At 41.0% G+C, this 121896-nt stretch overlaps 3 protein-coding genes across 6 annotated transcripts; 1 reads left to right on the forward strand and 2 right to left on the reverse strand.

Moving 5' to 3' along the window:
* Window positions 1-7533: 7533 nt before the first annotated feature.
* Window positions 7534-77948, reverse strand: CLSPN (claspin). 4 transcript variants are annotated; one of them, XM_019836646.3, is made up of 25 exons: window positions 77764-77948; window positions 36440-36548; window positions 35480-35925; window positions 34533-34694; window positions 32700-32777; window positions 31441-31513; window positions 30549-30657; window positions 29787-30364; window positions 24015-24206; window positions 20704-20924; window positions 19579-19757; window positions 19417-19481; window positions 18647-18846; window positions 18162-18316; window positions 17352-17578; window positions 16444-16555; window positions 14747-14834; window positions 14440-14540; window positions 11514-11678; window positions 11288-11409; window positions 10917-11044; window positions 10498-10600; window positions 9692-9774; window positions 9267-9428; window positions 7534-8958 (listed from the first exon to the last, which is right to left on the reverse strand). In XM_019836646.3, exons 1-25 carry the CDS (start codon window positions 77812-77814, stop codon window positions 8848-8850), a joined length of 4020 nt encoding a protein of 1339 aa, XP_019692205.2. In that variant the 5' UTR covers window positions 77815-77948; the 3' UTR covers window positions 7534-8847. The 4 variants fall into 4 exon arrangements, with proteins under 4 accessions (XP_019692205.2, XP_044891472.1, XP_044891471.1 ...); XM_045035537.1 differs by having other exon boundaries at window positions 14747-14824; window positions 16443-16555; XM_045035536.1 differs by having other exon boundaries at window positions 14747-14830; window positions 16443-16555.
* Window positions 15703-16418, reverse strand: LOC109502991 (ATP synthase F(0) complex subunit C1, mitochondrial-like). The gene has a single exon (XM_045035539.1). It carries the CDS (start codon window positions 16160-16162, stop codon window positions 15809-15811), a length of 354 nt encoding a protein of 117 aa, XP_044891474.1. The 5' UTR covers window positions 16163-16418; the 3' UTR covers window positions 15703-15808.
* On the forward strand, window positions 77297-118911 carry AGO4 (argonaute RISC component 4). The gene is made up of 18 exons (XM_023258472.2): window positions 77297-77658; window positions 86869-87034; window positions 91057-91177; window positions 93288-93469; window positions 93658-93794; window positions 93963-94097; window positions 94783-94870; window positions 97909-98056; window positions 98318-98437; window positions 98561-98689; window positions 98930-99063; window positions 100166-100350; window positions 101879-102038; window positions 105235-105550; window positions 105692-105826; window positions 112322-112423; window positions 112689-112888; window positions 115018-118911. Exons 1-18 carry the CDS (start codon window positions 77640-77642, stop codon window positions 115124-115126), a joined length of 2586 nt encoding a protein of 861 aa, XP_023114240.1. The 5' UTR covers window positions 77297-77639; the 3' UTR covers window positions 115127-118911.
* The last annotated feature ends 2985 nt before the right edge of the window (window positions 118912-121896 follow it).

The following is a 121896-nucleotide window of genomic DNA, read 5'->3' on the forward strand; positions in this document are numbered from 1 at the left end:
TATGTTGGGGAGGGGGCGCCTGACTGAGGGTAGAGCATGAGACTCTTGATCTTGGGGGCATGAGTTCAAGCCCCACGTTGGAGGGGGTGTACACTGAACTTAAATTAAAAAAAAAAAAAATCTTGAAAAAAATGTCAGGTGGGTAGGTGGTTTCAAGAAGCTGAATTGTGACATTTGTTTTTGACTTCTAGCCTCCACACTTCATGTGTCACCAGGGCCAGATAAAAAAAAAAAAATCATCATAATAAATAAAACTAAAAATCAATAATGTTAGCAGAACAGGGAGCACCAGATTGAAGTGACCATCCTCAGACTGGCCCCTGGGCCTCCTGGCCCCAAGTTCATAATTACCCTGTCACACAGAAAACAAATCTATTGCAGGTGGAAGTGTGGGGAGGTGGGAGATCCTGGGCAAGGGGTTTGCCCAGCTGAAGAGGGGGAAGGGGTGCAACAGGAAGACAGATTGGCCTTTGGTGCTGGGCAAGAGGGGGGTGGTTTGACACTGACAAAATCTAAAGCCTTGAGAATTTCAGAAAGTTTTCTTCCCTTAGACAGGAGGGTAGATGCACTAAGGGAGGTAGGTGATCCTCCTAATACTGAACAGTAGTGGTGGGAAGTCAGAGGGAAGTCAGGGAGCCCACTTCGAGGAGTGGGGAGGGCGGCTGCTATGCTGCTGCTGCCCTCTGGTGGGCATAAAAAGACAGTATCAACACCTCCAATGCTGGAAACCTGCTGGAAACTGGAGTCTGTCCTTCCCTGTTCTAAAGTCTTGGCCACTGGGACTAGCACACCCCAGGAAGCAGATGCAGAGACATTTTAGCATGCAGGACACTTATTACTAAGTGCCTTTGGGATCAGTATCTGTGGAAGGTTGGAGAAAGAAGCTAGACTACCATTCAGGCCCCTGATAGCCTCAGTCAACCCCTCAGGGAACTCTGAAAGGTTGGATGGCCCTTCAGAATTATCCCCAAATGAGCTGAGATGGGCAGCCCTTTATACTCCTGTCATTGGATGAGGGCCATGCTGGAAAGTGGCATGATCTCAGGCAAGGGGTTCTCTGCTACGGAGGCAATTCCCAAAGGGGCTGACCATGGAAGGCTGTCTGCAGAGAATGCTCCCAGCAACTGGGCCAAAAAGGCCTTCCTCGAAGGGGAACAGGGCAGCCCATCATGCTCTACCCCACACATCACAGATACTCATTAAACTTGTGTTAAGTGAGTGGCACGGTTAGATCATGCCTCAGGTTCCAGACCCAGTAGGGACAGCCCACAGGTCTGTTATTCAAGCAACTGATCTTTGGAAATGGTCAAGGGAGCCTTAATGCTTGAATTCATGGGTTCATTCATTCAACAAACATTCACTGAAGTTTACCAGTGCCAGGCCTGGAGGGAGACACTTTACAAATGGTTTTCTTTCTTAATCCTCACAACTGTGAAGCTAGTATTAACTTAGATTATTCAGATTATGAGATCAAGTTATTAAGTGGCTTTCACAGTCCAGCAACACTTTAAAAACTGACACAATGGGACAAGTGCTATTGCTGCTGTCAAGGGTTCTTCGGGCCACAAAGGGTCTTGGCTCTGTTCTGTGTGTGTGCATGTGTATATGTAGAGAAATGGCTCTCTCTCTCTGCTTTTAGCCAGAGTATTTTCTCTATCACATGGAATCCTGCTTTCATGGCCTCTTGTTTGAATTCCTTTCTAACAGCGTTTCTCCCCAGAGGTAACAGAAGTATGGGCTTTAAAAATTCCTGGTTGTAGCTACAGAACTACCTCCTTCCCTGGATATTTAAAGGATAGACCACTCTTAATCCCCAGTGTTCTTAGGCCATCTGATAATTAGAAAGTCATGAAAGGCTGACTTCTACCCCTAATGTCTAACTTCCCGATCTGCGTGATCATGTGGGGATAACCTTAAAGGGACAAGAGTTGGAGGTTTCTGCTCCTAAAACCTCTCGGTACCCTGTACCTCTCACTAACCCAATTTTGTAGGAGGTAAGGGTTGGAGAGATAGAGAAAGTTGTCAGCTGCTGTTCTATTACAGCCCTGACAGGTTCTCATTGTTGAGAGTTCTCTGAGCACTCCCAGCCAGCAACATAAAGATTTTAGTTTTCTCATTTAGATTCCAGTCATAAAGAACTTGAAGGAAAATGAGGTGGGGAGGGAGAAGTTTGGTATCATGGAGCAATTTCTGGGTCTGACTACAGAGAAACAAAGTACCCTCAATACTCCTCACCCCCTCCCAGCCACACACACACACACACACACACACACGCCTTTCCTCCTGGGCCCCCAGAACCTAATTTTTCACATTTGGAAAATACAGATGATTTTTGCCTGGGTCCATCTGGTTTTCCAAATAACCTGTCTTTTTGATAAATAACATAAGTTAAATTAGACAAGACAAACAAAGAGGGGGTGGGCAGTCAGCTTTTTTCCTTTCCTCAGCTTCTGAGAGAAAGACAGGGTTTGAAAAACATGTACCATGACTCACTCCCAGCCCTGCCCTAGCACTTTCCACCCCTTAGACTGGGCCCAGCGATTCCCCAGCCTGCAGCTGGGAGCTGCCTCTTCACCCCCACCCAGAGCCCACCAGCCTTCAAGAACAACAGACTGTGGTTCTTTTTGAAATGAAGGGAAAGAACCCAGGTGTTCAGCCCCATAGCTTCCTCTGATCACCCTTAGGCTGTAGCTACTTCAAATCCCCTCTTCCCATTATGTATCCCACCACAGGGAAGAACTAGATCAATAAACTGAAAATGAAAACCTTTAAGGTGAGAGAAGAGAGGACAGGAAGAGGGGACGGGAAGGACGTGGATAGTACAGACAGACAATACAACTACTAGGGACAGAGATCAGCACCTACATCTCAAAAGGTAAAGTCTGAGGTGACACCAGCTGTCCATAAAGCCATGCCTATTTCCCCAGCTTGCTGCGAGTGTCCAGGTACACAGCTGGCTTCCATCCCAACCACTCCCACCGGTCCCAGCATAGAGCCAACCCAGGCAGCATGGGCTGGTGGCTCTGGCAAGGCTTGACTTCTCCCCACTCAGCAGATCATAATGAGGCATGAGCCTCACCCCATCCTCAGCAGTGGGCTAGTGGGCATTAGTGCAGTCTCTTACATGTACTCAACCATTTCACATTAATTTGTACCTCTGATCCTAACCACAATCCTGTGAGCTAGATCAAGCCATTTCACTCTGGCCTCATTTTCCAGTTGAGGAAAAAAGTTCAGAGAATGAATTATCTAAGGTCATGCCACTTGTAAGCTGCAGAACAAGGATTTATGGTTTCACACAGCTATCATCTCTATTCTATCCCACACTGAAAAGCTTCTTTGTATGCAGTTCAGCTCCAAGCTTTTCACGATTAGCTCTTCCAGGCTTCAAATCACTCCTTGCTCAGTAAGTAGTTGTTGAGTAATTCTATATGCCAGGTATGGCACCACCTATGCTTTTTTTTTTTTTTAAGATTTTATTATTTATTATTATTTTTTAAGTGTTTATTTTTGAGAGAGAGCTCAAGCAGGGGAAGGGAGGATCCAAAGTGGGCTCTACGCTGACAGCAGAAAGCCCAATGCAGGGCTTAAACTCACAAGCCATGAGACTCAACCGACTGAGCCACCAGGTGCCCCTAAAGATTTTAACTAATATCTACACCTAACATGGGGCTTGAACTCACAATGCTAAGATCAAAAGTTGCATGCTTTATGGAGTGAGCCAGCCAGGTACCTCTTTCCATTTTTTGACAAAACAGATATGGTCTCTGTTTTTACAGAATTTAGTCTAATGGGGGAGGCAGACCTAAACAAACATTAAGGTGACAAACTGTGATAAAAGATCCAAAAGAAAAGGAAAACTAGCAGAGGTAAACTGATTAAAAAAGGGGTGGTAATGGAAGGCTTCTCAGGGGAAGTTAGATCTAAGCTAACACCTGGAGATTTATACATTAGCCAGACAAAGATGAAGTGTGGAGAGAAGGGCATGCCAGGAAAAAGGAAGAACACTCTGGAAGGCCCTGATGTGGAAGAAGAGTGGAAAGGAGATTGAGAAACAAAGCTATATCACAGAGGGCCTTGTAGGCTTGAACTTCATTCCGAATGCAATGGAAGACATCGAAAGATTTTAAATGAGGACATGGCATCCTCCAATTTATGTTTATACCAAGGTTACCCTCTGGCTGCTGTGCATAGATTGAGTGGAAGGGGAGCAAAACTAGGAGAGAGATCAGGAGGCTACCACAGTACCCTGGCAAGAATTATGGAAACTTGGAATAGGGCATTGGCTACAAAGCCGGAAGAGAGGTGATTCAAGGTGCAATTTGGAAGTAGAAATAACAGGAGTTGGTTTTGGAAGGAAGGAGATATCAAGAATGCCCTTATAGGGGTGCCCGTCTGGCTCAGTTGGTGGAACACGTGACTCCTGATCTTGGGGTTATGAGTTCAAATTCCACGTTGGATGTAGAGATTATTTAAAAATAAAATCTAAAAAATTTTTTTTACGTTTATTTATTTTTGAGACACAGAGACAGAGTGTGAAAGGGGGAGGGGCAGAGAGAGAGGGAGACACAGAATCTGAAGCAGGCTCCAGGCTCTGAGCTGTCAGCACAGAGCCCAATGCAAGGCTCCAATTCATGAATCGCGAGATCATGACCTGAGCCGAAGTCAGATGCTTAACCGAATAGGCCACCCAGGCGCCCCTAAAAATAAAATCTTAAGAAAGGGTGTGTGTGTTGGGGGGGCCACCTGGGTGGCTCAGTCAGTTAAGTGTCCAACTTTTGATTTTGGCACAGGTCATGATCCCAGGGCGGAACCTGCTTGAGATTCTCTCTCTGCCCCTCCCTAGCTCTCACACATGCCCTCTCTCTCTCAAAATAAACAAACATTAAAAAAAAAAAAAAAAAAAAAGAACAGCCTTATAAATTAAATAAGTCACGGACATGTAATATTCAGCATGGTGATTATAGTCAATGATATGGTATTGCATACTTCAAAGTTTCCAAGAGAGTAGATCATAGAAGTTCTTATCACAAAAAAAAAAATTTGTAACTATGTGTGGTCATAGATGTTAACTAGACTTACTATGGTGATCATTTCACAATATATACAAATATCAAATCATTATCATGTATATCTAAAACTAATATGTTATATGTCAATTACAACAACTAAAAAGAAAATCTTTTCAACTCAGATTTGAAGGAATGATAAAATGAAATAGAATTTTTAGAACTTAATAAAAAAAAAAGAATGCCTTTTAGGTTTCTAGCCTGAGTGACTGGGTTTATGAAGTACCTTTTACTGAATGAGGAATGCTGGAGTAAGAGCAGATTTTTAGAAGGAAGGAAGATCACATTTTTCCCCCTTAAAGTAAGCTCTGGGCCCAACGTGGAGCTCAAACTCACAATCCCAAGATCAAAAGTTGCATACTCCATTGACTGAGCCAGCCAGGCACCCCAAGGAAGATCACATTTTTAAGATGCTTTTTAAGATCACACATTTGAGATGCTTATGAGACAATGGGCCTTTTAACGAGTTGTCTACATTATGATTGTGACAACGGGAATTTCATATTTATGCTTGCAGAGTAGCACTTGGCATAATACGTTCACATATTTTCCAACTTAAGCCTCACAGCAACTCTGAGACAGGCATGAATTACTATTCTCATTTTATACACATAAATGGAGGCTCTGAAAGGTGTGGTATTAGTATTCATTCAACCTTTACCAGGCAACACTACATTCCAGGCCATGTGTCAAGGAATGAGTAGAGGGGCATCTGGCTGGCTCAGTCGGTAGAGCATGTGCCTCTTGATCTCGGGGTTGTAAGTTCGAACTCTACGTTGGGTGTAAAAATTATTTAAAAATAAAATCTACACTAAAAAGAACAAAAAACAAAAAAAGAATGCAAGGCAGAAGACAGAATACCATCTCAAATATGATATAATCAGATAGCATGACACTCTTCCCAGAAATACTCTCCCCTATCCTTAGGTAAACAAGTCTGAAGACGGGAAGCCCCATGAGTTATTAAACAAGTACAGGAGACAAAGACCAAAAATGTCCAGTTTGAACCATTAGAAATTCTCAAAGGGTACAGTTTATGGAGCAGTTGAGATGAAGGGATTGCACAGGGAGCTGAGCAGCTTGTCCCTATGGTGCTTTGGTGAACAGAACCTGATGCTTTATGGAAGAGGCCCTAGAATGGTTTGTGCAACTGTAGACTGAATTAGTGAGATCAAAGACCTGTTTACGTGAAGTAAATGCCATGTGTCCCTACCCCATGGTGTGGAACTAGGAGGCAAAAGGGCTGACATTGAGCATATCTATCTCACAGATGCATGGGCTCTCACCCCTCCAGGTATGCCATTTCCAAGCTAGTTGAGCTGAGTGCTAGCAGGAGCTATAACAGCAGGCCCTGGGGTTTCATTAGAACATAGCTGAAGCTGATGGCTCAATGTTTTGGGCAAAAGCATACGGGTCAGTTTGCAACTCTCTGCTCCAATCTTGTTAGCAAGGTCAAGACTTAGTTTGCCTTAAACAACTATACTGGCATGGGAAAAAGTCACCTAGTGATTAAGACTCAACTTTTCTTTCTCCAAAGAGTGCTTTCTTTCCAGAGCCTAGAACAGAAACCATACGCTAGATTTCTTGTGCACTGCTTTTCTTATCCTCAGTGGTCAATCAATTCCAACCCTCTTCATCTCTCCTCCCCAAAAAAGGATATGAGAAAGCAAGAGGGGAGAAATACCTAGCCCTCCTTCCCAGTTCTTTTGCAAGGCAAAGGCTACCTGTCTTGGGCACTGTTTAAAGAGCTCAAAGGGGTGCGCCTGCGTGCCTCAGTCAGTTCAGTGGTTGAGCATCTTAACTCTTGATTTTGGCTCAGGTCATGATCCCAGAGTCGTGGGATCAAGCCCTATGTCAGGCTCTGCACTGAGCATGGAGCCTCCTTGAGATTCTCTCTCCCTTCTTCCGCCCCTCTCCCCGACTCATGTGTTCGCTCTCTCTTAAAAAAAAAAAAAAAAAAAAAAAAAAAAATGGGGCGCCTAGGTGGCACAGTCGGTTAAGCGTCCGACTTCAGCCAGGTCATGATCTCACGGTCCGTGAGTTCGAGCCCCGCGTCAGGCTCCGGGCTGATGGCTCAGAGCCTGGAGCCTGTTTCCAATTCTGTGTCTCCCTCTCTCTGCCCCTCCCCCGTTCATGCTCTGTCTCTCTCTGTCCCAAAAATAAATAAATGTTGAAAAAAAAAAAAAAAAAAAGCTCAAAGGGAGGGGCATTAACTCTCATTTTGGACCCACAGCTGCCAATCAGAGGGCTATAACAACAGGTACCATGTATGTAAAGTCTCTTTACCTGTACTGAACCCAAACCACTTTGGGAGTGAATATGATCAATTAAGCTGAGAGGTCAGGGAGGGACAACTGCCCAGCCTCTCTCTCTAGACCCAGAGGGCTTCCCTGCGAGGGAGGCAGCCTGAAAACAATGCTCCTCGATATTACACAGGGACTGACCTAAGAATGAGCACCCAATCTGGATGGCAAACCCTGCCTTCAGGCATTGAGATTTATTGAAACACTACATACATATTAAAACATCTTTATATACATTTTCCCCATTAAAAGATTACAAATATACAAATTCTCTCAAAGTCAGCATCTTGTATATTAAAGACAATTGTAGAAAACCTATACCCTAATTCCAGCAATTAAATTGGTGTTTCCCATTTGCCAATAAAAAACTGGCACAATTCATCCAATTTCTCAAGTCCAGCTCCTGTCACTGAAACCACAGTATTCACATGGGACGTTTTTCCAAAGCAGCAGTGACACTCAGTTCTAAGGGGGGAAAAGATCTGCCTAAAGTTCTAAGAGCCTCATGATTTTGCAGGGAAAATTGGGAGTGGGGGGAGTTACGTTCAACAATATTTTGATTATAAACTCCATAGTGGTCTTCTTTCTAAATAAGTAATGACAGATTAAAGTGTCCTCTGGTCAGGGCAATGTAATAAACCCAGCTGAATGTGATAAATAATAGTTATATTTTTGTGTGTGTCACGATGAGAAGGGAGGTCCTTGAGCAACATTGTTGCACGTTGAGAATTTAGTCCCAGGAGAGAGCTCTGCACTCCCCATCAGATATGTAATGTGGACAGACACTGGGTGTAACCCTTTATCTTTATCCTTGTAGTCCAGAAAATTAGGGCCAAGATCTTTCTGACTGGGGACCAACTGAGTCCTTATTATAAGGGAAGCAAATGTTAATTGACAAGTTGAAGCTGCCTAGGGAAGATGCATGCAGGAAAATAGAAGGGGCAAGACAAATATAAAGCCCATCTATTAGTTCCCAGGTCCTCTAAAAAGGCTCTCTTTCATAGAGTCCAGGTCACCGTGGTACACGTCTTAGTGTGTGAAGGATTCATTCTGGTGTCAACATTCACTGTTTTCTGTTTTTTTCTGTAATGACACATTTTTTCTTCTCCTTCTCCTCCTCTAACCACACCTTTCACACCTAACCTCCTCTAACCACCCCTATCAACCCAGGAGGCTGCTAGAACAAAATGTCAAATATATAATGGAGGAAGTGAGCCTTCACCCAAGTACCCATGAGTTATTGTTGTAAACACTGCAGAATTAAGATTAGTGGCTAACCCAGGAAATAATACTAAGAAAGGAAAAAGATGTCCAGAGCCATGCAGTGGAAAGAACTGGAATCTCTGTCCATAATCTTAATGCACTGATTATGAAGGAAGGGGGGCAGGGATCATCCACATGAACATCGATTCCAACCTTCAATGCCAGAAACTTCTCAAGCAGTCTCAACATAGGTGCCATCAACCCTGATGGTGTTAGCTTTCCAAGTATCTGAAGATGCTTTGCTTCAATCCTGAAGTACTATCATCTGTTTTGAGGCGCTTAGGTGAAGGGGATGTCATTAAAGATGGACCCTTTCTCCTTACCTAGAGAGCAGAGAAAGAATCAGGATCAGCTCAAGACCCTCATACAAGTACTTACCTTCAATTAGCTCTTTAGGAACTCATAGTTAAATCATGGATGTTTAGAAAAAAAGAAAGAAATATAAACTTTCCAGGAAAGTTTCAAAGCTGATTACCTACTGGGGGTAGCAGTCCTCTTGTACCTTATGGGGAGTGCAAGATTAACCCTGCAGCATAAGCCTTTAAGTCAGAAATATCTATATTTTCTATTTAAAAATAAATAAATAAATCTTGCTGTGGAGAGCCACCAAACAAGTCCTCAAATTCCCTACCTGAGGCTTAGATGATTCCTTCGCTGCCTCAGCCTTAACAGGAGAAAGTGTGTGGAAGACAAAGTTTCTTAAATTTCGGGGCGCACTGGGGTTGAGGTCAGAGAGGGCAGCCAGTTTCTGAAGCACGGCTTTGGGCTGGTTTAGCAGTGAGCCTGTCTTCAGCTGAAGAGAGAAGAGTCGTTTGGCATCAAATCCCAAGTGTCAAGGAAAGAATGAGAAGTCAGTCCTTCCCTGCCTCCCCCACGTCTTGAGGGGACATATTCCTACCCCACCAAGGAGAAAAGGAACAGCAAACTCCTTTGACATCTACTTTCATTTCCTGTAGCCACCTCCCTCCCCTTGACGATAGAGTATTCCCTTAGCCTGACCGGGACCTATATAAACTTGCAGATTATGACATCAGGTTAACAAAGTCCCCAACCAACCTGGTGAGCACTTTCTGGCCTGATGGCTTCAAAAGGATTTCTGAGTAAAGACTTTGGTTCTTGAATAACCACAGTGCGATTGGCTGAAAAGAAAAGACAGAGAGGCTTGTTCTGGGCAAAGCTAGGTAAATTAAACAAGCTAAGAAACCTGTAACTAAACTAAAGCTTCGGAACTCTGATTATTTTATAATGGTGACTTTAAACTATATTAAGTGGCTCCAAGAAGACAGACAACCAAGTTGGATATCGACAAATCATTAACAGTAATAAGAAAAAACAAGAGTGACAAAAGTACGGAATAGTCTTTAAAAGCCTCAGCTCTGAGGGCGCCTGGGTGGCTCAGTCAGTTAAGTGTCTGACTTTGGTTCAGGTCATGATCTCACCATTCAGGAGTTCAAGCCCCGCATCAGGCTCTGTGCTGACAGCTCAGAGCCTGGAGACTGCTTTGGATTCTGTGTCTCCCTCTCTGCCCCTCTCTTGATCGCACTCTGTCTCTCTCTCTCAAAAATAAATAAACATTAAAAAAAAAAAAATTAATAAAAAAAAAAAAAGCCAGAATTCCTACTCTGAGCTGCCTTAGAAGATAAAGTAAAACCAGATACATGTACTCAGAAGTACAATGTCCACTGTCAAATAGTCTAAGATCCAAGAACACTGTCTTTCCCATCCCTGAGGTGCCTCTTTAAGACAGTATTGGACAAAGGCCCATGCCTGAGCTGCAACAGCCCCTAAAGGTTGGAGTCACTTCCAAGGCTCCAACACCAACAATCCAGGGGGCTGGACACAGAGGAGGACCAAGAGCTCACCATTTTTCTGTAGTGCTTTGGCTGTAACTTTCTTGGCTAGCATCATAAACTGACTGTCTTCCCCAATTTCTTCTTCTTCAGCTGCAATTTTCCCCTGCTGTGCCTGAAAATAAAAATCAGACAACAATAAAAGAAGTCTACCACTTCCAGAAATATTTAGCATAGCCTGGACCTGGGATATCATTCGTTTTCCTTTTTGTAACCTTTGTTGATTTAGACAAAAAACAGATATTGGACAAACAAACATGAATTGAACTACCCATGGTAATCTTCTCAAAGCATAAAAGAAAATTCAAGTATTAAAAGGGACAGCAATAAGTTAGTTGCCCAAGATTTCAAAACTATCCTGACAAGCGAGGTGAGTGGGTCTTTTCCTCCTTATAGAGTCAGAATAGGCGACTTTCCTGCAGACTTCCTACCTGGTCTCGAAGCCACTGCTCTCTTTCAATTCTTTCCTTCCTCCAATGGGCTTCTGTCTCATCAAGCTGCTCTTCAATCTGATCATCATCAGAGTCTCTGTGGAACAAGTCCATCTGGGAAGCATCATCTAAAGCAAACAGTTAAGGCTATCAGCATTCTGCAATCCCCATAGGATAAGGTGCCAGACAGACACAAATGCACTCATCATTTACCATATACCAATACAAGCTCGTCCCATTCACTAATAGAAAGTAAGTTCTAGCCAGGTCCTCCACAATAGACTGCTACAGTTTTGATTTCCACTCACAGTCTTAAACTGGACAAACATGTACATTGTACCATTTATTTCTAACAGCAACATCCAAGATACCTATGTTTTTCCATCGGAATTTCCTCATTCGTCCAGGACCATCACTGTGCAGATCCCCATCAGCAAGGTACCTCTCCTGGTATAAACGTAGCTGTCGCTTATCATCATCCAACATCGTTTTCCTGCGGGAAAAATATAGTGTACAAAACCAGGACCACTCTGGCTGATCGTAGGGCCTGACTTAAGAAACATCCCATTACTCAGAAGGACCTGTTGGGATACTGACATGTGTATTTTCTTGATTTGATTCTGCAGCTCCTCATCAGAAGGAAGTACTTCATCAATTTCTTCCTGTTCATATTCATCAATATCTTCCCCATCATACTCATCTTCACTTCCCACATCACTCCCTGACACTTCTGCCTCGTCCTCCAGGTATTTCTTCAATCTCCTAGAAAATAATTTCAAAGATTAGAAAATGCAATAATGAGGGGCGCCTGGGTGGTTCAGTCAGTTTAGTGTCCAACTTCTGCTCAGGTCATGATCTCACGGTTCGTGAGTTCGAGCCCCACATCAGGCTCTGTGCTGACAGCTCAGAGCCTGGAACCTGCTTCATATTCTGTGTTTCCCTCTCTCTCTGCCCCTCCCCTGCTCATACTCTGTCTCTCCCTCTCAAAAAAATAAACATTAAAAAAAATTTAAGAAAATGCAACAATGAATACATACACAGATTATGGATGTAATGAGAAAAGCAGAACACAGAGCCACTTCTAATAATAAGCTTAAATTTATAATAATACATTTTGATAATACTTAAAGTCTATCATTTAATATATACTGTGTGCCAATAACTGTGCTTTACAAGCGTCATAGCATTATCTCAGGAGGGAGCACTTTTATTTCCTTTAATTTGCAGTTGAATGAATTGAGATTCAGAGAGTAAATAAATTACCCAAAGTCACATAGCTAGGAGGCAGCAGAGCCTGGATTCAATCAGGTTCTTTAAAGCCAGAACTCCCAATCTCCTCTATACATTTGAAACATAACTGCTGGAAAGTTTGGATCATTCTGTTCTGTATTTAAACTCACCAGTGTTAGGAGACAGTCTAGAGATGGTATGGAATAGAAAGGTAATAGATTGGGATCTCTTACAGCTACCACATCTTGACCCCCGAGTTAGAGACATGACTGAGGCTCAGAGTTACTGGTAAGCAAAGCCACTACTAGTAAGTTTTTGTGACTTCAGTTCCCATTGAGAACAAATCTGCTTTCACTTTGGGTTCAAAGTACTGCCATCTACAGTCATGAGTGTCAGAAGTTTGATGGCTTTCTGAAGGTTAATTTTTTTTAAGTTTATTTTTATTTATTTTAAGAGCGATAGAGAGCAAGCAGGAGAGGGGCAGAGAGAGAGAGAGAGAGAGAGAGAGAGAGAGAGAGAGAGAGAGAGAGGAAGACACAGAATCCAAAGCAGGCTCTAGGCTCCAAGCTGTCAGCACAGAGCCTGATGCAGGGCTCAAACTCTCGAACTATGAGATCATGACCCAGGTCAAAGTCAAGAGTCGGACACTTAACTGACTGAACCACCCAAGCGCCCTGAAGGCTGATTTTTATTAAAGACTTATGTTATTTTTTTTTTAAGCTGAATTTCTCTAAATCCTAGGCTTCCTAGGGAATTCCTTCAAGGGCTACCAGACACTAAGTTCCCCAATCTTCCCATCTACCCACTTTGGGCTGTTCAACTTTGAGCTGTCTTTCTAAGATTTCATTTGAACAAAGGACTCTACAGTTAAATAAGGTTTAAGAACAACCACCTTAGGGGCACCTGGGTGGCTCAGTCAGTTAAGTGTCCAACCTCAGCTCAGGTCATGATCCTCCGGTTCGTGAGTTCAAGCCCCACATTGGGCTCGAGCCTGCTTCCTATTCTGTGTCTCCTTCTTTCTCTGCCCCTCCCCCGCTTACATTCTGTCTCTCTCTTTCTCTCTCTCTCTCTCAAAAATAATAAACATAAAAAAATTTAGGGGTGCCTGGGTGGCTCAGTCAGTTAAGCATCTGACTAACCTTTGGCTCAGGTCATGATCTCGTGGTTCATGAGTTCAAGCCCCGCGTCAGACTCTGTGAACAGCTCAGAGCCTGGAGCCTGCTTCGAATTCTGTGTCTCCCTCTCTTTTTGCTCCTCCCCCACTCACACTCTGCCTCTCTCTCTCTCTCAAAAATAAACATTAAAAAAAAAAAAAAAAAGAACCACTGCTGTAGAAAAATCTATAGATGACCCAAAGCTGTATGAGATAGTTAACTTGACAGGTGAGAAATTAGAACCCCAAACTGACCTTAATAGAATGGAATGATGGGCTAGAAACAATAATTAAATCTAGTAGGGATCAATATGATATCCTGTATGTGAATTCCAAAAGTCATCCACATACAATATAATACTGATTACCTATTAAAATGGTCTTTATAAAATTTTTAACATCATGGGAAAATGCTTATGTTTATCCTAAGTGGGGAAAAAAGATGAAAAATTATACATAAAAAAATTGCAGATATCAACTATATGAAAATATACGCATAAAAATGGCTACAAAGCAATAACTACCATCAACTTTCATTAAATATTCTGGATGGTGAACACAGATGACTTTTTATTTATATCTTTTTGTATTCTTTTAAATAAAATAAATGGTTTACTTTCATGATCAGAACAGCAAAACATTAAAAAAAATAAACAGGGAACCCATTTACCCAAGACTAGAATGAGGAAAACCTGAAATGACAGTAATTCAGAGGAAAAAAAAGACCCAGGAATTTTAGCTGTCTACTAGATCCTCAGGATCTACCGTGACTCAGCTCTTACAATCCCTGGTTTCTTTACAAGCAGTATGCATCCAGAACAAGGGATGTGGTTGTAGCACTACATACAGCAGTAGTCAGAACACACCTGAGGATAAAGAGAATACCCAGTACATGAGGAGTCTAGAAGCAATGTCATGTGAGAAATAGCAGTAGGAACTAGAGATATTTAGTATAGAAATCACTAAGGAGTACATAACCATCTCTGAATACTCAAGTGGTATCACATGAATGGGTTTTATTTAATCTGTGTTAATGCCTAAAAGCAATACAACCAAGCAAACATAGGTAAAACAGTGGCAAGCTACAATTTAACTGTTAGAACTTTCTCTAGCAATGGAAGGAATGGACAGAACACCTACATTTGCCTTTTCAACTTCTCAGACTGTTTTAGGAGCTCTTCATCATCATCTTCATGGTCTTCCAGTGCCAGATGTTCATTATCAGAGTTACTGCGTTCATCCTGAAAAATCATAGAGTATCACACACAAAGTTAAACAGAATAACCTCAACTAAAACAGGATTTATAAATTTCTGCCCAAATGTCTCATTCTAGGAAACTGCTTCTGCTAACATGACCAACAGAATTCTCAAGAACTCAGACTAGAAAAAAAAACAGCAGCAATACATGGAGTTCAGTTATGATTACTTTGTACCCTTCAAACTCACCTCATCGCTATCAAACTCATTATCATTTGGGACAAGCCGAAAGTCTCCAAATTCTTCCTCTTCCCCTTCTTCTTCTTCTTCTTCTTCCCTAAAATGCAAATCAAGAAATTAATAAATAAGATGTTGGAACCAAACAATAAGAAGTCAGCCAACTTAGGAACTGAAAATATTTTATTAGCACCAACAATCTCTAAGAAATAGGAAATAAGATACTTTGCCAAATTTAATTGTAATAAAACATACAACATAATCCCATTGTTGTCCAACCAACATCCAAAACTCCTTTCATCTTTCAAAACTGAAACTCTATGCCCTTTAATCAACAATTCTCCACTCTTCCCTCCCCTCACCAACTGGCATCCAACCCTTCTACTTCCTGCCTCTATGAATTTGACAACTCTAAGTACCTCATGTAAGTGGAATCCTACAATATTTGTATTTTGGGGACTGGCTTATTTCAATTACCATAATATCCTCAGGATTCATCCATGTTGCCCCATGTGTCAGAATTTCCTTCCTTTTTAAGGTTGAATAATATTCCTGTGTGTGTCCACCACATTTTGTTTGTCCATTTGGGATATCTCCATTTTTTTACTATTATGAATAATGCTACTGTGAACATGGGTGTACAAATACTTGAGACCCGATTTTCACTTCTTTTGTGAATATACTTGGAATTGCTGGATCATATTCTATTTTTAGTTTTTTGAGGAAATGCCATTCTGATTTCCATAACAGCTTCAACATTTTATATTCCTACCAGCAGTGGGTAAGGGCTCCAATATCTCCATATCCTCACAAATACTTCTTATTTTGTGGTTGGTGTTTTTTTTTAACAGTAGCCATCTAATGCATGTGAGGTAGTATCTTATTGTGGTTTTGATTTGCATTTCCCTAAATATCAGTGTTGAACACTTTCATGTGCTTATTCTTGTCTTTTTTTTTTTTTTTTTTTTTTTAAAGAGAAATGTTTTGTTTAATGGTAAAGCTTAGCACACTTTTAGCACCAGGCAGGGCCTGAAGTCAAAGCAGCAGGGACAGGTAGGTGACCCCCATGGACCCTCACATGGCGAAGAGGATGAGGAAAGCGACTATCAGACAGAAGAACCCCATGCCCTCAGACACACCAAAGCTCAGAATGGCATAGAAGGGCTGCTGCTTCAGAGATGGGTTCCTGGCATAGCCAATGATCAAACTGCCAAATGCCGTTCTGGTGCCAGCCCCTGAGCCAGCCACACTAACTGTGGCAGCCCCAGCACCAATAAACTTGGCTACTGTGTCAATGTCCCAGGAAACAACACTGGTCTGGAACTCCCACTGGGCAACCTGGAGTGGGGAGCTGCTGTAGGATGACTGTGTAGATGGGATCACTGGCCTGCTCAAGGAGAAGGCAGACAGAGGCCTGATTAGACCCATTACAACAGCAGATCAGAGCTGGAAGAATAGGCAGCACCCGGTGGTCTACACTGTCTGCCTCCCAGCTTTACCTTTAGGTTTCTGTGCTTGCCTTTTTTAACCCTGTTCTCCACCAACTAAATGAAAGCACTGTAATTTCCTTACTTTGCAAACAAGACTCAAACACACTGCAAGACTCTCGGACAGGATATGAAGCTCCTAAGATGACTCATTACTGTGGACCCCAGGATTTTACCAGACGACTGGGCCTTCTGAAGTTCCCTCCAATCACTGAGACTCACCTGTCTGTGGGGAAAGAGCCTGAGCAAAGAGCAAGGGCTTCTTCCATGGGATCACCCAAACTGTTCTCCTTTTCCTGCTTATTTAACTCTGATGGAGCCAGAGTAGAGGCATCTATATCACAACAATGAAAAAGATTTGTCACCAAGAAATAACAGCTTTATCCTCTTTCCCCAGCCATCTAAAGACATGCCAGCTCAATACAGTTATAAGGTAAGCTTGCCAAAAAGAGCTCACCATCCATTCATTCAACAAATCCTTATTTAGTACTTACTATATGCCAGGCACCAGGGATACAGTAGTGAACAAAACAAAACTCCCAGCTCCCACATAGCTAACATTCTAGCATTGGGGAAAAAGGAGCATACAGGTGGAAACAAGTAAGCATTTATATGAAATCTACTACACACCAACACTGTTCAAAGCTTTGCATACATATTAGCCATAAATGAGAAATCACATGGCAAAAGCTAGAGCAGTCTTTTTTTTATTTAATGTTTATTTATTTATTTTGAGAGAGAGAGAGAGAGAGAGTGCACACATGCAAGCAGGGGAAGGGCAGAGAAAGAGGGAGAGACAGCAAATCCCAAACAGGCTGCAACCTGTCAACACAAAGCCAGACCTCACGAACCGTGAGATCATGACTTGAGCCAAAATCAAGAGTTGGACACTCAACCAAATGAACCACCCAGGTGTACCAAAAGCTAAAGCAGTCTTAAGTTGACATTTTACCACCTTAAGAAAGTAAGGGCTCTAAATATCAGGAAGCTAAGAATTCAACCCGCACGTAAGAATCCATCACAGCCCTGTTTTCTGTGAACTTTTCACCCAAGAGTAACAGGCTTCTTTTCAAGGACACTGACTTAAGATATTTGGCTAGGGAGAGCCTGATACTCTGTTGGATATTTACCCTGAGAAGTGAATTTTCCTGAACAAAGATTTAGAAGTTCCTCCAGGTTCTCTTTCTTATCGCTCTTCCTGGACAGAGTTTTTTCAGCTTGAGATGTGAACTTTCCAGTGCACAGATCCAATAGTTCGTCCATGTTAGCATCCATGGCATTCTCATCCATACTGGCCAATGGCAATCGAGGCTTCAGAGACTGGTACTGATTCCTGTGGTTTCTAACATTTAAGAACCTACAAGCACAATGAAGAATATAAGAAATTCCCTAGGGAAAAAACAAAGTAGTGTGTGAAAAATTTTGATGTTTCTAAAACTGAACTTAGAAGCTGAATCCCAAACCAGAAGACAGAGGATTCAAACTGAAGCCTTAGGATAATCTAAAATGGGAGGAAATTTAATTAAAGAATAAATGATATTCGAAAGGTAAGGGTAAAGGATAATTTTTGGCTTCAGACAGCACCAGAATAGAACTTGGTGTTATGTCCATGTAACGTGCCATGGGTGTCTCCATTCTCAATTCCACACAACAAGCCTACACGCAGCAGAATGGATACAGGAAGATTTGATGCCCTTACAGGAGCTGTGCATTTCAAGTAAAGCAGAGATCGAAGGATCAGAATGGTAGCTAGGACTATTTACATTTTATTTTCTGGAGAGATTTTCTTCAGACTTGCAGAATGTAATACTAATGGTCTGTACACCTTCTCTTTCTCAGAAGAGAAAGCACAGATGGAGTGACAGAAGCTTACTTTATTTTTAAACAAAATTAAGCAGTACCCAGCACCATCCCACCCACAGAAACATAAAACTACCTACCCATCTGCATCCAACAGTTGGCTCTGAGTGTCATCTTCTAAACAGAACTGGAAGTCTCCTGCTCCCAGGAAAAGTGTCTTAGGCTCTGGGGAGGCGTTATACAGATCCTGGGAATCCTCTATGGGAAGTGAAGGCTCAGACAGCTTTCCTGAACTCTGGCACCAAAACAAAACCAAACAAAAACAAAACATTTTATAATTGTCATTCACTGTCATGACAACAACAGAAGTTGCTATTTGCAGTATTTCATCTACTCTAAGGCAATTGCAGTTAAGGAGGACAATGCATAGCCAAGGGAAGCATAAAGAAAAATACCTTCAAGAATGTAAGAACATTGGATGAGGATTGTTTTTAATACACAAAGGGGGTGGATTCTTTAAATTGAACATACATAATGTAGTGGGAGTTGGTTGGCTTGGACACACTTTATTTAGCAGTGTGGGAAGCAAAAGGGGGAGGAGATTAGAAAACCATCACCATCTTACCTTAGAAGCTGAGCTGACCAAACTGGCTCGAAATAGCCCAGGGGAAGGAGATCTGAATCCTCCTGCTGTGGGGAGAAAACTGGTCCCACGGCCTGTTTGTCTGTTGCAAGGCTGATAGGACGGAATTGTGGAGCCAATCAGCTCAAAGCTGCTATTGTGGCTGCTCTCCTTTGTTAGCAATGAGCATGAATCATCTTCATCTAAAGAAAGAGAAATCATTTTTAAGTACATGATTCCAGAAATAAGGTGGATTTGTTTAGGAAGAAGAATTGAGAATGTAAAGCTATCAGGTAACATCCATAGGCAAATCTCTCAAGTTCTATGTTCTAAAACATGAAGTTGAAGGTAAATTATAGTACTGAGATAGCATTATACAATCAAGATTTATCACTCTGAGCTAAGTGACCCCTGAAAGTTCCCATCTTTGTCTCACCCTGCCTAAGGCCTATAATCACTCTCTCCATTATCCAATCACGTATACATCTTCTGTTCATCTACATATGATTGAAATGTTTCATGGTTCACTCATTCAACACACACTACTAAGGACCTAGTATGTGTCCATGGTCAGTAACAAAGAAACTGAATGTAAGTTTTCCAAAACAGAATCAAGAAAAATGTTCTAATTCATAAGTTCCTTTCATTGCCACAAGTAAGACAGAGTGAAGTCCACTAGAGCTCAAAAAAATGGAATCTTATGGAATTGTCCTTAAGTATCAAAGCTAGAGGAGCTAAGAAAAGTCAAGTTCGGCACAAGAGTCACTACTTACCCAGTTTGCTAGGCCTTTTGCCTGAGATTTCATCTGTTTCTGATTTTTCTTCACTAGGAAAGTAACTACAAAATAAGAAGGTAAATTGTTTATCTGCTTCTGCTTCTAACAAGAGGGGCAAACCTAAGGGAATCTTATCTTTCCCTAAAGAGAATTACTTACCCCATCTTGGAAGAGTTGTCCTTAAATAGAAGTAAGGTAGAATCAGATGACAGAGGTTTGGGGACAGAGAGAAGGCCAACTGACTTGCCAATTTCACTACTGTCATCACTGTTTTCTTTATCCATTTCTTTCTCATCTTTGGTTTCTATTTCTTCATTACTGAGAAGGAATTCTGCAACCTTCATCAATCATGCCACCCAAAACCAAAGTAAAAAAATTTAAAAGCAAATATGTTGTTAGCATCATGCATGGCTGCTTGGTTATAGGTCACATCGTAAATCTGAAAAGGTAAACCCAAAGGAGACTTGGTCTGACCATCATCATTAACATAACTTTCCCTGATACTTCTAGAGCTCTTTTGTACTTTTTTACATTTTACCCTCCCCAAAGTGCTACAAGACTGAAAAAAGACCGAATTATCATTTTACTGAGGCAATGAGAGGTTAAATAACTAGCCTGAGAATGCAGGACAACTAGTGGCCTTAAACCAAACATAGGCTATGATATGCTACCTGGTTCAGCCATTGCTTTCCTCTTTTCTTTACCCAGGGGTAAATATGAACCAAGTCTTTCAAATGACTGCAGAGTTCAAACAAGGGGGGGGGGTCTTCTTTTTTTCTACTACCAAAACTTCGTCATCATCTACCCTAGGCAGAAGACAATAGTATAGAACAACGGCAAGAGGCCCTTTTATAAATTTCCTCCTCAACCAAGAAAGAAATTAACTCAGGAAGGTCTCAGCCTGCCTGAGAATTTATTCCAGACCTCAACCTGACCAAGGTTGAGACTGCTTTTCATTCTGAATAGAGAAAACTTAAATAAACGTCAAAGATAAAGGCATCTATTAATACAAAGCCATTTCCATTTTAGCCTTCTATTTCAGTGAGTAGACTAACAGGTAGAAGCTAAGGCTAGGCCTCTGTGAACTGCAGGTATCTAGAGGTGCTAACAGAACTGAATGCGAAGACTTCGGTACCTGTGAGCTACTTACACCATCTCTGGCCCTAAAATCTCTTATACAATTGAATGTGCTTACCTTACTTTACCTTACTCTTATTCAAATCTGATTTACTCTTTCCCTTATCCATCCTAAACAAATAACAAAATGAAATAATTGTCAGAAACCTCCTGACTGCCTTCTTCTTCCTCCTCTTCTTCCTCTAGATCTCCTTCCTCCTCTTCTCCATCTTCCTCAGACTCATCTGTCATTTCTTCCTCCTCTTCCTCTTCTTCAAATCCATCTTCATTATCTAACTTAAATAACGCTTGGCGCTTTCGGCGCTCCTCAAGCCTACGGAGTTTCATTGCTTCCTGCAGCTTAGCTTTCAGCACCTGAAGCTTTTCACCTGAACAGAAACAGGAGAAAATGCTTTAGACATAACGACCAACTACCTATTGCAGTAACGGAAGTGTGCACTTCAGACAACCCCAGGAGTGTTCCAGTTACATCCCAAAAGGAAAATCCAAGACCTTATTACTCGAGGGTGTTATCTTAACGAATAAGGATTATTATGAACTAAAGAGAACTTTTCATAGTTATGTTCTACACTCTGAGATAATATGCTACACAGAGATTATAAAAGTTATTAAAGAGGACAAAAATGGGGTGCAAGAGTAGGACTCTGAAAGTCTCTGGCCCAGAAGCCATGAAGGACAGCCTTGATAAATATACCTATATTAAAGAAAAAAAGAAGGGGCACCTGGGTGGCTCAGTCGGTTAAGCATCTGGCTTTGACTTTGTCTCAGGTCATGATCTCACGGTTCATGAGTTCAAGCCCTGCATCAGGCTGTCTGCTGTAAGCACAGAGCCTGCTTCTGATCTGTCTCCCTCTTTCTCTGCCCCTCCCTGCTTTCATGCTCTCTCTCTCAAAAGTAAATAAACATTAAAAAAAATTTTTTAAAGAAAAAAAGAAACAACTCAAGAATAAAATGGGCAAAGAATATGACCTGGTAGTTCACAGAAAAATTGAACATACATGGTTAGTGAACAAATTAAAAGTAACACTTAACCTCATTTCTTTTTTCCTTTCTTAAAGGTTTTATTTTTAAGTACTCTCTACACCCAACGTGCAGCTTAAACTCACAACCTCGAGATCAAGAGTCACGTGCTCCACTGACTGAGCCAGCCAGATGCTCCTAGTCTCATTTCTAATTAAAGAGATATAAATCAGGGCGCCTGGGTGGCTCAGTCGGTAAAGCATTCGACTCCAGCTCAGGTTATGATCTCACGGTCTGTGGGTTTGAGCCCCGCGTCGGGCTCTACTGACAGCTCGGAGCCTGGAGCCTGCTTCAGATTCTGTGTCTCCCTCTCTCTGACCCTCCCCTGTTCATGCTCTGTCTCTCTCTGTCTCAAAAATAAATAAACATAAAAAAAAAGAGAGAGATATAAATCAAAGAGATAACATTTTTGACATATTAACAGGAAGAAACAGGAACTCATATGTTGTGATTCAGAGTAAAAATTGGTGCAACTATTTTGAAGAACAGGATGATATATATCAAAATTTGACTCAATGATTCCACTATAAGGAATTCTGCATCCAAATAAACCAACATATATCTGATACTACGGTGCAACATTGTATGAAATAACAACAACTGGAATAAACAAGATGTCCATTAACAGGAGTATGGTTAAACGAATCATGTTACAGTCTCACAATGGAATATTATGCAGCTGTTAAAAAACTCAAAAGCAATATAATGTGTATCTGAACTCTGAAGTTAGGAGGTCTGGATTAGGCTACTGGTTCTACTACTTATGAGCTGTGCAAACCTGAGTAAGTTGTCTAAATTCTTTGTATATCAGTTTTCTCCTATATAAAATAAGAATACTAACGTTATTCACGGTAAAGCACCTAGAGCAATGCCTAGCAGAAAGTAAGTATCCAATGTCTGTCTGTCTGTCTGTGTCTCTCTCTCTCTCTCTCATGCCCACACCCATAATGGTGTACGCATATGAATTTTCTTCCAAGGACACACAAGAAATTAACAGTTGCCTTTATGAAGACTAATTTTTCATTTCATACTTTTTCCTCAGTGTCTCCATTTTCTATGTGATATATTATTTATACTTTTTTTTTTTAATGTTTAGTTTTGAGAGAGAGAGGGACAGCATGAGGGGGAGAGGGGCAGAGAGAGAGGGAGACAGAAGATCTGAAGTGCACTCTGCCCTGACAGCAGAGGGCCCGATGTGGGGCTCACACTCAAGAACCATGAGATGATGATCTGAGTCAAACTCAGATGCTTAACCGACTGAGCCACCCAGGTGCCCCTGTCACTTGTACTTTCAAAGTACAACAGACATCTGGGAACAACAGACATTGTTAAAACAAAAGAGCAGATTACAAAGCAGAATGTACAATATGATTGCATTATTGTTTGTTTAAAAAAAATGTTTTTGGGGCGCCTGGGTGGCTCAGTCGGTTAAGCGTCCGACTTCGGCTCAGGTCGTGATGTCGCAGTCCGTGAGTTCGAGCCCCGCGTCGGGCTCTGTGCTGACAGCTCAGAGCCTGGAGCCTGTTTCAGATTCTGTGTCTCCCTCTCTCTGACCCTCCCCCATTCATGCTCTGTCTCCCTCTGTCTCAAAAGGTTAAAAAAAAATTTTTTTTTAATGTTTTTAAGTTTTTTTTTTTTTTTTAATTTTTTTAACGTTTATTTATTTTTGAGACAGGGAGAGACAGAGCATGAACAGGGAAGGGTCAGAGAGAGGGAGACACAGAATATGAAGCAGGCTCCAGGCTCTGAGCTGTCAGCACAGAGCCCGACGCGGGGCTAGAACTCACGGACCGCAAGGTCATGACCTGAGCTGAAGTCAGCCGCCCAACCGACTGAGCCACCCAGGCGCCCCTAAGGTTTATTTTTGGGAGAGAGAGAGAGAGAGAGACAGAGCACAAGTCAGGGAGAGCAGAGAGAGAGAGAGAGAGAGAGAGAGAGAGAGAGAGAGAGAAAGAATCTGAAGCGGGCTCCAGGCTCTGAGCTGTTAGCACAGAGCCCAATGTGGGGTTTAAACTCACAAAGCACAAGATCATGACCTGAGCCAAAGTCAGAAGCTTAACCGACTGAGCCACCCAGGTGCCTGTTTGTTTTTAAAAACATATCACCCATGCAAAGAGATTAAAAGGATACACGATATAATTATAGAAGGTGTCTCTGATAGAGGATCATAGAAGTTTTTTTTTTTTATTCTATATATTTTCTACAACAGATATTTACTGTTTTTTAATAAGACAAAAACTATTGGAAATAGTCATCTTATCACCTCCCACATCTAAGCAATGCTACATGTGAGTCATGCCAGAGGTACTGCTATCCAATCTTCAAACTGTCCAAGGAAAGAGATTCTAGAACTTTTCACTATAGGGTCTTCGGTAGCCATAAAGACCTGCCAGTGTACAAAGCATAAAGCACGCAAACGAAAACATGAACTCAAATACCTGGTTTTGTGTGGCTTGCTTCATCCAGCTTCTCAGCTGCCAAAGTCACAGGTACCACATCTGCCTTTAGCTCTTCCTTTCCATCAGTGCCCACGCCTTTCACTATGATGTTCACATTCATCTTCTGACCAGCCCTGGGTTTCACTGCTGGATTAGCATGCTTCCAGAAACGCTGTTTCAAGGCTTCCAGTTCTAGATCCAAACACCAACCAGTATGTCAGTGTGCCATGCTTGAACTCTTTAAGATTCCAGTTAAGAATAGAACTACTCTACGACCCAGCAATTGCACTACTAGTTATTTATCCAAAGGATACAAAACTGTTGATTCAAAGGGGCACACGCACCCCAATGTTCATAGCAGTGTTATCAACAATAGCCAAATTATGGAAAATGCCCAAATGTCCATCGACTGATGAATGGATAAAGATATGGTGTGTATATGGGTGTATTTTCATGTATACGCAATGTACACACACACACACAATGTATACATACATATACACACAGAGTGGAATATTACTTGGCAATCAAAAAGAATGAAATCTTGCCATTTGCAACAACATGGATGGAACTAGAATGTATTATGCTAAGCAATACAAGTCAGGCAGAAAAAGACAAATATCATGATTTCACTCATATGTGGAATTTAAGAAACACAACAGATGAACATAGGGGAAGGGAAGGAAAAATAAGATAAAAACAGGGAGGCAAACCATAAGAGACTCTTAAATACAGAGAACAAACTGAAGGTTGCTAGAGAGGAGGTAAGGGGGGGGGGGATGGGCTAAATAGGTGATGGGCATTAAGGAGGGCACTTATTGGGATGAGCACTGGGTGTCATATGTAAGTGATGAATCACTGGGTTCCACTCCTGAAACCACTACTACACCGTATGTTAACTAACTTGAATTTAAATAAATAAATTTAAAATTAAAAAAAAAAAAGATTCCAGTTAAGAATCAGTTTTTAAGCTAAGTTTTTAAGCTCAACAAAGTTGGAGGGGGAAGAAAAATGCCCCAAAACACCAAAAACTCCTTTGCTACTAACACCTATATCAAATTCACGTAGCTTAACCCAAACTAATGAAATGTTGCAATTATTCTGCCTCAATATACTTCAAAAATCATTTTAGGGTAGACATTTACAACTGAAATTTCTAAATGTGTGCAATTCTTAAAAAAAAAAAAAAAAAGTATTATGCTGGTGGAACAAACACCATAATTACCAATCATTCAATGGCTTAATTTTTCATAGGTTTCAGCCTCTTTTTAAAAATTTTCCTATTTTGAACATTTCACTATTTAATAGTAATCTTACTAAATATGAGCAAGGTCAATTTAAAAAGGGGAAAAAAATGGCAATCAATCCAGTCAGTGACGTAACTCATGTTGGTGAAACTGTTATACTAGTATAAACAGAAAGGAAATTCCACTTACAGGTGGCCTCTGAACCACACACCCAACTTGCATACACAGGGGAATATACATATACCAGGAGCGGTAAGTTCAGTGGTCAAACGGCAACAGGGGCTCTATCCCCTCTTCTCCAATGCTACATAGTTCAAAATTTCCTTCTCCTTTCTCCCTCAGCTAGCTGCTACTGGGCACCATCACGCCTCTGTTTGCATCACACCACAGTGAGCTCTGTTTTAAGAGAGAGACAGTAATAAAGAGAAAAGATTCCTTCGGGGTTGAGGGATGCCTTCTCTTCCATAAAATGTCCAGGACACTCCAAGTTTGGTTCTTTTTCTTAAAAAATGCCCTCAAATCATATTGTAGTAGTTTTGTGGTTAGCAAAACTAGTTGTGGTTTTTCTTGCCCTAGAAGGGGATAGGACTGGAAGGAAGCCTTTCCATTCTGAGTCCCTAACGTTTTTTTTTTTTTAATTTTTTTTAATGTGTATTTTATTTTTGAGATAGAGAGACAGAGCATGAGCAGGGGAGGGGCAGAGAGAGAGGGAGACACAGAATCTGAAGCAGGCTCCAGGCTCTGAGCTGTCAGCACAGAGCCAGACGTGGGGCTCAAACTCAAGAACCACGAGATCATGACCTGAGCCGAAGTTGGATGCTTAACTGACTGAGCCACCCAGGCACCCCTCTCTAACTTTATTAGTAGCAAAAAAATCCAACACCAAAGGATAGTATGTTTATATCACAAACAAAAGTGCAAGGAGAGAAGATGTAGGTCTGTATCCTCTTTTATAGCAGTTCAGTAAGGCTGGAAGCAATGGGTAGTGGCAGTGGAAAGGGAACAGAAATAGGCAAATCATTATTGGCACCAAAAGAATAAAAGAAATGGATGTGGAAGAAGATTTACTTGGGACCTAAAATGATAGTGAGGCAGAGGGGTTGCCTTCATTCTTATGGAGAAAGCCAGGCCCCTAAAAGCTCTTCATCCCCAGTGCACCACAGCACCTACTTTTGCCTTTTACTATATTGCTCAACCATCTCCCTCCTCATCCTAGGATCTCTGTTCAGGCTCCTCTCCGTCCAACAGTCTTTGCCTAGCTCCTTTCATGTCCTCTCTAAGTGAAAAGTCTCTGCTCCAGCTCAGTGTCCATCGGCAGCCTGAATCTAAAACTGTTCTCATTCCCATTGTTCTTTGTCCAGAAAGTAGAGGAATTGAGGACAGAGACTTTCCCTACACTATTGCAGGAAACAGAAGTAATATATTTCTGGTACCCCAGAGTTTGGATCTATATGCATTTTTCTCATGGAAACCTTACTCCATGTGATATTAAGGAAATTAAGGTCTTTCTACTGCTTTTACTCTTAACCCCTTCCAATGTGTCCACCATACTAGCCACTAGATTGTCCCAAAAATGAATATCTGATTGGGTCATTTCTTTTGCTAAAAATTTTTCAGTGGTCCTCTACTAACAAAAGGCTCCAAGCTCTTAGCATGGCCTAAAAGCCTTGCATGATCTGGCCTCACTAGTTACCCATTCCTAAAGTCCTTGCAATCTTCACCCTACCTCATCAGGATACCTTGTGTTTTCTCTTGCCTCTGTTGGGTCTTTTGTGGGTCTGTTCCCTCCACCAAGAAAGCCTTCTCTCATTTCTCTACCTTGGTATATCCTATTCAGCTTTCAAGAGTCACCTCAGGTATCAGGTCCTTTCAGAAGCCTCCTTGACTCCCCACGAGGTACTCCAAGTGAGGTACCCTTTCTCTAGGCTCAGGGTATACACAGTCGTGTAATGGCCTGTTTGCCTGTCTTTCACTCCTATTAGACTCTAATTTCCTTGACAGCAGGGACTATGTCTTGTATACACAGCATCTAACACCATGCTAAATGAAAGTTTATTACACAAATAAATAAAAGTTGATCCTAACTTCATACATATTATGGAACTGACTGGTCTGGAAACCCAACTTTCATGTCAAATACTATTTCTGAAGGAAAACATATTCTGAGTTAAAAACAAATGCCTACTGGGGCGCCTGGGTGGCTCAGTCGGTTAAGCGTCCGACTTCAGCTCAGGTCACGATCTCGCGGTCCGTGAGTTCCAGCCCCGCGTCAGGCTCTGGTCTGATGGCTCAGAGCCTGGAGCCTGCTTCCGATTCTGTGTCTCCCTCTCTCTCTGCCCCTCCCCCGTTCATGCTCTGTCTCTCTCTGCCTCAAAAATAAATAAATGTTAAAAAAAAAAAAAAAAAAAAACCAAATGCCTACTATGTGCCAGGCACTGTGCTAGTTCCCTATATAAGCCAAGTGTAATATTGGAACAATTACCCGGCCTCTCCAAGCCTCCATCTCTTCATTGCAAAGTAATACCTGCAGCCATGAGAATTAAGAACAATAATAAAGAATCTATCAGTGTCTAATACAGTAGGTACTCAAAAAAAGGTTTCTTCTCTTTCCTGTCTCAGTTCAGGACTATTTAAAGAACATTGAGTTTCAGACAAAAAAAAATCTTGGGGGGCACCTGGGTGGTTCAGTCGGTTGAGCATCTGACTTCAGCTCAGGTCATGATCTTACGGTTCATGAGTTTGAGCCCCGCCGTCAGGCTCACTGCTGTCAGCCTGTCAGCACAAGCGCACTTCAGATCCTCTGTCCCCCTCTCTGTGCTCCTCCTCTGCTTGCAGTCTCCCAAAAAATAAATATTAAAAAAAAAAAAAAATCTCAGGGCACCTGGGTGGGTCAGTCAGTTAAGTGACCACCTCTTGATTTCAGCTCAGGTCATGATTTTATGGTTTATGAGATCGAGCTCTGTACTGGGCTCTGCGCTGACAGCATGGAGCCTCTTGGGATTCTCTCTCTGAGCCCATTTCAGATCCTCTGTCCCCCTCTCTTTGCCCCCGCTGTGTGCTTTCTCTCTCTTTCTCTCTCAAAATAAATAAATAAATAAACTTAAAAATCTCCTATTTCTTTGCTAATGGATCTATGCTAGTTCTGTTAACAACCCTTCCAACCCATCTCCTATTCTGGTCAAATGGATTTATAACATCCTTCCAATAATACCATGCAGAACTCTTTCTGTCCCTTCCAAGAATGTCCTTCTCTCCACTTCCACAAAGTCCACCCATTCAATCAACAAAGACTCACTGAGCATATTTTACACACCAGATACTGTGGATAACAGAGCACCCACCAACCATAAGCTCTTATAGTTTTAATACAAATAATTTCACTAATAACAGAAGTAGGAGCAAGCATTTGAATGCTTCTTTATGTTATCCATTTCTATGCATGATTTCAACAAATATTCACTATAGCCCTATGAACCAGATATCCTTTAAAGAAAAAATTTTTAAAAAGGTGGCTCAGAGAGGTCAAATAGCATATTCAAAGTTAAACAGTAAATAGCAAACCCAGATTCAAACCTTGCTCTTGCTACAGAGCCTAAGCTCTTAATTATCATGCCAAACTGCCTCAATGCAGACGAGAGAATATCCAATTCTACTAGTCAGGAAGTCTACCTAATATGGTAATACTTGAGCTCTGTCTTGAAGGATCATTCATTCATTCATCACTCATCCAGTATAAATGCCTACAATGTGTCATCCTCTGCGGAAGCGCCGGTGATAGAGTAGGGAACAAGCCAGAAGATCCCTATTCAAAGTATAAAGGGAAAGGCAGTGAACAAGTAATTACATCCACCTACACTTTAAGCCTTCTTTTAACCACCTATTGGGAGAAACTTATCCTTCCTCTAAACTGCCATAGCACTTTATTCTAAATGTTTCTTTCAGCAGAGACTATTTTTCCCTTTTCTTCATTTAATTTTTCCAATTATCAGTGATACATGCTCATTATAGAAGTCACTTTCCACTTTCTCTCTTGTATTACTGTTATTTGCATACTTATTATCTCCCCTACAAGAGTGTAAGTACCTTAACTGTATGATAAATATCACATTTCTCTTGGTATGCCCTACAGCAACTTGCGTGTCGTGGATAGTTTAGTATTTCTTAAATGACTTCGGGAAAAAAAGAAATTCAGTTTTGCAGACAATTTACTGAACCAAAATGTTTTCCTTTAACAGTAAAAACATGAACAATGCTTTTTTGAATGTCATACAATAACACGACAGCAATGTACTTCTTTTGTATGTTAACCTATCAATAGGCTCCTATTTTAAACAAGGTTGAGGACATCCTGATGCCCTGCCAAATTTATCTAAATAGAATTGTACCCACATCTGGGTATCTATAGAGTAAGCTCATGTGTGCAGTTATTGGTTTCTCCTATGTTCCGTATCCCCAAATAGTAGCAAATAACAAAAAGCTGCCAGAACAAATCACTCTGGAGGCTCCCCACAACTCAAAGGATTACCTCTGTTGGTTTCAGGTTCTTCAAGTATCACAAAGGAGTCTTCATCAGCACCCAGCCGAGGTTTAATGGAAACATCTACTCCCAGTTGCTTAAGTCTATCCAGAGTGAACCTCCTTGCTTTTTCAAGTGGCACAACTACTGATTTAGTTTGCTGCTTGGGCTCTTCCACCTTCTCATCTGCTTCTTCTGTTCTTTTCAGGCCTTCTTCTCCCTCCAGGGCACGAGGTTCAGGTGCCATAAGCCCTCCAGCCTGACACACCTCATTGTCCTCATTCCCGAGGAAGTTGGATTCCTGATGTGCCACTGAGCTGTCCTCAGGTGGAGGTCTGCCATCACCCTGCTTCTGTTTCTCCTGAATTTCTAGCTCTTCACTTCCCATCATATCCTTACTACAAGATTCCCCTGATCCAGTAGTGATCTGGGGTTCCTTTGAAACTGCAGGGAGTGCGTTAATTTCCAGTTCATGTCCCACACACACTGTCTGCTCAGAATCTTTGTTATGGTGGCCATTATTCATCTCACTTGTATTTACAGTGTCTATGGTTTCTTTGTGATGGTTTGACTGATACTTAGATGACCTAGAGAGGGGAAAATAAGCTCAAGTTGAAAATTATCCTAAGTGTGAAACTCTCATCTCAGCACATAATGAATCCATTATAACAGTTTTAAGAGACTGAGGAATCTGAACTTTTTTACACCAGATGTTTGCTACAAAACTGAATATTTACAAAAATTATAATCTCAAGGAAAGAGAATTCTTACTTCAGTAGCGCCATGGCATTTCCCTGGCAAGTGGGTCGAGGTTTACGTTTGAAGAAATCATGAATGGTTTTATTCTCTGGCATATGATATGGAAGATTAAGTGCAGATTCTACAAAATGGAACAAAACAAGCAAATACACATACTGTATATTCTGAAATGTTACTTCATGTTCAGTCAACTAAACAGCACAGTGAAAGCCATCACCAGAAATAGAAAACAATCCTGGCTTTAATAAAGACAGGATCTAACTACAAAAGAACTCCCTGGAGACCAGTGGCTTTTAAACCTAGTTGTGAAATTAAACTGATCCAGGAAGTTTTTAAAAAATACAGATCCTTGGGGCACCTGGGTAGCTCTGTTGGTTGGGTGAACGACTTGGACTCAGGTCATGACCTCGTGGTTTGTGGGTTTAAGCCCCCTGTCAGGCTCTCTGCTATCAGTGCTGAGCCCGCTTCTGATCATCTGTCTCTCCCTCTCTTTGCCCCTCCCCTGATCATGCTGTCTCTCTCTCTCAAAAATAAACAAACATTTAAAAAATAATTAAAAAATACAGATTCTTGGACCCCACTTCAAGCCTACTGAATCAGAATTTCTGTGGGACCTAACACCTTACACATTTGAAAAGCTCCCAAATCCTGATACAGCTGGTCCACAGAAAAACATTAAAAAAACCCTCCCTCCTTAGCACTAATACAGTTCTGGAAATTTTCTCAGTTTATACTTATGTTCCAGAGGCTTTAGAACAGTGGCCATTCACCAAGATCAATTTTAAACTTGGTATTATAATTTATATTAAGAATATTAAAAAAACCAAAATTCCCCAATATCCAAGTGGAGCTTACAAAGAAATATTGTGATTTGCCACAAAGTTACTGTACTGGTTTATATTACCTCGAATAAGGCGCTGAGTTTCACTGTGCAGTTTTTTTAACGCTTCCTTACTTAATTTGGCTGCCTTCCGTTCCTTAAAGAAAACAAAGAGACTATGTTAATGCTATTATCCAGAAAGACATTCATCCTTCAAGAGTTTGCCCTCTCCAAGAAAAGAGGATAGAGAGGGAAAAGTAAGCACTAACGAATTCAGTACAATATAAACTACTAAATATTTATCCAAAGGATATAACAAAAATACTGATTCAAAGGGGCACACATACCCCAATGTTTATAGCAGTGCTATCAACAATAGCCAAATTATGAAAAGAGCCCAAATGTCCACTGACTGATGAATGGATAAAGATGTGGTGTGTATATGTGTGTGTGTATTTACATGTATACACAATGTACACACGCAATGGAATATTACTTGGCAATCAAAAAGAATGAAATCTTGCCATTTGCAACAACATGGATGGAACTAGACTGTATTATGCTAAGCAAAATAAGTCAGGCAGAGAAAGACAAATATATGATTTCACTCATATGTGGAATTTAAGAAACACAACAGATGAACATAGGGGAAGGGAAGGAAAAATAAGATAAAAACAGAGAGGGAGCAAACCATAAGAGACTCTTAAATACAGAGAACAAACTGAAGGTTGCTAGAGAAGAGGTGGGTGGGGGATGGGCTAAATAGGTGATGAGTATTAAGGAGGGTACTTGTTGGGATGAGAACTGGGTGTTATAATATGAATGATGAATCACAGGGTTCTACTCCTAAAACCTATACTACACTGTATGTCAACTAACTTGAATTTATTTTTTTTTTATTTATTTTTTTTAATGTTTATTTATTTTTGAGACAGAGAGAGACAGAGCATGAGCAGGGGAGGGGCAGAGAGAGAGGGAGACACAGAATCTGAAACAAGCTCCAGGCTCTGAGCGGTCAGCACAGAGCCCAACGCGGGGCTCGAACTCAAGGACCATGAGATCGTGACCTGAGCTGAAGTCGGACGCTTAACCAACCGAGCCACCCAGGCGCCCCTAACTAACTTGAATTTAAATAAGTAAATTAAAAAATAAACACAGGGAGACCATTTATTTGCATATCACATTGAATTCAATACAATCCATATCTGTGTCCCTACTGTACACAAAGCAATACCATGGGTACCAGGAAAATATGATAGACTTGATAAAACATTTATCCCTCAGAAATCCACAATCTCCTGGGGAAAGAAACCAACATGACAACGTACAGAGCTCTATCCCACCTTCCGTATGGTGCCTTTCGATAACTCAGTTTCTTCTTCAAATGAATAGACCCCACTCTCCAAAGACAGCTCTTTTTTCTAAAAGAGAAGATTACAAGTTGAAAAATATGGACAAAAAATAAACCGAAATAAGAGACATTGCTTACTCAAAAGACTGCTTTTGTACCCCAACATCACATCATGCTATGTTAATAAAAAGTCAGTAATTATCAAATAGAGAGTTTTAAACATACAGCATCCTATAATGCCTAGAAAAAAATTTGCTATCTCAAGTGAAGGTTGGGCCGTAATTTCTCATACTTCTTTATTTCATCTTTCCCTAAGGAGGGACAATGACTCCCAGGGAGCTAAAGGTAATCTTAGCAAGAACAACTGTGCTTCCAAACACTCAGGACAATGAGGTTTTGACTGCTGCTTTTCTTTGATACCCCTCCAGAAACACTTTAGGTTCATTTCTTAGAGGCCACAGGATTATAAAATGTATACCTCTGTCCCATTACTTACCTGCTTCTTACACAATATAAAGTATCTTACTTTTTCCCCCTAACATTCCGATGAGGGCAATTAAAATACTAGTTTCCATACAAGTTAGCATGTCTATCACTTGCATTGCCTGATTCTAAAATTGACAGCCAAAAAACTGAAATCAATTGCCACATGTTTTTCTGGAGTTAAAAATGACAACTTCGGGGGCGCCTGGGTGGCGCAGTCGGTTAAGCGTCCGACTTCAGCCAGGTCACGATCTCGCGGTCCATGAGTTCGAGCCCCGCGTCGGGCTCTGGGCTGATGGCTCAGAGCCTGGAGCCTGTTTCCGATTCTGTGTCTCCCTCTCTCTCTGCCCCTCCCCTGTTCACGCTCTGTCTCTCTCTGTCCCAAAAATAAATAAATGTTGAAAAAAAAAAAAAACTTTAAAAAAAAAATGACAACTTCGGCTCAGGGCATGATCTCATGGTTCATGAGTTCGAGCCTCACCATCAGGCTCTGTGCTGACAGCTCAAAGTCAGGAGCCTGCTTCAGATTCTGTGTCTCCTCTCTCTGCCCCTCCCCCACTTGTGCTCTGTCTCTCTCTCTCTCTCTCTCTCTCTCAAAAATAAACATTAAAAAAAAAAAAAAGTTTAAGGGTGCCTGGGTGGCTCAGTCGGTTGAGTGTCTAGCTCTTCATTTTGGCACAGATTCCAGGGTTGTTGGATCGAGGCTTGTGTTGGGCTCAGCACCTGGTTACGATTCTCTCTCCCTCTCTCTCTCTCCTTCTGCCCCTCTCTCCTCTCCCTTGCTCACGTGCTCTCTCTTAAAAAAAAAAAAAAAATGGTTCCAGGGGTGCCTGGGTGGCTCAGTCGGGTAAGCATCTGACTTCGGCTCAGGTCATGATCTCACAGTCCGTGAGTTCAAGCCCCGCATGGGGCTCTGTGCTGACAGCTCGGAGCCTGGAGCCTGCTTCAGATTCTGTGTCTCCCTCTCTCTGACCCTCCCCCATTCATGCTCTGTCTCTGTCTCAAAAATAAATAAACATTAAAAAAAAAAATGGTTTCAATAGTAAATCAGAAAATAAAGAAGGGGCTTCTGGGTGACTCAGTCAGCTGGGTGTCCAACTTCAACTCAGGTCAATAAACTCGCGGTCCATGAATTCAAGCCCTGAGTCGGGCCCTTGTGTGGACAGCTAGAGCCTGGAGCCTGCTTCAGATTCTGTCTCCCTCTTTCTCTGCCCCTCCCCTACTTGTGCTCTGTCTGTATCTCAAAAATAAACATTAAAAAACATTTAAAAAAAGAAAGAAAGAAAAGAAAGCAAAGGTTAGGAGCAGTGGGTTAGCTCTTTTGCAATCATCTTTTACTTGCCTTGTGCTTTTTTACTTTGTTTTTCACAGCTGCCCTTATCGATTCTAATGACTCTTCATCTTCTAATGCAGAGTTATTTTCTTCCTCCAATCCAGTTTCAAAAAGGTCTTTATCCACAAGAAGACAGCCACTATCATTAAATGGCTGCTTCACATCATCTTCCTGGACAATGCATAAAGACAAAGCAAAATCCAATCACCCAAACTCCAATATTTCACATCATAAGGTAATTTGGACCAGGCCATAAAAAGCCCATAATGTATCGGTAGACAAATATTTGGCATTTTAGAACATTCTCCCTGGTTCCTACCCACAGCCATCTTTTGAAGTCCATGCTGTGATTTTATGCCACTGTCCAAAACCAACTTAGTAAAAACTAAATATTTTTTTTAAAAACTCAAATACTTATCAAACAGCTAGTTTATAAAAAGATGTTTTTTTCTAGTTAGCAAACAAGACTTCTGACTTATGGATGTCTAAAAAAATACTCCTCTGAAAGTTCATTTTCATCAGATAACAAGCAGCAATACTCCATGTGCTTGCAGAGAAAATCAGAAATCCATTTACGGAGAATGAGACCAACAAGTTTTAAATTACATACCTCATTACTTGCAATACAAACCAATCAACTTGAAGCTATATTCTAAGTGCAGAAACCTCAAGAACTAAAAGCATTTTTTTCTAAGATGTTAATCTGCCTTAGAAAGAACAAATTTAGGGGCACCTGGATGGCTCAGTCAGTTAAGCATCCGACTTTGGCTCAGGTCACGATCTCATTGTCTGTGAGTTTGAGCCACGCGTCAGGCTCTGTGTGGACAGCTCAGAGCCTGGAGCCTCCTTCAGATTCTGTATCTCCCTGTCTGCCTCTTCCTGATTCGCTCTCTCTCTCTCTCTCTTAAAATAAAATAAAAAACAGAAAAAGAACAAATTCATTCATTTAAATATACCTCATTTTTTGTTTCCTTCTTTTTTAGCCGCCTGATTTTTTCCATCTTTTTTTCCTCTTTCTCAAGTCTTCTCTTTGATTTTACTTTTGCTTTTCCTTCCATTCTTTCTTTATCATGTTTGGGTTTTTTGGAAATCTTTCTGTCTACTGTAAAGTCCACAGAGTTTTCAGATTGGAGACTCAGCTCTAAGCAAGGCGTCACCTGGGTTTCAAGATTTTCCTGATACAAAGACTCCTCAGTGTCGCTTCCAGCACTGTCTGCCAGAGTTTTGTAAATCCTTCTGACTTTTCCATTTTTTCTGGCATATAAGTTCTCTTTATTTTCCTCCTCAACGCTGTCGTAAGTTTTCTCTGGAAAAGCATTTGTGTCCTCTCTTTCAGAATCACTGTCTTGTAGCAGCTTCCTGCTTTTCAATTTCTTACTCACAAATATCTCTTCATCTGAATCTGGAGAAAACATAATTTTTTTCAGAGATCTACTATTATTTTGTCCTCCTCCTGGTCCCACTACTCCTAAAAAACATCCAATTACCCAACTGCTGTGTCACCTTGTGAAATTATGTAACTACCACTAAGAACTGATTGTAGCAAAGCAAATCTAAAAATAGGTTTTAAGAACCATTTTCCCTGGAAATGTCTCTTACTGAGAAATGTAATTATATATATTTACAAAGTGTAAAGTTGTTCTAATTCTTTTGGTAGGTGTTAAAAATCATTTATTAAAGGATGAATGCCTTCAACCATGCAATGTGGTAGCTTCTAGACATTTTACACATTTAATAATAGAAATGGTTAATTTCAAAAAAGTATATGCACTATAATTTTGCTTTTATAATAAATAAGACAAACAATAAGGTTAGGCATTAATAATTTAAAGAATCAAGAGAATGAAATTAATCCAATCCACTTATAACCCAGGCCCCCACATTCTATTTCTAAAAATAAAATTACTATTACAAACCTCCATCACTCAAGGGCACAATTGTTCCACAGCTGCCTTGTCCACTGTCTGAAGGACTATCGGGTTCTTCCTGTGAGATAAGTTTTGGATCATTGATTTCTAGATGAACCTAGAAGATGAGAACACACTTTGCATTAACCAGGTGGTGACAGAAAGCTCTGAGTACATAATGATACACAAATCATCATAGGATCAGCAGGCCGAAATGAAGGGATGACATTAAGAATTACCGGACAAAGAAAAACACAAAAATTCACTGTTCACCTTTGAAGGATACTATAGAAGCAATGATTCATTTTGAGTAATGGTACATAAAAAGAATCAAGCATTTATTACACATTTTCTGTTTGAACTGCTTCTTAGTGTATCCAAATGACATGTTAAATAACATCACAGAATTGCAATCCTGATGTGAAAAAAAAATCTATAGGACAAACCGTGTGTTACTTTTGGAATGAACTTCAAGAAAAAAGGAGAAAGAGAGGAAGGGGGACCTATATAGTTAAGATACATACACACATATCAACAACTGCAGTATGCACATTTTGTTTTTGTTTTTAATTTTGTTTAAGTAATCTCTACATCCAACGTGGGGCTAGAACTCACAACCCAGAGATCAAGAGTCCCATACTCTACTAAGCCAGCCAGGCACCCCATGCAATATGCAGACTTTGGATCTTGATTCAAATAAACAGAGCACCTGGGTGGCTCAGTTGGTTAAGCATCCGATTCTTGATTTCAACTCAGGCAGTGATCCCAGGGTTATGGGATTGAGCCCTGTGTTGGGCTCCACGCTGTGTGGAGCCTACTTGAGATTCTATCTCTTTCTCTCTTTCTCTCTGCCCCTTTCCCCAGCTCATGACTTCTTTCTCTCTCTTTCTAAAACAAAATAAATAAACAGAAAGTATACATCTGAGTCAATGAAATCTGAACACTATTTAGTATTAAGCAATAATTCTAAGATTTTTAGGTGTGGTAATATTTGTGTTACCTGTTTCGGAAAGCCCTTATCTTTTAGAGATGTATAAAGAAATATATATTTTTTTAATTTTTTTAATTTTTTTTTCAACGTTTATTTATTTTTGGGACAGAGGGAGACAGAGCATGAACGGGGGAGGGGCAGAGAGAGGGGGAGACACAGAATCGGAAGCAGGCTCCAGGCCCCGAGCCATCACCCCAGAGCCCGACGCGGGGCTCGAACTCACGGACCGCGAGATCGTGACCTGGCTGAAGTCGGACGCTCAACTGACTGCGCCACCGAGGCGCCCCTAAAGAAATATTTTTGGATGCAATGATATCTGAAATTTGCTTCCAAATAATCCAGTGAGGGTGAAAGTGGATGAGCTATAAATGAAACATGATTGGCATGATTTGATAACTATTTAAGTTAGGTGATAGGTTCATTATACAGCCTTTCTACATTTGTATATGTTTGAAAATTTCCAAATAAAACCATTAAAATGTTTTTTAATGTTTATTTTATTTATTTATTTTTTTTAATTTACATCCAAGTTAGTTAGCATATAGTGCAGTAATGATTTCAGGAGTAGAATCCAGTGATTCATCCCCTACATATAACACCCAGTGCTCATCCCAACAAGTGTCTTCCTTAATGCTCCTTGCCCAGTCCATCCCCCAACCCATAACTCCTCCAACAAGCCTCAGTTTGATCTCTACGTTTGTCTCTTATGTTTTGTCCCCGTCCCTGTTTTTATATTATTTTTGCTTCCCTTCCCTTATGTTCATCTGGTTTGTATCTTAAATTCCACATATTACCAAAATCATATATGTCTTTCTCTAATGTTTTTATTTATTTTTAAGAGAGAGAGGCAGAGTGCTAGTGGGGGAGGGGCAGAGAGAGAGGGAGACACAGAATCCAAAGCAGGCTCCAGGCCGTGAGCTATCAGCACAGAGCCTGACGTGGGGCTCAGACCCACAAACAGTGAGATCACGTCAGATGCTCAACTAAGCCACCCAGGTGCCCCTCAAATAAAACCATTTTAAAGGTCACAAGTAGAGGTGCCTAGGTGGCTCAGTGGGTTAAGCTTCTGACTTTGGCTCAGGTCATGATTTCACAGTTCCTGGGTTCCAGACCTGCACAGAGCTCTGTGCTAATAGTGTGGAGCCTGCTTTGGAGTCTGTATCTCTGTCTCTCTCTGCCCCTGCCCCCCACCCCGGCTCTCAAAAATAAATACAACATTAAAAAAAAAAAAAATCACAAGTAAAAAGTATAAGTAGGATGGGTGTGTTAGGTGACATGACCAGTCAAGTAACCAGGCTGACCCTAGAGGCCAGGTCTCCTACATCCCTGGTGTTCTTAGGGCTCTGACTTGACTTAATAGGGGGGCAGATGTTAACATCTGTAATGTAGTCGAGCATTACTCACCCTAATGGCTTCTGTAACAACTATTAAATTGTTTTAAATGTTTGGTATAATTATTAAAATAATAACCAAAGATAACAGGTATTAAGGAATCACTGAGGATCATCACATATGTGCTGATGATTCTCCCAACACCTGAAGCAGTAAGATTCTTTGTGGATGTGGAAACTGAGTTTAGATAACCACATAACTCAGTACATGCTTTAATCACTTTCTTCTATGCAATTTATAGCAGTATCTGCCACAGTCAGGGCCAGAACAGAGTCAAGTCTGAAAAACCCCTGTAACTGAGATAATAGTACAACATTAAAAACAAACAAACAAACAAAAAATCAAACTGGCAAATCATGGCTCATGAGGTCACCCTACTACTTTTGTAAATAAAGTTTTATTGGAACCAGGGCCAGGATTATAGGCACCTGAAGTGGAGTAGTGCAAGCGCAGGGTCAGATCTTGTCTTTATTTAAAAGTTTTATATTTTGTTCCAAACCATATAATGGAATTTTTGCTTTAACTTTTATTTTTAAAAATTGCACTAAAACATTATCTTAATTACTGAGTTCGGGGAGCCCTCTTAAATTTTGCTCCCAAGGCTAGTGTCCCACACTAGTCCCGGCCCCAGAAAAGAACAGGGTTCTGGAAACAGATGCTTCTATGCCCAATCCTGCCAGCAATCAAGCCACAAGCCGAGAGGGCCCGACACTCCTACTTCTTTCGGGGTCGCGTTGGATGACCTCACAGGCCCTTTGTAGATCCAATTCCGAACTCCCAAAGACTGCCGCCGTCCATTTCCGGAGAACCCCGCCCCGCATCCCAGCGGCCCGGGTCTGCCCAGGCCTTCCTCATTTGGGGGCCTGGACAAGGAAGAACTCCGGCGGCAGGAAACGCGCCAAAGGGGAGGTGGGCGGGCGTGGCCGGCTGAGGAACTGCTGGGCGGCCAGCTGCGCGCGCGGAAAGGACCAGAAGCGACGCCGCCTAGCTCACCGAGGCGCGGGAAGCCCACCGCGGGACCGGACCGCAAGAGTCGCGAGCCCCAGGGGCCATCCCGCCAGGCCCGGCCGCGCGCCGCGCCGCCACGGTGTCTCCGCGACCCGCTCCGCCCGACTCGACCCCTACCCCAACCCGCCCCTCGGAGCCAGGCCTCCGCAGCCGCGGAGGGCGGCAAGTGCACGAACCCACCTCAGAAAGTACTTCGCCCGTCATGACTCCGGCTTCCTAGCGCTTCGCTTGTGACGGAGCGGGTCTCCTGGTCCCTTAGCCGGAGCGCAGCCGCTCCCGCGGTCTCCAGCCCGGCAACACCGTTCGAGGTTTCGCGCCCAGCCAGAGTGGAGGCCCCGCCCTAACGATTTGCACCAATCCGGAGGAGGGTTTCTACATGAGGCCACGCCCCTATGCCGTCCTACCAATCACGAAGCACCTTTGACGAGCCCGGAGACTGTAATCTGGGTAGGGTTGGCGGGTCTCGGTTCCTCTCGTCTGTTGAACCTAAGTGAGGTTGGGAATCCCTCTGGCTTCGCAAGGCGGTACCAGGAGAGTGGTGGCCTTTGAGCTTTGACCCTTGCCACAGCGCAGTGTGAGGAATAAGCCTTCTTGGCTGGATGGAAGTGAGCTGGGAGAAGATCCCAGGGCAACCGAAGGCACCTGTGGGGATTTTCTCCAGGACCTCCATCCCTGGAGCAGCTAGATCCTACTTCCTCCTTCTTGTACATAGCATTCATGCCACTGAACAAACAGACAAGTTTTGTGGGCTGCTCGGATACCAAAGAATATCCTTGGATAACCTTTATAATTTTACTTAAATTTAATTTGAGGATGCAGAAGACATGCACCCATACCATTTCTAGACTTTTTGGACAAGACAGGAAAAAGAATAAAAGGTCTGGAGTCAGACTAATCCCAAACAATTCTAATCCCTTGTCATTTTGCTAGTTACTATCTTTTTGCCCCTCCAGGTCCATTCTCTGTCTTTCCTTATCCTGCTCTGTCCAGCAAAGGATGACTTCTCCCCACTGCATTACCCAAGCTCCCTTGCCCTCTGGCTCCTGGTTGAATCAAGCCCCTGGAAAGTACTTTACAAGATTACTATAGGGAGAAGATCAGAGGGCACCAAGAAAGAAAGGCATGGTAGTTACCATCCCCACTTCATTCTCGTGATCCTATCCACTTGTAGGGTAACCAACTCATCCCGATTTTCCCAGGACTTTCCCAGTTTTAGCATTGAAATCCCATCTCCCAAGAATCTCAGTTCCAGGCAAACCAGGATAATTACCTTATCCACTGGCCTCCTCTTCCAAGTTTCCAGCTTTAGTTGGGTTCAGATAAAAGTTCTCTTTCTTCATCTTTCTTTACCTCCTCACCACTTCCCAACCCACTTTTGCCACACCAACAAGATCCCATTATCCACCCTCTTCTCTCGCATCTGTCTAGCCACGTTTTCATCCACTTTACTATTAATTGCTACATTGATGATTTACAAATATCCGTCATAGCACTCCTCCTTCATATTTGGAGGGCTAATATTTATTAGGGGCTTACTTACCCTGTGACAAAAACAGTTGCAAGAATTTTGCAAACATCTTATTTAATCTTCAGAGTAAATTAAAAAAAAAATTTTAATGTTTATTTATTTTTGACAGAGAGAGACAGAGCATGTACGGGGGAGGGGCAGAGAGAGAGGGAGACACAGAATCCAAAGCAGGCTCCAGGCTCTGAGCTGTCAGCACAGAGCCCCACGTGGGGCTCGAACTCACAGACCATGAGATCATGACCTGAGCCGAAGTCGGATGCTCAACCAACTGAGCCACCCAGGCGCCCCCAGAGTAAATTTATAAGGTAAGTAATACTACTATCTCCATTTTAGCAGGAAACTAACTTTTAAAAAGGCTAGTAACTGGTGGAGCCAATATTCATATCCTGCTCAGTCTGACTCCAGAGCTCAAACTCTTCAGAGAGACCTTGATTGAGTCCCCTCTACATTCTCCCTCTATCCCATGTTCTGGTTTCCCCAATAACACCTCTGCCGCAATTTTATTTTATTTAAATGTTTATTTATTTATTTTGAGAGGGGTGGATAGGAGGGGCAGAGAGAGAGAATCCCAAGCAGGATGTGGGCTGTCAGCACAGAATGCCACACGGGGCTTGAATCCAAGAACCTTGAGATCATTTTCTGAACTGAAATCAAGAGTCCAATGCTTAACTCACTGAGCCATCCAGGCATCCCTGCAATTTTATTTTTAGCTATTTGTATATTGTTGCTCCAAGAGGACAAGCACTTTGTTTCCTTTAACACCATATCCTCACTATCTAGAATAGTCGTTCTCAAACTTGAGCATGCATCAGAATGATCTGAAGGGCTAGTAAAAAAGATTGTTAAACCCTACTCTCAGAGTTACTGATTCATTATGTCTGATGTGAGGCCAAAGAATTTGCATTTCCAACAAGTTCGCAGATGATGCTAGTGCTGCTGGTATGGTGACCATGCTTTTTTGAGAAGCAAGGGCTTAGAACATATCTGGCTGGGGCTCCTGGGTGGCTCAGTCAGTTGAGCGCCTGACTTCAGCTCAGGTCATGGTCTCGCAGTTCGTGAGTTCGAGCCCCATGTTGGGCTCTGTGCTACCAAACAGCTCAGAGCCTGGAGCCTCCTTCAGATTCTGCATCTTTCTCTCTCTCTCTCTCTCTCTCTCTCTCTCTCTCTCTCTCTCTCTCTCCTCACCTGCTCATGATCTGCCTCTCTCTGTCTCTCAAAGATGAATAAATGTTAAAAAAATTTTTTTAAAAAGAACATATCTGGCTCATTGTAAGGAAATCAGTCAATATTTGTTGAACTAACTTGATCACTTGACAATTATAATATTATTCTTTTTTAAATGTGTATTTATTTTGAGAGAGAGAGAGAGTGGGGGAGGGACAGAGTGAGAGGGAGAGAGAGAATCTCAAGCAGGCTCCACTCTGTCAGTACAGAGCCTGATGCTGGGCTTGATCTCTATAACTGTGAAATCATGACCTGAGCCAAAATCAGCCAGATGCTTAATCGACTGAGCCACCCAGGCGCCCCAACAAGTATATTATTCTTGAACTCTCTTTGGAAGTGAGTAATTGAGATAATAGTCCTGATATTAGCATTTTTAGAACTAATTAGCATTTTGTTCTCTTTGAAAAACACCTATTCAGCCACCAGAAAAACATAAAAAGAGAGTTCTGATTTGGACAATGAGTGGAATGCGTGAGCTAGGAAAGGGAAACCTTTTATTCTATTTATTAACTGTGCTAATCTAAAGTGAGTCTGTATTTGGAATTAACAATCTACAGTTTCAATTTTGGTGGTTGGCACCATAATCCATCTTTCACCAATTTAGAAACCTGGGAGTCACTTTGACTCTTCTCTCTCCTTTGACTCTCAAGGTTAATCATCCAACAAGCTCTGTTTATGAAGTTGATAGATGGCAGCAAGAGAAAGCTCTGGGGTGTTCACTTTGCAGAGATTAGCCTAAACCTGTCCAATAAATGGCTTTGTAAACCTAGGTAAGTCATTTAGCTTCTCAGAGCCTTGCTTTCATTATATTTAAGTAGAAAACGCTGAATCCAATCCAATCAGATCAGACTGAATTTCAAATGGATTTAAGTGGCAGATCACCAGGAAGTATTTCTACAGGAAATACTTTGCAGTACTGACCACACCTAATCTGGTCATAGAAAGTAGACACTATCTATCCTTATGTCACATAAAATCAATAAAAAGAAGGAATTCTGGGGGCACCTGGGTGGCTCAGTTGGTTAAATGTTGGGCTCTGCACTGACAACTCAGAGCCTGGAGCCTGCTTCAGATTCTGTGTCTCCTTCTGCCTCTTTGCCCCTCCCCCACTTGTGCTCTCTTTCTCAAAAATAAATAAATAAACATTATAAAAATAAAAGGAATTCTGGGGTGCCTGGGTGGCTCAGTCAGTTGAGTGTCTGACTCTTGATCTCAGCTCGGGTCATTATCTCCTACTTCATGGGACTGAGCCCCGCATCAGGCTCTGTGCTGATGCTGTGAAGCCTGCTTGAGATTCTCTCTCTGCCCCTCCCCTGCTCGTGCATGTGCACTCTCTTCTCTCTCTCCCAAAATAGATGGATAGACTTAAAAAAACAATAAAATGAAAAAATAAAAAAGGAATCCTGACATTACATATCCATGAAAAAATAAGTCACAGGATTTAACGTGGTCAGCCTATTTGAAGGTTGTATTTATAATTGCTCACTGGCAGACAAACGAAAGCAGTTTCCAAAGGCTTATGAAAGTTTAGAGGGAACAGTTGATTAAATTATGTTTTCTTTCACTCTTTCTGAATACTGAGAAAGCCTCCCATGTTAAACTTTAGTACTACTGTTCCTCTGGAGTTAAGTGTAAGAAATGGCTTGCTTTTTCTAAAGTCCTAGGCAGCTAAATCTTTATCCCTGGAGAAACACTGCCACCATGTGGCAGGCCTCAGTCATGTCATTCTATCTATTGCTTGTAGCCACTCTATTCTAAAAAAAAATTTTTTTTTTTCATTTTAAAATTATTCAAAGAGTTGTTTAAATTTTTCCTTGTGTGGTGAGATAATTTCATCATTCTTTTTAAAGAATCTTCTTTCAAAAATAATTTCATACCGTAACTCCAGTTTAAATCTTCCCCTGGAGGGTGCCCTGCTAAAAGGCCAAGGGCTATTTTTCTGGCTTAATGTAAGTACCCCTGACCTTTAAAACTGGCACAGGACTTGGGGCACAGGACTTGGAGACTGGGTGGCTCAGTTGGTTGAGCATCCGACTTCAGCTCAGATCATGGTCTCGCAGCTTGTGAGTTTGAGCCCCACGTTGGGCTCTGTGCTAACAAACAGCTCAGAGCTCCTGAGTCTGCTTCAGATTCTGTATCTCCCTCTCTCTCTCTCCCCCGCCCCTGCTCATGCTCTGCATCTCTCTGTCTCTCAAAAATAAATAAATGTTGGGGCACCTGGGTGGCTCAGTTGGTTAAGTGTCCGACTTTGGCTCAGGTCATGATCTCACAGTTTGTGGGTTCTAGCCCCGCGTCGGGCTCTGTGCTGACAGCTCAGAACCTGGAGCCTGCTTCAGATTCTGTGTCTCCCTCTCTCTCTGACCCTCCCCCATTCATGCTCTGTCTCTCTCTGTCTCAAAAATAAATAAACATTAAAAAAATAATAATAATAAATGTTAAATAAATAAATAAATAAATAAGACACAGGACCTGACACATAATGGGTGCTTACTAAGTAATTGTTGAATGAATGATTAAAATACTGTGGCCTAAAAAATATCAGGGCCTTTTCCCAAGTCATGACAGCATTCACACCATCAACTATTTTTGTATATAGAAGGTCCTTTACTGCAACTTTTGGCAAGCTCAAGTACCTATCAAATATTCATCCACTCTTTCAACAGACCTTAAGCATCTATTTTGAGCCTATGCTAAACATGGAGAATACAAAGATAAATAAAATTCAGTCTTGTTCTCAGAGAACTCCCATTCCTGGTTGGAGAGAGGCAAATAAATACGCGTGTGTAATAGTAGAAGTGTGTGTAAGTAGCTGTGGGGCCCTGAGAAAGGCAACTGACTTTGCCTGGGGTAAGCCAGGGGGAAAGGACTCCTGAACTGAGTTTCAAAGATGCACTGGAGTTCTCTAGGCTAGTACAGAGAGGAGAAGGCATTTCAGGTATGTGTAGGGGCTTGATAAAGCATGTTGTGTTTGGGGAATTGAAAGTAGGTCAGTATGACTGGAGCTCAGGGTATGTGTTGGGGGGAGGGGGGGAATGGCCCGAATGAAGGCTGAAAGTTAAACAGGGAACAAAAAGTCTGGAGTGCTATGCTTAGACTTTAGTTTTTAGACAATATGAACTAGGCAGCTGGGGGTGGGGGTGGGGGTGGGGAGTGTTAAGAAGGAGAGAAACATGGCTAGATATATGTTTGAGAAAGATTATTCTGGCAGGGTATGAAGGCTGGATTGGAAGGGGATTAGACTGGAGGCAGGAAGACCAGTTGTCTAGGTGGAAGATTATAGGGATCTGAACTAGGTCAATGGTAGTAACAACGGAGAGGAGGAGACGGATGGGGGAAGAAAGGAGGCAAAACAGAGGAGAGCTTGTTGAATAATTTATCTTGAGGGGCGAGAGACAGTAGAGTCATGGAACTCTGGTGACTCTCAGGTTTCTGGATTGGTGAGTGACCAATTATGGTGCAACTCATCAAAATTGAGAATATAGGCAATTAATTCCAAATACAGGCTCAGTTTAGCTTGGCACAAAAGCTTGGTTAAAATGTAAAATAAAAGGTTTCCCCTTCCTAGGTGATCCCTGTTGACACATTATCCAAACTGGAGCTCTCTCTCTTAGCTTTCTTGGTGACTGAAGAGGTGCTCCCCAGGCACAGGCCCATCTCTCTATTCCATTTCCAAACTGCTATCCGTGCAGTATCCAGAAGCTCAACTCAGCAGCTTTTTGTGTTCCATTCATATATCTTTTCCTTAATTTTCTTTTCCTTTCTGGCTACCTACCCAGGGGGAAAAATGTGTAAGAAAAATTCCTCTGCCCTGCTTTATTTAGTCTGTTTTCCTCAGGCTTTGGCTTCATTTTTCGCAGAAACCCAAGTATTTTCATGACCCAACCCTCCCCTAAAGCCCTATAGACTTAATGGCTCGGTGATGCCAAGAGTGTTTATTTGGACATCAGCATCCTCAGCACTTGGTCAATTATACCTCAATCACATATTCCTCAACCAGTTTAGGAAGACTAGACCCCTATGTGTATGTCTAGGGACGGGGATTCCATCACAGAAGGATAAAAGGGATCTGCCCACTCCTATTTTCTATTAAATTTCAGTACTTACCTATGGGCAGGCTAATGCCTACTTCAGACATGTCAGGTAGTTCGACTGCACCTAGAAGGGCAGAATCTTATAGGAATATAGCAAATCCTCCAAGCACAATATAGTTGGAGAAGGAACACTTTCTAAGACAGGAGGTGGTACTGGAGAGACAAAATAACATTGTTCCTACTATAAGCCCAAAGGATGGTTTTATTAGTGATATTCAACCAGGGGATTTATCACAGTTGTCATAGTGACCCCACGTTTACTGGAATCTAGAGGGTAGGGCCAACATTGCTAAATGTCAGTGAGAAACACTGAAATAAGCGTAGAGGAAGATGGAGAGTTTGCGGTTTTTTAAGATTTTATTTAAAAACTTTTTTGATGTTTATTTATTTTTGAGAGAGAGAGAGAGAGACAGAGAATGTGCGTGGGAGGGGCAGAGAGAGAAGGAGACACAGAATCTGAAGCAGGCTCCAGGCTCTGAGCTCTCAGCACAGAGCCCAATGCGGGGCTTGAACCCACAGACCTCAAGATCATGACCTGAGCCAAAGTCGGACACTTAACCGACTGAGCCACCCAGGCACCCCATGATTTTTTTTTTTAAATAATCTCTGCAGACGTGGGGCTGGAGCTTAATAACCCTGAGATCAAGAGTCCCATGCTCCACTGACTAAGCCAGCCAGGTACCCCAAAGGAGAATATTTTAGGTAGGGAAGATGGAACGGGTAACAGCACTGAGACAGGAATGATGGTAAGATTTTCAGAGAATTGTTTAACCTGTGACTTCATAATAATGGAATGGAAGGTAGGAAATAGAATGTCGAGATTGCTGAATTAAATTCAACTCGAGAAGGATCTACAGTGTCTTTTTGGAGCCTGAATGCCTGCTAGATACACGGAATATGTATGCAAGGATAAACCACACAAATAAATTACAGAGCAGATTGTGATAAGTGCTATGGGAAAGATATGAAATCTGTGCTCTGGGAAGCAGGATCACAGCAGACCTTGAATATGCAGCATGGAACTTTAGACAGTTGTTCATTTACTCCACAAAGCTTTATTGAGCATTGTGATGGATTGCTAGAATAATCACAGCTCTTTGTATCCTCTGCCATCTAATTCTCAGGTCTCTTAAATTTGTCCTTGTAACAAGGCTGTCCTTGTTACCTGCAGTGATGAACAAAAATATAGTGAAAGTAACATTGTATATATAGCTTCTGAGACTAATCTTTAAGGAGCTTTGCAGCTTTTACTATCATTATGTTAGAATACTGTGGCTACCATTTAAGAAACCCAAGGTATCTTGTTGTATGGGCCAAAGAGAGGAGAATCAAGGCACTTTGGCCAATAGTTAACTGCTAGACTTGACCATCTTGGATCATCCAGCTGTATTGAGCCTCTAGATGAACGCAACCATGTGAGCAACCAAAGATGACACCAAGAAAAGAACTGATTAACTAAGCCTTGCCAAATTACAGAATCGTGGGCAAATAAACGTGGGACTACATTTTAGTAGAGTTTGGAATAATTGAAACAAGCTCTTACCTCCTGACCTCCATGGGCCAGGCATAGAAAATACAATTTTAAACAAAATTTCTGCTGTTACAGGGATGAGATTCTTATAGTAGAAGATAGATAATAAACAAATAAGTAAGTATATAACGTCAGTGATAAATGTTTTGGAAGAGAAATAATGGATGATAAAGGGTTAGAGAGTAGACCCTGAATAGCTAAAGCAATCTTGAGAAAGAACAAAGCTGGAAGCATCACTCTCCCTGGCTTCAAACTATATTATAAAGCTATCATAATCAAAACAGTATAGTATTGGCATAAAAACAGACACATAGATGAATGTAACAGGATAGAGAGCTCAGAAATAAACCTACAAATGGGGCACCTGGCTGGCTCAGTCAGTAGAGCATGTGACTCTTGATCTTGGGATGGTAAGTTCAACACCCATGTTGGGCATAGAGCTTACATTAAAAAAAAAAACAAAAACAAAAACAAAACACGTTAAAATAGAAAAAAGAAAGAAACCTGTGAATAGATAGCAAATTAACTTACAAGAAAGGAGCCAAGAATATAACAACAGGAAAGGACAATCTCTTTAATAAATAGTATTAGGATTAAAAAACATTTTTTTAATAAATAAATAGTGTTAGGAAAACTGGACAGCCACATGAGAAGAATGAAACTGAACCACTATCTTATACCACACACAAAAATTAACTCAAAATGGATCAAAGATTGGAATATAAGAAACCATAAAACTCCTAGAAGAAATTATAGTCAGTAAGCTCTTTGACATTGTTTTTTGGTGATGATTTTTGGGATTTGACACCAAAACCAAAGGCAACAAAAGAAAAAAACAAAGAAGTGGGATGATATCAAACTAAAAAGCTTCTGCACAGCCAAGGAAACCATCAACAAAACGAAAAGGCAAATTACTAAATGGTATAAAATATTGGCATATCATATATCTACAAGGGGTTAATATCCAAAATATATAATAAATAACTGATACAATTCAATATAAAAACAAAACAAAACAAACTGATTTAAAATTGAGCAGAGAGGTGGAAATGTAAACTGGTGCAGCCACTCTGGGAAACAGTCTGGAGGTTCCTCAAAAAATTAAAAATAGAACTACCCTATGACCGAGCAATCACACTACTAGGTATTTATCCAAAGGATACTGGTGTGCTATTTTGAAGGGACACATGCACCCCAATGTTTATAGCAGTGCTATCGACAATAGCCAAAGCATGGAAAGAGCCCAAATGTCCACCAACGGATGAATGGATAAAGAAGATGTGGTATATTTATACAATGGAGTATTACTGGGCAATCAAAAAGAATGAAATCTTGCCATTTGCAACAACATGGATGGAACCAGAGTGTATTATGCTGAATGAAATAAGTCAGTCAGAGAAAAATAAATATTACATTACTTCACTCATATGTGGAATTTAAGATACAAAACAGATGAACGTAGGGGAAGGGAAGCAAAAATAATGTAAAAACAGGGAGGGGGACAAAACATAAGAGACTTAAATATGGAGAACAAACAGAGCATTGTTGGAGGGGTTGTGGGTGGAGAGATGGGCTAAATGGGTAAGGGGCATTAAGGAAGACATTTGTTGGGATGAGCACTGGGTGTTATATGTAGGGGATGAATCACTGGATTCTACTCCTGAAATCATTATTGCATTATATGCTAACTAACTTGGATGTAAAGTTAAAAAAATAATATAATAATAAAAAAAGTCACCCCCTCCCCCCCCCAAAAAAAAGACATTAAAAAAAATGAGCAGAGAAGTGTGCCTGGCTGGCTCAGTTGATAGAACATGAGACTCTTGAACTCCAGGTTGTGAGTTCCAGCCCCACCTTGGGTATAGAGATTACTTTAAAAATAAATTGAAATTGAAATTAAAAAAAAAAAGTAAGCAGAGACTCTGAATTGAAATTCTTCCAAAGAAGGCATACAATGACCAACAGGTACATGAAAAGATACTCAGTATCACTAACTATCAGGGAAATGCAAATCAAACCACAATGAAATATCATGTCACCTCTGTTAAAATGATTATTATCAAAAACACAAAAAGATTTATCACGAAAGCAAGAAACAACAAGTGTTTGCGAAGATGTGGGAAAAAAGGGAAACTTTGTGCACTGTTGGTGCAGCCACTTCCTCAAAAAATTAAAAACAGAACTACCATATGATCCAGCAACTCCACTTCTGAGTATTCAGCTGAAGAAGATGAAAACACTAACTTGAAAAGATATATGCACCCCCAGAATTATTTAGAATAGCCAAGATAAGGAAGCAACCTAAGTCCGTTGATGAATGAATAGATTTAAAAAATGGAATATACATACATACACACACAATGGGATATTATTCGGCCATAAAAAAGAATAAAATGTTGCCATTTGCAACAACATGGGTGGACCTTCAGGGCATAATGCTAAGTGAAAAAAGTCAGACAGAGAAAAATAAATAACATATGATCTCACTTTTATGTGGAATCTAAAAAAACAAATTCATAGATCTCATAGATAGAGGGAACAGATGGGTATTTGCCCAACATGGGGGAGGAAGAGTGGAGGGTGTATGAAATGGGTGAAGGGAGTCAAAAGGTACAAACTTCCAGTTATAAAATAAATAAGTCTTGGGAATGTAATGTGCACCACAGTGAGTATAGTTGACAATACTGTATTGCATATACGAAAGTTGCTAAGAGGGTAGATCTTTTTTTTGGGGGGGGGCTGGAGATTGCAAGCAGGGAGGTGGAGGAGGGGCAGAGGGAGGGGGACAGAGGATCTGAAGTGGGCTCTGTGCAGACAGGCTGACAGCAGAGAGCCAATGTGGGGCTCGAACTCACAAGATCATGACCTGAGCCAAAGTCTGACTCTCAACCAACTGAGCCACCCAGGTGGCCCAAGAGAGTAGATCTTAAAAGTTCTCACCACAAGAAAAAAAATTGTAACTATGCATGATGACAGACCATGGTGATCAATGCAAAATATACAGCTGCCCTCTGAACAATGTGGAGGGTTAGGGGTGCTTACCCTCACATGCAGTTGAAAATCCACATATGACTTTTGACTCCCCCAAAACTTGACTACTAATAGCCCACTGCTGACCAGAGAAGCCTCACCAATAACATAAACAGCCCACCAACACATATTTTGTATGTTATATGTATTATGTACAGTATCCTTACAATAAAGCTAGAGAAAAGAAAATGTTATTAAGAAAATCACAAGAGAGGGGCGCCTGGGTGGCGCAGTCGGTTAAGCGTCCGACTTCAGCCAGGTCACGATCTCGCGGTCCGTGAAGTTCGAGTCCCGCGTCAGGCTCTGGGCTGATGGCTCAGAGCCTGGAGCCTGTTTCCGATTCTGTGTCTCCCTCTCTCTCTGCCCCTCCCCCGTTCATGCTCTGTCTCTCTCTGTCCCAAAAATAAATAAACGTTGAAAAAAAATTAAAAAAAAAAAAAGAAAAGAAAATCACAAGAGAAAATACATTTAGAGTACCCTACTGTAAAAAATGAGCATATAGGTGGACCCACACAGTTCAAACTCCTATTGATCAAAGGTCAACAGCAAATATTGAATACAATAACAATTCAATACAAATATTGAATCATAACACTGTATACCTGAAACTAATATGTTATATGTCAATTATAGCACAATTTTTTTAATGTTTATTTATTTTGAGAGGGAGAGAAAGAGCGTGAGTGGGGGAGAGGCAGAAAGAGAGGGAGAGGGAGAATCCCAAGCAGGCTTTGTGCTGTCAGTGCAGAGGCTAACATGGGGCTCGATCCCATGAACCGTGAGATTGTGACCTGAGCCAAAATCAAGAGTTGGATGCTTAACTGACTGAGCCACCCAGGCACCCCAATTATACCTCAATTTTAAAAAGCTTATTACGGGGAGGGGGGGTTAAAGATGACAGGTTTGGTTGAGAGCTAAGGAGAAGAGTTGCAATTTTAGAAAAATAAATCCTTTGAAAAAAACATGACAGTGTTCTAGAAAAGAAGTTTCATGCTGATGACCCTCTACCAACTATCAATAAGTCTTTTCTTGATCCTAACCCAGATCCTTCCAACTGCATTAAATTCTATTTATAGAATCATAGAAGAAACTTTAGAAGTCATTTCATCCTATCTCCTCATGTCAATAAACTGAACCCTAGAGAAGGTGTTATGTCTGTAATTGACTATAATATAGTATTTAATATAAAATATGATATATGTTAATAGGTGTTAAAATAATTCAGGCTAGAAAGTTTGATATGCATGTATGTTAATAGTTTTAGGGTAAACCTTGGAAGCTATTAATAATGAAGTATCCTAATAAGAAATACACTTTAGGAGTGGTTAGTATCTGTGAAATTCTAATCAATAGTCTACATTACAATAGCAGTTATAAGAAGTCAACTATCTTTATCTCCAATCAGCACTAGAAAGCTGTTAAATATGGTTAGATGTTAGATACAGTTTTTCATCAGTGAAATGAGTGGCATCAAGATATGTGATTTGGGTCGAAGCATTATATTGTACAAGCAATCCCACCCTGGCCTAACCAAAATGTAAGAATCTAGTGCCCCCAACAACTAGGTTCTTTTAGAGTGATGTTATGGCCTAGGACTTATTCAATCCTTTTCTTCCCATTTAGTGGGGGATTCTGTTACCTGATTCTGACTAGCAGGTTTAGATAAATTCTGCTCCTAGAATATTGTCTTATTTACTTAAAGTAAACCTTTCATGCGAAGTGCTTGGCAAAGTGTCTAAAAAGATCAGGAGCTACGACTTCAGCGAGCTAACAAGTTGTATGACTGGTTTTGCTTGCTTGTTAATAAATATTTGAGTAAGTAGCAGATTTTAGTCTGAGACTTGCTTTCATTATAACATACCACTTGATGGTACGATTTGAGGAAGGCACATGTGGCTCATCTCTTACTGTGAAGGCTACTGATATCTGTCCCTCACCCTTGCAACAATAACAACCAAAAAAAAAAAACCCACTCAATAATTAGTAGTTTATTAATATGATATAATTAATAAGTGAGTAAATTGGCTTGGATCAGTATGGAATGGAAGATGATTTGCCCAAGCTTACATAACAAATTGATTCTTGCCACCATTAAATACCAAACAATTTGGACCCGCATTACCAAAGAGAAGTCAACCAATGTTAAGTCAAGGTAAAATGTGTTTCAGGAAGTTCAGCTTTCTACAGTCTAGAGAATAGACTGAGAAGAGAAATACTGGAGACAGGAATATGGGGTTATTATTATAGCCGAGGTGAGGCAGGAGTCAGAGGGAACAAGCCTGGGTACGGACATCAGAGAGATCCTCGTTCCAATGCTGGCTCTACCACTTATTAGCTGTAACTGCAGGAAAGTTACTCCCCTTTTCTCAAATTCAGTTTTCCCCAAATGAAATCATGATTAAATGAAATGGTGTATGTTCAGACTGACATGCATTAGGCACTAAATAAATGCTAATTCTTTTCACCACCATTTTTTTTTAACGTTTTTTTATTTATTTTTGGGACAGAGAGAGACAGAGCATGAACGGGGGAGGGGCAGAGAGAGAGGGAGGCACAGAATCGGAAGCAGGCTCCAGGCTCTGAGCCATCAGCCCAGAGCCCGACGCGGGGCTCGAACTCACGGACCGCGAGATCGTGACCTGGCTGAAGTCGGACGCTTAACCGACTGCGCCACCCAGGCGCCCCTCACCACCATTAAACAATAAAATGGAATGATGTAATGGATATAGAAAGACTAGTCTCAACCTAAGACCATATTATGTGGGCAACACTATAAATTAAATTTGTGGCCCAGATCACCACTACCCACTCCATATACATACTCTCTGCCCAAAGTTTCCAAATATTTCCCCCATATAGCTTGGAGAATCCTTTTTATGACCATAATCACTTTTAGGATTTAATATAGTTGTATGTATATTCCTCATGTGTGGATATTATGAACGTAGAAGGCTTGACAACCTGGAGGAGTTGACCTGAGTTGGCCCCTTGGCAAGCAGGAAATGTCACCACAGTCAGGTAGTTGGAAAATAGATGGATGGGCCAGGCCAAAATACTTCTGGCCCTGTTCTAGCCTCTGGAAAAAAAGAAAACAAGAGATACTCTGGAAGACCAGAGGCACCAAGAACTCGAAAGAATGTGGCTTCTCCAGGGAAGAACTCACATCTCTCCTAAAATTCTGGTCCCAGAACTTAGAAAATTGCTATGCATTTGGTGATCTCAAAATACTGTTGTTGAGAACTGGTAGTTTGAACACATATGTTTATCTCTTCTCCTTCTTGGAGCCCCACAAAAATGACAGCAAGTGAATAAGACCAGAATAAACCCACAAGGATAAAGAGAGTGGGAGAGGAGGCATCAGAGGATAAGAAGATGGAAAGCCAAGTGGAAAAATTAGCAGGGCTGAGAAAGCTGCATACCAAGTGTCTGCAGAGGTGGTGCTAATGAGAAGCAAGGCATTTCCTGCCACAGAACGCCAGCTAAGCTCAGTACTAGAGGACCCAGAAACCCAGGAAGAAAGACCCAGGGAGAAGAATGGATTGAAGACAAGAGAACTGGACAAAAGTCTCTATGACCCATCAGCCCTTCAGGTCCATCTGCAATCTTGTACCTGTGAAATGACAGCCCCTCCCTGGCAGGAGTCTAGAGGGTTAGTCTGCAGAGCAATTGAACCAGAGAGGAGCCTTACTAGAAAGGAAACTCATTGTAGTATATACTGAAAAAGAGAAAACATGCTTCTCTGTCTACTCTCTCCCCATCTCCCAGTCTCCTTATTTGGTGGTTAGGTTCCTCCCTCCCTAGGTTTGAAAATAGGGAAATTTTCTCTAGAGAGACTGAACAGCCTCAGAGACCTAAGTTGTAGCTTCTATCAGGAAAGCCACCAAATGGCAAATTCCCCACGTGGATACAGAATTCAAATCAACCTTTTAATACCTGACTCTTCAATGTGAATGGACAAAAAGGATCAGCAGACATTTGATGAAAGCCTCCAAAATAAATGAAGGAGACTAAAACAAACAAAAATAAAGGACTAATACTTGCCTTCCTTCGTTTCTTGGATTTTACACACCCTTCTTTTCCTCATACCTTGTTGGCCATTTCTTCTCAATCTCCTCTGCTGAGTCTTCCTCATTTCCTTGACCTTTAAATGTAACAGTACTGGGGTCCTACCAGTCTCAGAATCTCTTTTCTTCTCCATCTACACACACTCCTTTAGTGATATTATCCAGCCTCATGGCTTTAAATAATGTCTATTTTCTGTTGATTCCCAAATGTATATCTCTAGACCAATCTCTTCCCTGAGTACAGACTGTGTATCTCTATGTCTACTCAACCTCTCCACTTGGTGACCTAATAGGCTTCTCCAAACTAATGTGTTCAAAATGTACTACTGGTGTTCCCTTCAAGAATCTGCACCTGCCAAAGTCTTCCTCATCTTAATAAATGCCAATTTATTAATAAATATTAATAGGGACACCTGGGCAGCTCAGTTGGTTAAGCATCCGACTTCAGCTCAGGTCATGATCTCACGGTTCATGGGTTTGAGCCCCAGCGTTGGGCTCTGCGCTGACAGCTCGGAGCCTGGAGGGGGAGGGGCACAGAGAGAAAGAGAGACACAGAATTCCAAGCAGGCTCCAGGCTCCGAGCTGTCAGCACAGAATGCAGCGCAGGGCTCAAACTCAAGAACCGCCAGATCATGACCTGAGCTGAAGTCGCACACTCTACCAACTGAGCCACCCAGGTGTCCCTAGCAAATTTTAATTATGTAACACAGTGTTATTAATGATAATCATCACGTTTATTAGACCTTATTCATCTTATGGCTGAAAGTTTACCAACCTCTCCATTATTTCTCTCAACCTCCAGTCCCTCTAGTTTGAAACATCGTCTTTTTTCATGAACTAATTTTCAGTAGATAGGTAAGAGAGAGAGACAGAGAGGGGGGAATCTTGGATGCTTTATTCTGTAGTGAAAAAAACAAGGCAAAAATTTAACAAAAAATGTAATGTAACTATTGGGAAAATGGAAGGAGGGAAGGTGATATAGATAACAGCATTAAATTCACATCTTCCACAATAGTCATTAGATAGCTTTACTGATCAATCAAACATTATTCTAAGCACATTACTTCAAAATATGGTAGTAAATATCCAAAGAAACACCCAAAAGAGTTGAAAATGGTTGCCTTTGGGGAACAAGACTCTTGAGATGTAGAGGTATGGAACATTTAAACAACAGGCATACACTACTTGAATAAAATTTCCATTCTGATTTTAGATGAGAGATTATAAAGGATATTTCTCAGGGTGCCTGGGTGGCTCAATCAGCTAAGCGTAACTCTTGGTTTCAGCTCAGGTCATGATCTTACAGTTTGTGAGTTCGAGCTCCTCATCAGGCTCAGTACTGCTGGTGCAGAGCCTGCTTCGGATTCTCTCACTCCCTCTCTCTCTGCCCTTCCCCTGCTCTCTCTCTCTCTCTCTCAAAATAAATAAATAAACTTTAAAAAAAAGGATGTTTCTCTTTATGTTCCAAACTTTCTATAATTATCTTTCATTTTATTACTCTTTATTTTAGTTTTATGCAAATACTATATGAATACACTGCCTTTATTTTAAACATTCTATGAAAATAGGAGTATATATAGAATAAAATGTATAGTCCTCTTTAGCTACCTCCTAATTCTCTCATTAGAGGCAATCACTATTAACACTTTATGTGTACATTTAATTCCTGACCTGTGGAGTTATTTCTAGAGAGTGTATTGTAAGTCCTGGAAGGTATATGCAGTAATAGCTGAAACATAAGCAATGTTCTGGTCTCAAGGCTGTCGAATGAAATAGCATTATGAGCTACAGGGCCCCACGATCCCCCAAAGGACAGTTTAGCTACAACATCTGCTATAACTCCCTGGCATTCCTCGAAACCACACGCATTCCCTTCATGCCTTCATGTAGCCACCAGATGTATGTCTGGCTAATGTCTAAAATCCTTTGTGTTCTCTTTCCTTGCTTTGATATTCTTTGATACTTCTATATAATAAAATATGAAATAAAGGCTATATGCAGGCTGGTGCTGCTGCTGGCTCTCTCGCAAAGGCAACCCTGGACATCCACTCAGTCTAATGTCTGAAAACTTTCTTCAATGCACGACTACACTGACATTTTTCTGTGCATTTATAGTTGTGCAAATACAAGTACATATTACATTTTATTTTTTTATTTTTTTCAATATATGAAATTTATTGTCAAATTGGTTTCCATACAACACCCAGTGCTCATCCCAAAAGGTGCCCTCCTCAATACCCATCATCCACCCTCCCCTCCCTCCACCCCCCATCAACCCTCAGTTTGTTCTCAGTTTTTAAGAGTCTCTTATGCTTTGGCTCTCTCCCACTCTAACCTCTTTTTTTCCTTCCCCTCCTCCATGGGTTTCTGTTAAGTTTCTCAGGATCCACATAAGAGTGAAACCATATGGTATCTGTCTTTCTCTGTATGGCTTATTTCACTTAGCATCACACTCTCCAGTTCCATCCACGTTGCTACAAAGGGCCATATTTCGTTCTTTCTCATTGCCATGTAGTAATTCATTGTGTATATAAACCACAATTTCTTTATCCATTCATCAGTTGATGGACATTTAGGCTCTTTCTATAATTTGGCTATTGTTGAGAGTGCTGCTATAAACATTGGGGTACAAGTGCCCCTATGCATCAGTACTCCTGTATCCCTTGGGTAAATTCCTAGCAGTGCTATTGCTGGGTCATAGGGTAGGTCTATTTTTAATTTTCTGAGGAACCTCCACACTGCTTTCCAGAGTGGCTGCACCAATTTGCATTCCCACCAACAGTGCAAGAGGGTTCCCGTTTCTCCACATCCTCTCCAGCATCTATAGTCTCCTGATTTGTTCATTTTAGCCACTCTGACTGGCGTGAGGTGATATCTGAGTGTGGTTTTGATTTGTATTTCCCTGATGAGGAGCGACATTGAGCATCTTTTCATGTGCCTGTTGGCCATCCGGATGTCTTCTTTAGAGAAGTGTCTATTCATGTTTTCTACCCATTTCTTCACTGGGTTATTTGTTTTTCGGGTGTGGAGTTTGGTGAGCTCTTTATAGATTTTGGATACTAGCCCTTTGTCCAATATGTCATTTGCAAATATCTTTTCCCATTCCGTTGGTTGCCTTTTAGTTTTGTTGGTTGTTTCCTTTGCTGTGCAAAAGCTTTTTATCTTCAAAAGGTCCCAGTAGTTCATTTTTGCTTTTAATTCCCTTGGCTTTGGGGATGTGTCGAGTAAGAGATTGCTACGACTGAGATCAGAGAGGTCTTTTCCTGCTTTCTCCTCTAGGGTTTTGATGGTTTCCTGTCTCACATTCAGGTCCTTTATCCATTTTGAGTTTATTTTTGTGAATGGTGTGAGAAAGTGGTCTAGTTTCAACCTTCTGCATGTTGCTGTCCAGTTCTCCCAGCACCATTTGTTAAAGAGACTGTCTTTTTTCCATTGGATGTTCTTTCCTGCTTTGTCAAAGATTAGTTGGCCATACGTTTGTGGGTCTAGTTCTGGGGTTTCTATTCTATTCCATTGGTCTATGTGTCTGTTTTTGTGCCATACATATTACATTTTATACTAACAAGATCATATTGTGCATCTAATTCTGCAACTGGATTTTTTTTTCACCTTAATAATATATTTTAGATAAGAGTGACTGGGTGGCTGAGTCAGTTGAGCACCTGATTCTTTTTTTTTTTTTTTTCCTCTCTTTTTTTAAGCATCTGACTGTTGATCTTGGCTCAGGTCATGATCTCTGGGTTCATGGGATCGAGCCCCTGGGTCTGGCTCTGTGCTGGAGGCTCGGAACCTACTTGGGATTCTCTCTCCCTCTCTCTCTCTCTCTCTCTCTCTCTCTCTCTCTCTGCCCCTCCCCTGCTCTTACAAGGGTTCTCTCTCTCTAACTAACTAACTAAATATATATATTTTTAAAATAATAAACTTTAGAGATCCTTTAATGCCAATACATGTAGATGTATCTCATACATTTTAATTCTTACTTATTATTCTATTATATAAATGTAACCCACTTTTTAACAATTCCCTTTGATAAATGTTAAGGTTGTTTCTATTTTTTCCTTTTGCAATCAATGCTATAATGAATAAACATCTTTGTACATTATGTGTGTACGGAAGCTCAAGTTTCTCAAAACAGAGAACAAGAATGGAATTAAGGATTTAAGGGAAGGCACGATTAAGTTTTGATAAACACTGAGTAACTACCTCCCAAAAAAGCTGTCCCAATTTACAATCCCACCAACACTGTTTGAGAATATTAATTTCCCTCACTCTTACCAACTAGATGTAATCTATTTTTAAAATATTTTTCAAGTTAGGGATGTCTAAAATATCTCATTTTTGTACTTTGCTTTTCTCTCTCTCTCTCTCTTTCTTAAGTAGGCTCCATGCCCAGGAGGGCTTGAATTCACAACCCTGAGGTCAAGACCTGAGCTGAGTTCAAGAGTCAGATTCTTAACTGACTAAGTGACCCAGGCATCCCTGTACTTTGCTTTTCTCATTGCTAATAATTGCACATGTTTTCATATTTGTTAGCATTTGTATTTCTTCTGTGAGTTGCTAATTTTTCTACTGTATTGTCAGTCTTATGAATTTGTAGGAGACCTTTATAGTTAATTATATGGTGTTTTTTTGTGTGAGAAGTTTTCATTTTTCATGTAAACAAAATGTTTAAGAATGCCTTTCCTACCCACCCACCCCCCAAATTTAGAAATACTCTATAGCTTGCACTATTACTTTGTGTTTGAGGTTTATCTGTTTTAATCAAACAGGAATTTATCTTTGTGTGTGGTTTGAAGAACACTTGGAGCATATTATTTTTCCTGAATGGATAGCCAGTTGTCCCAATATTTGTTACAGCCATTGTTTTCCCCTCTAATTTGAAATGCCACCTTTTTCATATACTAAATTCCAATAGATAGGGGTGCCTGAGTGGCTTAGTCGGTTAGGCAACCAACTCTTGGTGTTGGCTCAGGTCATGATCTCGTGGGTTCGTGGGATCAAGCCCCAAGTTGGGCTCCCAAGCTGACAGTGCAGAGCCTGCTTGGGATTCTCTCTCTCCCTCTCTCTCTGCCTCTGTCTCTCAGAATAAATAAATAAACACTTAAAAATTTTTTAACATTTATTTATTATTGAGAGACAGAGAGAGACAGAGCATGAGCATGGGAGGGGCAGAGAGAGGGGGAGACACAGAATCCAAAGCAGGGTCCAGGCTCTGAGCTGTCAGCACAGAGCCCAAAGCGGGGCTCAAACTCATGAACTTCGAGATCATGACCTGAGCCAAAATCGGACAATTAACCAACTGAGCCACCCAGAGGCCCCAATAAACATTTTTTTAAATTTTTTTTTAACGTTTGTTTATTTTTGAGACAGAGAGAGACAGAGCATGAACGGGGGAGGGGCAGAGAGAGAGGGAGACACAGAATCGGAAGCAGGCTCCAGGCTCTGAGCCATCAGCCCAGAGCCCGACGCGGGGCTCGACCTCACGGACCGCGAAATCCTGACCTGGCTGAAGTCGGACGCTTAACCGACTGAGCCACCCAGGCGCCCCAAACATTTTTTTTAACTTACAAAATTCCAATAAATAGATGGATGGAGGAAAGAATCTGGTCTTGGACACTTTATCCATTAAAGTGGATCCCAAAAGGCATCATCCCAAAAGATGCCCTCTTCAATGCCCATCACCTACCCTACCCTCCCTCCCACCCCCCCCATCAACCCTCAGTTTGTTCTCAGTTTTTAAGAGTCTCCTATGCTTTGGCTCTCTCTCCCACTCTAACCTCTTTTTTTTTTTTTTTTCTTTTTTTCCTTCCCCTCCCCCATGGGTTTCTGTTAAGTTTCTCAGGATCCACATAAGAGTCCAAATTTCATTTTAAAAAACAGATTAATTTGAGTAGCAATGGCATTTTAATTTTTAAATTTATTTATTTATTTTGAGAGACGGAGACCATGAGCAGGGGAGGGGCAGAAAGAGAGGGGGACAGAGGATCTGAAGCAGGTTCTGTGCTAACAGCAGAGAGCCTGATGTGGGGCTCAAACCCAAGAACTGTGAGATCATGACCTTAGCCAAAGTCAGACACTTAACTGACTGAGCCACCCAGGCACCCAGTAATGGCATCTTTAAAATAAGTGGTCTTCCATATGTCTTTATTTATTTGGATATTCTTTTATATCTTATAGTTAAACTTCATAATTTTATTCATATAGGACTTTCACATTTCTTGCTAGGTTTATTTCTTGATTCTTTATAGATTTTGCAACAATTGTGAATTTCTTCTTTTCTGTGACATATTCTAATAAATTATTGTTAGTCTATAGAAAAGCTACTGATTTCTATATGATAATTTTATATATAACCATATTATTAACTCTTTTATTAATTCTAATTATTTTTCAGTTGGTTCACTTAGATTTTGTAGGCACTATCTCTCATCTTGAAATAATGCTTGTATTGGGCACCTGGGTGGCTCAGTCAGTTAAGCCTCCAACACTGGCTCAGAGCATGATCTCATGGTTCATAGGTTTGGGCCCTGCATCTGGCTCTGTGCTGACAGCTCGGAGCCTGGAGCCTGCTTTGGATTCTGTGTCTCCCTCTCTCTCTGCCCCTCCACCTCTCGTACGCGGTCTCTGTCACTCAAAAATAAATAAATATTAAAATTTTCTTAATTAAAAAATGCTTGTATTGTGTCTTTTTCCCAATTTTTATACCTCATCCTTTCTTGTCTCTCAGCAATAGTTAAGTACTCCAATATGATATTGACTAGTAGAGATGATCATTGGCATGCTTTTCTTGTTCTTTAATTTAGTGGGGTTTGCCATTTTTATTGTGATAGGTAATTTCGTAGGTAGACTCAATTATCAGAAGCATGAATGTATTATCTAAACAAATTGTTGACTTAGAGTTGCTTTCTTCAACAGATAGCAAGACATCATAGAAGAGATATTCTGCAGCTGACCCCCCTTGGTCCCATAGAAATGTCCTAACCAGAGGAACAAGATGTTAACAGTTGACTTGAGGTGAGTTTCATGGAGACTAAGGACCTGCCCAAATACTTTCTTAGTTACTCTTTAAACCTCTTCCTTAAATGATTAACACAGTTTGTGCATATTACAGTAACATGTTCAACTTAATAGGAGGCACTTGCATTTAATATAAAGCATTTGATTTAATAGAATACGTCTGTATATAGTATTTACATACCTATTTAACTCTGGATGATTGCCTTTATAGAGGTCATCTTATGGGAAACCTCCGCTATAAGTATAATGTTTGCCTTTGGTTTCTGGTAGGTACTTTTTATCACATTGTGGAAAGATAATAACAATAGCACAAGTTACCATATATTTGTGATAGTTACTGTTGAAAGTGCTTCATATGTAAACTCATTTAGTTATATTTACTAACCCATTTAGAAAATCTCCTTCTTGGGGCGCCTATGTGGCTCAGTCAGTTAATTGTCCGACTTCGGCTCAGGTCATGATCTTGTGGTTGGTGGGTTTGAGGCCCACATCGGGCTCTGTGCTGACAGCTCAGAGAGTGGAGCCTGCTTCAGATTCTGTGTCTCCCTCTCTCTCTGCCCCTCCCCCACTTACTTGTGTGTATGTGTGTGTGTGTGTGTGTGTGCGCGCACGCGCTCTCTCTCTTAAAAATAAACATTAAAATTTTTTTAATAATAAAAAAAGAAAGTTTCCTTCTATTCCCAGTTTACTAATAGTGGTGTGTGTGTGTGTGTGTGTGTGTGTGTGTGTGTGTGTGTGTGTTAACAGGAGTGTGGGATTTCACTGAATGCTTTTTCAGCATCTCTTGGGATAATTGTATGACTTTTCTCCTTTATTCCACTATGTAGAGAATGAAATCAATATACATCTCCTAGTGTTGAATCAGAACCTCATGGAGTCCCCTGATCCATCAACATCATCACTTTTCAGTAATTATCCCACTCTCCTCATGTTCTTTTCCACTCTAGATTCCATGGTACATCATTGCAATCACAATATTGTAAATACTCATAATTCTCTTGTCACTTTCTCTTCATTACACTCACTGACAGAACTCCAAATCCTCCTAAACCCAACTAACTGAGTAGTCCATGTCTGCTCCCGAGCAGCAGGACATGGCTGCAGAAACTGGAGTTTGTTTTTCAAATGAAATTTCTGACTACAAACCTTAAATGAGACTCAGTACAGTCCGGCAATTCTGCAATATTCCGCTGATAGTTTTGCTTTCCCACTGTCCAATACGACCTTTTCTTCTCCCTTCAAACCTTCAACACACCTGATCCCCCTTCACTTTCATATGACTTTAATTTGTAACTCATTGAGATTCATCCTCCTCCCACCTAATCTACCAACGTTTCTTTTTTTTTTGTTTTAACTTTTTAAAAAGTTTATTTATTTATTTGGAGAGAGAGTGTGTGCATGTGTGTGAGTGGGGAAGGGGAAGAGAGAGAATCCCAAGCAGGCTTTGCACTCTCAGTGTGGAGCCCAATACAGGGCTCGAACTCACAAACTGCCAGATCATGAACTGAGCCGAAATCAAGAGTCGGAGGCTTAACCAACTGAGCCACCCAGGCACCCCTCTACCAACTGTTCTGATCTGTATTACAATCCATATTCTTTGCTTTTTCACCTGGGCCTACACTCTTATCCTATATCCTTCTGCTTTCCCAAGGATCAAATTCCTTCTCTCTGCTGTATCATCAATTTCTCCTTCTCTACTGGATCATTTCCATCACCAAATTCATATGCCTTAGGACCTCTCATCTTAAAATACACATAAATACAAGCAAAACACGCCCTTGACAGCATATCTCACTTTAGCTAACATTCCACTTACTCCTACTCATGACAAAACTTATGGAAAGGTTGTCTATAGTTGCTTTCTCTGCTTCTTAACCTTTGATAATGATCCAACCAACTTTTTGCCTCTGCACTCCGCTGAAATTGCTCTTGTCAAAGCTATCATTGACCTCTGGTTTGCCAAATTCACTTCTCTTTTGTTCTCATCTTAATTGACCTCTATGAAGTTTTCAACACGGTTAACCACTTCCTTCTTGAAACACCTTTTCTTAGCTTGATAATATACCACTCTCCTCATTTGCTTCTACCTCATTGGCTGATGCTTCTCAGTCTCCTTTGCTGCTTCTTGTTAAGCCAACCTCTAAATCTTGGAGTGACTCAGAACTCCATTCTCCGCCTTCTTGTCTTCTCACTCCTTTGGTGATCTCATCCAGTTCCAGTGGTTTTCTCTTCTTTTCTTTTTTCTTTTCTTTTCTTTTGTTTTTATTTTCCTCTTCTCGTCTCGTCTTTCTCTTATTTTCTTTCCTTTGCTTTCATTTTTTAAGTAAGTTCTATGCCCATCGTGGGGCTTGAGCTTATAACCCCCAGACCAAGAGTCGAATGCTCCATCCACTGAGCCAGCTGCCCCTCCAAGCAGTTTGGTTTTCAACACCTGATGGCTGACAAAGACTCTATCCTTGATCAAGATTTAGACAGTCTCCTCTGAATCCTCTTTTGACTAGGCCTCATCCTTGGGCCCTATTCTCAGCCTGCCTAGTTTTAGCAAGAATACTGCTAAATCAGTTTAGTGAGAATCCTCCCACCCCTGATACCTGATCAAGTTCTCATATCACACTTTTGTCTAAGTCCTAGGCTTGTCTTTAGCAAGAATCCTGTTAAGCCAGTTTATCAAGAATCCCCCTACCCTCAATGCTTCCTCTTAGTAAAATTGACCCCCATACTTTCATTGGCTGAAATCCCGGGCTGTCTTTGCTGTATTCAAAGTTGAGCTCAGACTCTATCCCTTGTTGCAATAGTCTTGAATAAAATCTACCTTCCATCTTTAACAAATGTCCAGTGAGTAATCCTCTTTAAATTGGCTTCCAACTTTATATCTTCAGCCCAGACCAGGCCTCTAAACTCCAGATTTCAATATACTATTGCCTCTTTGACAGCCCCTTTCAGGTAGCTAATTGGAATTTCAAATTAAACAGATCCAAAATAGGACTTTTTTTTTTTTTTAAGCTCTAAGCCCAACATAGGACTCGAACTCATAACCCCAAGATCAAGAGTCACATGCTCTATGACTGATCCAGCCAGGTACTCCTTCCCCTCTCATTTTAGTAGAATATCTTCCTTTCCCAGACAGGCTAACTAGAAGAGAAGCTAGGCACTAAAACATCTCTAATCTTCTAGCATTCAGTTTTCTTCCTCTCCCTCCAAGCTACTTAACCATGGCTACTATGATGATTTTAAAGTATAACAATAAATTCTTTGACATCATTTTCACTGAGAGGTAGGGTCTACATCCCCTCTCCTTGAATATGAATGGGCTTGTGACCACTTTGGCCAATAGAATATGGTGGAACTATATGAATTCTGAGGTCGAGTCATAAAAGGCCACGCAGCTTCCACTTTGCTCACTGGAACACTGTGTGGGAGCTCTGAGCAGCTATGTCAGAAATCTGATTATCCTGAGGCCACCATGCTGGAGAGGCTGTGTGTAGATGCTCCAGTTAATTGTCCCAGCCTACAAGTACAAAGGTCTTATGCCATGTGCTAAATATTAAGGATGCAGAAATAAATGAGGCAGGGTTCCTTCCTTCAATATTTCCCACTAGCTACAGCTTCAAGAAGAGAATCTAATTGTCTTCTCTCTACCACCACCCCCACCCCACACATTGCTTTGATATTGTAGGGGCTTTTCTTCCTCCTCTTCTTTTCCTCTTCATACTCTTCCTCTTCCTCCTCATGTTCCTCCTCAACTTCTTCCTCCACATTTTACATTTTCCTCTGACCTTTACTGTCTTCCTTTTCCTCCTTCTCTTTACAACCCTTAGGTCATGTCTTCACTCATTTTTACTTGTAGGAATGAGATTTAGAGTTGGGAAAGGAAAGGAAAAGAGACTTATCTGTTGCTGTCATAGTTATCTATGGCTGGGTATCAAATCACCCCAAAAGTTAATGGCATAATGAAACAACCATTTCATAACAAGTGTTGGTGAGGATGTGGAGAAAAGTAAAACTTTGTGCACTGTTGTGGGAATGCAAATTGGTGCAGCCATTAGGGAAACCAGTAATGAGGTTACTCAAAAAATTAAAAGTAGAAATATACAATCCAGCAAACCCACTTTTGGGTATTTATCTGAAGGAAATGAAAACACTAACTCAAAAAGATGTATGCACACACACCTTCACATTCATTGCAGCATTATTTATAATCGTCAAGAAATGGAAGCAATCTAAGTGTCCACTGATGGATGAATGAATAAAGAAAATGTGTTGTGTATATATACAGTGGAATATTATTCAGCCTATAAAAAATCTTGCTTTTTGCAATAACATGGATGGACCTTGAGGGCATTATGCTAAGTGAAATAAGTCAGAAGGACAAATACTGTATGATTTCACTTATATGTGGCATCTAAAACTGTCAGACAAACAAAAACAAGAAACCCTAGATACAGAGAATAGATAGATTGGTGCTTGCCAGAGGCAGGAGTTAGGGAGGAGTGTGAAATGGGTGAAGGGGGTCAAAAGGTCCCAAATCCCATTTATAAAATAAATAAGTCCTGAGGATATAATGTGCAGCATGGTGATTACAGTTAATAATATTATACTGTATATTTAGAGGCACCTGGGTGGCTCAGTTGGTTGAAGGTATGACTCTTGATTTTGGCTCAGGTCATGATCCCAGGATCATGGGATCGAGTCCCACATTAGGCTCCATGCGGCGTGTGGAACCTGCTTAAGATTCTCTCTCTTTCTCGACCCTTCTCTCTGCTTATGTGCACATGCTCTCTCTCAAATAAATAAATAAATAACAAATAACATTATACTATATATTTGAAAGGTGCTAAGGGAGTAGATCTTAAAAGTTCTCATCACAAGAAAAAAATTGTAACAATGTGTGGTCACAGATGTTAACTAGACTTATTATGGTGATTATTTTGCAATATATACAAATATTGAAAACATGTTGTACACCTAAAACTAATATAATGTTCTATGCCAATTCTATCTCAATTTTTTTTAAAAAGGCAACCATTCTATTATGCTCATGAATTCTATGGGTCAAGAATTCAGAAAAATAACAGTGGAGGGCACCTGGCTGGCTCAGTCAATATAGCATGCAACTCTTGATCTCAGGGTTGTGAGTTCAAACCCCACATTGGACATAAAATTTACTTAAAAAAAAAAAAAGAAATAATAGTGGAAATGTTTTTCTGTATTCTGGAGCCTCATGTAGCAAGACTCAAATAGATAGGAGTGACTCAAATGGCAGGTAGCTGGAATCATCTGAAGGGTTTTTTACTTATGTCTGGCACTTCAGCAGGAATACCTAGAAAGCTGGTGTTAGCTGGGACAGTCAACTGGAACACCTACACATGGCCTCTGCGACGTGATGGGCTCAGGGTAGTCAGACTTCCTGTATAGCAGCTCTGGGCTATGAGACAGGGCTCCAACAAGCAAGGTACAAACTGCATGACCGCTTGTGACCTGGCCATGGAAGCTACATGGCATCAATTCTGCAGTTCTTGGGGCGCCTGGGTGGCTCAGTCGGTTAAGCAGCCGACTTCGGCTCAGGTCATGATCTCGCAGTCCGTGAGTTTGAGCCCCGCGTCGGGCTCTGTGCTGACAGCTCAGAGCCTGGAGCCTGTTTCAGATTCTGTGTCTCCCTCTCTCTGACCCTCCCCCGTTCATGCTCTGTCTCTCTCTGTCTCAAAAATAAATAAACCTTAAAAAAAAATTTTTTTTTTAAAATTCTGCAGTTCTCTGTTGGTCAAAGTGGCCACAAGCATGTTCATATTCAAAGGGAGGGGACACAGACCCCACCTCTTAATAGGTGAAAGGTCAAAGCGTTTGTGGCCATGTTTTAAAACCACCACAAGTTCTCAGCTGAAATGTCACTGTGTCAGAGAGGCTATCCCTTCCTCCTTTCTCTAAAATGGTCTCCCCTAGGTACTTCATCTCATTTTCTTTATTTATTCTACAACTCTTGTCATGACTTGTAATTATCTTATTCTTTTGGTTTATTTTCTTTTCATTGTTAGTCTCACTTCTAGACAATGAGCTGCATGAATAGTCTAGGGAAGCCCACTATTCTGTCTCATCCTTGTGTCTTCATTACCTAGCCCACCCAGGGTTTGGCATATGGCAAATACTCAATAAATATTTGCTAAAAAACTCAGTAACGTGTAAGTCAGGGCACTTGGGTGGCTCAGTCAGTTAAGTGTCCAACTTCAGCTCAGGTCATTATCTCATAGTTCGTGAGTTTGAGCCCCACATTGGGCTCTGCACTGACAGATTCTTCTTCAGATTCTCTCTCTCCCTCTCTCTCTCTGCCCCTCCCCCAATTCGTGCTTTCTCTCTCTCTCTCAAAATAAATAAATATACTTAAAAAAAATCTCAGTAACATATAAGTCAATGAATATTTTCATATTAACTTAATAGACTCTAAAGAACCATAAAAGTCATCTGACCTTACCTTTTCATCATTTCAAACTTGCTTCAATACTCTCAGAGTCTGGAGCTCACTACTTCCTGAAAACCCCTCCCTTTGGATAAGTCTAGGCATTAGAAAAGTCTTTTTTTAAATTAATAATTTTTAGGGTGCCTGGGTGGCTCAGTTGGTAGAGCATCCAACTACAGCTCAGGTCACAGTTCCCCATTTTGGGAGTTCGAGCCCGGCATCCGGCTGTGTTGACAGCTTGGAGCCTGCTTCAGATTCTGTGTCTCCCTCTCTCTCTGCCCCTCCCCTGCTCATGCTCTGTCCGTCTCTCTCTCTCTCTCTCTCTCTCTCTCTCTCTCTCACTCTTTCTCTCTCTCAAAAATAAACATTAAAAAATAATAAATTAATAATTTTTCCCAACTTGTAAGTTAAAGAAGGCTTGTTCAGGGCTGGGGAGAAAGTCAAAAGGATTGGGCATTTTTTGAGCCCTAAGTGTCAGGCACTGTGTGATGTGCTTTCCATTCATTATCTTCTTTGATCCTCTAAATAACCCTATGAGACAGTTAGTGTCATCTCCGTTTCACAGATGAGAAAGCTGAGGTTCAGAGAGATAAGGTGACTTACTTAATGTCAGGTGGCCTATAGACTTGAAATTTGAGAATTACAATATAGAACTGAAATTCAAATTTGAATTCCCTAATTCGTTCCCTTTATTTCATCTTAAAGAAGAGAGTGAAACAAAGTCAATGTCCCAGTTCAAAAGTGTAGGGGAAATAAAGGCTGAAAGTAAAAGCAAACATATTAACTGATTTGTTTGTCAAAGCCTCATGTTCTGCTCTCCTTGGTAGCTATGCCAGCTCATTGACAGAGATGGCAAGATCAAATATAGTTGCCAAGTCTCTCTATTCCTGGCCCTAGACCATGAATGTGTAGAAAGCTGCCTGCAAAATAGAAAAGAGGGCAACTTTTTAAAAAAGTTTTTATTCAAATTCCAGTTAGTATACAGTGTAATGTTAGTTTCAGGTGTACAATATAGTGATTCAACATTTCTATACAATACCCAAAGCTCATCAAAACAAGTGCACTCCTTCATCCCCATCACCTATTTCCCCCATCTCCCCACCCACCTCCCTTCTGGTAACCATCAGTTTGTTGAAAAAAAAAAAGCCACTTCTATTCAACATTGTACTAGAGGTTTAGGGCAATTAAGCAAGAAGATAAAAGAAAAAGCATCCATATTGGAAAAGAGAAAGTAAAACTATCTCTATTTGCAGATAACATGATCTTATATATAGAAGATGCTAAAAAATTCCCCCCCCAACACAAATTAACTGCTAGAGGCAATAAACAAACTCTGTAAGGTTGTAGACACAAGATTAATATAAAAATAAATTGTATTTCTTTTGTAAAATTTTATTTATTTTAAGTAGTCACTACACCTGACATAGGGCTCAAACTCATGACCCCACGATCAAGAGTCACACGTTCTTCTGACTGAGCCAGCCAGGTCCCTGCCCCTCAATTGTATTTCTACACATTAGCAATGAGTAATCCAAGAATGAAATTAAGAAGACAATTCCACTTACACTAGAATAAAATAGGAGTAAAATCAACCAAATTAGTATAAAATTTTCACTCTGAAAACTACAAAATATTGTTGAAAGAAATTAAGGAAGACCTAAATAAATGAAAATATATCCTTTGTTAATGGATTAGATGATTTAATATTATTAAAATGGCAATAATCCCCAAATTAATCTACATATTGAATGCAATCCCTATCAAAATTCCAACTGCTTTTTTTTTTGTTTTTTTGTTTTTTTTGTTTTTGCAGATGTGGACAAGCTGATCCTAAATTTCATCTGGAAATGCATGAGACCCAGAAGAGCCAAAACAATCTTGAAAAAGAACAAAGCTGGAGGACTGACACTTCCTGATTTCCAAACTACAAAGCTACAGTAATCAAGACAGTGTGATACTAGCATAACAAAACACAAAGATTGACAAAATAGAATGGAAAGCCCCAAAATAAACCCCTACATTTGCATTTGATTGATATTGACTAGTGTGCTAGACCATGAGGGAAAGAACAGTCTTAAACAAATGGTACTTGACCAACTGGGTGTCCACATGCAAAAGAAAGAATTTCAACCCTACCTCCCACCATATACAAAAGTAAACTCCAAAGAGATCAAAGTCCTAAATGTAAGAGCTAAAACTCTAAAACACTTAAAAGACAACACAGGAATAAATCTTCATGACTTTAGATTAGGTTTCTTAGATATGATAACAAAAAAGCACAAAGAAAAATTGGACTTTGTCTAAATTAAAAACTTCTGTGAGCATCATAAAAGAGAATGCAATGACATCCCACAATATGGGAGAAAAGTTTTGGAAATCATATATTTGATAAGGGATTTAGATCTAAAATGTATAGGGGTGCCTAGGTGGCTCAGTCGATTAAGTATCTGACTCTTAATTTTGGCTCAGGTCATGATCTCAAGGTTTGTGAGTTTGAGCCCTGCATTGAGCTCTGTGCTGACAGCACAGAGCCTGCTTGGGATTCTCTCTCTCACTTTCTCCTTGTCCTTCCCCTGCACATGTGCACATGCACCCTTTCTCTCTCTCAAAATAAACAGACTTAAAAAAAAGATCTAGGGGTGCCTGCATGGCTCAGTCGGTTAAGCATCTGACTTTGGCTCAGGTCATGATCTCACAGTTTGGTTTGTGGGTTTGAGCCCCATGTCGGGCTCTGTGCTGACAGCTCAGAGCCTGAAGCCTGCTTCGGATTCTATATCTCTCTATTTCTCTGCCCCTCCCTTCTCATGCTCTGTCTCTGTCTCTCAGAGATGAATAAACATTAAAAAAAATTTTTTTTAAGACTTAAAATGTATAAAGGACTCTTACAACTCAATAAGAAGAAAGATAAATAACTCAGTTAAAAAAAGAAGATTTGAATCAACATTTCTCCAAAGAAGTTATACAAATGGCCCATAAGCACATAAACAGATACTCAATGCCATTACTCCTTAGGGAAACACAAACCAAATACACAATGAGATACTACTTCCTACCCACAAAGATAGGTATAATTTTTTAAATGTGAAAATAACAAATATTGGCAAGAATGTGGAGAATTAGAGCCCTCACTTATTTCTGAAGGGAATATAAAATAGTGTAGCCACTGTGGAAAACATTTCCTCAAAAAGTCAAACATACAGTTATCATATAACCCAGCAATTCTACTCCCAGGTACATACCCAGAAGAATTGAAATTTATATATCTACATAAAACTTATACGTATCCATATAAAAACTTGTAACGGTGTTCATAGCAGCATTATTATACCCCAAAAATGAGAACAATCCAAATGTCCATCAACTGATGAATAAATCAACAAAATATGGTGCATACATACAATGGAATATTATTCAGCATTAAAAGCAATGAAGTATTTTTAATGCCAAGATAAGAAACAATTTATTATAAAGAGAAGAAAAATTTCCAGTCCAAAATTCAGAAATATTTCCAACTTTGCCACAATCAATATACATGAACTATACAAATTTATACTAGTTCATAATTTACGAAATAGATGAGTGTTCACAAAGTAGATGGTGGTTTGTGGAAAAGACTATGACCAAATTAAGTACAAGGAAAGTTACGAACCAGACCCCCACTTTTTAAAGAAGTTTGCTCAGTCCTAGAAAACTACAAGCTAGCAAATGTACCGAGAGCTGGCTGGTGCTAACACCATGGTTGAGACAGTGTCTTTTTAAGGGTCTTTTTAAAGCCTGTTGCCATGGCAGATTCTAGTCACTTGTTACTCTCAAAGCCAAAAACACAACACAACTTCTGACCATTTCCCCAGGTCATGCTTATTAGGTTTGTCTTATGTACATTTATACATATTTTTAAGTGCTAAGTAAAAGTCTTGTCAAATTTTCCAGTGCAACCATGTTTAAAATGTTGAGTTCTCGGATGCCTGACATGAAGGTCAGCCCGACCCAGGGCTTCTCAGCCAAGTGGGACAACTACAAGAACAGGTGGAAGAAATGGGAGCCCAGCATTCATGCACCTGAGCCTTGCCTCATTCTGCCACCTCTGTGCAGCTCAGCATATCTTCTGGAAACCGTTATGTTGCAGTACCAATGCTAATAAGCGAGCAGTTTACGTGAAAGAAAAAAAAAGTTGAACTTTCCTATTGAGCTGCCAAAAAAGTTAACAATTTTCAAGTGTAACTGTGCAAAATCTACTGCAGAGAAAGGCTCTTTGAAATACAGATTTGCCTTAAAAGCAATGAAGTATTGATACATGGATAAACCTTGAAAACACTATGGTAAGTGAAAGAGACTAGATTCAAAAGAGCACATATTGTATGATTCCATTTATATGCAATGTCCAGAACAGGAAAATCCATAGACAGAAAGTAAATTAGTGGTTGCCAGGGGCTGGGAAGAGGAAGGAAGGGGGAGTGATTCCTAACGGGTATAGGGTTTCTTTTTGGATGATAAAAATGTGCTGGAATTAAATAGCAGTGATGATTGCACAACCTTGTGAATACACTAAAAACCACTGAATTTTACACTTTAAAATGGCAAATTGTATAGTATGTGAATTTTATCCCAATCAAAAAAATGCAAAAGGCTGCCAATGGAGGAGGAGCAGGTGGGCAGAAATTCCATTTGGATGCCAGGTGGTGTCTCTTGGCAAGCTATCTGGTTCAGTAGTGTCCAATGCAGGTTCCTCTCCTCAGCCAAGTGGCTCCACTTCAGCTCCCACTTGAGATCTTTGTTTGAATAAGGGGTTCCCCAGCTAAAGAAGAATGAAAGCCCTTGATCAATTGCCAAGAAGCTCCTCCCCAACTTCTAAGCTCCAGACTTGTGGAGTGTTCTGTGAGGAGAGGCCAGGGAGTCAAAACATCAAAAGAGAGCAGCGGCCCAGACAAGGGTTGGAGTGTCACAAGCAGTGCTGTGGGCTGGAGCCCTGCCTTCTGACAGTGTCCACTAGCAAGGCTCCCTCTGGCTCGATCTGGTCTCAGGGGAGCATTGACACATTCGAGAGGTTTAGTTTCATTCATAAACCTCGAGTGAGCATGTTCTGGCTCTCACCCTGGGATGGGTGAGCCAAGTCCCTGTCCTCTGGTGGCCCAGGTACAAGATGTGTAAAGATGCTCAGTCCCTGACAGTTTTGCTCCCCTCTCTTGGACTGAGCTGAGACCTTGGATTCTCTGTCTCTCAAAGGACAGGGAGACAGTGGCAGGGAGCAGCTTTTAGCTGAGCAGGGAGTGGGTGGGTTGGGAAGGAAGGGAAGAAAACATTAGTGACTATTGGGGACTTACTCTGTGCCAGACACACAGGAACATGCACATATATGATTTAACTTCCTCCTTACTGACTCCTTTAGCAGTAGGTGAAGGGACTGTCCCAGGTATTTGGAGCTAGTATGTTGTTGCACTGAGATTTGAACCCAGGATCATGAGATTTGAAAATATGTGCTCTGAAGAAGCTGGAAGTTCACCCAGAGGTTTCATTGGGGCCCAGAGGCCCCTCCATTGGACTATGTCTAGCTCCTGCTGTTTATACATTACTTGATCATTCATTCATTCATTCATTCATCCCATAAATTTCCCTGAGTAGGCACTTGGTGCCAGATAATGTGTTAAGTAACAGAGACACAAACCTGAATACCCAAATAAGGCTTAAGCCCTGCCTTCAAGGATTTATAATAATGGTAGCTAATCCTGGACTGAACATAAAACCAGCAGCTAAATTAATTATACCACCAAGGGAGGCCCTATGGTGGTTAGGCCAAATAGCAAGTTTCTTTGTTCATTTGTTTTGTTTTTAAAATATTTATTTATTTATTTATTTATTTATTTATTTACTTACTTACTTATTTGAGAGAGAGAGAGAGAGAGAGAGAGAGAGAGAGAGAGAGAGAGAGAATCCAAACCCCGACTCAGGACTTGATCCTTTGAACCGTGAGACCATGACCTGAGCTGAATCAAGAGTTGGACACTTAACCGACTGAGGCACCCAGGTGCCCAGCAAGTGGTTTTAATATGAGAATGAAAATTCAAGGTTTGGGGCAGTGGGGGCAAATTCTCTACCCACCCCCCACCCTATCCTATAGATGTGTGGGGTGTGGGAGAATGAGTAACCACCATCAGAAAGAGCTGAGGGGGAAGTGGTATTTTGGGGCCTGGCTTATTCTGAGCCACAGCAGGAAGTGGAGGGAGGGCTTGCTGAACAGGCCAAGGCTCAGGGGAGTTACTGACTACAGACTTTTGGTGTGGGAGGGCTCAGTCAGAAGGGTCTTGGGAAAGGGAGCAGTGGGTGCGAGAGTGAGTTTGGAAATGAGAATGTAGATGATCAGAGTGGTCAAGAATGACAGACTGAGACACAGGGACTGAGGTTTTGCAGCTCCAACCGAAACTGAAGGGTCAATACATTTCACACTCTGGTTTCCAAGGCTATTTTTGGTACAGGAAACAAGCTATATTGTCTTTGCTCGGGGTATCAAATAGAACATGGGGGAAATTTGTTAGGAAATGCAAGAGGGAAAGTCAGACCCAACTCAGGCTGGAAGCCACCAGCACTGTTTAAACTATGGGAGGAATTTAGCCTGGAATGGAGAAAAAGGGAGGTGGCTACTAGCTTTAACTCAAAGACTGACCTCCAGTTGGTTTTTCTTATCCTCTTAACTGTAAACCAGTCTGCTTATTTAGTGAACACTTCCTCGTCTTTAAACTTGCCGTCTTCTATTACTGTTTCCAATTAATATCTGGTTTAGCAGAGAAGTAGCATGGGGCTATGGAAAGAACTTGGAATACGTACGTTATCAGTTACTGTAAAATCTAGTCACTCAATTAAAAGTTCCACTTCCATAGCCAGTCAGGGATGGAAGCAGCTAGAACTAGAACGTAGAATTTAGAATTCCAATTTTTCCATCCTCCACTGCCGCATCATATGATGCAGACACTGACTTCCTTATCTTCCCTGAGCTTCAGTTCTCTCATCTGTACAAACACCTTCCTTAAAAATACCTACCTTGGGGCGCCTGGGTGGCTCAGTCGGTTGGGCGTCCGACTTCAGCTCAGGTCACGATCTCACAGTTCGTGAGTTCGAGCCCCGCGTCGGGCTCTGTGCTGACAGCTCAGAGCCTGGAGCCTGCTTCACATTCTGTGTCTCCCTCTCTCTCTGCCCCTTCCCTGCTCATGCTGTGTCTCTCTCTGTCTCAAAAATAAATAAACATTAAAAAAAAATTAAAAAAAAAATACCTACCTTATAGGTGGTTGTGAAGATTAAATGATGCATAAAGTCCACAATACAGTGCCTGGCCATGGTGTGCCCCTAACATTTTTAATCATTACATGTGATAGTTACCTGATTGTTTGGCTGCACATGGTAGGTGCTCAAATGAATATCTCATTTTACATGTTATGAGCTGACCCGTGTTCCCCTCAAAATTCATATGTTGAAATCCTTACCCGTACTATCTCAGAAGGTGACTGTATTTGGAGATAAGGTCTTTAAAGGGGTAATTAAGTTAAAACGAAGTCTGTAAATTGGGCCCTAATCCAGCCTGACTGGTGTCCTTACAGGAAGAGGGCATTTTGACATAGACATATACAGAGGGAAGACCATGTGAAGAAAACGAGAAGACGGTCATCTACAAGCAAAAAGGAGAGATCTCAGAAGAAACCAATCCTTGATCTTGGACGTCCAGCCTCCAGAACTGGGAGAAAATTAATTTAAGTGTTTAAGCCACTCAGTCTGTGGTACTTTGTGATGGCAGCCCTAGCAAGCTAATACAGCACACACACATTGTATCTTTTTAACGGGTGAGCCGACGGCTCCCTTGTTCTGCTGGCTAGAAACTGCTTCTCGGCCTGTAAGTGCTGTGCTCTCCATCCAACTCAAAGTTCCAGCTAAAGGCCCCAAAGGCGCTGGTCCTGCTGGGCTGGCCATGTTGCCCTGGACTGGGTGTTGCTCCCTTGGCTCTTGGCTGCTACGAGGAGACTTGCTGACCAGAGTTGCTTGGGGTGGGGGGCCAGCAAGAGAATGCACCATGCATCATGGTCCATTCCCGGGTGCTTTCGGGCTGCATGGGGAGGGCAACTTGGGAATGTGATTAAGATGAAGCAATGGAGGAAAAGTACTGCATCTGTGCTACCCTGGTGTTCTCTGTCCCAGGACAGTGGAGAAAGAGGAGACAGAGGAGAAAGAAGGGGTCCGAGGTGAGAGGAAAGAGAGGTGCCTGACGTGAATCATAGGACACTTACTACCCCCAGAAGTAAAGAACTGTGTCTGCTTATCAGTGGGCTCTGGAATCCCGGTCTTTTGCGGGGCACTGTTTGCCGGGTGGCTCTGGGACCACGGTGCGAAGCCAGGTCCAGGGCCTGGCCGCCCTGGACGACAGGGCAGTGCGGGCGGGCATGCGCGCATCCGACACGTCCTCGGGGCACTGCCCCCTCCGGGCGCGCGCCCGCCCCCGCCCCACCCCGCCCCGCCCCCCCGCCGGGCTCGGTGGACCCGGCGCCCGGGGCCGCGCACGCCCCCTCCGCGAGCCGGGACCCTGGGCCGCGCGCGCCCCGCGCCCCCTCCCCGCCCGGCGGGCGCGCGCGCTGGCTCCCGCTCCCGCTCCCGCTGGCAGCGGCGGCGGCGGCGGGGATTGTTTTTGTTGTCGCTGAGGCCGGAAGAGCCGCGGGAGCCGGGTCCCTGTCCCCGGGCCGGGCGCCGCCGCCGCCCCCTGCCCAGCGCCCGCGCCTCCGCGGCGCCCCCCCAGCGCCAATATTCCGGAGATCAAGCGTTACGCGGCGGCGGCGGCGGCGGCGGCGGCGGCGGGGCCCGGAGCGGGAGGCGCCGGGGACCGGGGCGAGGCGGCCCCCGCCGCCGCCATGGAGGCGCTGGGACCTGGTGAGGAGTGCGCTCGGGCCGGGGCCGGGTCGCGGCCCCGGGACTGGTGGGCGGGCGCGCGGGAGGGCCCGTCGCTCCGCGTGTCCCCCATCGGCCCTTGCTTACCTGGGTTCGGGCCGTCAGGCTTGGGGGAAGGGGATCCGTGCCCCACAGCATAAGGCAGAGGGAGCTGACCCGGGCCTCGGGGGGCGGAGACCGCGCCCCAGCCTGGAGAGACAACCCAGGTCTCGAGGTCTAAGGGAGGCAGGCCCAGGATGGAGACCCGGGTTCCCAGGGGGAGGGGAGTCCTAACCCAACCTCAGTGGGGGGCGGTCTGCGCTCCAGGGTTGAGGCAGTCCAGTTTGGTTCTCAGAAGGAATGATCTGTGCCAGGTGCTCAGCTGAGGCCTGGCCCGAACTGGACCAGGAAGGACCCCCTTGAACTGCCAGGGGTATTCTTAGCATGGGGCCACACCCGTGTTTTTCTTTGCACTGGTAGACAGTCCAGAGCCCTCAGATAAGGAAGAAGAACTTCGCCCAAATACTTCTTATGACCCCCAAAAGCCAAGGGGCAAAGTACCCTCCCTTTCTCAAAGGCCCTTAGTCTGTGCGACAGTCCCAGAATGATCAGGGCTAGTGCCTTAGTGACAGGTGAGTTACCAGCGAGCCCGTTCTAGCATAAGCTTTAATGCCCTGAGTTCTCTTCTCACTGGGTTATGGGTGGTTGTGGGGATCAAATAAGGGGAAAGTGCTTTGGAAACTGAAATTCCCCATCTTTATGAATGACCTCTGTTTATCTCCCCCAGTTGGCCCAAACCAAGGGAACCATTCCAGGTTATAACAGCTGCCCTGCAGACTGAGAACCTGGTGCTCCCACCTCAAACTGCACCAGGTTTCTAATGCCTCGGCTAAGTAGGGCAGGGTTTAGAGGCTGTGATAGAATTAACTTTAATATCAAACCCTGTCTACATAGTGGACTTCGTTGTAGGGCACTTCATTTTTTTAGTGGATAGAAAATTCACTTTGCCTTTTGAGTTTAGAAACTTTGCAGGTTTGTTTACTTAGAACTTGTTTACATAGCTGAATGATTAAACCCTACCTTAACTGGCTGCTTAAAGTATTTTTTAAAGGCCCACATAATCAAATTTCATATGCCTTTTAAAAATGAATTGGTTTGTGACATTAATATTATTTGATAAACCTCAATGTGAGCATTACTCTGGGTTCCTTCAGCTATGTCCCCCGGCTAAAGGCATGATCATGTCTTTAGGAATGTAACAGACTTCTGTTCAAATCCAATCTAGTAATTTAATAGTTGTATAACCTTGGGCAAATTACTTAATTCCTTTGAACTTTCATTTCCTCATCTATAAAATGAGGGCAATAATAATTATGTGCTGCAAGATTGTTGTGAGAATGAAATGTATGTGAGCAGTCTTATTGTGGAGACTACTGCATTGTAGGTATTCCACAAATGTTTCTTCTTCCCTCCCCGTTAATAATTCATAATTGAAGCAACTGTTGCATTTTATGAGCTGATGCTGGAAGAGACTATGTAACTGTGTATACAAACTGAATTGCATGGAAAAGATCAACCTGGTAGCGTTAGGAGAGGCCTAGGGACTTTGTTTTTTTGGTTGGTTTTAGCTTTTGCAGATTTGAAGACTTAGTTTGCTCAGGATTGTGGAAAGTTCTCACTAATCACACTTTAAAGACACAAATGAATATATTAAAATGTCACATAGATCTTTCCTGTTGACTGGAATATTTTCTTGTCTGCTGTCTAGCAAACTCCTTTTCTGGTGTCACAGTATCTTGGAAACCCAATTAATAATAAGCTGCTTGCTGAGCATAGAATTGGAGCAAAGGGAGTTGATAGTCTTGTGGGATATTTTATCCAGGCTGTCTTAGGACCAAGAGAGAGGCACTTCAGTTTTGTTCAAACACCCTGGACTAGTGCTTTCTGCCCTCCTCACTTGAAAATCATTGAAGCATTCTTAATCTTACTATGCTCTCCCCTCACCCCATTTTGGTTTCTGGCAATAATAACTTAGAAATGTATTCAGTTAGATTACCATTTATTTTGGCTACATTAATTATGTTTATTTTTACAGTGCTTTACAGTCTGGAAGGTGCTTTCATAGCTCTTAGCTCATTTGATCCTATGAGAGGTAGGTGAGGCAGGCATTAGCCCCATTTTACAGATGAGTAAAGAGATTCAGAGAGCGTAAGTGACTTCAAGGTCTCAAGGGTGAGAGGTGAAATGCAGATGAGTCTGAGTCATCTGACTCCTAGTCTATTGCCCTCTTCTTCATTTTTTAAAAATGTTTTTTTAATTTTTATTAATTTTTGAGAGAGAGAGAGAGTGTGTGTGTGACTGGGGGAGGGTTAGAGAGAGACACACAGAATCCGAAGCGGGCTCCAGGCTCTGAGCTGTCAGCACAGAGCCTGATGCGGCGTTCAAACTCATGAACCACAAGATCATGACCTGAGCTAAGGTCCGACGCTTAACCAACTGAGCCACTCAGGTGCCCTGCCCTCTTCTTCATTTAAGGTTGACTTCCTGCAATCTGTGTTGAGTAATGTTTCCTTTTCAGAAATGTAATTTTCTGACTTTCTCACTAAATTTTGGAGATACCCCCATTATAAAGCCCAGGGACCTTTGAGCACTGACTGTAACAGTTATTCAAGTACAATCATAACAGCTAACGTTTATCAAGCACTTACTATTATCAGGTACTGTGGTAAGCCTTATGTATACATTATCTAATAGGATCCTCAAAATTGATTTATGAAATAGATTCTATTATTATCACACTTCCCATATTTTACAGATGAGGAAACTGAGGCACACAGTGACTAAGAGACTGGCCCAAAGCCGTGCAATTAGGGAGTGGTAAAACCAGGGTTGAAACCTACACAGTGTGGTTTTGCCGTAGCCTCTATGCTTTACTTTCTTTGTAAGCAATTTGCTAAATTCAAAGAAATCAGCTTTGGGAAAATTTTAGGTTATAGTTTTCTAAATAAATCTCCTAAACTTATTCAAAGAAATGACCACTCACCTCCTCGCTTTTCTCTGCTACCAAAGAAAAGGAACACGCTATCTTTCTCCGTTAACCCCACATCTTTCATTTCCTCTGCCTCTTTCCCTTTTGGTGTCAAGTATTTCAGAGAGATATAGATACCACAGTATTGGGAAGTACATTGGGCAGAAAAAGCACTGGGCTGGGAGTTAGGAAACCTAAATTCTAGTCACAATTTAAAATCAAAGCTATATGTGCTTGGGCAAGTCATTTGCTCCAAAATTCTGTTTCTCAATTTCTATCCTAAAGCTGGATTTATGATACAGTGATTGCTTAAATGTACCTTGGAATATGCAGGGCTGACTTGTCTATGATTTAATTGGGTGAATTCAGTATGACTATCACCATTGATATTATTTATTATTTATCTCTTACCTTGTTTTTAAATGTCTTACCACACCTAGAGTATATCCCTTCTATGCCAGAAGTGGAACTCAACTCCAAGCAATAATATTTTTAGTATAAAATATGCACTTTTGCTTTAATGAAAAACAATAGTCAATTCCTGGGTTTTAGGAATGACTGGGTTTCTGTTTGGTTTCTATCTAGAGCTAGAGATGATTGGTACAGACATACCTTGGAGATATTAGGGGTTCAGTTGCAGACCACCACAGTAAAGTGAATATCACAAAAAAAGCAAGTCAAGTGAATTTTTTGGTTTCCCAGTACATATGAAAGTCATGTTTATTTTATTTTTTTTAATTTTTTTAATGTTTTATTTATTTTTGAGACAGAGAGAGACAGAGCATGAATGGGGGAGGGTCAGAGAGAGAGGGAGACACAGAATCTGAAGCAGGCTCCAGACTCTGAGCTGTCAGCACAGAGCCTAACACGGGGCTCGAACCCACGGACCGTGAGATCATGACCTGAGCCAAAGTCGGATGCTTAACCGACTGAGCCACCCAGGCACCCCTGTGAAAGTCATGTTTACACTATACTGTAGTCTAAGTGTGCAATAGCATTATGTCTAAAAAAAAGTACATGCTTTAATTAAAGAATACTTTATTGCAGTGAGCCTGGGTGGCTTAGTTGGTTAAGCATCCGACTTCAGTGCAGTCTGTGAGTTGGAGCCCCACGGCAGGCTCTGTGCTGACAGCTCAGAGCCTGGAGCGTACTTCTGATTCTGTGTCTCCCACTCTCTCTGCCCCTCCCCGACTCATGCTCTGTCTCTCTCACTCTCAAAAAATGAATAAATGTTAAAAAAAATTTAAAGAATACTTTATTGCTAAGAAGTGCTAGCCATCATCTGAGCTTTCAGTGAGTCATTATCTTTTTGCTGGCGTGGGGTCTTGCCTTGACGTTGGTGGCTGCTGAAAGATCAGCGGGATGTTGCTGAAGTTTGGGGTGGCTATGGCAACTTCTTAAAATAAGACAATGATGAAGTTTGCCATATGAATTGACTCTTCACAAATCGTTTCTCTGTAGCATGCAGTGATGTTTGATAGCATTTTACTTATAATAGAACTTCTTTCAAAATTGGAGTCAGTCTCTCAAACCCTGCCACTGCTTTATCAACTAAATTTTTTTAATGTGTGATAGCTCTATATACTTTTATTTTTAATAATTTATTTTTTAATTTACATCCAAGTTAGTTAGCATATGGTGCAACAATGATTTCAGAAGTAGATTCCTTAATGCCCCTTACCCATTTAGCTCGTTCCTCCTCCCACAACCCCTCAACTAAATTTATATATTCTAAATCCTTTCTCGTAATTTCAACAATCTTCACAGCATCTTCACCAGGAGTAGATCCCATCTCAAGAAATCACTTTCTTTGTTCATCTATTTTTTAAAAGTGTTTATTTATTATTTGAGAGAGAGAGAGAGAGAGAGAGAGAGAGAGAGAGAGAGAGAAGAGCAGGGGGTGGGGGGCAGAGAGGGAGAGAGACAGAATCCCAAGAAGGCCTTGCACTGTCAGCACAGAGCTGACACGGGGCTCAAACTCAAACTGCAAGATCATGACCTGAGCCAAAATCAAGAGTTGGATGCTTAACTGACCAAGCCACCTAAGCACCCCTCTTTGTTCATCTATAGAAGCAACTCCTTTCTCATCCATTCAAGTTTTATCATGATATTATAGCAGTTCAGCCACATCTCCACGTCTCATTCTACTTCTCTTGCTATTTCCATTACATCTGCAGCTACTTCCTTCACTGGGAGTCTTAACCTGCTCAGAGTCATCCATGAGGGTTAGAATCAACTTCTTTCAAACTCCTGTTAGTGTTGATTTTTTTGACCACTTCCCATGAATCATGGATGTTTTTCATGACATTGAGAATGGTGAATCCTTTCCAAAGAGTTTTCAGTTTACTTTGCCCAGATCTATCAGAGGAATCACTACGACAACTATAGCTTTACAAAATGTTTCTCAAATAGTTAAGTCTTGAAAGTCAAAATGACTCCTTGATTGGGGCGCCTGGGTGGCTCAGTCGGTTGAGCGTCCGACTTCAGCTCAGGTCACGATCTTGCGGTCCGTGAGTTCGAGCCCCGCGTCGGGCTCTGGGCTGATGGCTCAGAGCCTGGAGCCTGCTTCCGATTCGGTGTCTCCCTCTCTCTCTGCCCCTCCCCCGTTCATGCTCTATCTCTCTCTGTCTCAAAAATAAATAAAATGTTAAAAAAAATTTAAAAAAAAAAAACAAAAACAAAATGACTCCTTGATTTATGGGTTGCAGAATGGATGTTGTGTTAGGAGGCATGAAAGCAACACTAATCCTGTTGTATACGGCTGTCAGAGCTCTTAGGTGACCAGGTGCATTGTCAATGAGCAGTAATCTTTTGGAAGGGATCTTTTTGTCTGAGTAGCAAATATCAACAGTGGGCTTAAAATATTCAGTAAACCATGTTGTAAACAGATGTGTCGTCATCCAGGCTTTGTTTCACTTATAGAGCAGAGGCAGAGTAGATTTAGTGTAATTCTTAAGGACCCTAGGTTTTTCAGATTGATATATAAACATTGGCTTCAACTTAAAGTCACCAACTGCATTAGCCATTAACAAGAATCCGTCTGTCCTTTTGAAGTTTTGAAGCCAGGCATTGACTTATTCTCTCTAGCTGTGAAAGTCCTGGATGGCATCTTCTTCCAGTATAAGGCTGTTTCATCTACATAGAAAATCTGTAGCCACCTTCATTCGTTATCTTAACTGATCTTCTGGATAATTTGCTGCAGCTTCTACATCACCACTTGTTGCTTCACCTTGCATATTTATGTTATGGAGATGGCTTCTTTCCTTAAACCTCATGAACCAACCTCTCTCTTCTAGCTTCAGATTTCACTTCTGCAACTTCCTCCCCTCTCTCGGCCTTCACAGAATTGAAGAGAGTTAGGGCCTTGCTCAGGATTAGGCTTTGGCTTAAGGGAATTTTGTGTCTGTTTTGATGGATTGGTTTGCTTGTTTATTTATTTATTTAGAGAGTGAGTGAGCACAAGTTGGGAGGGGCAGAGAGAGAGAGACAGACAGAGAGAGAGAGAATCCCAAGCAGGCTCCACACTGTTAGCACGGATCCCCACATGGCACTCGATCTCATGAACTGTGAGATCACGACCTGAGTCGAAGTTGGACGCCTGACGGACTGAGCCACCCAGGCACCCTCATTTTGATCTTCTAGCCAGACCACTAAGAGTTTCTTTGTATAAGCAATAAGGTTGTTTTGCTTTCTTAACACTCGCATGTTCACTGGAGCAGCACTTTTCATTTCCTTCAAAAACTTTTCCATTGCCTTCACAACTTGGCTGAGTCTTTGGCACAAGAGGCCTACTTTTGGCCTGTCTTGGCTTTCCACATGCCTTCCTCACTAACCTTAATCATTTCTAGCTTTCGATTGAAAGTGAGAGATGTGGGACTCTTCCTTTCACTTGAACACTTAGAGGCCATCATAGGGTTATTAACTGGCCTACTTTCAGTATGGTCGTGTTTCAGGGAATAGGGAGGCTCAAAGAGAGGAAGAGAGAAGGGAAGGGCCAGTGAGTGGAGCAGTCAGAACACACAACATCTTTGTATTAACTTTGCTATCTCATATGGGTGCAGTTCGTGGCACCTCAAGACCATTACAACAGCAACTCAACAATCACTGATCACAGATCACCATAACAAATATAATAATAATGTAAAAGTTTCAAATGTGAGAATGACCAAAATGTGACACAGAGACATGAAGTGAACAAGTGCTGCGGCTGGAAAAATAGCACCAATAGCCTTGCTCACTGCAGGGTTCCCACAAACCTTCAATTTGTAAAAGACTCAGTATATGCAAAGCACAATAAAGTGCAACTAAATGAGCTATGCCTGTACTGTTCAACTCAACATTTATTGAATTCCTACGATGTGCTATAGTCATTGAGTTAGATATTGAGGAGGTAACAGTGAACTGAAGGTCCATTTCTTCTAAGAATTTACAGTCCGATGGCCGAGACAGTAATTTAACACATTGTTTCTACACACTTGTGCTATGTACTCCCTTATACAGAGGGTCTTGGATACACCAAGGATGCATCTTCCAGTCTGGAAGCCTTCCAGAAAGGCTTTCCAAAGGAAGTCACACCTAACCTGAGTTTTGAAGGAGTAGAATTTAGAAGAAGAATGAACCATGAATTTAATCTGTGAGAAGATTTTCAATACTTTAAAAATTAGTATACGGAGATCTGTCAACACATATTTCGTTAAAGGGTTTGCTTTGATTTTCCTAAGTGATGTTGAACCAGAATAGCTTCTTGCTTCAAAGTTTTCTCTCCTTTGAATTGCCTTTGTTCTTGGTGAAATGCCTTGGCAATAAGAACCTGTTGTAACTTTCCATTGTAATCACAGCCCACTGTACTCAACACCTATTTGTAGCAGAAAAGATGTTTATTTTTTAGGCCAGTGTCTACTTGACATTATCCTCAAAAAGAAGTAAGTTTTCTTTAGATAAGTATTACCCAGTCTGTGTTTCCTCAAATCCTTATCTCCTGAATAGTGATAGGTATTTGATTTTAAAAACAGAGAAAATTTAGGGGAAAAATAAGTTGGGTAAATGATTAATGTTATTTATTATAAAACTCATTAGAGAATTTAATGCAATAATGCACATTGAAACTTTGAGAAGGGAGAGAATATGCAATTTCTTTAGCTTATGGAATCTTTTCTTTTTGTGGAATATTTTGTGAACCATCAATGGAATAATTTGGGTTGACTGCCCTGTCTAGACCAGAACTTCTCGCCCTCAGCACTATTGATATTTTGGGTGGATACTTCTTTGTTGTAGGGGCTGTCCTGTGCATTGTAGGATGTTTAGCTGTATCCCTACCCTATGTCAATAGCACCCCCTGAGTTGTGACAACCAAAAATGTCTGCAGGCATTTGTCAAATGTTTCCTGGGTGACAATATCTCTCCCACATTGAGAACCACTGGTCTAGACTGTAAGTTCTTTGAAGGCAGACACTCTTTTTCCTAAATCACAGTGCGGTTTGACATGTAATAAACGAATAAACTAGACATTATGATCAAGCAATGTCACATTGTCCAGATAGAATCTGGACATGAGGTTATAAGCTTTAGGTTATAAAGTTTAACATTATTGGTATTGTTTCACTGTCTAAATTAGCAAGTAAATTAATAAATGTAGCTGCTGTTAATCTCCTGCCTGTACAAACTATAATAACGGAGGCTAGTTTGTGGAGGATTAATAGATGATCGCCAGCCTGAACATGGTGATGATCCCTAGAGTTTAGGGATGGTTTTATTTTAAAATGCATATAATTTGGGGGCACCTGGCTGGCTCAGTCCATAGAGTATGCAACTCTTGACCTCAGGGTTGTAAATTCAATCCCCACATTGGGTGTAGAGATTACAATGTAGAGCTACATTGGGTGTAGCTACAGACCTGATGCTCATAGGAAGTTTTATACAGTAACCTACGTCTGAGAGGAGACCATCATACTGTCTATATAATTTTGACGTCTCCCATAATCAAAATGATAGCAATATGGCAAAATATTTAAAAATCTAGAAAACCTGAGGTTAAAAGATATCGCAAACTCTTTATATCAGAGTACGTTCAGTGAATAATAAGATCTCAATAATTATATCTATTATTATTATCATCATCACGATTGTGAAGGGAGTATTGTCCTTTATGACCAAATAGCACATCAAATGCCTTTCAATCTCTTCAGGACCTCCATCCAGCCTGTTTCAGCCACCTCGTCGTCCTGGCCTTGGAACTGTTGGGAAACCAATTCGACTGTTAGCCAATCATTTTCAGGTTCAGATTCCTAAAATAGATGTGTATCACTATGATGTGGATATTAAACCAGAAAAACGGCCTCGTAGAGTCAACAGGTAAGGACTAGAAAGAGTAGATTTCTATATATTTAAATGTATATCATTTATTTATTATGTATCATATTGTTTTCTAAATTCTTTCATCATGTAGGCTTTGTTTTTTCTCTAAGATGGTAAGTTTCTTGATAGCAGCTTTGTTGTCTCATACTTGGTTATCCTCTACAGATTCTAGCAGTGCTGGATACATTATTGTCCAACAGTAAATACTTACCAAATGAAGGAGAAAGTCACTCTCATTGTCCAATGGTAGCAGAAATTTAGATAATAAAATAAAAATAGGTGAAGCGTTAGTATGTACAGGAAACTAGAACTATCTGAAAATTCTGGGGCTTCTGGCTGGCACAGTTGGTAGAACATGCGACTCTTGATCTCGGGGCTCGAGATCAAGAGTCAAGACGAGGTTCGATCCTGAAATTGGATATAGAGTTTAATTAAAAATAAAATCTTAAAAAATAACTATCCCAAAATTAATTTTATTATTAAATATTGGTATTGGACATGAAAAAAATTTAAGTGTAAAGACAGAAGAATCATCTTGGAGTATTGAAAAAAGTGAAGTTCAGAGAGAAGTTCTGTTTAATTCTAACATTACCCAAGTGGGGTCTGGATGAGATGATTTAAGCCTTTTTGGTGTGTATGGCAGGAATTTACCAAATGTGAAGACATAGTCCTGTAGCAGATATCTTTACAATGCTAAGAACACCCGATTTTCTTTTTTCTGTTTTCACGCCATCATATTCAACAATCCTTAATATTAAGATCCTTACTTTCTAAGAATGCCTTTGGTGTCAAGTGCAATATTTTATGCTGCTGGATATTTTTCTTATTATAGATCAATAATATGGCTTTCTGGTACAGTTTAATCTCATGCAAGCCCGTAATTGTTTGGCTATTATATAACTGAAATCAACTGTAATAGTTACCATTAATGGCTACCATTAATCCATTCAACGAACATTTTATTAAGTGCTTACTATGTACCAGGTATTGTTCTGTGCTCTGGAAATACAACATGAACAAAACAGGCAAAAATTTCTACCCTTGAGGAGCTTATATTCTAATAGGGGAGAAGACCAAAAATAAATGAATCAGCAAACAAAAATTGTTACGTGTTAGTTGGTGATAAGTGCTATGAAGAAAAATTAAACAGGGAAAGAAAATAGAGAATGGGGGTGGGGTGACCAACTGAGATGTTTTTAATAATTTTTTGGAGGTAGTGTCAGCACGATGTGCTGATGGATTAAACATGGGATATGAGTGAAGAAATGAGTCATGACTGATCCCAGGGTTTTTGTCCTGTGCAAGTGGAAAAAATGGAGTTGCCACTTGTTGGAATGGGGAAAACTATGGGTTTTCCCTAACCCAGTCAACAGGGCTGGCAGATCAGGAGACCTGTTTGGGCATGTTAGGGCTGAGATGTCTATTAGACATCCTAGTGGAGATGTTGAGTAGGAACTCGAATAGATGAGGTCGGATTTAGGCTGGTGACAAACATTTGAAGGTCATCAGCATATTGGTGGTAAAGCCATGAGCTGGGTAAGATTATATGGGAAGTGAGCGTGGTTAGAGAAAAAAAAGACTGTAAGAGAAAAGACTCTAAGCACCCCAATATTTAAAAATTAGGGAGATGAGGAAGCCAGGAGACTGGCATGGAAAGGCCACTGGGATAGGTGAAAACCAGGACAGAACAAGGAGGCAAGGGAAGAAGATGTTTTAAGTTGGAAGGCTTTATCATCTAATGTTTAAGGAACACTGAATTTAGCATTGTGGAGCTCACTGGGGACCTTGACAAGAGTAGTTTTGGTGGAGGAGAAGTGGAGAAGGTTTAGGAGAGACAGGGAAAGAACAATTAGAGACAACTTCTTTAAGGGATTTTGACACAAAGGGGAACAGAGAAATGGGATGTTCAAATGGGGAGGAAGTCAGGTCAAGGAAGTTTAATTTCTTTGAAGATGAGAGAAATGATAGCATATCTGTATGCTGAAGGAAATAATCCAGTAAAGAGGACAAATCTGATAATTCAGAAGATAGGAAGATCCTCGGAGTCCTATCCATGAGCACACCAGAGTAAGTAGGCTTATTGTGTGACAAGCACTGTTGTAAATATTCTATGTATATTTATTTACTTAATACAACAAACTTTTGTGGTAGATATTGTGATTATCATAATTTTACAAATGAAAAGAAACAGATAGGTTTCTTGTAACTTGCCCAAGGTCATGCAGTTCTGCCACTTATTCACTCTGTGACCAGGGGCAGATCACTTGCCTATGCTGATTTTTTTTTCTTTAAAAAAAAATTTTTTTTAATGTTTATTTATTTTTGAGAGAGACAGAGTGTGATTGGGGGAGGGGCAGAGAGAGAAGGAGACACAGAACCCAAAGCAAGCTCCAGGCTCTGAGCTGTCAGCACAGAGCCTGACACGGGGCTCGAACCCACAAACCGTGAGATCGTGACCTGAGCTGAAGTAGGACTCTTTACCGACTGAGCTACCCAGGCGCCCCAAGTATTTTTTTTCTATTTATTATGAAGTAGTATTTTTTTTTTCTGTTTACTATGAAAACAATAATCATTGGCCTACTTGTCTCACAAAATTGTTGCATAGATTAAGTGAGAGCAGAGGTGAAAATATCTCTTCACTATAAAACTATTTATGGTTATAATTTAAGAATGTAAGATGAGGGGGGCACCTGGGTGGCTCAGTCAGTTGAGCGTCCGACTTTGGCTCAGGTTATGATCTCGCGGTCTGTGAGTTTGAGCCCCACGTTGGGCTCTGTGCTGACAGCTCAGAGCCTGGAGCCTGCTTCAGATTTTGTGTCTCCCTCTCTCTCTGCCCCTTACCTGCTCGTGCTCTGTCTTTCTCTCTCTGTCAAAAATAAACATTAAAAAAATTTTTTTTTAAAAAGAATGTAAAATGAGGAATTACCCTGCTAATATGAAAATGTATTGTTCTTAAGTTAGCTTTTTTTAATTGGTAATATATGCTACTGCATTTCTCCATTAATTTTTTTCAGTTGCGTGATTGAGTTTATAAATGTGTGTCTTTTCCCACAGATTTTATTTGTGGAATATTAATGCCTTAGCCAGTTGTAATATGTTTTGGCTTTTAAGATATAGTTCGCACATGTACCATTCACTAGACGTTGGTGAGATATAGAGCTATCATTGACTCTAGCATTCCAAAATCTCACACACTCATCTGTCCATCTCAAACCATATACTCTAGTTGCCAGGTAACTAAAGCCGGCATACAGAGTGGTCCAGCATATATATATATATATATATATATATATATATATATATATATATATATATACACACACACACACACACACACACACACACACACACACACAAAAACCCTGAAGTAAAGCTAGGCATGCTTGATTGAGGCTTTCATTCTAAAAAGAAAGAAACTACATTGGTAATCTTTATGGAATAAGGATATTTTACATTTCCTTCTCCACACTGCTCAAGAGTACTTTGGCATAAAGCAAGACAGTATGCAGAATAATAAATTACCAGCATTTGGCAAAGGGATTGACTTATTCCTCGGAGTATATGCATCTTAGATTTATTGGTCCTCAGATTTCTGAATTTCTGCCTACTCTTTTTTCTGAAACCATTATACTTGAATGAGGATGCTTAGTTGCTAACAATTACGAATTACAAATATTCATGCCAAACTTAGATGCCAAAGATAGGTTATTCTCATAAGGCTATATTTATCATCAGAGAGGATTGTGAAAATAAGAGTTTGAGAGGCTGCCATAAATTTTATGCTCTCTTTTTATTCCCTGCTTTCTTATCATCTCATAGCTGCCTTTGCTCACTTGTTGCCACCTTTCTTTAGTTGACCATTGCTAACTGTTTTTTAGTTACTGAAGTCAATTCTAACTTTAACTCTTACTTTTTCCAAGTAGTTTTGAACTCAATTTAGGTGATTAAAGTATAGCGGTAGTTTCCTTACTATTCACCATTTCTCAAAGCTAATTGCCACTCTCTCCATTACTGTTAAGAGAGGTAGTAGACACAATGGTACGGCACTTCAAGATGCAAATATTTGGTGATCGGCAGCCTGGCTATGATGGCAAAAGAAACATGTACACGGCACACCCACTGCCAATTGGACGGGATAGGGTAAGTGTTAACAGTCAGAAATGTATGATAGGCTTAGGTCATTTCCATAGAACAAGAATGTTTCCCTTTCTAATGGCAACTTATTTCTTTTTTTTTTTCCTTATTTTTAAAATTTTTATTTGTGTTGAGAGAGAGAGAGGGAGAGGAAGGGGCAGAGAGAGAGAGAATCCCAAGCAAGCTTCATGCTGTCAGCGCAGAGCCCTATGTGGCACTTGAACTCATGAACTGTGAGACTGTGACCTGAGCCGAAACCAAGAGTCAGACGCTTAACCAACTGAGCCACCCCCGTACCCCTGGCAACTTAATTCTCAGTTGCTTCACATAGTGTTGATAGATTTGGTATTGTGTTCATATTCCCTTGTCCCTTAGTCAATCAATAATTGAAGATGAGATAAGCATTAGAATCTAGGTTGATTATGTCATCTCTACATACATTCCAAGGTTTTCACATTGCTAAAGTACTTGCTACCTGAATCTGAACAATGGAGTCTTTATAGAGTATAGAAAATTATCTAAACCCACTGATGAAAATATTTGTAATACCATAATAACTTTTTCTAAATTTATTTTAATTAGAAAAACAGTATATAAATATCTACTCATTATAAACTTACTTAGACAATCTAGAAATACTGTGATTTCCAGCCTCCTCACCTGCCTATACCCTTCATCCCATTTTCCTTTTTAGAGGAAACTATTCTAATAGTTTGGTATGTATCTTTTCAGATATTTTTATGTGCATTAGCTATTTATGCATATGTTTATGTGTAATCTTGTTTGTTTGCATATCATTCTATGATTCACTTTATCACTTAACAATATGTCTGGAAGGGGCACCTGGGTGGCTCAGTCACTTAAGTGTCCACCTCTTGATTTCAGCTCAGGTCATGATCTTACGGTCATGGGATTGAGCTCTTCACTGACATTGTCGAGCCTGCTTGGAATTCTCTTTCCCTCTCTCTCTGCTCCTCCCTGACTCATGCTCTCTCTAAATAAACAAACAAATAAATAAATATAAAAAAACCCAATATGTCTGGGGGATCTTTCCATTTTTTTTACATTTAGAGATTTTATTATTTTTTTTAATTCAAATTCTTTTTATTGTGGTAAGGAGTACATAATGTAAAAATTACTATTTTATCCATTAAAATGTTTTTTTTTAATGTTTATTTACTTCTGAGAGAGAGACAGACAGACAGAGCATGAGTGGGAGAGGGGCAGAAAGAGAGGGAGACACAGAATCCAAAGCAGGCTCCAGGCTCTAGGCTCTGAGCTGTCATCACAGAGCCTGACGTGGGGCTCAAACCCATGAACTATGAGATAATGACCTGAGTCAAAGTCAGACTGTCAACCAACTGAGCCACCCAGGCACCCCTTAACCATTTTTTTTTTGAGAGAAAGAGAGAGAAAGGGAGTGGAGGAGAGGGGCAGAGGGAGAGAATTGAGAGAGAGAGAGAGAGAGAGAGAGAGAGAATCTTAAGCAGGCTCCACACTCAGCACAGAGCCCGATGTGGAGCTTGATCCCACAAATCTGGATCATGACCTGAGCCAAAATCAACAGTCGGATGCTCAACTGTTTGAGGCACCCAGGTACCCCTAATTAACCATTTTTAGGTGTACAATGCAATGGCATTTAGCATATTCACATTGTTGTACAATCATGACCACTATTGATCTCTGCAACTTTTTCATCCTCCTGTACTGGAAGTATGTACCCCTTAAACAGTAAGTTCCCCCTCTCCTCTTCCTCTAGTTCCTGCTATCCACTGTTCTACTTTCTGTCTCTACAAACTTGACTATTCTAGGTACCTCATATATATGGAATCATACAATCTTTGTCCCTTTGTGTCTGGCTTATTTCACTTAGCGTAATGTTTTCAAAGTTCATCCACGTTGTAGCATTCCCCTTATTTTCAAACTATTATTTGCATAATGGTCAATACTAAATTATTCCCCTATTGATGGAGACTTAGGTTGTTTACAATGTTTTGCAACTGCAGAAAGTGTTAAAGTTAAATATCCTTATGCATATACTATATTGAGTATTCCTGGGATCTTTTTTTCAGCCTTTGTAAATAGGTATATGTAAATGTGATTTTTTTTTCCTTAGGTTGATATGGAAGTGACACTTCCAGGTGAGGGTAAAGACCAAACCTTTAAAGTGTCTGTTCAATGGGTATCAGTTGTGAGCCTTCAGTTGCTTTTAGAAGCTTTGGCTGGGCACTTGAACGAAGTCCCAGATGACTCAGTACAAGCACTTGATGTTATTACAAGGCACCTTCCCTCCATGAGGTTAGTATCTTCATTTGAGTTCTTTCCCAAAATGTCAGGGTTTTTTTTGGTAGGTTGCATCAGAGCCACTGAAAGGTTTCTGCATAAGTCATAGTTCAAACTTGGTTTCAAGTTTGTTTATAAAGTTGAGAGAGAAATGAAAGACCTTGCACGCTTTTCATTGTGAAACATGCCAACTATTTTTTCAGGTACACTCCAGTGGGTCGTTCTTTTTTCTCACCTCCTGAAGGTTATTACCACCCTCTGGGAGGGGGCAGAGAGGTTTGGTTTGGCTTTCACCAGTCTGTGAGACCCGCTATGTGGAATATGATGCTCAATATTGATGGTATGATGGAATTCTCTTTTGATTCTTTGTTCTTTTGGCTGGTTGGGTTTTTTTTGTTTGTTTTTTTTTTTTTTTTTTTTTTTTTTTTTTTTGTTTAGTTTAGTTTTGTTTTTTTTGTGGTGCTTTCCCTCTCCCTGAAGCTAAGTATCCTTCCTCTCTGTTTGTTAGTATCTGCAACTGCTTTCTACCGGGCTCAGCCTATCATTGAGTTCATGTGTGAGGTTTTAGACATTCAGAACATCAATGAACAGACCAAACCTCTAACAGATTCCCAGCGTGTCAAGTTTACCAAAGAAATCAGAGGTAGGTATTTGCATTGTGGTAGTCTCAGAAAGGCAGCTCAACACGGTGGAAAGAGCACAGTCTTGGAGTCAGACACATCTGGGTTTCTAGCCCAGCCCAACCAGTTCTATCAGTGGGACCTGTGGCTAGATACTTAATCACCATGAGTCTTAATTTATTCATCTCTAAGGTAAAGATAATAATATGTATCTTTATGGTTGATGTGAGAATTAAAGGCAATTAAATGTATAAAGCTTCTTGCCCAGTAGCTGGCACATATCAGACACTCTAAGCCTTACCCACTTGGAAGCTTCCGTTTTAATAAAATAACACAAGTTCATTTATTATCCCTTTGGAATTTCTTTTCTTCTTGTTATTAGCTTTCTTCTCTCACTAGAACAGAAGCTTCATCAGGGCTATCTCTAGATCTGATAATAAGTACCAGAGTAGTTGATGCATAGTAGATATTTATTGAATTAATTAATAAATTGAAGTAGATTGCCCATCTTAAGTCATCTGGGTTCTAAGTTTTTCTTCTTAGCTGAGACTTTTTGCCTGTACATGATGAAATTGTTCCCATATCCTTGCAACTTTTGTCCTGTACAATGCCATGCCTTTCCAAAGACAACATTTAAACCTGTTTTCATCACTTTGATTTTAACTAACACCTAATGTCTTGACTTTTTTTTTTTTTTTTTAACTTCAGGTCTTAAAGTTGAGGTGACCCACTGTGGACAGATGAAACGAAAATACCGAGTTTGTAATGTGACTAGACGGCCAGCTAGTCATCAAACGTATGTTAACCACATCTAAAATGATACTGTTACATTTTTTGGTAACAGAGGAAGCTGCTATAATCATTTGAGAAATTGGCATCCCATATTGTAATCTTCAAAATCACTGTAATCCTCTTTTAAGCACCAAAGCTTTAAAAAATGTTTTAAGTATTTTTGATGGAGACATTTAGAAAACATATATCTTGGCGTTTGATTCATTTCACCTCTTAAACACAGAGGATGCCAAACACAGATCAACTTTTATGTAACAATGCCGAGTCATGATTAAAAGCATCCTTTAGGGGCGCCTGGGTGGCGCAGTCGGTTAAGCGTCCGACTTCAGCCAGGTCACGATCTCGCGGTCTGTGAGTTCGAGCCCCGCGTCGGGCTCTGGGCTGATGGCTCAGAGCCTGGAGCCTGTTTCCGATTCTGTGTCTCCCTCTCTCTCTGCCCTTCCCCCGTTCATGCTCTGTCTCTCTCTGTCCCAAAAATAAATAAACGTTGAAAAAAAAAATTTAAAAAAAAAAAAAAAAAAAAAAAGCATCCTTTATTATACTGTCGTAATTCTCAATGCATGTCCCAAAGGGTTTGTCAAGGCCTCTATACATCATATAAGGCTGTCATGGGAAGATAATTGCTTTGTGTTTTGTTTGGATTTTTCTCTCTTTGTAGTTAGTGGCTACTTCTTCCAGCTGTCAGTATGTATGGCATGCCTCTTAACAGCTCACTCATTTCCATTTTCCAAACTTATTTTTCTTTTCTTTCTTTTTTTATATGTTTTTTAAATGTTTATTTATATTTGAGAGAGAGAGAGAGAGAGCGCGCGAGAGCGAGCATGAGCGGGGGAGGGGCAGAGAGACGGATACAGACAGAATCTGAAGCAAGCTCCAGGTTCCGAGCTGTCAGCACAGAGCCCGATGTGAGATCTTTGGAGGCACCCCTCCAATCTCATTTTTCTAATCACCCAACTTCTAATCCACTGGGAACTACGCATAATCAGAAAATATATATGAAAGTGCTTTTTTAAAATTTACTATATCTGTAAGTTTTATTCTTATAATCAAGATCTTTAAATTCATATCTGACATAAATAAATATTGGCTCCTCCAAGTAAAGAGCATGAACTTAAATATATAAACGACATTATTTTGTTTAGTCAGAAGACTTTTGTTTGTTTGTTTATATTCTACTCTGACTTATTTTTTTAACAAATTTTTTAATGCTTGTTTATTTCTGAGAGAGAGAGCACACACGAGTAGGGGAGGGGCAGAGAAAGAGAGAGGGGGACAGAAGATCTGAAGTGGGCTTCGCTGACAGCAGACAGCCTGATGTGGAGCTCGCACCCACAAACCGTGAGATCACAACCTAAGCTGAAGTGAGACGTTCAACTGACTAAGCCATCCAGGTGCCGCTAGTCTTGACTTTATTTTAGATCCATGGTTCTCAATGCTTAAACTTTAGTGTACATTGGGGCACCTGAGTGGCTCAGTTGTTTGGGCATCCGGCTCTTGATTTCAGCTTGGGTCACAATTTCATGGTCTATGAACTTGAGCCCCGCATCAGGGTCCGTGAGACAGTGTGGAGCCTGCTTAGGGTCCTCTCTTTCTCTGTCCCTCCCCTGCTTGTGCTATCTCTCAAAATAAATTAAAAAATAATAGTAAATAAAAAACTTTTAACTTTAATGTACATCAAAATCACTGGGAGGGCTTTGTTCTAGATAATAGAAGTTTTGGAGTGATCTCTGGATAAATGTGGTATATTAATTCAGTGTGATTTGATTAAATTCTTCAGTAAAAACTCATATGCATCTGATGTGAATTTCTTAAGAGTTATAAAATAATATTTCATGTATCCTTCATATTATACCATTGACTTCATTCTCTAGGGGAAAAAAATGTTACCCAAACTTTATGAAGTCACTATTGAGGAGTGTAGCTTTTTTTAAAGAACTGTATCTTTTTCATTAATTACTTCACATAATCCTATAAGAATAATTATACTTGTAGGCTTGTATGATCTTTGCATACAAATTAAAAGCACATAGTTTTAACGTTTATTTATTTTTGAGACAGGGACAGAGCATGAACCAGTGAGGGTCAGAGAGATGGAGACACAGAATCTGAAACAGACTCCAGGCTCTGAGCTGTCAGCACAGAGCCTGACACGGGGCTCGAACTCACAGACCGTGAGATCATGACCTGAGCCAAGTCAGCCGTTTAACCGACTGAGCCACCCAGGCGCCCCAAAACCACATGGTTTTAAATATCACATAGGTGATCCTCACTGCATTGTTACTTTGTAGGGCTGTAGCAGTTAAGAAAACAGATTAAAGTTATTACCAAATATTTGCACCAAGTATTTGAGATAATTTGCCCCCTAGAAAAGCCAAAGAAAGGGAACTTCTTAAATCGCACTCCCCAGTTTATATTATATATCCTGGCAAAGCCTCATTTTCATGTATTTAGTCTTGTTTCCCCCAGACCCACATATATCTGTCCTGGTTTGGGGATCTGGAAATTGGCCTCAATAACTATGTTACATTCATCTTACAAATAGTTCTCTTAAACAAATAAAACCTGTGTGGGGGGTGCCTGGGTGGCTCAGTCGGTTAAGCTCTCTCTTTTTTTTTTTTTCTTTTTTTTAATTTTTTAAAGTTTATTTATTTTTGAGAGAGAGAAACAGCACAAGCAGGAGAGGGGCAGAGAGGGAGAGAGAGAATCCCAAGCAGGCTCCGCACTGCCAGTACAGAGCCCAACGAGGGGCTCAAATCCACGCACCGTGAGGTCATAACCTCAGCCAAAATCAAGAGTCAGATGCTCAACCAACGGAGTCATCCAGGCGCCCCAGCATCTGACTCTTGATCTCAGGGTCGTGAGTTCAAGCCCACTTTGGGCTCCACGCTGGGTGCGAAAGCTCAAAAAAAAAAAAAAAAAAGATTGGCCTTTGTTTTTTAAGTGACTGATCAAGGTAGAAAATGTTTGTAGGCTTTTGTTCGCTTGCTTGTTTAAGAAAAAAAAACCTCGAAGAAATTTCTGAAAAGATGTTCTCTCCTGTAGTTTTCCTTTACAGCTAGAAAATGGTCAAGCTATGGAATGTACAGTAGCCCAGTATTTTAAGCAGAAGTATAGTCTGCAGCTGAAATATCCCCACCTCCCCTGCCTCCAAGTGGGACAAGAACAAAAACATACATACTTGCCACTTGAGGTAAGCTAAGCTGAATTTTTTGCCAAATCTGCCAATCTCTTGAATGAGTTAAAAAAAAAAAAAAGAAAAGAAAAAGAAATCACGTTCTAGGCTAGTGGCAGAATCTAGTATTAGTTTTTAAAATGTTTTGGGCAAATAGCTTCACCAGGTAACAGCATTTTCATGTTTTGAGGAATGGAAGATGTAAGATACAGTTTAGCTCTAAGGCTCATGACATAGAAACCCATTACACAAAACGAATTTCTCTTTGCCTCTCGGTAGGTCTGCAATATTGTGGCAGGACAGCGATGTATAAAGAAGCTCACGGACAATCAGACTTCCACAATGATCAAAGCGACAGCAAGATCTGCACCTGACAGACAGGAGGAAATCAGTAGACTGGTCAGTAAGTCATGGTCTTCAAGATAAGCTAGCTTTAAGATGAGAAAAGAAGAAAATATAAAACTCCTGGTGGGACACAGTTACTCTTTGGTTTTTATATACGCAGGCTTTCCTGTTCCTTAGGTGAAGAGTAACAGTATGGTGGGTGGACCGGATCCATACCTTAAAGAATTTGGCATTGTTGTCCACAATGAAATGACAGAGCTCACAGGCAGGGTACTTCCAGCACCAATGCTGCAGTATGGAGGCCGGGTAAGCTTTTTATTTTATTCAGCAAGCTTCTTCCAACAACCAGTCAAAAAGAGAATAACCCAGGGTTTCTCCACTACACCACACTGAATTTACCCATAGTTTTGTTCAGTATTGCTTTTTGTCTTTTGGCTAATACCAAATAGAATTTTGTTTATCCCCTCATCGACATTAAAATGGCCTTAGATTGTAATGTCTTTTCTCTTTTCTTTTGTTTCTTTTTTGTTTTGTTTTTTTTTAAAGAATAAAACGGTAGCCACACCCAACCAGGGTGTCTGGGACATGCGAGGAAAGCAGTTTTATGCTGGCATTGAAATTAAAGTTTGGGCAGTTGCTTGTTTTGCGCCTCAGAAACAATGTAGGGAAGATTTACTAAAGTGAGTATCTTCATATTTTCAGCTTAGTAATATCCCTTCCAGATATGAAAATACCATCTTTACATGAATGTGCTCTGTGCACTGGCACTAAATCCCTGACTCCTATAGTGACACCATCTGGCTGTAGGAAAAAGACCTTGTATTATAGTAAATTGCAAACTTGGGAATGACATTAAGAATCTGAGTCAGCTTTCTTACATTTAGAGCAGAAATTTGTGACTAACAAGGCCAAAGCAGTGACAGTTGGCAAACTCTTCTGAATTCTTAGTGAAGCTTCCTGTGGTATTAATTGTATCTTTTCAGCTAAGATAAAAACTAGTCCATTTTTAATCATTATAATTTACTAGTGAGCTTGGTTTATTGCAGGGTCACTGACTAAGATCATTGGTTCATGTCTTACAGATGCAGCTATCTATAGAAAGGAAGTTAGTAAAAAGGGTGGAAACTCAAGGCAGGAAAAGGGAACTGGATGAAAGAAAGGAATCTTACAAATCTTGACAAATGCACAAAAGAAATGCGGAAAGCGTTATACATATATTAAAGTAACTTCACAAATTTAAAATTTAAAACTTCACAATGAATTTTATTTTTTTAAAGTGATGATTTCTTTTGATATTGTTATTGAATCAAATCTATTACAAGTTTGAATGTAATCCTAAATATACTGATTTGTGTTTCCATATTCTCAATTGAACACAAGCTTACCCAACTATTCTCGTGCCAGGCTTACCAAAATACACATTATCTGAAATTTTGGCTTTGCTTTTCTTTAGTTCAGAATTATTGACCTGAATGTTTAAAAAAATCTTTGAACAGAAATGCTATTCTAGTCCCTGGGGCCCCGTTGAGGTATAATTATTTAAAAATTCAAAATGATAATCTGATAGCTTAATATTAATAACACAGATTCTTTGTGCATTATAATTGCAGTGATACAATTGCCAGCCCATTTTTGGCAACCGGTTATGGATTTTTTGTTTATTTGTTTGTCTTTAATTTTGGCTAAGAATGTGCAAAACTGAAAGAAGTGTCTTTGAGGAAAATAAATGCTAGGAATGTACTCTGAAATGAAAGCACTGTACTACTGGTTCTATTTTACCAGGAGTTTCACTGACCAGCTCCGTAAAATCTCTAAGGATGCAGGGATGCCCATCCAGGGCCAGCCATGTTTCTGCAAGTACGCACAGGGTGCGGACAGCGTGGAGCCCATGTTTAAACACCTGAAAATGACATATGTGGGCCTACAGCTCATAGTGGTTATCTTGCCTGGGAAGACACCAGTGTATGGTATGGACCCCTTTAATATTCAACGAGGGATGATTTCAAATAGTTGGTCAGGATAAGCTAGGTTATGCTGCAGTCACAAACAACTCCAAACTCTCAGTGGCTCAGATCATCCAAGGTTTATTTTTTGCTTTTCCTGTGTGTCCACTGAGGTAAACTGTGGCCTCTGTTACATGTCATCATGTTATTTTTCACTCTGACACCCGGGTTGGCATAGCAGTTACTATTTGGAATGTTCTTGGCCCCTTGGCAAAGAGAAAAGAGGGCTCTGGAAGGCTCTTAACATCTGCAGCTTCTGTTTTTGAGAGAGAGGGAGAGAGAGAGAGAGAGAGAGAGAGAGAGAGAGAGAGAGAGAGAATGAATGTGTAGCCAGGCCAGAAAGAGGGGGAGAGAAAGAATCCCAAGCAGGCTCCTCACTATTGACACAGGACCCGATGTGGGGCTCGATCTCATGAACTATGAGATCATGACCTGAGCCAAAATCAAGTTGGATGCTTAACTGACTGAGCCACCAGGTGCCCCAACATCCACTACTTCTTTTTTTTTCTTTAATTTTTTTTTTAACGTTTATTTATTTTTGAGACAGAGAGAGACAGAGCATGAACGGGGGAGGGGCAGAGAGAGAGGGAGACACAGAATCTGAAGCAGGCTCCAGGCTCTGAGCCATCAGCCCAGAGCCCGACGCGGGGCTCGAACTTACGGACTGCGAGATTGTGACCTGAGCTGAAGTCGGATGCTTAACCGACTGAGCCACCCAGGCGCCCCTTAGCATCCACAACTTCTTGACCACAACCAGCCACTGGCTCTTCCCAACCTTTTTGCGGGAAGCAAGAATGGGGGCCAGGAAGTTCAGTGGGAATGAGTGTCGGGCATACAGTACCATTCCACCGTAGTCCTCAAAGCAGGAAGAACTGGAATGTTTGGTAAAAAGCACTTAAGAATATCAGAGTGGGGAAGAGTGGGAGAACCTACCACTGGCAGAAAAGAAGCTGTCTAGTTTGTATCTATTATCACAAGAATGATACAAAAGTTCCTTTGACTGTCGTCTGAGTGAGGGATTTGGGAGCTACAGACCGGCTGTGTGAACTTTACAAAATGTCTTCAACTCCCTCTGTAGTTGTCTCTTCTGTTACTTTCTGGTTATCTCTGTGTTTAGAGGGGAAGAGGGGGAGGGGGAGAGAAAAATACTGGAAATTCAAAGAGCTGGCATGTATACTGATAGGGAGGAGCTGGGAGACGGATTCCTTTGCCAGACCAGTCCTGTGGAAAAAGTAACCTCGGGGGACTGCGTTAGTAGTGGCAGGCAGCATCCAAGGGTAAAAGCGGTGGCCTAGCTTTAATGCTCACTGGAGGGAAGAACCGGGAAATTTCCCTGGGGGTTTAGCAGATGAAACAGCCGCATCTAGCACAGGGTACCGTATACAGTAGGCACTCTGTAAATGTTTGTGTGTGGATTTTTCCCTCTATTCTTAGTAATTAGGAGAAGAATATTTAAACATTGTTAAATTAATTAATGGATTTATTCTTGTAGCGGAGGTGAAACGTGTTGGAGATACCCTTCTGGGTATGGCCACACAGTGTGTCCAGGTAAAAAATGTGGTGAAGACCTCACCCCAAACCCTTTCCAACCTTTGCCTGAAGATAAATGCAAAGCTCGGAGGAATTAACAATGTGCTTGTACCTCATCAAAGGTAAGATTCTGAACTCTGTTTTTTTCCACTCTTGCATTATATAAGATCGAATGTAACATAATTCACAGTAAAGCACACAAATCTCAAACGTGCATCTCAATTACTTTTTCTTATATATGTATGAATGCACTCATGTAACCACTACTCAGGTGAAGACGTAGAAAATTTCCGGGACCTCGTCAGGCTTCCTTGTGGCCCTTCCCAACAGAGAACCCCCAGAAGTTAACACTCTCACCATAGATTGTTTTTGCCTGTTTTTGAACTTCATGTAAATGGAACCATACTACATGTCATGTTTTATGCCTGTCTTCTTTTGCTCATCATTATGTGTCTGGAATTCATTCATGTTACTGTATTAAGTAGTCATTTGTTCTTTTTCATTGTTGTGTATTATTTCATTATGTGAATATACCACAGAATTTTAATCTGTTCTGCCATTGACAGATATTCTTATACATTCATTATACACTTTTTCTACATTTTTGGTAGAATTTAAGTACTCTTTCTCTTGAGTATATATCCAAGAGCAGAATTGTTAAGTTATTGAGAATACATGTGTTTAAAAAAATTTTTTTTAACATTTATTTATTTTTGAGACAGAGAGAGACAGAGCATGAACGGGGGAGGGTCAGAGAGAGGGAGACACAGAATCTGAAACAGGCTCCAGGCTCTGAGCTGTCAGCACAGAGCCCGACATGGGGCTCGAACTCACAGACCGCGAGATCATGACCTGAGCCAAAGTCAGCTGCTTAACCGACTGAGCCACCCAGGCGCCCCGAGAATACATGTATTTAGCATCGATAGATGCTGTCAAATAATTTTCCAGAGTGGTTGTACCAGTTTACGTTTCTGCTGAGAGTTCTGGTTGCTCCATATTCTCACCAACACTTGGTAGTATCAGTCCTTTTAACTTTAGCCATTTTGTTTGGGTGTAATAGTATCTCGTTATGGTTTTAATTTGCATCCCCCTAATGATTAATCCGTTGAGCACAATTTCATATGTTTGTTGGCTATTTGGATATCCTCTTTTGTGATGGGTTTGTTCAGTTCTTTGCCCATTTCTTTATTAATCTTTTCATTAATTTGTAGTTTCCCTATCTATTGAGATAATATCTGACTTGTTAACTCTGAAATGTTTCCATGTGGGGGCACCTGGATGGCTCAGTTGGTTAAGTGTCCAACTCTTGGTTTCAGCTCAGTTCATGATCTTGTGGCTCTGTGGATCCGAGCCCTACATCAGGCTTTGCACTGGCAGTGTGGAGCCTGCTTGGGATTCTCTCTCTCTCCATTTCTCTGTGCCTCTCCCTCACTTGTGCTGTCTCCATCTCTCTGAAAATAAATAAACTTAAAAAGAATATTTTCATGTGAAATTCTGTATGTGAAAGCAATTTGAAAAGATAAATTTAGGGCTGTGGTATTAGTCATTGCTATACTTAACAAGAATGTGAAATTGAGTGCCTTGATGTTAGTACAATCATATTCCAATTCTTAATTTTCCCTTGAATGAAGCTTATAGGTAACAAAATCCTTCCTACAATGTTGGTAGATGAGGTCTGCAGGTCATATGGGAAGTTAAGCTAAAATCTGAAATCATTTCATTTCACCCCAAACATTTGAGACGATATAGCATAGTAGCCTAGAGTGCATACTTTGGTGTCTGACTTCCTAAGGTTTGGATTCCAACTTTACCACTTCCAAGTTATTTAAGCTTGGGTGAGCCCCTTATTCTCTTCTGTCTCATTTTTTAAATACGGAAAATTGAGATGATAATTGTACCACCCTCATGGAATTTTTCTGAGGACTAAATCAGTCAATACAGGTAAAGTGCTTAGCACAGTGACTGGTACATAGTGTATGTAAGCTGTTACTATGTTACACATATGTATGTGATAGATACATGCCGTTGTACTGCTCTCTGCCAGACCCATGTTGCATAATGATACATATAGAGAAATCTCACACAGCCTCTGCCCTCATGGAGGTATCTATTCTTTAGTACCCATTATAGGAGATTTTTAGATTTGGGATGTCTCCTATATTATACTTAAATAGTTAGAACTCAATTCCAAGTCCTACCTTAAAGAATTTACCAGAGAAGGATGCATTATATTTTTCTCCTTGATTCCTTAGAAAAATCAGTGCCAAATAAATGAATTCATTCTTTCAACAAATATTTATTGAGTGCCAACCTTGAGCTAGGCAGTGTTCTAGGCACTAGGGATGCTTCAATGAACAAGACAAAACAAAACAAAATTCTTGCCCTTGTGGAACTTATATTCATGTGTGTGTGTGTGTGTGTGTGTGTGTGTGTGTGTAGACAATAAATAAAATAATTTACTGGGGCGTCTGGCTGGCTCAGTCATTAGAGCATGTGACTCTTGATCTCAGGGTTATGAGTTCAAGCCCCACAATGGGTGTAGAGATTACTTAAAAATAAAATCTTAAAAAAAATAATCAAGTAAAATATGTGGTGTAAGTGATGAATACTACAGATTAAAATAGGGAAGTAGATAGACTCGATTCTCTTCTCTAAGCCTCACATCTTAAAGAGCATTGAGGTCTCTCTTTCTCTCTCTCACAAAATAAATAAACAAATAAATAATTTTTTTTAAAAATGGGGTGCCTGGGTGTCTCAGTCAGTTAAGCGTCTAACTCTTGGTTTCCGCTCAGGTCATGATCTCACAGTTTGTGTGTTTGAGCCCTACATCAGGCTCTGCTCTGATAGCTCAGAACTTGCTTGGGATTCTTTCTCTCTCCCTCTCTCTCTGCCCCTCCCCCACTTGCACTCACACACACTCTCTCTCAAAATAAATAAATAAACAAAAAAAAAAATTAAAGAGCACTGGGGGATTTTGTTCCAGTTCCGTGTACATTCTGCATTTCTATATCTGCTGTGGGAATACTAGGATCCAAGAGTACTTGTTCTGGTCTTCCCTTTACACAGAGATTTTATTAAATTCAGCTCAGGTCCTCTTTGTTAATTCTTCCCTTCCTGCTATTATAGAAGAACCATGTTGTCTTCTTAAGTCAATCCAGATTCATTGCAGGAGAGGCACAAACACTCAGTGGCCCTTAGAGTTCTCACCTAATGGGCACAGGTCTTCGTTCCCTTTTGTAAGATTATATCTGTGATTGTATCTGGTGAGCTTGCTAAACACAGACATTTTCATCTGTATGTTTCCTTCAATCTGAGCAGGCCCTCGGTGTTCCAGCAGCCTGTCATCTTCCTGGGAGCCGATGTCACGCACCCCCCAGCAGGGGATGGGAAGAAGCCTTCCATTGCTGCTGTCGTTGGCAGTATGGATGGGCACCCCAGCCGGTACTGTGCCACCGTTCGGGTGCAGACCTCCCGCCAGGAGATCTCCCAGGAGCTCCTCTATAGTCAGGAGGTAATTCAGGACCTTACTAACATGGTTCGAGAGCTGCTGATCCAGTTCTACAAATCCACACGCTTCAAACCCACTCGGATCATCTATTACCGTGGAGGGGTATCCGAGGGACAAATGAAACAGGTACTCTGATTACCCATAGTTGCCTTTTGGGGTTTCTAGGTATCTGATGGAGCTTCCTCCCATCTGCCACTCTGGGTAAATCAGATCTGAGAGATGCTAGGTGAGTTCTCAATTAAACCTCATTCTGTTTGTAACTCCTAGGTAGCTTGGCCAGAGCTAATAGCAATTCGGAAGGCATGTATTAGCTTGGAAGAAGATTATCGGCCAGGAATAACCTATATTGTGGTGCAGAAAAGACATCACACACGACTCTTCTGTGCAGATAAAACAGAAAGGGTAAGAAACCATGGTATAAGCTTCATTATCTGGCACAAGTGAATACGTTTTTAAATGGGCATATGTACTTTTTTTTCCTAAAAGCAGAAGTGTAATAATAAGTTAATATATTAACTCCAGTTGAGCTTAGATGATCACTTCTGAATGATACAGGTTTTAAGACTGAGTATTTCTCCTGTATGACAGAAGTGTTGGCTTCTGGAGTTGTTTGGCAGAGGCCAAAAACGTACCAGACATGCTGTAGTGATACAGGCAACCTCCAAGGGGCTGGTTTATCTACTTGATTTTTTTTTTAATTTTTTAAATGTTTATTTATTTTTGAGAGAGAGACACACACAGAGTGTGAGCGGGGGAGGGGCAGAGAAAGAAGGAGACACAGACTCCGAAGCAGGCTCCAGGCTCCAAGCTGTCAGCACAGAGCCCGATGCAAGGCTCAAACCCACGAAGCATGAGATCATGAGCTGAGCCGAAGTCAGATGCTTAACCAACTGAGCCACCCAGGCACCCCTCTCTGGACTTTATTATCATATTGCTACTTTTTGTTACCAATGCCTAAGGCATAGTTCTAGGATATAAAGTAGAATTTCTCTTCCAAATGATTTTATATCAGTGCATGGGATTCTTGAGATACACACTTTGAACACTTATAATGTTATACTTTCTAACCATGGGCAAGTTAACTTCTCTAAGCCATAATGTTCTCAACTGTAAAATGTAATAAGAATACCTATCTCACAGGGTTGTTATAAGGATTAAATTAATAAGTGAATATTAATTTGGGGTACAGTTCCCAGCACTTGATGAGAGGTATTTTGTGTACTCGATTTATAATGTTATTTAGGTGTAAACTAGCTAAATTATAGGTATTTAATATTGAGTGACTCTGCTTCTGTGCTATTTTCTATGACATTACTTCATCTTTTCCAAGCCTTCCCTGATCCACCCCAGAGAGACCAGTTCTTTCTGTTGCTTAATCTTGTAATCTTGTGGGTCACTCCCATTATTTTCTAGTACGCCCTTAGTTTTTGTCTCTAATCCAAGGCTGAGCTGTTTCTTTTCGTTTTCAGAATCATTGGAAAACAAGATTTTCTCCTTGGGCTCCAGTTCCACCAATCAGCTCATATTCCAAGTGTTGTCTTCTGAATTGTCCAAACCCTGACTCAGTAGTTCTTCTTAGATCCCTTCTAATACAAATTCTCCAAACTCTTGCCCAAACTCTGGTCACAGAATGCCCCGCCACCCCCTCCTTAACTGCATCATCACCTCTCTGTCCCTCTGTCAGCTTGTTGTCCATGTAGCTCTAGGACCTGAATTATTTTCCTAAAACCCAAGCTATCTCATCATTTTGTTCTTTGCCATCCCATGTCATTCCTAACCTTCCAAAGATTGATAATCCTGGTCCTTAGTCTACCCTGCTGCCTTGACACTTACCAACATCTCCAGTTTTCTAAACATGCCTTTTGCCAATCTCTAGCTCTGGGTCAGTCCACTTACCCATTTCCTTTGCTTCACCTCAGGCCAGTAGAGAGATTGCTGAGGAAGAAAGTCATTTGTTTAATAAGAATGATATTACAGACTGATGATATCAAATCTCAGACAACCCTGGAGGCTGCAGTTTCTCTGTTCCTCCAGTTCCCCACAGCGTGTATTCCAAACCTTCACACTCCTCAACAGCCTGTCCCAATCTGCGATGCCTTCCCTGGCAACACTCTACCTTGCCAGCAATAGAACAACCCTCTATTTCCCCAGTAAACAAACTCTAGAAGGCATAAATTTTCTCAACTTACTCTCCCCCACTTTCAAATGTACTGAAATGTGTTTTCTTTTCTCTGTGCTCTCACATCTCAGAGGCTAAGCTCTCCACCTGGACTTTAGTTCCTAAAGGAACACTTCATTAATTACCGTGGTTTTTCAAAACTCCTGTTCCTTCTTCTCACCCTCTAAAGTTCCTCAGCTCTTCCTAGGTTCCCCTCACTAAACTTCCCTTTACTCTGCTTACCTTTCTTTTATTTCATGACCAAAATAGAGGAAAACTGACTTGACTTTCCATCTGTACCTTCTTACATATTACATCAATTGTCTGTAGCCTGACTTCGGTTTTAATGATTCTACTGAAGTTCTTTGCTCAGTGACTTGCTCATTTCGAATCTAGTGATATCTTATCAGGTTCTTACGCTGACCTCTTCGCCTCAGCAATAATATGACTTTCCAGATTCAGTGCCCTCCTCTATAATCAGGCTTTTTTTTGACTCCTCTTCCTCTGCCCATTAAACACTGACATTTCCAGGCATTTCATGCTTTTCTTCCTCTTCTCTTCTGAATTTGAACTCTCTTTAGTCTCACCCACTTTTCTGCATGCATTGATTTTCTTAGAGATTCCTAAATTTGTATTCCCAGCCACAAACATTTCTATGCAGTTCCTGACCTTCACCTCCAATTGTCTACCAGACACATTTACTTAGATGCTCTGTAGACACTGTATCAGCAAGATAGGCTAGACTGTGGTAACAAAAAACTCCGAAGTCTTAGTGGCTTACAAAGATGTATTTCTTGCTTATATCACATACCCACTGTGGCTCTGCTGCGGCTGTGACCCTGATGTCCTCCTTTTGGAACCTAGGCTGACAGAGAAGAATCTATCTTGAACATCACCAGTCATTACAGCAGAGGGGGAGAAAGATACGCACAAGCCATGTGCTGGCTCTTAAAGCTTCTACCCAGAAGTTACACATTTCAGACCACATTTTACAGCCAAAGCAAGTTACGTGGCCATTCCTGAGTTAATTGGGTGGGGATGTATAATCCTCCCCCAGGGAAGGGCATGGGAATTTTTGGCACTAGTGATACAATCTACCACAGGCATTTCAAGCAAAACACGTCTAAACCTTCTACTTATTGTTTTATCCTCATCCAAAGCCTATTCCTCCCCCAATTTTCCTTTTCTTCTGTGACTTGGCATCACTGTACATTGATTCAGCCAAGCTAGGAACTTCAGAGTTGTCTTTAAACTCTGCTTCTTTCCTCTCCCCCCATATCCAGGTGGTCAAATGGTCTTCTGTGTTCTGCCCCGAAATCTCTTGTCTTAATTCTTCCTCTTGTGTGTTCCCTCTGGCCTAGGCAGAACCTTCCGTTTTGCAGGAGACTCCTAGTGGTCTCCCCACCTTCACAGATGCACCCTCAACCTGCCGCCAGAGCTATGTTTAAAAAATACAGATCTCAGGGTGCCTGGCTGACTCAGTTGGTAGAGCATGTGACTCTTGATCTTGGGGATGTGAGTTCAAGCCCCATATTGGGTGTAGAGCTTACTTAAAAAAATACATATCATACCTTACCAATCTACTATTCAGAAACCTTCATGCATCCCCCATTGCCTGCCAGATACTTCCCTTTGGTGTTCATTGCTTTCCTAAGGTAGCTCAAACATAACATTTTAGTTTCATCTTTCCACAATACCTTCATACACCATCCATTTCCCACATGATGCATTTGAATCCCTGGGATGACCACATCCATCCCACTTTTTTTATTTCCCCCACTATTTTTATTAAGGTATAATGTAGATACCGTAAAATCCACGTTTTTTTTAAATTTTTTTTTAACGTTTATTTATTTTTGAGACAGAGACAGAGCATGAACGGGGGAGGGGCAGAGAGAGAGGGAGACACAGAATCAGAAGCAGGCTCCAGGCTCTGAGCCATCAGCCCAGAGCCCGACGTGGGGCTCGAACTCACGGACCGCGAGATCGTGACCTGAGCTGAAGTCAGACGCTTAACCGACTGAGACACCCAGGCGCCCCATAATCCACGTTTTTGGTGTACTGTTTTGCAAGTTGTGACAAATGCATATAGTTGTGTAACCACCATGTCTATGAAGACATAAACAATATATCACACACACACATTTTTCCAAGCCCTCTGCAGTCAACCCTTTCCCTCACCTACAGCCCCTAGCAACCACTGACAGACGTTCTGTCCTTATAGTTTTGTTTTTTTCCAGAATGAAATATAAGTGGGATACCATAGCCTGTGGTCTGGTTTCTTTTACTTAGCATAATGCATTTGAGATTCATCCAAGTTTATCATGTAAATCAGCAGTTTATTCCTTTTCATTGCTTAGTATTCCTCCTATGGCTGAACCACAGTTTATCTCTTCCTGACTTTAGGGGATATTTGGAGTGTTTCCTGTTTTCATCCCATCCCCCTTTTCAACTCCTGCTCATCCTGTAAAGGATGGCTCAACTCTTTGCTCCCACCAGCATTTTCCAGTGCCTTCCATAATGCCCTTATCACACTGCAGTACAGTTCATTGCAGATGGTGTTCATGAAGGGCAGGAATGCAAGTTCATTGGTTCTCTCCATGCCTCCATCTCTCATCCCCAACATCTGCTGCAGAGCCTTGCACATGGGTGCTCAAGCAGTAATTGTTGAGTTAAACATGCCTGGATCCCTTTTTCCCGAGGGCAGCATCTCCTTAGATTCTCATCTGTTGATTCCAAGAGAGTTGTTTCAAAAAAGATTCTAAGGTCAAATAAGTTTGGGAAATACTATGTCCACCACCTCCCTCGTAAAGATTATACATTACTGAATAAAGGTTCTGAGAAATCCTACAACAGAAAAACCGTTTTAACTTGAGTTCAACCCAGTATTTCTCAAATCTCTTTGACCATAAAATACCTAAATGCATCCTGCAGAACTAATATTCCTCAAGCACACACTTTGGGAAACAATGCCAGAACTAGTATAACTCCTTTACATTTCCTCTTGCCCAACTAGGTCCCCAAGTTCATATTTGAATTTGATAGAATGAGACTTTACTCATAAATGTTCTTGTACACATTGGTATACAATTCAGCTGAAGGTAATGGTAGTTAGAATAGAGCCAAATAAACTCCCATCAAATTCATGCCTCAATGCAAAATAAACTTCCTCATACAGAACCCTGCTGTATATCACAAGAGGATGAAAACTGACCAAATACCAAGGTTTAATTCCTTTACTTGTAAATGCATTTCTGAAGTTCCCCCCTCTACTTTCCTAGAAATTTGATTTTAGAACTTTGGCTGTCATTGAACCTTATAATTTAGAATTTTAAAAGTGTTTCATAGCTAGTTTTATAGCTGATTAGATTAAGACCTAAAGATGTTATGTTTTGTTCAAGGTATGTAGTTGCAAGACTAGCCTTGGAACTGAAACCCTGGTTTTCCTAATTCCCATTTCAGAGTACTCTTACCGATAATGCATGTGCCAGTGACTTCTTTTACTGATTCTGTCAAAGCATTACTTTTTTTAAAAATTTTTTTAGTGTTTATTATTTTTGAGAGAAAGACAGAGCACAAGTCAGGGAGGGGCAGAGAGAGAGGGAGACACAGAAACAGAAGCAGGCTCCAGGCTCCAGGCTCTGAGCTGTGAACCACAAAGCCCAACACAGGGCTCAAACCCACAAAGTGTGAGATCATGACCTGAGCTGAAGTTGGACGCTTAACTGACTGAACCACCCAGGTGCCCCAAAACCATTACTTTTGTTGAGCCTGGTGTACCAGTACAAAGATTTATTCATCTTAACTTTTTTTTTTAAGTTTTCTTTTTAATTTAATGTTTATTTACATTGGAGAGAGACAGAGACAGAGACAGAGCATGAATAGAGAAGGTACAGAGAGAGAGAGGAAGATACAGAATAGGAAATAGGCTCCAGGCTCCAAGCTGTCAGCACTTAGCCCAACGTGGGGCTTGAACTCACGAATGGTGAGATCATGACCTGAGCCAAAGTCGGATGCTTGACTGACCGAGCCACCCAGGCTCCCCGCTTCATCTTAACTTGTAATGAAAGTTGTGCATATTTTTTTTTACTCCAAGTAAGAAATAAAGTTGCATTTTTTGGGGGGGGGGGCACCTGGGTGGCTCAGTCACATCCAACTTTTGATTTTGGCTCACGTCATGATCTCATAGTTCGTGGGTTCAAGCCCCATGTCGGGCTCTGTGCTGACAGTGCAGAGCCTGCTTGGGATTCTCTCTCTCCCTCTCTCTGCCCCTCCCCTGCTCATTTTCTCTCTCTCTCTCTCTCTTAAAATAAATAAACTTTTTTTAAAAAAGTTGATATTTTTTCACAGGAAGCTTATCCATTGCAAATGTCTTTACATCCCCTCTGTGAACAATGCCAATATGTCAATATGCCAATATTATCATCTGCAAATAGATGACAATAATGCAACCCAAAGTCATAGGTAAAAGAATTCTTTTTCTGGATTCCCTTATAGAAACAATGGAGTATTTTTGTTTGAGAAAATACTTAAGGATAAAGTGGTTGGACTAAGGAGAGTTACAGAAAATTCATCATGTTGAATTACTGATTTTCAAAACTTCACTTAAGAACAGTTTGCTAACTTGTTACCAATTAACACATAAAAGGAAAGTATGGTCTGAGTTCAGTTTGGCATTTTGATGACTAATTATACCTCCCCCCACCTCTTTTTGTTTGTTTGTTTGTTTGTTTTGGTAGGTGGGGAAAAGTGGCAATGTACCAGCAGGCACTACAGTGGATAGTACCATCACACATCCATCTGAGTTTGACTTTTACCTCTGTAGTCATGCAGGAATTCAGGTAATTTGGAAGCTGGTTCAGATCTTTGACTTGATAAGGAGATGTTTGCAAACTGAGCAACCAGCTTGAATAGACGTTATTCAACACTATGCATCAGTTTGTTAATGCTTGTATTCTAGAACTGTTATCTTTCCTTCTGGGTATCTGCTTGTAGTTGTGCTAGGAAGGAATACTTCTGAATTTAAGGAGTGGATTCCAATTCTTCTCTCCTCTCAGGTAATTAACCCATGTCAGAAATGTATTAATCATACAAGTCTCTCTCCAGGGAACCAGCCGTCCTTCCCATTACCAGGTCTTATGGGATGACAACTGCTTCACCGCAGATGAGCTCCAACTACTAACTTACCAGCTATGTCACACCTATGTGCGATGCACACGCTCCGTCTCCATTCCAGCTCCCGCATATTATGCCCGGCTTGTAGCATTCCGGGCAAGGTATCATCTGGTGGATAAGGATCATGACAGGCAAGTTTCTCAGGCACCATGAACTCTCTTTTTATCTGAGTCAAAAGCATGTTAAAAAAAAAAAAAAAAAAAAGAGCTACTACAGAGGAGTAGAGCTACTTTTGGAGGAGCTAAACTTTCTTTTAGGATTTAAATTTCAAGAAGCAAATAAAATCACATGTGCCTTTGAGAGCTTATAATGTGACTTTTGGTCCAAGAAGTGCTCAGGCTTGCTCATACTTGCATGGTGTGTCTATACTCTGCCCAAGGGAAAAAGTCTAATTTGGAGCTGCCTGTGGTTTTCCCGTGGAACAAAATGCATTCGGTTCTGTTTAGGTCCTGAGCAGCCTCAGAGGTGGCAGGCACAGTGTCTTGACTCCAGTCCGAGCAGTCACAGGCCTGTGGATTCCACTTCACGCAAGAGGAAGTCCTGAACATTTCGCTTTGCTTTCAGTGCAGTCTGGAAGAATGTACCAGAGTGAATTTGGGCATGTGTGTGGGAGAGGAGGGGTGCCAGACCATTTTTACCCCCAAATAGGGATCTCAGTAAGAATCAGACATTTTGACCTGTTACTGACGACTATTAAATAGCTGAACAAGCTCTCTGCATTAATTTTCTTTTCCAAATGACCATCTGTGAAGTGTAGCAGTTTCTGGGCTCTTCCCCAAGTCTGAATTCAGCTGCTAAATAGTAGACATTCCATTGCAAGTCTATTTCTGTAAGAGTTGAAAATACGCTATTATGGAAAATGCCCAGCTGTGGCTTTATACCTTCCGTTCTGTAATATACATTCATTCATTTAACACATTTATTAGGTATTGACTGTGTGCCCAGCACTGTGCTAGGTACTAAAAATAAAAATACTAAAATGGGGAAGACCTGCTTCTTGGGATTTTCTGTTTCAGTATGGCAGACAAAACAGGCAAACGCAGAACTGACAATTAGCCTGAGGCAGTATAGGTGAGGGACCTCAGAAGAAAGGTTGTTAGAGAAGATTTCATAGCTGGATGGATGGGATTTGGCTCTGGAAAGAAGAGAAAAGGATTTTCCAGGCAGAGGGAACAATGGACAAAAGAGAAAGCAAGTGACATGTTTAGACAATAGCGAGTTTTCTTTGGCTAGAGCATATGAAGCTGAAAAAGTATGTCAGAGGAAGGTTGTCTTTGTTAAATGTAAAAAGCTACTTTGGGGATAAAATATCTGGTCCTTAACCATTAATCGGGCTTACAGGGGAGAGAAGATGAAGTAAAAGATAACTAAGATTATGAGTTTAGATGATAAGGACGCTAATAATTTAGTAAATAATGATAAATAAATAATTTAGTAAAGTAATTAAGTGGCAAAATTAATAAATTAAGTCAGAAGAAGGATGGTGTTTTTTTACAGTTTACTAAGCCCTTTGTAATACATGGCACCCTTAAGAGATATGTTCAGAAGTTATTATTGTTATCCTGAAAGACCAAAGTTCAAAGGAATTGTTACCTCCCCAAGATCATATAGCTAGTGAGAGGAAGATGAGAAGAGACTCGCGGCATAGTGACATTTGCACAGTAACATGGTATGTTCCAGCACTGTGCTAGGCGCAGAAATTCAAATGGTTATTGAGGATATACCATGTGCCAGGCACCGGGGATTCGGTGGTGAGTAAGATAGACAAAGTCACTACTTTCTTGGAGTTTACATTTACTGAGCAAAACATATAGCTAACTATCCAGTTAATAATTTCAATTGTGCTTAATACTATGAAAGAAAAATAGAGGATTCTGTGGAAGTATGTCTCAGGTGGCTCTGACCTGAACTTTGGAATCAGGGAAGACTTCTTTGAGGGAAATGACATCTGGCCGAAGCCTGAAGGACAGGTTGGCTTTAACCAGACATAGGAGGCAGTAGAAGTCCTAATGTAAGCACTGTTAAGGATTTGGGTCTTTGTAGACATTATTCTATTTAATTATTGCAACAGCCCGTTTAGTAAGTTGTATTGCATTTTTCAGTTGAGCAAACTCATGTTTAGAGAGACATAAATTATTTAAGGAGGCACAGCTTGAGCCTAAGATCTTCTGAAACCCAGTATTATTTGTGCTATTTGAAACATGTGAAGTTTGCAGTAGTCTTTTGTTACACCTGGCTTTTTGCATTATTCTCTTTACAGCGCGGAAGGCAGTCATGTGTCAGGACAGAGCAATGGCCGGGATCCTCAGGCCTTGGCCAAGGCTGTGCAGATTCACCACGATACCCAGCACACAATGTATTTTGCCTGAGAGTCTCAGAAAAAGAACTCAATCAATTTGACACCCCATGCAGCCTCAAAATGTTTCAAATGCCTACCGCCTCTAGAGAGAGCCAAGTTGACTTCAGGTGGTCTACCAGCAGCTCGGAATAGTTGCACTGAATCTATACTTCGCAGCACTGTCTGATGCATCAACAAAATTGAGCCATTTTTTAAAAGTAATAGATACTCCTAGATTGTCTTCTCTGATGCACTGGACTGAATTTTTACCTCATCATGCAAAGGCTGATCAGCCTGAACTTCCTTAAGGACTTTACAAGAAAAGGTTTCTATGGAATATTTTGCTAGCTGTGGTGTTCCCCGCATCCCTCTAGTCTTCTAAGAGACGATTATTCCTTGTTTTCTGTATTCATTGAGTGGGGTGTATGCGTAAGTGGGAGAGAAAAACCAAACAATCTACTTCAGTTCCGCGTAACTGTTTTAATTGTGGGGGTCCATAGACTTTTTAATGGAGATTTCTGACTTCGCCACTGTAAATGCCTTTAACGAGCATTAACTTTTGAAAGTTTTACAGAGTTTTGTTAGTTTTCCTACTTTATCTTCTTGATCTCTACAGACTTGTGCTGTGCAAATACAGGCTGCCAGGCGATTGCACTATGTTTGGCTGCAGATGCAGAACAGGCAGCTCTCTTATTTGGTTGGCTTTTGTGAATGTGTAACACAAACAGATGTAATGCATGTCACGGTGACAGATAACACTGCCATGGTAAGAGTACTCCTGTTTCCCCCCTCTTTGAAAAAAAAAAAATTAGCTTTTAGTATTTTTCAAAGTTTTCAAAAGTGCCCATTTTATGCTGCTGTGTGGTTTGTTAGATCTAAATGATTTTTAAACTTTTCTCACAGAAAATTAACTTTGGCAATAAACATTTTTTAAGGTCCCTTTTCTTCCTCCCCCTGACAATGTAGTTTTCTAGATGAGATCTCGGTATGATTTTATCAGCTATTTCTTATAGGTCATAATCTGGCAACTTCGGAAACTGGTCAGACAAGACATATATTTCCATGGCTTTTTAAAGAATTATTTTTATCTGTTTTATAGTCACAGTTGGTGTCCTGTCACTTTGTTTTAAAATAAGCTAGAACCAGGACGCTTCCTTATCGGATAGGCTTTGCCAGTCCTTAAGGTACATTGAGCGATGCTGCAACTTGCACAGATGTACCAGCATTTAAAACTGTTTTTCCCGGGAATCAAGGTTACTCACACAATTATGTGCAGTGCAAATTTTTTTGCTTCTCTTTCAACCTGAAATGTATTTGGTGGGGTTTCCCTCCTTTCACTAAACTAAAACTGCATTTATAGAAGAAAAGGTTGACTTTTCTTAACAGAGTCTAGATTCCGATCACAAGGAGATGAGTTACTTTCTTGGTCCAGACAAAGGGAGCTGATCTAAAGCAAGCATCAGTGAACGTGTAGGGGAAAGGAAAGTGTATTTTGTATTTAGTGTAGATAACACTTTGTGAATGGACAACAGTTACATAGAGTCTTGGTAGTTCCAGCCAGTGTTTCCCAGCCCAAATTTTACTGACTTGTGATTCTCTCTCCGGGAACCTCAGAAGTGAAACCTGGAGAAGGGGATAAAAGCCCTAGAACCACACTCCGTATGGCTGAGGCAGGTGCTGGGGGAAGAGACAGACACAATGTGGTAAAACGATTTTGCCACCTCTGTCTGGAAACTGCTGGTGGGGAAACACTGAATCTGATGGTGAAGGGTGTTTGCTTGAACTCATTAGCCGGTCCAAATCTCTTAAACTAGCCTTCTCAAAATCCCAGCAATACAAAGCACTGTTTTTCTTCAGTCTTTTAAAGAAGCTTGTAAATACATTGAAGTTTACATTTCCATGTGCTGTTGATCGGTGGCGCCACCAGTGTTTGCTAAGACTGGTCTCTGAGAGTTTTATAACGTATACTGAGTCCTGTAGCTCATTAAGATGACTGCAGACATCCTCATTCTCTGCATATAGTGGGATGAAAGCAAGCTCTGTAACTGAGGCACAACATAGGCAGGAGCGAAGAGATGGCAGATGTTAATTTCTTAAGATTTTCCTTTTCTGCAAATACCTCACTTGGATACTACAAATCAGGACATGTTGGTGAGGGGCTGGCTGCTGCTTTTATTCACACTTGTTCAGGGAGAGCTCAGAAAAATAAATACCCTTCAGCATGGCTACCCTGGACCCAAGAGGAGGAAAAACAGAAACTTCTTTAGGAGAAGGAGGACTTACTGGCGTCCAGGATGTGAAGGACTCTTGGTGGCTGGCTGGCTGGCCAGCAGGCACCACACCTGCACTTGAGTGCCTCCGGCTTGCTTGTTAATAATGCACAGAAGAAGTGTCACTTCTCACCATCTCCTGCACGTATGGAGCAGGGAGCGAGGCGGAATGCCGGGAAGCCCTGATTTACTTGCCGGCAGTCGGGCTGTATGCTTGACCTTGAACTATACAGTTTGTACAACCTCAGTCAGTCCTATACACTGGGGCAAATCAGTGTGGTGGTGGAGGAAAAGCCGGGAGGCCTATTTTTATAGGAAACAGTACCTTTAAGGGGGCAAATGCTGTAGTTTTGGATGAAAGGAAAAAAAATATGGAAGAACTAGGATAATTGGAAAAAACTTGCTGGCGGGGGGTGGGGGGGGGTGGGGACAGTGAATCTTTAAGAGGTAATCGCTGCAGAATCAGAGTTGCAGCAATACTGTTGCAAGCAAGTCTAAATACATAGTTTCAATTTGGCTTGACAATTTGAATATGATAACCCCTTTGGACTGACTGAATCGTTATGCATGTGTCAATCAATGGGAGGTGTGCATTCTCTAGAAGTAGATTTACTGTTTGGTTTTTTAAAATGCAGCCTGTTTAGGCACTGTCATGTGGTGTGAAAGATTGAAATGTAGCAATGCTAAAGAGTAACAATTAGGGGATAAGGCACGGGGATATTAAGAGAATGGTGAAGATCCAAATGTTGAACCGATTATGTTTTGTTGTTATTGTTGTTCGCTGTTGAACCCTGAGTGGTTGATAAGGTGAACTAGTGGCTTAATGCAGCCAGCAGTCTGGGCAGGCAGAACATATTCATTCTTACTGTAAATTCTATTTGCTGCTTCCAAAGGTGATGATTTATAAGCAGACATGTTCTATATGGTCTGTATTTTAGGATCTGGCACCCAGACTATATCAGAGCTTATCTACCTGGCTCAGCTATCTACCCTTCCTGTGGGAAAAGGCAATCCACTGTTTAAGAAGGCTCACTCTCTCTGCCCTGCCCTAGCAACCCTTTGTGGATGTGCTGTAAGATTTTCTTGCTCAATAGCAAGGTGGTAGCTCTGCTTTCATTTTAAGAAAGTAGAGGCTGAGGGCATTGTGTCAATACTGCTTCAACTCCAAGGATTTTTCCTTGTAAACTTAAAGGGAAGATCTTGTTATTGATTAACCATTTTCTTATCCCTTGCTATTGACATTCATGCTCTATGTCTGGTGGCTGAAAATGTTTGCATTTGTTCATTTGACTAATGGTGTAATTTTGGTTTCTATATTGTTAGACCTGTAATGTTTTAAAATGTATTTTATTAACTCTGGACTGGATGTATGTCTCTAGCAATACGAGGTACTTTCTAAACTATTAAGGGAGGGGTGGTATCCCCATGTTAAGACAAGATGATGGTTGTTTAAATTTTGCATTTTTTTTTTTTTTTTGGCCTGCAGGGATATTTTGTGTTCATGTGTCCAAAAGAGAATAAATTGGCATTCTTGTGCCAAAAGTTGTTTTTTGTTGTCAAATTTCAAATACATATGGAGTATACTGTAATGGAAACAGACATGGTTGCTTTTTAAAAACAATTTCCTCCATTTAAGAAGTTTGAGAGAGAACAGAGGGGAAACTTAGTGTTTTTAACTCCTGGGTCTCCCTATCTCTAGAAATTGATACTTGGGGATTTGGGAAGAGCTTCTCAGCAAAATTTCACATATGAAAACTTTTATAAGATTCATCAGGTTCTCAGGATAGCTCTTAACAGGAAAATCTATTGGAGTGGAGTTTTGAGAAGAATCTGCAGTCTCCAGAGGGCAGTACAGCCACATACTTTAAGACTAACTTTTCGAGAGGAGGAGCTGTCTAAATTCCCCCAACCTGTGGCTATCCAGGCTTAAGTCCTTAAAAAATTCTCACCACATTTGGGTGAGTCACAGCAGGGATAATGCAGAGATTTTCACAATATGGTACTTATCTTGAGGGAATTTATGGTTTACCAGAGGGACAAGTTCTGCATACAACTTGCATACACTTTACTACAGGTAGTTGTTTTTCTTCCATCAGCACAATATCCCCCTCTCCCCGTTTACCCACTGTCAAACATTTATCACGAACTCAGTGCATGCCAAACTCTGCCTAGATGCCAGGAAAATAGAAGAGTAAAAACTTAATCCTTCAAAGAGTTCATTCCAATATAGCACGGGGTAAGGGAGGCAGTGAGATTAACATTATCTGAGTGCCTAGTATAACCAGTCAGTTTGCATTGACGTCTTTACTTCCAGTGACAGCCCTTTCACGCTGATAACAGTATCCCTTTTTTGAAGATGAGGAGTCCGCTTCAAAAAAGATAAATAACACACAGTCCCTGGATGGCACGGGCCTGTCTAATTATTACCCCTGTGGTTGAGCACAAAATGGCAGGAACTTAGAAGGAGAAACAACTTTTGCTATGGGGAGTCAGGAAAGACTTTGCAGTGGTGGTGAATTTGGGGATAGGTCAGCAGGAGTTTACCAGGTGGACAAAGAGGATGAGGGGATTCTAGACACACTATTCCCATACAGTAGATTGTGGTAGCTGCATTTTTTGTCTAAGTGCTTTCCCTTACTCCTCCTTTGGGTGATGGAATATCTCCTATGGGAATCTCATTATTTAGTGTGTTTCAGGTAAGTCTAAATGACCTTCCCACCTTGTCCCCCACCATATGTGTCATGTTCATGTCCATTCTTGAATCAGTCACTGGGGGATGTACACCAGCTAAGAATGACTAGTGTGTCCACTCCTCTGTGTAAGTGTATGTGTGTGGGGGGGAGTGGGTGTCAGTGGGTGTGACCAGCAAGTAGGAGAGGCACAGATTATTACAAGCCATATGCCTCTCTCTCCATCTCTTGGCTCTGATTTCCTCTATGTTGACTTTATTCTCCATGGGCTAGTGACAATCATATAAGGAGAAGAGGTATAAAAGCAGATGAAGAAAGTAGAATCTATATTGCAAATTGACTGGAGAAGAAAAGAAAAGAAATAAGTTTAACAAACATATCTGGAGCTCCTATTATGCAGTAGGGAATATGAAAGACACAAGTTATGGCCATGGAAAGGCTCATTTGTAAACTTGGGGTCATACATGTAACAAAGTAGCTTTGAAAGTTACGTGCTTTGAAAAATGTATACGTGGAACCATGGGATCATTTGGAGAGGTTCCCAACCTAGCTAGGGGATGATAAAGGAAGGCTTCTTAGAGGAAGTGATGAATGAGTTGCCTCATAATGAATAAGTACAAGTTTTATAAATGAACTAGGTGGAAGAAGGCATTCTAAGAATTCTCATCATTGGCAAAGTCACAGAGAGAAAAAAAAGATGATGAATTATTTAGATGAATTACAAGTAATTTCAGTACTCTTAGATCATAAAGGGTGAGGGAGGAAGAGATGATAAATTTGGATGACAGAGGCAAGCACCAGTTCCTGACAGGACAGGACTTGAATGGCATGCTAAGAGGTTAGAGTTTATCCATAGGTGCAGGGGAATAGCACAATCTTATTTGTGTCAGTGATGTAGCAGTAGTGTTGTGGGTACGTTGAAGCAGAAGTTTTGCCGAAGGGAAGTTAGAGTTTTATTGTAGTAGCCCTAACAGAAGGTGATGAGGGTTGAATCTGAGCAGTGATAGTGCAGTTGGAGAGAAGGGATGAACACGAGAGATTCCAGAAAGTAGAAAAAGCAGAACTTGAAAGTGGACATAGAGAGGGGCGCCTGGGTGGCGCAGTCGGTTAAGCGTCCGACTTCAGCCAGGTCACGATCTCGCGGTCCGTGAGTTCGAGCCCCGCGTCGGGCTCTGGGCTGACGGCTCAGAGCCTGGAGCCTGTTTCCGATTCTGTGTCTCCCTCTCTCTCTGCCCCTCCCCCGTTCATGCTCTGTCTCTCTCTGTCCCAAAAATAAATAAACGTTGGAAAAAAAATTAAAAAAAAAAAAAGAAAGTGGACACAGAGAGTGTGGGGAAGAAGGCCGACTCATCGCGACTCCCAGGTTTCTGCCACTGAGAGAATGAACACAGATGAAAAAGAAAATCTGTACCTTATGGGAAGGAGGAAGGTGGTAAGTTCAGTTTTGGACAAATTGGATTTGAAGGTGGTCCATGTGGACTGGAGAAAGTTTGGGAGTCATCAGTAAATAGGTGGTGATTAAAACTATTCATACATGTGTTCAGGAAGATTGTTCAGGGCAAGAAGAAATAAGAAATATGGATTACCAGGGGAGACAGATCTTTAAAAGATAGACACAGAAAGAGGCACATCCAGTTGAGCGCAGACTCTTGGTTTCGGCTCAGGTCATAATCTCACGGTTCATGAGTTCGAGCCCTGCTTCCGGCTCCGCGCTGATAGTAAGGAGCCTGCTTTGGATCCTTTCTCCCTCTCTCTCTGCCCCTCCCATACTTTCTCTCTCTCTCTCTCAAAAATAAATGAATAAACTTAAAATTTTTTTAAAGCTTAATCTATATATTATG

Source organism: Felis catus, chromosome C1, assembly GCF_018350175.1.
Source record: "Felis catus isolate Fca126 chromosome C1, F.catus_Fca126_mat1.0, whole genome shotgun sequence".
In the NCBI taxonomy this organism is placed as follows: Eukaryota; Metazoa; Chordata; class Mammalia; order Carnivora; family Felidae; genus Felis; species Felis catus.

Bases quoted from the DNA above. Each gene is read 5' to 3' on its own strand.
- AGO4 (XM_023258472.2), top strand. The intron at 91,178-93,287 runs GTAAGTGTTAAC...TTTTTTCCTTAG, and splicing joins TGCCAATTGGACGGGATAGG to GTTGATATGGAAGTGACACT. The intron at 112,889-115,017 runs GCAAGTTTCTCA...TTCTCTTTACAG, and splicing joins GTGGATAAGGATCATGACAG to CGCGGAAGGCAGTCATGTGT.
- LOC109502991 (XM_045035539.1), bottom strand. From the start codon at position 16,162: ATGGGTCTAATCAGGCCTCTGTCTGCCTTCTCCTTGAGCAGGCCAGTG.
- CLSPN (XM_019836646.3), bottom strand. From the start codon at position 77,814: ATGCTGTGGGGCACGGATCCCCTTCCCCCAAGCCTGACGGCCCGAACC. The intron at 35,926-36,439 runs GTTTGTAATAGT...TGTTTTCTCCAG, and splicing joins TGTGCCCTTGAGTGATGGAG to ATTCAGATGAAGAGATATTT. The intron at 31,514-32,699 runs GTGGGATAGAGC...GTTTTCTTTAAG, and splicing joins CGAAAGGCACCATACGGAAG to GAACGGAAGGCAGCCAAATT.